Source organism: Pseudorasbora parva, chromosome 13, assembly GCF_024679245.1.
Source record: "Pseudorasbora parva isolate DD20220531a chromosome 13, ASM2467924v1, whole genome shotgun sequence".
NCBI lineage: Eukaryota > Metazoa > Chordata > Actinopteri > Cypriniformes > Gobionidae > Pseudorasbora > Pseudorasbora parva.
This window is the reverse complement of record NC_090184.1, coordinates 42,898,201-43,041,659: the sequence shown is the minus strand read 5'-3', so window position 1 is coordinate 43,041,659 and position 143,459 is coordinate 42,898,201. Positions and strand designations below refer to the sequence as shown.

At 40.3% G+C, this 143,459-nt stretch overlaps 2 protein-coding genes and 1 long non-coding RNA gene across 10 annotated transcripts in view; 1 reads left to right on the top strand and 2 right to left on the bottom strand.

Annotated features, from left to right (window-relative positions):
• Positions 1 to 44,423: 44,423 nt before the first annotated feature.
• Positions 44,424 to 54,119, top strand: lhx2b (LIM homeobox 2b). Of its 5 annotated transcripts, none has more exons than XM_067414499.1 (6): positions 44,424 to 44,732; positions 46,054 to 46,216; positions 47,431 to 47,633; positions 48,567 to 48,937; positions 51,499 to 51,704; positions 52,776 to 54,119. In XM_067414499.1, exons 1-6 carry the CDS (start codon positions 44,716 to 44,718, stop codon positions 53,064 to 53,066), a joined length of 1,251 nt encoding a protein of 416 aa, XP_067270600.1. In that variant the 5' UTR covers positions 44,424 to 44,715; the 3' UTR covers positions 53,067 to 54,119. The 5 variants fall into 5 exon arrangements, with proteins under 5 accessions (XP_067270600.1, XP_067270599.1, XP_067270601.1 ...); XM_067414500.1 differs by lacking the exon at positions 44,424 to 44,732 and adding an exon at positions 44,981 to 45,815; XM_067414498.1 differs by lacking the exon at positions 44,424 to 44,732 and having other exon boundaries at positions 44,973 to 46,216; positions 48,570 to 48,937.
• On the bottom strand, positions 53,913 to 85,478 carry LOC137039207 (uncharacterized). Of its 4 annotated transcripts, none has more exons than XM_067414503.1 (6): positions 85,361 to 85,478; positions 78,084 to 78,337; positions 77,460 to 77,588; positions 61,836 to 62,012; positions 55,187 to 55,549; positions 53,913 to 54,087 (listed from the first exon to the last, which is right to left on the bottom strand). In XM_067414503.1, the coding sequence occupies exons 2-6, from the start codon at positions 78,089 to 78,091 to the stop codon at positions 53,913 to 53,915; spliced, it is 852 nt and encodes a 283-aa protein (XP_067270604.1). In that variant the 5' UTR covers positions 78,092 to 78,337; positions 85,361 to 85,478. The 4 variants fall into 4 exon arrangements, with proteins under 4 accessions (XP_067270604.1, XP_067270605.1, XP_067270603.1 ...); XM_067414504.1 differs by lacking the exon at positions 85,361 to 85,478 and adding an exon at positions 79,946 to 80,062 and having other exon boundaries at positions 77,689 to 78,337; XM_067414502.1 differs by lacking the exon at positions 85,361 to 85,478 and adding an exon at positions 79,946 to 80,062.
• Positions 85,479 to 140,435: 54,957 nt separating this feature from the next.
• The window catches only part of LOC137038313 (uncharacterized), a 12,804-nt gene continuing 9,780 nt past the window's right edge, over positions 140,436 to 143,459 (bottom strand). The window contains exon 6 of the long non-coding RNA XR_010897452.1: positions 140,436 to 140,967. This is a non-coding gene — a long non-coding RNA (uncharacterized lncRNA). The remainder of the gene's footprint in view (positions 140,968 to 143,459) is intronic.

Below are 143,459 nucleotides of genomic sequence, written 5' to 3'. Positions count from 1 at the left end.
TATTTTTAGAAAATATTTAAAAAATGTAAACCAATAGCTGGGTTTGTTCACTATTGACCCAAAATTGGGTTAAAACAACCCAGCATTTTTTAAAGTGTATGATGGGTTTATTTAAAGCAACCAATACAGTAATTTTTAAATAGAAGTTGAGTTAAATAACCCATTTACTTGGTTTGTCCATTTTCAAACCAACTTGGGTTGTTTTAAAGTGTATGTTTTTATAAAAGATTTCCATTTGAAATAAATTCTGTTGTTTTTTAAACTTTTTAATCATCAAAGAATCCTGAAAAAAGTCTCACAGGTTCCAAAAAAATATGAAGCAGCACAACTGTTTCCAGCATTGATAATAAATCCTCATCTGAGAATGATTTCTGAAGGATCATGTGACTCTGAAGACTGGAGTAACTTAAAGAGAAAACAAGATTTTTTTACACCACTGGCAGATATATATTTTTTTTATCTAGTTTCAACTCACCTATTTTTGATTAAATAGGCTAAATATCTGCAGTCATTTTGCAATGTATCTTGATATAAGAATGTTTAGATATTTGTACTGGAGAACTAGAAAAAACTAAAACTAGAAAATCCTTTTTCCCGGTGTATTACACAGCTGACTCCTCTTCAGAATCACAGGGATGGAGGAACAGAGACAGCGCTGAGCATCAGACCAGCTCACCTCCCACTGGCAGAAAATTGCCAGCTGGATGATTTGAGATGAGAAAAAGATATCAGACTGACTTTCTACCTTTGCTTATGGTTTCGGCGTGGCCGAAACGGGTTCAGCGGCCCAAAACGTGTGTGAAAGAGGCTGGTTTTCCAGAGTGGAAGTCTTCCAGCACATGGACACCCAGCCGCTGAACTCCTGAAGGCTAATTAAAGCGCTGGAAGGAGTGCGTCTGTGACAACACAATGAGGAAATACTTTGGAGGGGGTGGGAGAGAAACACTCGAGCCCCAGTCACAACAATACCCAGCTCTCCTTGCATCTACCATATGCTGTCATTTGTTCAGTCAAATCCCTTGAAAGTGACGGCGATTCCAGGCGGTTGGTGCAGTTTCCTCTGAGGCTTCGCCCCACAAGTCTGATCTAACGGTCCCCTGGGCCTCTCACGCAAAGGTTTAAAGATGTCAGCTCTATGACGATCACATCACAGACCCAGAGAATATGCATAATCATAAGAGCTCGGGAGGTGTGCATGTGGGCCATGCAGACAAATAAATATTTCCTCAATCCTGCAATCAAATCACACTTTTGGTTTTGCATATGGAGAAGTACAGTAGGCCGACGGTTCAAAAGTTTGGAATAATTAGGAATGTTTTTAAAGTCTCTTCTGCTCACCAAAGCTGCATTTGTTTGACCAAAAAAATACTGTAAAAACGGTGAAATATTACAATTTAAAATAACTTTTCTATGTTAAATGTCATTTATTCCTTTAATCAAAGCTACATTTATCATCATTACTCCAGTCTTCAGTGTCACATGATCCTTCACACATTATTCTGATATGATATTTAATGCTCAAGAAACATTTATGATCATTATCAATGTTGAACACAGTTGTTTTGAGCTTTGCTGCCTTAGTAATAAAAAAATAAAAATCTTAATTGACTATGAATCCATCGATCTGTGTGTGTGTGTGTGGGGGGGAGTTTAGTTATTATCAAAAGTACATTTCCACAAAATGTAGTCATTTTTTCAAAATCTCATCAATGGGAGACAAAAGTGGTGCATTTAACTCAAAATAATACATTTAAATTTAGGCATTTGATGGAAACTTTTATCCAACTAGTTTCAAGTCCAAATATCAAACAATTCGTAAATCAAGAGTAGTAAAATGCCATAAGATATCAAGGGGGAACAAATATAAATTAAGTGAGTTTTTGATTAAAACAAGGAAAACAAAGCATATTAATTTTTTTTGTACGCATCTTGATTGAATAACTTTTAGATATTTGGACTGGAAACAAGACAAAAATATTGAGTAAGAAAAGCTTTTTTTGCAGTGTTGAATAAAAGCTTCGAATTATTCTAAAAATCATTATTTCCCAGTGAAAGCGACTTCATTGCATTCCAAGTATACACTTGATTATCTAAAGAAAACAAAGAATCCAAGGCACTTCTTTTGGTTCATATTTTTTAAAATTGAAACATGGTTCACTCTATAAACATTAAAGTCCCCTGTGGTGAAAATCAAGTTTTTTCAGTTGTTAATGTCTAGTTGTTACATGCGCGTCACGTCCCGTTGGCCAGAGTCACTGCGGTTATGCTCACTGAGTGGCAAACAGACTGGGTAGCAGCATTGGGTTTTTTTGGGGGTATAAACTGTAGTGTTATATATTGTATTGACAACTCATCAATTAAATATTTACCATTGTATATTCTGCATAATTGGATGTTTTTAAATAAACACTGACAAAAAGCTAAACACGTTTTAGGGCTAGATGATGTCACATTGATAAAAGTGATTACCTGGATTTAGACGTACCTATATTGTATGTATATAAAACGTTCACATGCAAATTTGCTTTATGTATTTCCGCGGCATCAAAATACACATATAAATGTCAGTAAACACGATTTGTTTCTCTGACTGCATGTCTATCCACGGATCACTGGATCTTTGAGAAGTTGTAAAGAACATAATGTTCAACCTGTAACCTTAAAATTGTTTGTTTTACTGGCGTCTTCGCAGTTCCCCATATTAACTCCAGTCATGCAGTACCTCTTCTGCCACTCAGTCCGGCTCTTCCGGTGGGAAAGTGATGTCAATGCATACCCTCAATAAACTTGGTTAGTTCATGCATTCTCTGCAAATCAAACCCATGGCCATTCCTATAGCGCCATGCTTTACTGTTTAAGCTACAGGAATGCTGGACTAAATAATATGGACTAAAGCAACTGAGTATCCGTCCTCTCTGAATAACTAATCCGAGTATAACAGTCTCAGGCTTCAGCAGATCTGAACTCTGCGTGACACACGCTGCCTCAGCTGCATTTCAATTCAAGACATTTAATGGTCTCCTGGATGTCATACGAACTGAGAGACTTGGACATTTATTTGGGACTAACACACAAAAGAAAACACTTGGACTTATGGGACATGAGTCTTTTTTTAAGAAAGTCGAAAAATGCCCTGAAACCATAATGAGGATATCTAGAGCTTTACATACAGTACATCGAAAACTCAAAGAGTAAATCATCAATATTCGTAAGGTTTACTTGACAACGAGCAAGCTAGAGAAGAGGAGAAAGTGCATCTTGATTTAAGAATTGTTAGATGTTTTCAATGGAAACCAAGACAAAAACACTAAGCATGTGATACACCGCTGGCGAAGTTTCCGCAGAAAGACGTGCCAAGGCTGAACGGTCTTCTGTGGTAACGCCAAAACCAGAGACGAGCTAAACAGATCTCAAGAGCAAGGCTTTTCCCCCTTCGATACCGAGTGGACACACTGCATGATGATTCCCTCTCACACATATCATCATTGTTTATGGCCCTGTCGCATTAATATTCATGCATGTCAACGTGCATCAAAGCCCTCGTCTACTCTACACAGATGTCTCATTTCGACGACACCTTGAGACACTGTCAATAATCAACAGCTGACGAGCGTGGCAGACCCTCCGTGCCAAACACTGATCTCCGAACAGCAGATCCAAATCCCAAACAAAGCCCCTGGTTTGTGTGTCAGATCTGGAGACAGATCTACGACAATTCCCCCGCCTCGCGTTCACGTTCCCACAAGCCTCCGCCTCCGTCAAGTGCAGTTGTCAACACAAGAACACATGTTGTATGTTAGACCACTGTTTAACAGCGAGAGTCTGGTTTGGGAAAGAGCCGAGGCCATCCAGGACAAAGGGATGGAGATGGGGATCTAAAGCAGACTGTGGAAGCGCTTTTGGGGAAAGTCAAGCCCTGTAATCTCATTGCCTGATTTCATAGAGTTTAACCAGTCATTCCACTGAATAAAAGACTGCTGTGTTAATCCTGGATTGGGGCGCCAGGTCTTCGGTTCTGTGATGGGAAACAAGAAACAAGGCACACATTTATAGGAACATGTTTGAGACAGAAGAGGAGCATGAACAACTAGAAATGATTGAATGGTCAGATCACCCAAAATGAAAATTATCCCATGATTTACTCGCCCTCAAGTCATTCCAGGTGTGTATGATATTCTTCTTTCATACGAGCACAATCAGAGTTATATTAAAAAAAATGTCCTGGCTCTTCCAAGTTTTATAATAGGAGTGAATGGGACTAAAGGCACATCTTAAGAAAAAAATAGCTTTTCACTATATACTCCCAAAGTGTTAGCCTAGAAATCTAGACGCACCCTAGCGGCAGCAAATTTAATCTGCCCGCAAGTGTCGTCTAGCAACTCTCAATACCCTTCTGAGCTGTATTCCCCTAAGTCTTGCCGGACCAATCACATCGTGTATAGAGTGGGTGGGCGGGGCCATAATGACGACGGCCGAGTTGCGTTTGAAGTCATTCTTAAAAAGGGAAGATGTGTTCGGATACGGCGAATGTTTAATCTTTCAACGAGCTCCGCTTCACCTTCGTTGCTCTGGTTGGTGTACCGCTATCCTATCGCGTGCAGAGGGAGTTTGAAAGACAACCGTTTATCCGCCCCTCGGATTGAGCCGTCAATGGTGAGTTTCCAGACCAAACATCTTGATGTGGGTCTGGCTTGTCAGGCTACCAAAGTGTATGATTGCAGATAAAATATATGTGTTTGAACATTGATGGAGAAATGTTGTGTGAAAATAAATAATAAAAGTGTTTTATTTTGTTTAAAAATCATTTATGTACAAGGTGGCGAAGGGGACTTTACCCCCCACAGACCACATAAAATATCGATACAATTAATGTTTTTAATAATGTCTATACTTGTTCAAGACAATCACTTAAGCAAAGTTTGTACTATTTATTTTTATTGTTATTATACTGTCATTAAAATATGCTAACTTAAAAGTCTATTTTAAAAATACAGAAACAGAATTGTTTTAAAAAGTAAAGATTCCCAAAGTATCGAAGGACATCACATAATAATGTAATCTAGATGTACAGTAACAATACATTATATTGCATTATATGATATGATTAATATCACATATATATTTAAATATAATGGTTTCATTATAAATATGGTGATTATCTCTAAGGTTAGAATAGGAGAGCAAATGATGTAAAAGGGGAAAAATGCTTTGGAAAACTTTTGAGTGATAATTCAATGAAATCACATAGAGGTTTTATACTGTTTGAGATATGCACATTGTATTGTTGATTGTTTTCCATTTTCAGACAAGCAACACTTTATAATAATACAACCCCAAATCAGAAAAAGTTGGGACCGTATGGAATGTGCAAATAAAAAAAAAAAGAAGTGATTTCTAAAATTACTTTGACTTGTATTTCATTGCAGACAATATGAACACAAAACATTTCATGTTTTGTCTGGTCAACTTCATGTCATATGTAAATATGCATCCTTTCCTGTCATTCAGACCTGCAACACATTTCAAAAAAAGTTGGGACAGTAAAGCATTTACCACTTTGTAATGTTGCCATTCCTTTTCACAACACTTAAAAGACGTTTAGGGACTGAAGACACCAAGTGATGAAGTGTTTCAGGTGTAATTTTGTCCCATTCTTCCTGCAAACAAGTCTTAAGGTGGTCAACAGCACGGGGTCTTCGTTGTCGCATTTTGTGCTTCAAAATGCACCACACATTCTCTATTGGAGACAGGTCGGGACTGCAGGCAGGCCAGTCAAGTACCCGTACCCTCTTCCTCCGCAGCCAGGACTTTGTAATGTGTGCAGAATGTGGTTTTGAGTTGTCTTGTTGAAATATGCATGGACATCCCTGGAAAAGATATCTTCTTGAAGGCAGCATATTATGCTCCAAAATCTCTATGTACTTTTCAGCATTAATGGTGTCTTCATAGAAGTGCAAGTTACCTTTGCCAAGGGCACTGACACAACCCCATACCATGACAGACCCTGGCTTTTGGACTTGTTGCTGGTAACAGTCTGGATGATCCTTTTCTTCTTTGGTCCGGAGCACACGGCGTCCATTCCTCCCAAAAAATACCTGAAATACTGATTCATCTGACCACAGTACACATTTCCACTGTGTGATGGTCCATCCCAGATGCCTCCGAGCCCAGAGAAGTCGACGGCGCTTCTGGACACTGTTAACATAAGGCTTCCTTTTGGCACAGGACAGTTTTAACTGGCATTTGTGGATGTAACTACCTATTGTGGTACTTGACAAAGGTTTGCCAAAGTAGTCCTGAGCCCATGTGGTGATATCGCTTCTAGATGAATGACGATTCTTGATGCAGTGCCGCCTGAGGGATCGGAGATCACGGTTGTTCAGCTTAGGCTTGCGGCCTTGTCCTTTACGCACTGAAATTCCTCCAGATTCCTTGAATCTTGTAATTATGTTATGCACTGTTGAATGTGAAATATCCAAATCTCTTCCTATCTTTCTTTGAGGAACATTGTTTTTAAACATTTCAATAATTTTCTCACGTATTTGTTGGCAAACTGGCGATCCTCGGCCCATCTTTGCTCCTAAAGGATTAGATCTTTCTTGGATGCTGCTTTTGTACCAAATCATAATTTCAATCACCTGTTGACATCACCTGTTTCAAATCACATCATTATTTAACCCTTTTACCGCATTACTAGCCCTAAATTGCTCCTGTCCCAACTTTTTTTGAAATGTGTTGCAGGTCTGAATGACAGGAAAGGATGCATATTTACAAATGACATGAAGTTGACCAGACAAAACATGAAATATTTTGTGTTCATATTGTCTGCAATGAAATACAAGTCAAAGTGAATTTAGAAATCACTACTTTCTTTTTTTATTTGCGTTTTCCAAACTGTCCCAACTTTTTCTGATTTGGGGTTGTATTAAGACTTGTTTTCACAGACTGTATCTTGTACGTGTATTTGATCTTTTTATTCCACTCGTTGTTGAACTTGTTTATACTTTAAACAAGTGAAAAGGCCTGCACAGCAGCAAGACAAAACACATTTACATTTATGCATTTAGCAGACTTACAAAAGAGGAACAAAATACATTAATCAAAAACACACTTATATTCACGATACAAACTATGAAAGCAAGTCTTAATATTGTATGTTGCTGCTGCTGCAGCAAAAAAAAGTATTGTTGCAAGGATTTTTACATATTTAAACAAACAAAACTAATTCTAGTGGAAGTACATGAAAGTGAATTGAATGCCAGGATTCAATGATTTGGAGGGGTGTCCCAATACTTTTGGCAAAATCACAGGAGATATGAAATTAAATATAGCATTTCTGATACGCAAGTTTCCATAACAAGCTTCCAAAACTTTCAGTTTATCCTCCCAAAACTTTCCAAGACCAAACAACCCCATAAGTCTGTGCACAAAAAAACCCTAACTATAAATTAAAGATACAAAACATATTAAACTCTCATAATGAGAGAAGGTAAATGATAGAAACATCTCTTTTAGAATAACACACTTTGAACACTTCATACGGCAGCGTCCATTAGTGTTCAGGAGTGGAGGACTGACAGCTCATTTCACTGGAAGCTATGCTTTAACAATGTCAGTGATTAATACAGAAAGTCCATTCTCTGAAATAGCTCTTTAAATCTCGATTTCCTCTATAATATTACTCTCTGCCAAGGATCATTATGAGTCATTTCGGAGCCACTCGAACCCGTTTGAAGTAAACATCATTAGGGAAAAATCTCCACGAGTCTGATTACAGTACATCCTTCGATTAAAAGAAGGAGCTAGAACCTGCCCTAAGTGGAGATTTAGTTATGGATGTTGTCTTTGTAATAACAAAATGCACATTAACATACAGACGCAATGAAATATCTAGGAAATATGAAAAATAGAGAAAAATTAGAGGGTTGCTAAAAGAAAAAGCTCTTGAGTAATTTATCTTTCTGCGTTTAGTTAATGAAAAGCATCGATATTATAACACACATACACGAGTCAACAAAGGCAAACCCGTCATATACTCTTAGTAGAAAAGGTTTAGTAAGACTTTATTTTACCATATCATGGTTAGATATGTTTACATACATGTACTTACCATAGTAATATCAGTAAATGATGCATAATTACATGCAACTAACCCTCAACAAAACCCGAACCCTATAGTAAGTACATGTTGTTAAGTAATATTACAGTACTTAAATATCTAATTACACTGTAACAATGACACCTTAAAATAAAGTGTAACCGGTTTTGACAGGCACTTCATACACTCTTAATAATAAAAATACGTTTATTGGCAGCGATGGTTTCATGAGGAACCTTTCCATTGCACAAAAAGTTCTTTATAGTAAAAATAAGTTTCTTAGATTATTAAAATGTTGCTTCGGTGCAGATATGATGTTAGAACCTGGAAGTCTAATTCGCCGCTGTTCCTTCAAGATTTTCCTGCGGTGTTTTTCAATTTATGAGTAAAATAAAGCCTGTAGTAAATATGACGATACTTTAATGTTTTGTTCAGCATATACTGCACACACTCACACCCCAATCTGTCATACTCATATCATCCCAGCAAGCAATAGCCGTCCTTTCTCAGTCTTGGTTAACTATAGACCCGATATAGTCCGACTATGAGTAACCCACTCCTAGCCAAAATAACCTTGAATTTGGTATGTTATTTTTGCAAAAATAACTTGTGAGATTTATGATATTCCATCATGTAAACAAAGTCACCAGTGATTACAAGGTGTTTGGTTTCATTTCTTTGACGTTCATGTTGTAGGTGACAGGTCTATTCTTGGGCTATGGTTAGATGCCTATTAAATTTTAATTACCAGCTAAAATTTTGCCTTGTTTTAGGCTAGACTTCAGGGCTGTGTTTGGACGGCTATTAGACATCTTTTAAATGCAAAATTGCCTGCTGGTTAGAAACATATAAAAAAAAACTTACATTTTCACAAAAAATTAACATAAACGGTTCAAAATTCGCCTTTCGCTATGGGTGTGTGTAATTTAGAACAAAAATGTCAAGTATAATCAAGTTGGGTTTACCACATGCTTTATTTTACTAAATAAAAATTGCAAAAAAAAACTCATAAAACCCCATAGGAAAATCTCGAAGGAACCAGCAGTGAAATAGGGTGTACACACTTGTAGTTCAGTTCATTTGGTCCGGATCAAAGAAGTAGTTCACCCAAAAATAAAAATAAAAATCACCCCATAACTTACCCTCAAGTCATCCTAGGAGTATATGACATTCTTCTTTCAGACGAATACAATTAGAGTTATACTAAAATATGTCCTGGCTCTTATAATGGCAGTGAATGGCAGCCCAAAATTTGAAGCCCAAAAAATCCATCCATTATAAAATTGCTCCACACGGCTCCTGGGGTTAATGAAGGCCTTCTGAAGGGAATCGATGTAAGAAAAATATTGATATTTAACACTTTATAAAGTAAAATATCTAGACTGTTTTCCATATTACACTTACAAAAAAAGAGTAACTGGTGCGAAGATGACACTCGTAAGTTGAATAGGGAAAGCAGTCTGGTGGAAGCTAGATATTACACTTCATTACGTGTTAAATATGGATATTCTTTCTTACAGAATCAAATGCATTGATTGGCTTCAGAAGGGCTTTATTAACCCCCAGAGCTTTTTTATAATGCTTAGATTAGCCAGGACATTTTTGAATGTAACTCCAATTGTATTTGTCTGAAAGAAGAAAGTCATGTACACCCAGGATGGCTTGAGGGTGATTTCCATTTTTGGGTAAACTATCCCTTTAAGACGTTTCTCCTTGTATAGAACCCTAGGGTTCTATAATCTACTAACGCCCCAAACAAAGCAAAGTTTAAAAATGACAGCACAACTTTCACCTTTATCAGTTCATCATCACTTTTTTTTGCGCTGGACATCGAGAGGGAAAGAAGTCCCTGTATCCTCTGCGAGCTCATGGATACTGGAAGGGATTGTGTTCTTGATCCGGCTTTATCCTTTGAGCTGGAGGGGGTGAGACCGACCAAAGTCCAAACTACACAAATTGAGACAACCAGATGACATCTCTGATCCATCCACGGGATGCCTCGACCGAGGGGGTTGTGTGAACCTGCAAGCACACAGAACTTTGTTTTAGTGCCCAGAGATTCTAACAGACACACAACACATTGGTCTAACGGAGTGAGGTCAAACTACATGTCAGATTTCAGATTGAATCCTCTTCTTGAGGACAACAAATCATTTGAATGGTTTTGTAAAGCATTCAAGAGACACTCAAATGTTAGTCAGTAAGGTAAACATGTTGTTGTATGCATGCACATTTACAACTACTAATACAATTAAAAACATTTATGCAATACAATCAAAAATATATAATGAAATATTGGTCCAACTTTATATTAGGTGGCCTTAACTATAATTTACTAATATTAAACAATAAGTACAATGTAATTAATTGTGTTCAAATTGTATTGCAAAATACTTTTGCTGATATTGAGGTAGGTTTAGGTAGAGGTGTGGTGGTGTGGGTCAGTTTAAGGGTAGAGTTAGGGACAGGTGTGGTGGTGTGGGTCAGTTTAAGGGTAGAGTTAGAGACAGGTGTGGTGGTGTTGGTCAGTTTAAGGGTAGAGTTAGGGTCAGGTGTGGTGGTGTGGGTCAGTTTAAGGGTAGAGTTAGAGACAGGTGTGGTGGTGTTGGTCAGTTTAAGGGTAGAGTTAGGGTCAGGTGTGGTGGTGTGGGTCAGTTTAAGGGTAGAGTTAGGCACAGGTGTGGTGGTGTGGGTCAGTTTAAGGGTAGAGTTAGGGACTGGTGTGGTGGTGTGGGTCAGTTTAAGGGTAGAGTTAGGGTCAAGTGTGGTGGTGTGGGTCAGTTTAAGGGTAGAGTTAGGGTCAAGTGTGGTGGTGTGGGTCAGTTTAAGGGTAGAGTTAGGGTCAAGTGTGGTGGTGTGGGTCAGTTTAAGGGTAGAGTTACGGACAGGTATGGTGGTGTGGGTCAGTTTAAGGGTAAGGTTAGGGACAGGTGTGGTGGTGTGGGTAAGTTTAAGGGTAGAGTTAGGGACAGGTGTGGTGGTGTGGGTCAGTTTAAGGGTAGCGTTAGGGACAGGTGTGGTGGTGTGTGTAAGTTTAAGGGTAGAGTTAGGGACAGGTGTGGTGGTGTGGGTCAGATTAAGGGTAGAGTTAGGGACAGGTGTGGTGGTGTGGGTCAGTTTAAGGGTAGAGTTAGGGACAGGTGTTGTGGTGTGGGTCAGTTTAAGGGTAGAGTTAAGGACAGGTGTGGTGATGCGGGTCAGTTTAAGGGTAAAGTTAGGGACAGGTGTGGTGGTGTGGGTCAGTTTAAGGGTAGAGTTAGGGACAGGTGTGGTGGTGAGGGTCAGTTTAAGGGTAGAGTTAGGGACAGGTGTGGTGGTGTGGGTCAGTTTAAGGGTAAGGCTAGGGACAGGTGTGGTGGTGTGGGTCAGTTTAAGGGTAGGGTTAAGGAGAGGTGTGGTGGTGTGGGTCAGTTTAAGGGTAAGGTTAGGGACAGGTGTGGTGGTGTGGGTCAGTTTAAGGGTAGAGTTACGGTTAGGTGTGGTGGTATGGGTCAGTTTAAGGGTAGAGTTAGGGACAGGTGTGGTGGTGTGGGTCAGTTTAAGGGTAGAGTTAGGGGCAGGTGTGGTGGTGTGGGTCAGTTTAAGGGTAGAGTTAGGGGCAGGCGTGGTGGTGTGGGTCAGTTTAAGGGTAGAGTTAGGGACAGGCGTGGTGGTGTGGGTCAGTTTAAGGGTAAGGTTAGGGACAGGTGTGGTGGTGTGGGTCAGTTTAAGGGTAGAGTTAGGGACAGGTGTGGTGGTGTGGGTCAGTTTAAGGGTAGAGTTAGGGACAGGTGTGGTGGTGTGTGTCAATTTAAGGGTAGAGTTACGGACAGGTGTGGTGGTGTGGGTCAATTTAAGGGTAGAGTTACGGACAGGTGTGGTGGTGTGGGTAAGTTTAAGGGTAGAGTTAGGGACAGGTGTGGTGGTGTGGGTCAGTTTAAGGGTAGAGTTAGGGACAGGTGTGGTGGTGTGGGTCAGTTTAAGGGTAGAGTTAGGGACAGGTGTTGTGGTGTGGGTCAGTTTAAGGGTAGAGTTAAGGACAGGTGTGGTGATGCGGGTCAGTTTAAGGGTAAAGTTAGGGACAGGTGTGGTGGTGTGGGTCAGTTTAAGGGTAGAGTTAGGGACAGGTGTGGTGGTGAGGGTCAGTTTAAGGGTAGAGTTAGGGACAGGTGTGGTGGTGTGGGTCAGTTTAAGGGTAAGGCTAGGGACAGGTGTGGTGGTGTGGGTCAGTTTAAGGGTAGGGTTAAGGAGAGGTGTGGTGGTGTGGGTCAGTTTAAGGGTAAGGTTAGGGACAGGTGTGGTGGTGTGGGTCAGTTTAAGGGTAGAGTTACGGTTAGGTGTGGTGGTATGGGTCAGTTTAAGGGTAGAGTTAGGGACAGGTGTGGTAGTGTGGGTCAGTTTAAGGGTAGAGTTAGGGGCAGGTGTGGTGGTGTGGGTCAGTTTAAGGGTAGAGTTAGGGGCAGGCGTGGTGGTGTGGGTCAGTTTAAGGGTAGAGTTAGGGACAGGCGTGGTGGTGTGGGTCAGTTTAAGGGTAAAGTTAGGGACAGGTGTGGTGGTGTGGGTCAGTTTAAGGGTAGAGTTAGGGACAGGCGTGGTGGTGTGGGTCAGTTTAAGGGTAAGGTTAGGGACAGGTGTGGTGGTGTGGGTCAGTTTAAGGGTAGAGTTAGGGACAGGTGTGGTGGTGTGGGTCAGTTTAAGGGTAGAGTTAGGGACAGGTGTGGTGGTGTGGGTCAATTTAAGGGTAGAGTTACGGACAGGTGTGGTGGTGTGGGTCAATTTAAGGGTAGAGTTACGGACAGGTGTGGTGGTGTGGGTAAGTTTAAGGGTAGAGTTAGGGACAGGTGTGGTGGTGTGGGTCAGTTTAAGGGTAGAGTTAGGGACAGGTGTGGTGGTGTGGGTCAGTTTAAGGGTAGAGTTAGGGACAGGTGTTGTGGTGTGGGTCAGTTTAAGGGTAGAGTTAAGGACAGGTGTGGTGATGCGGGTCAGTTTAAGGGTAAAGTTAGGGACAGGTGTGGTGGTGTGGGTCAGTTTAAGGGTAGAGTTAGGGACAGGTGTGGTGGTGAGGGTCAGTTTAAGGGTAGAGTTAGGGACAGGTGTGGTGGTGTGGGTCAGTTTAAGGGTAAGGCTAGGGACAGGTGTGGTGGTGTGGGTCAGTTTAAGGGTAGGGTTAAGGAGAGGTGTGGTGGTGTGGGTCAGTTTAAGGGTAAGGTTAGGGACAGGTGTGCTGGTATGGGTCAGTTTAAGGGTAGAGTTAGGGACAGGTGTGGTAGTGTGGGTCAGTTTAAGGGTAGAGTTAGGGGCAGGCGTGGTGGTGTGGGTCAGTTTAAGGGTAGAGTTAGGGACAGGCGTGGTGGTGTGGGTCAGTTTAAGGGTAAGGTTAGGGACAGGTGTGGTGGTGTGGGTCAGTTTAAGGGTAGAGTTAGGGACAGGTGTGATGGTGTGGGTCAGTTTAAGGGTAAAGTTAGGGACAGGTCTGGTGGTGTGGGTCAGTTTAAGGGTAGAGTTAGGGTCAGGTGTGGTGGTGTGGGTCAGTTTAAGGGTAGAGTTAGGGTCAGGTGTGGTGGTGTGGGTCAGTTTAAGGGTAGAGTTAGGGACAGGTGTGGTGGTGTGGGTCAGTTTAAGGGTAGAGTTAGGGACAGGTGTGGTGGTGTGGGTCAGTTTAAGGGTAAGGTTAGGGACAGGTGTGGTGGTGTGGGTCAGTTTAAGGGTAGAGTTAGGGTCAGGTGTGGTGGTGTGGGTCAGTTCAAGGGTAGAGTTAGGGACAGGTGTGGTGGTGTGGGACAGTTCAAGGGTAAGGTTAGGGACAGGTGTGGTGGTGTGGGTCAGTTCAAGGGTAGAGTTAGGGACAGGTGTGGTGGTGTGTGTAAGTTTAAGGGTAGAGTTAGGGACAGGTGTGGTGGTGTGGGTCAGTTTAAGGGTAGAGTTAGGGACAGGTGTGGTGGTGTGGGTCAGTTTAAGGGTAAGGTTAGGGACAGGTGTGGTGGTGTGGGTCAGTTTAAGGGTAGAGTTAGGGACAGGTGTGGTGGTGTGTGTAAGTTTAAGGGTAGAGTTAGGGACAGGTGTGGTGGTGTGGGTCAGTTTAAGGGTAGAGTTAGGGACAGGTGTGGTGGTGTGTGTAAGTTTAAGGGTAGAGTTAGGGACAGGTGTGTTGGTGTGGGTCAGTTTAAGGGTAGAGATAGGGACAGGTGTGGTGGTGTGGGTCAGTTTAAGGGTAGAGTTAGGGGCAGGTGTGGTGGTGTGGGTCAGTTTAAGGGTAGAGTTAGGGACAGGTGTGGTGGTGTGGGTCAGTTTAAGGGTAGAGTTAGGGACAGGTGTGGTGGTGTGGGTCAGTTTAAGGGTAGAGTTAGGGACAGGTGTGGTGGTGTGGGTCAGTTTAAGGGTAGAGTTAGGGGCAAGTGTGGTGGTGTGGGTCAGTTTAAGGGTAGAGTTAGGGGCAAGTGTGGTGGTGTGGGTCAGTTTAAGGGTAGAGTTAGGGGCAAGTGTGGTGGTGTGGGTCAGTTTAAGGGTAGAGTTAGAGACAGGTGTGGTGTGTGGGTCAGTTTAAGGGTAGAGTTAGGGACAGGTGTGGTGGTGTGGGTCAGTTTAAGGGTAGAGTTAAGGACAGGTGTGATAGTGTGGGTCAGTTTAAGGGTAAAGTTAGGGACAGGTCTGGTGGTGTGGGTCAGTTTAAGGGTAGAGTTAGGGTCAGAAGTGGTGGTGTGGGTCAGTTTAAGGGTAGAGTTAGGGTCAGGTGTGGTGGTGTGGGTCAGTTCAAGGGTAGAGTTAGGGACAGGTGTGGTGGTGTGGGTCAGTTTAAGGGTAAGGTTAAGGACAGGTGTGGTGGTGTGGGTCAGTTTAAGGGTAGAGTTAGGGACAGGTGTGGCGGTGTGTGTAAGTTTAAGGGTAGAGTTAGGGACAGGTGTGGTGGTGTGGGTCAGTTTAAGGGTAGAGTTAGGGACAGGTGTGGTGGTGTGTGTAAGTTTAAGGGTAGAGTTAGGGACAGGTGTGGTGGTGTGGGTCAGTTTAAGGGTAGAGATAGGGACAGGTGTGGTGGTGTGGGTCAGTTTAAGGGTAGAGTTAGGGACAGGTGTGGTGGTGTGGGTCAGTTTAAGGGTAGAGTTAGGGTCAGGTGTGGTGGTGTGGGTCAGTTTAAGGGTAGAGTTAGGGACAGGTGTGGTGGTGTGGGTCAGTTTAAGGGTAGAGTTAGGGACAGGTGTGGTGGTGTGTGTCAGTTTAAGGGTAGGGTTAGGGACAGGTGTGGTGGTGTGGGTCAGTTTAAGGGTAGAGTTAGGGTCAGGTGTGGTGGTGTGGGTCAGTTTAAGGGTAGAGTTAGGGTCAGGTGTGGTGGTGTGGGTCAGTTTAAGGGTAGAGTTAGGGACAGGTGTGGTGGTGTGGGTCAGTTTAAGGGTAGAGCTAGGGACAGGTGTGGTGGTGTGGGTCAGTTTAAGGGTAGAGTTAGGGACAGGTGTGGTGGTGTGGCTCAGTTTAAGGGTAGAGTTAGGGTCAAGTGTGGTTGTGTGGGTCTGAGTTCAACAGCTTGAATAAAGTCTAAACATATTTTGGGGAAATGTATAATAAACGTAGCCTTTTAAAATGTGTGCGTCCGGTGTGCGATACCTGAGACGCTGCGCGGTGCGCCGCCGAGCTCCGCGTCCGGTGTGCGACCCCCTTAAGGGTAGAGTTAGGGACAGGTGTGGTGGTGTGTGTAAGTTTAAGGGTAAGGTTAGGGACAGGTGTGGTGGTGTGGGTCAGTTTAAGGCTAAGGTTAGGGACAGGTGTGGTGGTGTGGGTCAGTTTAAGGGTAGAGTTAGGGACAGGTGTGGTGGTGTGGGTCAGTTTAAGGGTAGAGTTAGGGTCAGGTGTGGTGGTGTGGATCAGTTTAAGGGTAGAGTTAGGGACAGGTGTGGTGGTGTGGGTCAGTTTAAGGGTAGAGTTAGGGTCAGGTGTGGTGGTGTGGGTCAGTTTAAGGGTAGAGTTAGGGACAGGTGTGGTGGTGTGGGTAAGTTTAAGGGTAGAGTTAGGGTCAAGTGTGGTTGTGTGGGTCAGTTTAAGGGTAAGGTTAGGGACAGGTGTGGTGGTGTGGGTCAGTTTAAGGGTAGAGTTAGGGACAGGTGTGGTGGTGTGGGTCAGTTTAAGGGTAGAGTTAGGGTCAGGTGTGGTGGTGTGGGTCAGTTTAAGGGTAGAGTTAGAGACAGGTGTGGTGGTGTGGGTCAGTTTAAGGGTAGAGTTAGGGTCAGGTGTTGTGGTGTGGGTCAGTTTAAGGGTAGAGTTAGGGACAGGTGTGGTGGTGTGGGTAAGTTTAAGGGTAGAGTTAGGGTCAAGTGTGGTTGTGTGGGTCAGTTTAAGGGTAAGGTTAGGGACAGGTGTGGTGGTGTGGGTCAGTTTAAGGGTAGAGTTAGGGACAGGTGTGGTGGTGTGGGTCAGTTTAAGGGTAGAGTTAGGGACAGGTGTGGTGGTGTGGGTCAGTTTAAGGGTAAGGTTAGGGACAGGTGTGGTGGTGTGGGTCAGTTCAAGGGTAGAGTTAGGGACAGGTGTGGTGGTGTGGGTCAGTTTAAGGGTAGAGTTAGGGACAGGTGTGGTGGTGTGGGTCAGTTTAAGGGTAGAGTTAGGGACAGGTGTGGTGGTGTGGGTCAGTTTAAGGGTAAGGTTAGGGACAGGTGTGGTGGTGTGGGTCAGTTCAAGGGTAGAGTTAGGGACAGGTGTGGTGGTGTGGGTCAGTTTAAAGGGGGTCGCACACCGGACGCGGAGCTCGGCGGCGCGCCAAGTCTTTAAAATTCGAACACATTGTTTTCAATGAGTGTACGCACACCGGTGGCGGCATTCGGCGCCTGTCCGCGGCGACTCAGGAAGTTGTTCTAAATCCTGCCGCGCCACGGAGCGACATTTCAAGGCTTTATATTAAAAGTTTATTATCGTTAAGGTATACTGATTTCAACCTTTGCTACAAGACACATTTGTTTTACATTCTGAGTTCAACAGCTTGAATAAAGTCTAAACATATTTTGGGGAAATGTATAATAAACGTAGCCTTTTAAAATGTGTGCGTCCGGTGTGCGATACCTGAGACGCTGCGCGGTGCGCCGCCGAGCTCCGCGTCCGGTGTGCGACCCCCTTAAGGGTAGAGTTAGGGACAGGTGTGGTGGTGTGGGTCAGTTTAAGGGTAAGGTTAGGGACAGGTGTGGTGGTGTGGGTCAGTTTAAGGGTAGAGTTAGGGACAGGTGTGGTGGTGTGGGTCATATTAAGGGTAGAGTTAGGGACAGGTGTGGTGGTGTGGGTCAGTTTAAGGGTAGAGTTAGGGACAGGTGTGGTGGTGTGGGTCAGTTTAAGGGTAGAGTTAGGGTCAGGTGTGGTGGTGTGGGTCAGTTTAAGGGTAGAGTTAGGGACAGGTGTGGTGGTGTGGGTCAGTTTAAGGGTAGAGTTAGGGACAGGTGTGGTGGTGTGGGTCATATTAAGGGTAGAGTTAGGGACAGGTGTGGTGGTGTGGGTCAGTTTAAGGGTAGAGTTAGAGACAGGTGTTGTGGTGTGGGTCAGTTTAAGGGTAGAGTTAGGGACAGGTGTGGTGGTGTGGGTCATATTAAGGGTAGAGTTAGGGACAGGTGTGGTGGTGTGGGTCAGTTTAAGGGTAGAGTTAGGGTCAGGTGTGGTGGTGTGGGTCAGTTTAAGGGTAGAGTTAGGGACAGGTGTGGTGGTGTGGGTCAGTTTAAGGGTAGGGTAGGGCAAAAAAAATCATTTTAGTATTTTTGTCTTGTTTTCTAGTCCAAATGTATAAAGAGTATTAAATCAGGATACATTTATTGAGAAGCAAAATTATAAAATGGCAGATATTTTTTTTCTAGTTTTAAGCATAAACTCACTTAAGTGTGATACATTTTTAATGAAACCAGACTTAATATCTTCAGTCATTTTGTTTCTCCGGTTAAAGAATCTTGATTTAAGAAGGTTGAGATATTTATGCTGGAAAACAAGACAAAAATAGGAAATGTTTTTTTTTTTGTAGAGGGAACTTTTGAGATTTGCTATGGGTAATGAATGTATGAATTTTGCACATTTTATAGATTTTTTAACCAGTTTTTTTTTAAAAAGAATTGCCCAAATCTTAAAATAAACCAGGCCTCCTATAACTCCATTATCAATGTAATTGCAATCTGTGCCCTGTCTTCCCAAAATGCACTCATTTATAGTGTGAATTAAGGAGCATTTTTATCATTGCAATAATTAAACTGAATTTAATAAATGCTGAATCATCACTTCACATTCTTGCGTGTTATAATATTGCAGACTGAAACATCACATGACACACAGTGTTAAAATGGTTAAAATCCAGCACTCTACAGTAGACACTGACTAAACTTCTTAAAGGAGGGGTGAAACACTCAGTTTCAGTCAATCTCATGTCAATCTTGAGTACCTATAGAGTAGTATTGCATCCTTCATATCTCCGAAAAGTCTTGTTTTATTATATCTAAATAAATATAGGCTGTACCGAGTCTTTCTGAAAAAACGAGCGGCTGGAGGCGTATCGTGTGGGCGGAGCTAAAGAATGACGAGCGCACAAAGCGGTGACGTCCTCAAGCGTGGAGAAGAAAACGTTACTCTAATAAACCATGGCTATCAATCAGATTCAACTAATACAGATATGATCCAGAATCAGATCCGGAGGCTGAAATAAATTGAACAGGAGAAACAGCAACAGCAGGACGTCCGTCTCTGTGGTATGGACTGTATTTAGTGGCCTGTCAACATTTGTGTGTGTTTACTCGCAGTTTATGAGGACATGATTCGATTTATGGACTATTGTATGCGACTAACGTTAGACCTTAGCAGTAGCAAGCAAAACGTTTTTGCACGTCAGACTAGTGTAACGTTATACAGAGAACAACAATGGAGTAACCGCATTTGAATGACGAAGCACGCTTTGTGAGAACGCTAGGTTTATGTTTGGGTGGTTTTACAATAAACAAACTGACACCTGTAGTGGTCAGCTAAACAAATGTATTTAAACACACACCATAGATCGCATGCTCCATTGATAAATTAAATAACACTAGACACGATCGTGTTGTTTACTGATGTTTACAACACGCAGCCAACAACAGACATTTGAAGCAGTTTTACTCACCACCTGTTTCCAAAGCAGGACCGAACCTTTATTGCTGGGACCGCTCCGTCAAAAACACACTTCTTTGGTAACCGTGGATTTCGTGAAGTCCTGTGACAGCAGTGACTACGGAGATCCACTTTTGCGACACGATTAAAACTTCCCGCCATTTCTGCGTTCAAATCGGTTCAAATGCAGCGCTGCCTTCCCGGAATGCTGTGCTGAAGCGTTGAAGTCGCTTGACGTCACCCATAGGAATAAAGTGGAGCGCGGCGCGACAGACGTGTTCACGGACGAGTGGATCTGCAGCTAAGCGAGTGTTTATGGGCGTGCATTTGCTCTCGCTCTGGTCACGCGCGGGCGTACCCTACCGGGAGAAGAGCCCGTACGGCCCATACAAGGATCTTCCGCTCTGTCGATGTCAAGCCGACCCATACTCGAAAAAAACTCTCCGAAACTTGTGAGAAACCGGAAGGAGTATTTTTGACACAGAAATACTCCATCAAACGTCCAACATTAGTTTTTGAAACTTTGTCTGTTTAGGATGGGAATCCAAGTCTTTAACAGTGTAAAAAGCTCAGTATGCATGAAACAGAATTTCACCCCCCCCCCCCCTTTAAAGGGATACTTCACAGCTTTTTCATATTAAACTCTTATTCCCTTAACTAAACGAGTTGATACATACCTCTGTCGTCTCAGTGCGTGCACTTAATCTCTCTGACGCGCGGTGACGATCTGATAGCATTTAGCTTAGCCCACTAAGCCCATTTCATTCACTATGGCAGGGGTTTTCAAACTTTATGATGCCAACGACCCCCAAATATGATGAATCTTTTATGAAGGGACCCCCCTCCTAAAATTCATATATTTGTCTTTATGAAAAAACATTTAAACTGTTAAATAAAAAGTGTTATATTATAAATGCAACATATTGTTTCCAAACTTAAATTGGCTATACTTACTTGGAAATGATTAAACCTGAAGAAGAACATTTTCAGTTAAAAATTATTTGAAAAAGCAGCTTTCACAATAAATACATACTTTATTTTACAAATACTGCCTTACAACCCCAGTGAGTAAGATAAAGGGGACTATAGTAAGAAAAAAATCATACAATTCTGGAAAGTGTATATGGCAAGAAAGGAGAGAAACATTTAGAAATGTTCGATAGACTGTAAGCATTTTTACTTTGTCTGTTTATTCTCTGAAATTTTCTGGGAACCCCTTAGAACCTTCTGGAGGACCCCTGAGGGTCCCCGGACCCCAGTTTAAAAACCCCTGCACTATGGTACCAAACAGAGATCAAGTTAGAAGTGACCAAACCCCTCGACGTTTTCCCTGTTTAAATACAGTTACACGAACAGTTGATAGATCAAGTATGATGACATAAAATAAAACATGGCACTTTTCCAAGCGGATTAAAAAGGAGAACTATAATGAATGGTGGAATAGCACTTCTGAGAGTACTTCGACTCGGTGCAGTAAAAAGTCACGCCTGAAAAATCCTCCCTGGACTTTTTACTGCGCCGAGTCGAAGTACTCTCAGAAATGCTAGATGCTATCAGATTGTCACCATGTATCAGAGCGAGAAAGTGCACACACTGAGACGAGAGAGGTATTTATCAACTTGTTTTAGTTAAGGGAATAACATAGTTTAAAATGAAAAGGCGGTGAAGTTTCCCTTTAAGTCTGTGGGAAATCTACATGAATGTCTGGAGGTTGCTGTGCACACGTGGGCTTTGAGCGTGTTTTTCTGTACGTACTGCATCCTGTGCCTCTGTGTGTTGCGCTACACGGTCCCAGTGCGCTGGTTTCCAAGCAACCCGAGTACACAGGGAGCGTCGTCCGTTGGCGTCTCTGAACTGTGTGGAAACTGTAGGATGAAGTGAAGAAGGCTGGGTGACAGCAGCTTGAGTTTCAGAGTAAAACACAAAGTGATTAAGCTTAACGGGAAAAAGGAAACTTGCAGCTGGCTGACGCATTGCATCGCATTTCACTGCAATAAAATGATTTTATACTCAGTATTTTTGTCTTGTTTTCCACTGCAAATGTCTAAACATTCTTAAATCAAAATGTATTTACTGGACAAGCTAAACGATTTTAAGCCTTGTTTACTGAAAAAAGATTAAAAAGACAAAATTAAGTTGGTTATCTGCCATTGAGGTCAGAAAAATAATCTTGTTTTTCCATGAAGTTTATTTTTCTCACCCCACTTACAGATATTTTGTCTAGTTTTAATTTTTGCTTCTCAATTCTTCTCAGGGTTTCTGCAGGCTTTTTGAGACCAAAGACAGTTTAAGGAATAAACTGAAGGGAACACGACATGTTCTCTAAATGTAGATGTCTTGAGTTTTATTTAGCAATACTCTGAAAGTCCAATTTCTAACAGATATCCATAACTTTTTAATTCATTTTTAATTCAAGTACAAAACTGGGATGTCCTTCCTCTGTATTTTGTCTTGTTTTACAGTGCGATTGTCTAAAGACTCTTATACCAAGAAGCGTTACTTGAGATGCAAGATGTATTGTTTTTGCTGTGAAATTGTTCAAAAATTTGTGAGTTTATGCTTAAAACCATGGGGTCAGGAAAGGTTTCATTGACTAACTGACAGATATTTGGTCTCGTTTTAAGCATAAACTCACTTCATTTTGTTGTACTTTTTATTTTTATTTTACATTTACGTCTTAAGTAAATGTATCTTTATTTAAAAATGTTTTGATATTTCTTTTGGTAAAATTTCAAAATAGATTTTCAATATAAAAATTATTCATTTTTTACAGTGACTTCATGCATTTAAGAGTTTCTGCTCTGATTTAAGATCTTTTTAAGACCTGCAGAAACCCTGAAGTAAATGTATCTTGAAAGTATTTTATATAATAACAATTGGAAAACAGAGCAAAAACAGATTTTCATTATTATAGATTTTTCTTTTCAATGCATGAACACTTCATGCATTTAAGATTTTCTTCCCTGATTTAAGAACTTTTTAAGGCCTTACTTGGTGTAAGGCCGAATTAAGACCTGCAGAAACCCTAAAGTAAATGTATCTTGATTTAAATATGTTTAGATATTTTATATTGGAAAACAGGGCAAAAATAGATTTTCATTATTTAATGCTATGATTTCATGCATTGAAGACTTTCATTTCTGATTGAAGAACTTTTTAAGGCCGTCAAGGAATTAAGACCCTTTTAAGAACCGCAGAAACCCTGAAGTATCTTGATTTAAGAATGTTTCGATATTTCCAATGGAAAACAAGACAAAGTAAACACAAAGTTTGCAGCACAGAGCTGCACCGTAGAAGTCACTCAGAAAACACTGCACTTGGTGTGTTTTCATTCAACTGATTTTCCTAAGCCATCTCTTTAGACACAAGCAGACTGGAGCTGACAAGCCAGCGCCGTGTCAATCACACCAGAGGATGTTCTCTCGGCTTGTTTTCTTCCTGCTCTGATCCTCTGGGAGTTTGCACTAACCAGCATGGCCCTGGGCTTCCTTTCAGGGGCTGAGGGCCTGGAGTGCTGCTGCTGTTTTGCAACAGAGACCATACAAAACCATACAGAGCTGGACCGAATTACCAAGTCAACACTGAAGAGTGCTTCTGTTTGGAGTACAGCTCCAAATCTGGGATTCTGCGGCTCAATCCAATTAACTGCAGCATGACAAGCACTAATTTAAAAACAAATGCAAAACAAAAGCAAACAAATGCAAAACAGAGGGGGAAGTAAAGACAACTTCCTGTTGAAAGAAATTGTGCTACTAATCTGGAGTTATTGTGCATTAGAGCAATATTCTGTGTTAAGTGCAATAAAGCTCAATGAGCAGCAGCTGTTCTGTCAATCACGAAAAGTGATTTCAACAAAAACGAATTAAAATGCTTAAGTGCTACAGTGTTTCAAAGCCATTGCATGTGTTCAAATATAAACAACTAATCATAAAGTACTGTTTAAATTTAATAAATTACATTGAGTTCATCCACATAGAAAAATAAATACTTTAGTATGTAGAACACATATTCACTATTAACAACAACATTTGCATCAATAAACTCCTAATTTACTGCTTGTTGATATTATTGATAGTTAGTGAGGTAGTTGTTAAGTTAAGGTATTAAGGGATGTAGAATATGGTCATGCATTAATTTGTGCTTTATAAGTACTAATAAACAGCCAATATCCTAGTAATATGCATGATAATGAGCAACTAGTTAATAGCGAGACTTGAACCCCAAAATAAGTGTTACCAAAAGTAGCCAAAAAGTATGATTCTTGTAACTAGTATTAATTGTAATTGTATTAATGCAATAACAAAAAAAATACTTTTTTGTTTTTAAATGTCACAGTGCAATCACTGCAGATAAAATGAATAAATAATTATTTTTACTCAGTAGTCTATTTTAAGCATAATTAAGATTTTAAGTTTTGATTAAACTTAAGAGTTTATGCTTACGATGAGAAAAATATATCTGTCAGCAGGGCAAGAGTAAAGTTTATTTGTCTTACCCCACTCATGGATATTTTGTCTCGTTTTAAGCACACACTCAAGAACTCAAGTCATTAAGTAAATGTATCTTAATTTTACGATATTTTTAAATGGAAAACGTGAAAGATTGCTGTATTTTTTCTGTATAACTCTACTTGATTCAAGTTTAAAAAGTATGTGTTTGAGCTTGACTTAAAATATTAAGTCTAGTTAGGTTTAGTTAAGTTGGTTACTTAAGTTTACAACACATTTCAAGTTGTTATAATTCATTGTATATCCTAAAAGTATGATTCTTGTAACTCATATTGTTTTTAAATGTCCCAGTGCAATCACATTTACTCAGTAGTCTTATTTTCCAGTACAAATATCTTAAAATCTAAAATATCTTAAAAAGTAATATTGCTTCTCAAGTAAATGTATCTTAAGAATGTTAAGTCTTGATCAAACTTGAGTTTATGCTTAAAACAATAAAAAATATTTGTCCTTAGGATAAGACTTTTTATTTCCCTTTTAAATTAAGTTTATTTTTCTTACCAGACTGATGTATATTTTGTGTCGTTTTAAGCACAAACTAAAACATTTCAGAAAACATGACTTAAGTAATTTTGTTTCTTAAGTAAATGTAAGAATGTTAAGTTATTTTTAAATGGAAAACAAGACAAAAATACTGTAAAAAACGATCACTGTGATTATCACAACTTATAATTCAACATTAGAATAAGACATTTGTTTTTTATTTCAAGTTAAAAAAAAGTATGTGTTTGTGCTTGACTTAAAACATTAAGTCTAGTTAATTTTAGTCAGAGATATTTAAGTTGTCTCAACGCATTTTAAGTTGTTATAACTAATTGCAGCAATATTTTTTACAGTGTACTTAGCAGAGAAACAAACATTTTGGCAGTGATTGCCATTTAAGTTCTCCAAATGTGTTACTGAGGAAGAGGAAATTATTTTCCACGGTAATCAACAGCACGTCTCAGATGCTGTTGACAGAACTGAAGTATTTAACCCATAAATATTCCTTTAAAGCAGAGATCAGCCCCCTTAAACAGTCGTGTTAAGACATTGGCTGCAATGGCAGGCTTAATCTCAGCAGACAGAGCAACACTCGGAGCTAATTAACCCATTAGACTCAAACATGTTTCCCAACATGCACTTGAGATCAGTTCCTATCAGAGTTTGCCAGCGGAGAGGCCCTTTGAAACGGAGCCTCTCAACTCTTCTGAAGAGCGTCCCAGACGGTTCCTTTGGTATTTTCTAATAAAAAACCTCAACGTTTCCTCTGCATGAACATCAGTTTGTAAACCACCGGGTTCCCACTTCTTCCTGGTGGTCATTTAAATAAGAGGACGACCAAAAAAAGAACCGGAGTGACTCATGAAGACGTGGGAGAGGAAAGCATGACTAAGATGACTGAACAATATCAACCACAGATGAAAGTGTCTCGGCTTTTGAGTCTGGAACGGACCTCACCAAACACCTCCAGAGTAAAAAGCCACAAACCACGCAACAGATCTAAGCTTTAACAGCTTCTCTTAATTGCACTAAAATGACAGAATGTAAGAAATAAGACGACAGAAATGCTATAAAAATAAGACTTAGTAGACTTTTAGCCAAAAATCTTTCACTTACCCTCATTCTGGTCCAAAGCTTTTCTGAAGGTTGTTCATGCTGCTCTTTTCCACTTAATAAAAGCATAGACGGATCAATCAGCTGCTAAAATGACAAACAAAAGCACCATATAAGGTCTGAATGTGCTGCAGCACAAACGTACATTTGCCGTTTCTTTGTAATTATTTGTGAAATTTTCTAGCAACTTTTGAGTTGGTTTATATTCTTCAAGTGGTCTTAAGTAAAGGGTTAGTTCACCCAAAAATTAAAAATTATACCATGATTTACTCCAAGGTGTATATGACATTCTTCTTTCAGACGAATACAATCAGAGTTATATTAAAAATGTCCTGTCTCTTCAAAGCTTTATAATAGAAGTAAATGGTTAGTCATTTTTGAAGTCCATTAAAAAAGTGCATCTATCCATCATACAACTGCTCCACACATCTCAGGGTGGGGTGGGGGGTGTTTGGGGGGTTAATAAGGCCTTCTGAAGTGAAGTGGTGCATTTTGTGTAAGAAAAATATCCCTATTTAAACTATAACTTAAAATATCCACATACTATAGTTTCTGGCTGTACTCTATTAGCGCAAGTCGACTTGCGTACCACTGTCTGCCGGAAGCTAGTTATCTTAGCATATAAAGTTTTAAATTTAGATATTTTTCTTACACAAACCACTTCGCTTCAGAAGGCCTTCATTAACCCCCCCCCCCCCCCCGGAGCCGTGTGGAGCAGTTATATGATGGATAGATGGACTTTTAATGGACTTCAAAAACTACATAACATTCAATGCCATTATAAAGCTTTGAAGAGCTAGGACATTTTTAAATCCATGACTTCTGAAGACTTGGAATATAGAACATACATCTAGCTAGTTTCCAGTGATTTCTTTCAGATTAGTTTTCTGATAACTTCCATTTGTTGGTGAAATTATCGCTTTGTGTGATGCTGTTCCAGAGAGGTGTGTTTACGGGCAGGTTTGAGTGAAGCTCTGCTGAACTTCTGGCCCGACGGTGGAAACACAGTGTGGTTTTGGGCTCGGTGCTACAGGTCCGAGGCTATTAGCCGAGCCCAGTCCATTGAAAGACCTGGCTTGCTCTCGCCCGACAGTCGAAACACGGCTATTAACTAACTATTTGCTCACTAGTCACTGTGGCTTGTGGTTTTCCATAGTTACTAGCCACAATTTTGACATTGATACCATGGGAAAAGCTGATATTTTAAATATCATCTCATGATTTGGCAGCAGGGTTATTACTGTCACTAAGACCTGACGCACGGATCCATTATACTGTTACACATGCCTTTTCTTTCTTAACTTTTTACGTTAGTTTAAAACAGAACTGACTATGTTTACGTGAATACTCGCCAAGAGTGGCATTCTTACATTATTTTGTGTGTATTGGACTGTTCAAGCACAATAGTCAGCGAAAAGGAACTCAATATAGTGCTGAGAAGTGGCTTTATGTGCGCGCACTTTAGGTGTGAGCACAAAATCTGAGGGAATGAGTAAAATAATGCGCAATATGCTCAATATACATCCGGAGCAAATTAAGTGAGTGAGTAAGAGGAGGTGGGTTTGTGTCAGAGAGATAAAAGAGAAAGAGCAGCTGGTATTGTGTGTCTATTCTGCGGAAAATTAGTATTGGAAGCGGTTCAGATATTTCCGTATTGATCTGTATTGAAAAAAAGTATTTGACAACACTACATTGTGCTTTGTGTATTATTTACAGTGTTGTGCAAGTAACTTCCAAACTGTAATATATTATAGATTACTTATTACTGCTATTTAAAAGTAATTCTTTACATTACATTATTACTGTCTCAGAATTGTAATGCGGTACATTACTCCTGTATTACTTTTGAGTTACCAAAATAGCTACAGAAGTAGCTCTTAACATTCTAAGATGTAGTCTACCACAGAACATTTTAGTAGAAGGAAAGATGATGAAGAATAATGACTGTGGGCTATCCAGGCTAACAATAGAGAAAAAAAAAGTGAAAGCACAGTGAAAGCTGCAAGAAATCATAACAGACAGAATCACAAACGATCCATGTTATGACAATATGCGCATGTGGCAAGGGGGGCGTGGTTCAGTGGGGTCTGCATGGCGGCGGCTCGGTCCTACTTCCTTCCCGGGTTTCGGCACCAGTGTAATACAGTTCGATAAAGAAGGAAGGAAGAGGACAAAGGGGTCGGCTTTGGACTGCTGACGTCTTTTATTTAACTCAAATAATCACTCGCACACTTCAGTGTGACTGTCTTTCTTATTTACTCAATAACAGTTTCACTTCCGGGTCTCGGCACTTCCGGCTCAATCTCAGAGTCTCAGGGGGTGCGTCAGCAGTCCGTCTCTCTCTCTCAGGCTTCCGATTCCGCCAGCGTTTTAACCTCTCTCCACGCCCATTACTGGAACAAGAGACAGGTGTTATCTGCGTCCAACCCACTCACAATCTGCGTCCAACCCACTCACTTACCGCTCGTCCCGCGGCTCTCTCTCCCGCTGCAGACCCCGCTGAACCACGCCCCCCTTGCCACAGCGCATTTGTTCTTTTCTTATTGTTGCGAAATCGATAGTTCTTTCGGTTTTAGACAAAGGTTGCATTTGACTATTAGCCTACGTTCTTGTCCTTATCTCTGATAAACTCTAAGCAATGCGTATCCATCTCGTGAATGTACAGGATGTGACGGTGTGGAAATTTTCCCACCGGTTAATCAAAGTGTGATGTGACAACACCGGTAATAACGGTATCTGGGCTCTGTCCGGCCAAGCAGATTTTAGATTGGGTTTAGAATTGGCCTATTATTCTTAGTGAAAAACACAACACAATGACAAACTCCCTTTAATAGGCGCCAAATCTTCCTCGATCATCTTGTCTGTCAGCTCAAGATCTGACTGCTTCGACACGTTCGGATCATGCTTAGCAGACACCGTCAGATTTTATTTGAACGGCCTGTTCTCTAACTGAAAATTAGGCTACTTTATTATTATAAAAAATCAAAACGACGGTGTCACGGTGTGCAGTAGTCTTATTCTTAGCTAGCTAGCTACTTTAGTTTGGCTCAGCACAGCGCGCGCCCCTTCGACGCGCTTGCCGTTGTGCTATTCTTTGATACGACAGAGCCGTTAAACCTTCTTTAGCCACTTTTCCACTGGCCAGCACGAGCACAGAGGCTGAAATCATGCCTGCAGCGGCACTTCTGTAAAATCCTAAACACGCCTTCACTGGACTATGTCATGTACACCAGGAAGAGGGAGATGAATGAAGTAAATCACTATACAAATATATCAGAAGCTGTCATTTAGTCTTTATTTACTAAACTGGACGCCACACGCGGCCATTGAATGACCACGAACAGGTAATAACTTGCATTTTTCATTCGTCAATGCATCGCTGTTTTTTTTTCCTTTTTCGTTTTTTTTTTGTGTGTGGGGTGGGGGGTGTAACGCAAGCATTGCTGAAAATGTACCGAGTAAAATATTACTGAAAATTCATTGGTAATGCCTTACCCTACTGCGTTACAGCAACAAGTAATAAGTTACTGTAATGTATTACTTTTGTAATGCGTTACTCCCAACACTGATTATTTAAGATAACTTTTTTAAAAGATTACAATAGAATTTAAATGTAAATTTAAAATGTAATTTAAAAAAAAATAAGATTAAAAACCAAAGTGGCTAGTAGGAGTGACTGCGTTACATGCCACTGCTGAAATACACACGCACTTGGTGGTTTGGCGGGTTAATGCCAAGCCCTGATGATGGATATTCGTTTATAAAGTTGATAGGCCCCACTGACTGCATATATTTTTTTATCCACATATTGAAGTCAATGGGGCCCATCAACTGTTTTGGTTATGGACATTCTTCAAAAGATCTTATTTGTGTTGAAGCTCATACTGGTTTGGAAGAACTTGAGAGAGAGTAAATCATAGAATTTTAATTTTTGGGTGAACTATCCCTTTAAAAGCAAGGCATGACCCTTTTTCTGCGGATGCTCTAAAGATCCTGACGGTAGTTTTTTGTTTGTAAGACTATTCAGGTCAGTCTTGCCACGGGCGCCCCCCTTGGGCCTCACTAAACTGTGCTACATCAGGTGGCTTGGTGCAGTTTTTTTTGGAGGTACCTGGACTGAACATGCCAGTTTCTATAAATGTTCGTAAGAGAAAAAAAACCTGACAGGTAAAAGGGCTTTTGATGGGATAAGGAGGACAGTGAGAAAGGGAGGCAGGCGTGTGTATGTGAACTGTGGTGCCAGGCCCCTGGTCACAATCACACAGATTTGCATTCCACTCTAACAGGATATTGCCCAAAGTCCCCCTGAGGAGCTTAGCCGTCGTGTTGGACCTTAACTCCCAGTATGCACCACATCTCTCTCTCTCTCTCTCTCTCTCTCTCTCTCTCTCACACACACACACACACACACACACACACACACCCTCTCTCCCTCCCTTTTCTTTCTCTCACAGCTTAATCCCCTCTGTCTCCTTTCTTTCTTTTAGCTCTTTCAGTTTAACTCTCACACTCTTCATCATCTCAGCTGCTCAGCCCTCCACTCGTCTTCTCATGGTCCCCTCAAACATTTAATTAGTTTATGAGCATACATCACTTTCTTACGAGTGTTTACCATCATTTTAAATCAGATACACAGAGTAAAGTACCACACATACATGTAAGGAGGCGATTGCAAAAATACTGTTTGTTTATATTTTTCAAGTGGTTATACTTGTGTTATGAAAAATGCCATGCATGCTACAATGCTCCACTTATCAACTAAATTTGCATTTCCTAAAGGAAATAGTGCTTGCAAAGCAGCAAAACAAATGTAAAGGTGTGGCAACGCTATTCTTTGAGCATTTTAAATTACATTAGCAACACAAATATGAAATATGATAGCATGCACTCTATCAATCAAAGATGCATCCCAAATTTTTTAAATATACCATCCATCGATTAGTCAACACTCACGTGTGTGTGTGTGTGTGTGTGTGTGTGTGTGTGTGTGTGTGTGTGTGTGTGTGTGTGTGTGTGAGAGAGAGAGAGAGTATTTACTTAAAAGTTTAATCTTATTGGCCAGTTTCACAGACAGGGTTTAGATTAAACCAGGATCAGGCTTTTGTTCACTATTCAAAATCTTGGGTTATTTTTTTCTACCCAAAACTTGGGTTGAGCCTTTTGGGTCATTTTAGGAGTTATTTTTTCAGTGTTTGGGTAGTCCTGGGTCACATCTGATCTGAGTAACACAAAAACTACCCAAACACTGGGTTATGACATGTCTGACCCAGGATCTGGGTAACACAAAATCTGCCCAAACTCTGGGTTATTATGGCTGACCCAGGATCTGGGTAACACAAAATCTACCCAAACTCTGGGTTATTATGGCTGACCCAGGATCTGGGTAACACAAAATCTACCCAAACTCTGGGTTATTATGGCTGACCCAGGATCTGGGTAACACAAAATCTACCCAAACTCTGGGTTATTATGGCTGATCCAGGATCTGGGTAACACAAAAACTACCCAAACTCTGGGTAGTTACTTCTGACCCAGGACCTGGGTTACACAAAAACTACCCAAGCACTGGGTGGTTACGGCTGACCCAGGATCTGTGTAACACAAAAGCTACCCAGATGCTGGGTGACAACCCCGTGTTTGGATAGTTTTTGTATTACAACCCAGTGGTTAAGTTATTTATCATAGACTTTTTGGGAGCTCTTCAGGAAAAAGCAGCGCAGCTCCGTCAAATTGGTGCAGGTAAAATAAAGGTTTGTGTGCATTTTATTTTGTCTATAAACTCATTATTGTTCTATAAGCCTATATTGTTTAATTTTAAGCAAAGCAACACACAGGGGCGCGATGTGAGTCACCTGTTGCATCGTTCTTTTCGCGTGATGGAAACGCCTGATGCCTTGCATGCAATTTTAGGATTTTATTAAAAAAAGATACAGAAGATAAATACTTAGCATGTTAAAATATATCCTCAGAGCTGTTCACTGTTTGATTATTGACGCGTTATGAGATCCGGCACAAGATCCAGCGCTGTTACGGTGAAAACAGGACAACAGAGACTGGTCAATAACACTTGAATCACTTCTAAATGTTTTGTACTTCTTACATTTATTAAACAAGCTTAAATGCAGGCAACATGTATTAAAAACGATATAAAATATGCTGTAAAATATACTGTAAATATATGATAGAAAATAAAGGAATTGTCATGCAAACCAGTGTGGAGTAGGCCTATTTTAAGGTTTCGAGGATTTAAGTTAATCCGTAAACATTAATTAATGTATGAAGTTAAAAAAATAAGTAGTATTATAGCAAAAATGAATTAACCCTTTCTGCTGGGTTAAATCAACCCATCATTTGTTCTGTGCTATATTTACAGAGCTCCAAACCAGTGTCTTTTAGAGTGTTCAGTTCAAGACATTTCAGTGGCTTTTATAAACATGCCTTAGAAAAAAAATTACTTGTGTGCATCTTGAGACAGAACAATGGCACTGACTTCATTTAAGATATGTGAGTGCAAGTTGCTTTCAGTTAAAACATGCGTTTTAATCTGGGACTAGCTTAACCCTTTTCTGTGAAACTGGTGGATAGTGTACATAAATTATGAAAAAAAAAAGAATGTTACACTAAGTCAACATTAGTTTTTTCTCAAACCCAATATGGGCATTAAGAGAAGGAAAAACAATGCACATGCCATAAAGGCCACATTCAGTCTTCCGTCATGAAGGAAATGTGATTCAGAGGCAGCAGTCAATGTTTTTACGAGTTTAATTCTATATACCGCCTCCCCTGCCACAAAACCAGCCCCCACGCAGCCAGTTGAGAAACAAAAACTCTCTGTCCTATTCTCGCACACACACACACACACACACACACACACACACACACACACACACACACACACACACACACACACACACACACACACACACACACACACACTAATGCACAAACTCACTCTGTCTTTGTCTCAAACACAGAGCATCTGGTCTTGGGTAGGGCAGCATATGTTTTAATTTTGATTGACTCACCTGTCACCTATACTGCCCTCCTCATTGTTACCCCCTCAAACACACACACATCCCCCCTATTTTGCTCCCCGTAAAATACCTCTCCATTCCCCCCCTCCATCCTGCCAAACGCAGGCCATTAACCATTTCCTACGAGCTGCTGGTAAAAGGAAGGAAACAGCATGCCAGGCTTTCACACAACACGCGGCGCTAGGAAAGTTGCGCGCCCTTGAAGTCCAGCGAGCTGGGGTAAAAGTCATGCTAATTGACGGGCGAGCTTAATTCAAATGAGCCCGTAACTAAAATCGGACTAGAAAGAGTGGGGCGACCTGCGATAGGGCGAAACTTTCTAAACCTTTCAATCGGCCCCGCCGTCAAACCACTTTGATGTGCTCGACGCTTTTCATCAGTTTCCTCTCCGCGTATGAAAAAGGCATTTCAAGTACAAAGGCTCGTGAGCACATTTGTAATTTGTCTCCTCTTTCGAGAACAAATGGACGTGGCAAAAACCATTTTGCCTTGTTCTGGAAAAAAGAGAGAGATCTGAATGAAAGTGCATATGAAAGGTGCGAGGCAGGAGACAGCGGCAGAGAGGACAGACAGAAAGAGAAGAGAGGGGGGGCATGATCTCAGCCTGATTTTTCACTCAAGTCAAACCCTATTTCACATCAGGCTGTTGTAACACCTCGTCCGTGAGCTCTTCGAGAGAGACGGATATAAATGAGGAGGGTAGAGAGGTGAAAAAACAGGGGGTGATCGAGAATAAAGGTCCAAATCCACGACTGTGAAAACTGTGGCACCGGGGAAGTGTATGCACGCCTTGTTTGGCTAATAACCCGGAGTCTTGTAAAATGTGAATGAGGGCGTCCTCGGAGCTTATAATTTCACACCCGTGAGGCAGGGGAGATGAGTGTGAATTGAAGGAGGACGGATCCACGTTGGCGGTTCCCCAGGTCGTCACACAAGAGCGGAGAAGGCAAGACCGCTGACTGCTATGATAAAAAAGAGGTCTGGATCAGTCATCAAAAGCAACACGAGAGATGCAACAGATTCACAGTTACTTACCGTAAACCGTGTACTAATTTCATTCAGAGGCCTTCTGAGAAACACTGCAACAAGCGTATCAAACTGAACCTGCCGATATCAATCACACATGTAATCAGTGTCATTATTGATCAACTTTTCAGTGTAATTTTGTATAATATATTAAGATTGATAAAACTATACCTGTATGCATATTTTAAGTTCAAAATGGATATCTCTAGAGATTTAGTTTTAAAATTTGTTTTTGTATTAAAAAAAAAGATTAATACATTAAATGTATATATATATATATATATATATATATATATATATATATATATATATATATATATATATATATATATATATATATATATATACCTGACTGGTCTGCCGCTATGCCGCCCCATACACAACAAACTGATGCACTGTGTATTCTGACACCTTTCTATCAGAACCAGCATCAATCTCCATGTGCATCAATGAGCCTTGGCCGCCCATGACCCTGTGGCCGGTTCTCCACTGTTCCTTCCTTGGAGCACTTTTGATAGATACTGACCACTGCAGACCGGGAACAGCCCACAAGAGCTGCAGTTTTGGAGATGTTCTGTCATCTAGACATCACAATTTGGCCCTTGTTAACCTCGCTCAAATCCTTACGCTTGCCCAGTTTTCCTGCTTATAACACATCAACTTTGAGGACAAAATGTTCACTTGCTGCCTAATATATCCCACCCACTAACAGGAGCCGTGATGAAGAGATCATCAGAGTTATTCACTTCACCTGTGGCCTCTTGCACAAAGCTGGTTTCAGTTGTTACCCAAGTAAGTTCGAGATTAGTTTGAGCAAACTCTGGTTTTTCGGGCTCAAGAAGGTGGACTGGTTTTTATCAGTGTTCATCACCATGGTAACTTACACTACATGGCTAACCTGCTCTGGAGCCGGTTTTATTCTGGGTTAGAGATCGCAAACCCAAACTGGACCAATCAGCTGCAAGTAAAGATGCAATAAAGCCACACCCCCTGTATCTCTCGTTCCAAATTAAAACAGTTTATAATGAAAAAACTTTAGAAATAAAATTGTGCATCTTTTGGTGATAATTATTTATTATATTTATATTATATGAATTAAAATCACTTTGAATTCATAAATATGTTCACATAAATTTTTTAATAATTGACAAGTAGCCAAATAGTAATATAAATATAATGCATGCATTCATAATTCTTTTAAACAACGTGTATTTATTTGAGCTCTTTGTGAACCTATAATTATAAGGCATATTTCTCAGATTCACGTCATGCATTGATATAGTCAGATATTCTTTCAGCTGCCTTCTCAAACTGTCGCTGCAGCAGCAGTGTTTATTCCTGCCTTGTAAACACATTTCATTTCATAATTCAAAACGATTTCTCAATCTTCAGAAGAGAAGAGAATCAATCGGACCCTGTGATTGGCTGTTTGCCGTACGCGTCACACTTTCAGGTGCACATGCTTAAGAGTTGATCGCAAATTCTGGATTAAACCCGAGCTGACAGAGAACTTTTAATACCGAGCTTTGAGAAACGGTTGCACTTGATCTAAACCAGGTTGGATTGATCTGGATTTGTCAACTCTGAACCTACTCTGACACTCATTGTTCAGCTAGCTTCATGCAACAGGTCATAATGTTATGCCTGATCGGTGTATGCCTGAAAGTTTTTTTTAATTAATTTTATATTTTTAACTACAGCACTCCCGGCTACTAATTATGGTTCAACAAGATCCATTTCAAAGATTATCAGCACACAAAAAAACACATCAAATCAGCACAAAATGTCTGCAGATCATCTCAGTGGCCAATTGTATTTCTAAAAACTATCTGCCAAGTCTATCGTTCATCTTTAAAGCTGAAGTGAGCAACTCCCTCATAATTTATATGCTGACACAACAATAAAGTTCTTAGATTTCTCAGAAAAGTAGCTCAGCACAATTGGCTCAACCAATGGTGTGAGTTTGGGGCAGGTCTGTTTGTCTGACCAATGATCTTGCTGGGGGAAACCTGTTTGAAAACAGGCATTATCTTTGCAAATACAAAATATAAAATAAAAAAGAGCAGTATAAGCATGAGTGTGTGTATGCACTGAATTGCTGAGGTAGCTTTAACGATTATAGTCTCCCTAATGATTAAAAAAAGGCTTGCCATCAATATCTAAATCTGCATTTTTGAACCATATCCCCCCCAAAAGAAAACTTCAATATCTTTTTGATCTTGCTCTGTTTTAATTGTGCCCCTGTATAAAAGGTATAAACAGACAGCTTTCGCTCTACACATTAATGGGTATTTGCAGGAGAGAGAGGGGCGTGTGTGTGTGCACGTATGCGTGTGCGCTCCTCACCGCGGCAACCAGTGCTCTCAGAGGAGAACACTGCTGTAATTATAAAAGGAACAAAGCACTGGAGACTAAAAACACATGAAAGGAAAAGAAAACATACAAGCCAATCAAGGCTCTCACAAACACGCTCTCTCATGCACAAACACGTACACTGATACACACGTATTCACTCTTCGCTCTGCGCTTTGTCCAGCAAAGTTCTAACGATGCTTTATCAATCGCAAAAATGGCATTCAGTGACCAACACCACCAAACACATGTCTATATTTAAAGTACATTAGAACAGATCCTTAACTGATTAATCTAGAACACGCATCGAACAAGAACCGATCAGACAGCCCTCTTAAACTGTCTTCTCCCAGAGGAAACGATAAAACCCTAAAAGCAGGAAGGAAGTCATGAAAGGAACAGGTCTGGATAAGGTGGGGTCACTGACACACACACACACACACACACTGGTTTTAGTCAGAGATTCAGTGAACAACTACCTGGGTGTTTTCAACCACATTATTTGCCCATCACATAGTTCATGCAAAAAGTTACATTTTGCAATGCTTTACTTGCGTGCTAAACCTTTCGTTAAAACAATGAAAGCCAGAGGAGCCCATGGTTGTTTAGACACCAGCGGTTTCCCAAAATATCTTCTTTTGTGTTTTGCAGAATAAAGAAAGTGGCAGAATTACATTTTCTGGCATTTTAGCACAATTGGTAACTTTTCAGTGTATTTTTGACCCTAACATATTGAGATCGGTAAAACTACATTTGTATGACTATTTTAAGTTCACTAGAGTAAATGTATACACATTTTTCTTGTTGCAATTTTAATACAGAAAAGGAGAGGGGGCGTTTTCTCCATGCACCATTGTAAACGTAGTGATATCACACGTCGGGGCTAACGGCAATGTTTTGTGTCTTTACCAGCTATGTTATGACTCCCTTGATGTTTTACAAGTGACATTTGGGTGTTGTGTGTTTGTGGGGGTTTCTGGAACGTTATATTCAAAGAACACTAAAACTGTTTTAAGATACAGGCGTATGGGGAAAACAGGCTTTTGACTTGAGTTCATAGTTTGGCATTGGCCAGATCGTCCCCGCGCCATCAACTTTAAAACCACGATCAAACGCTTTAAGATAAAATCCTTGCCCAAAGAGAAAAAAAACAAACCACGCCAGCTGTTTCCTCACCTCTCTGTGCTGCATGTACAGTGATGCACACAGCAGTCGCATGTCTTCGTCTTCACAACATGTCATCTGTCAGTCAGCCTTGTACGGCAGAGCGGCACAAAGAAAACTCAATCAGCCGCGGGAGCCTCTTTTTGTCTGCCAATTCTGGAACTTTCATGCTCCTTATTTGTCAGGTCAAAGGTTAAATTGCTGACCCTCCCTCTCATCCCCCCCACACTCTCCTCCCCTCCGCAGCGAAGGCTCTATCTACAGAATCCCCATATTTACACGGATTAGACTTCTTTCACGCTGAAGAAAGAAATCTGGTTCATAGTCAAAGCGGCCCACATCGCCGGAGTGGCCACGTTATTCACCGCCGGACAATGACCATATTGTGGGGATCTGAAAGAGGAGGGGGTTTGGAGGGGAGTGCCCCGCTTTTGGCCCGAGCTGGAGCGGAGAAGCCGCCCCCTCCAACCCCCTTCCCTTTTCGTCCACGGCAAAGTCCTGCGCTTGTGCCACCAGGCTCACAGGGGCAAAACCCCATCCGCTCTCCTGACAAGAGCAAACAAAGCCTGCCCACTGTGAACTAGATGAAGATGTCAAAAGCTTTTAGGCTGGTGGGTGGAAGGGGGGGTGGGTGGTAAGACAAGGTTTAAACCAACAAAACCAGAGAAAAGGCCCTTTTCACTCCCACGGATAAATCCCACTAAGTCTACGTTTCCACATCAGCTTTACTTTCCCTCGACAACAATCCAGCGACTCAATAAAATGATCAAGAACAAATAAGCGAGGCCTTCGAGAGGACGGGGCCACCGGTTTAGCAAATAGACCATGCCGAGCTAATCAGAGGAGAACAGAGGAGCTGATACCATATAGACATTTGGGAAATTTACACAACATTAGCGTTCTCATCTAATCCTCCATGACGTCCTGAGCTGCAACTTCTGCAAGAGGCCAAACTGGGTGCAGAACGGGGTCAAAATTCTGGAAGAAACTCTCTGCAAAAGTCGGAAAGACATCAGGCATTAGGCTTAAGCATGTCACTTGGTTGGCAGTGTTATTTATAACAGAAAGATGCTCTCTGCAAACATTGAAAGGCATTAGAAGCATGCATAGCAGGTCACTATCATGTTCCTACATAACTTGTTTACTCGCTTTATATGTAACCACACACACATATACACACACAACTACGCAGTACGCACAGGCACTTTCACACTCTGTTTCTCCAGTGGTGTTGAGCACAAATGAGAGCTGTAAGATGTTAATTAGCGTTTCCTCCTGTTCGGCGGGCCAGGGGTCTGAATGAAGAGGTCAACACTATCTGTGTACCTAAAGCTCAGACAAAGACAGAACACATTGTCTTTGACCAGCCAAGGCTTAGCACTGCTGTCAGAGAGGGAGGGTGCGGGCACATTTACGCTCTGGAATATTTTTGCAATTAAACATGGCTCTGTCCACTTTTAGAAAGAAATCAAAACTGCTCCACCGAATTTCCTCCCAGCAGAGCTGCTGTTGTAAATTGAGTCACCGGCTGTGATTTTAAAGACGGAATCCTTAAAGACAGTCTTTTTACAGCATGTTAGGACTGGATGTGAGCATTTTATGGATGTCAAAGATCAAAGCCTATTCATCTACTTTGGATCCAGAATCCTGGATCTGGATAACAGTGACATTAGCACGCACAGGAAATGTTTTTTTGTAAGTGTTTACTTTTAAACACAGCTTTCTCTTCCAGGCCAACCAATACTGGGTAGTAGGAAGTATTTAAAGCGCAAAGCCTTGTCCCTTTTGAGGACCCACTATATAAAGCAGACCAGAGTGGAGACTATGGCCCATTCAGATGTTAATACATACACCATTCCACTGACTCTGATTAACTCCATGTGAGTTAATAGTTGCCCTGTTAACAAAGAGTTATCCTCCCATTCAAGTCAGCGGTATGTTTAGGAGGAGAAAAGCAAGGAGAGGGAACTTGTAGTGAACCTTTACAGTACAAGCCCCTTCAGGATATAATACAAGCTCCGTCTCCGCTGGCTAATCCAGCCTGCAGATGCTGGAAAGAAGCTCACTGCTCTTACAGGGACAAATAGTCAGAGAAAGGATGGAGGCAAACAAAAGAAATGTTCTCTTTTTTCCCCCCGGGTCTAAACTGAGCCAGAGGTTCTACAAAAGTGTGGGACAAAACCGAGTAGACAGGCTAAAAGCTTATGTTGCTTTGGAAAGCTCATTCTGTGTGCGTTTATCCTCATGAATAATAATTGGAAGAACAAACTTAAAGTTCTCAGAGCATCTCTCTTGGCTTTGTCCAGCATATTGCTGTCTTGAGTTTTAGGATTTTTAAGTTGCAAAACAATCAATAAGACTCCAGGTAATTATTGATGTTTTAAAGGTCACAGTATACTTAATGAATAAGCATAACCTCACTTTACACACCAGTTAAATTGGGATGTTTATCTACAGGTGTTACATATTTCAGAAATGACATATGCTCAGTACCCCCCCCCCCATTTGATATGCACCCTATTAAGTGTGCTGCTCTTTACAAAAAATTGTGTTTCGTGTAACAACATTCCTCATCATTCACTTAAACCTCAGTTTCCTCTGTTTTTAGCACCAGACTGACAGGTTAATATTAGAAGTTGAAGGCAGTCACGCTCTCAAGCTAATCTATAATCAATTCCAAATGGTGTGACTGTATAATGAGACAGACAGCCGACGATAATTGGCACGAGCAAAATGGTCACTATATCCTACATCTAATTGGTTTGCTTGCCCTGCCCTCAGCGTTTAAAACATTACCTTTTTGAAGTTTGGCTTATAATGGCTTTCGACTTTCGAGACTAACGTATCGTTGTTCTCTAATACATTTCTGAGGAGACATCTCAACGACGTTGAACGCGCGCGCGCGCCTAGGCTGTATTCAAGAGCTGACGTAATCGCATAACTGAACTATCGCGATACCTAGGAAATTAACTACAACCTCACTTTTAATTAGTCTATGCATTTGGAATAGACATGCTTTATTTCGACAGAAACACACTACATAGACACAATGAAAGTGCAATAGCCAATTATCTAGCCTCACTTCCATTGTGAACCCTTGCTATGCGCGCAAACCCCTTTATTAGCAGTAAATACCAATAAAGCTCATGTGTAGGCTATATCTCTGAATCGGCTTAATCTTATTTAGACAAATTATTCTTTAATCATGCACTGTGTCATTGCAATCTTTTAAAGCCTGGAAGTCAGAACATGAGGAAACCAGTCGCAACACAGAGAGAGAGAGAGAGAGAGAGAGAGAGAGAGAGAGAGAGAGAGAGAGAGAGAGAGAGAGAGAGAGAGAGAGAGAGAGAGAGAGAGAGAGAGAGAGAGAGAGAGAGAGAGAGAGAGAGAGAGAGAGAGAGAGAGAGAGAGAGAGAGAGAGAGAGAGGCTGATCTCTTCCGCTCCCCTATAATGCACTGTCTAATTAACAGGACTACAGACAGAAAGACTGGAGCGACGACCTCCTTCCACACGTCTATTATTTCATGCATTTATACATTACGGCAATAATTTACACCTGCATTATTATTATTTTTTAACTAAAAGGATGCATATAGGTTAATAATAACAGCCTATATGCATCCTAACAGTAATAATCAGAATAAATAGGAAATAATTCTAATGTTAGCCTACTGTTGTTTCTCTAGGTAATTAAAAGTCAATCTGAATTTAATTTTCTTAAAAAAAAAGAAGAAAAAAAAGATATAGGCTATAGACTTAATATGTAAATATATGTCAGGCTATCATATTTGAGCAATAGTCTAGTATAAACAATCGTTCCTCTCGTCCATCTTGACCTCAGCATCAGTCTTGTGTCCCATGTCAGAAGAGCAGTTTCCGCTCTCACACCTCATCGGAAGAATCTGATTCAGAGAGAAGGTAAAGGGCAAACCTTGAACTCATTAACAGGTTAAAACAAGGGCCACGAAACAGCACTAGCCATCCACTTTTAATTCAGAGCAGAGAGAATGCGCAAGACAGCCAACAGATAACAACATTAGCCATGTACGGTCCATTTCTCCCGCGTTAGATCTAAAAAAGAATTTATTTTACTTTTAACTTATTTGTCTACTTTATCTATTTTATACGGTGTCGTTTACTAATATAAAAAGCCAGGCCTATTAACATTATTCTGTTTTCATCCCATGATTCCTCGGATAAAAGACTAATGATCCGTTCACCGGGAGTCGGTAGGCAGTGTTGCTCTATTCGTTCGTGGCGAAAGCCCCAAATCTCAGCACAGAAATATCAGCGGTTTGATCAGAGCTGGATAGAATTATCACGGGGAGAGATACAAAGGCGGCAGACAAAACGCGCTCGGTTTCCCTGGTGTTTGAGTACAAACCATATTAAACACCGAGCTCCAGTTATTAGATCTGACTGAAACAGCACTGAGGAATATGAAGCAGACGTTTATGAAATCAGAGACAGTGTCTGACAAACCAAATAAAGAGTGCACGAATACAGAGACTTTTTAAAAGAGAATTTGCTATGCTATGTTACGTTTTCATAGCTTTTTGTAAATGAAATAGGCCTACATTTAAATGTGATTTTCACAGCATAATCTGTTGAGGTTTGCCTCCCGCATTGCAAATTGTATTTTGGAGTAATAACTATAAATGTAGCCTAAATGCTTTTAAACAAAACAAAGGTTTTTTTCAAATATTTTAGACATTATTTATTATATAAATCTATTATAAAGTAATACAAATTGATGAGTTATGCTTATGCACCACGCGATATAGTAGCCTAATGGAAAGCGCGTGCGCATTTATACTACTGTTGTTATGGTTACCTCGCGTTTTATTTCGCGACAGCTAAAAATAGTAGTAATACAATCTTGTAGTCATGCATTCGTACTGGGAGGTTGTAAAAATCTGCTGAAGCATACATATAGCATATTTGTTTCTTTGACTTCCTTATTTAAGTCTTCGTAAAAAATGGGTGTGGGTGTGGGGGGGGGGGGGGTACCATAATTCGTAAACTGTCTATAATCACAGATATACTATAGCTTTTATTAAAGTGTTTTATGTAGTCTATTCTGTATGGATTTTGTCCTTAATTTATAATTATTTATTTTTTTATTTGACAGATTCACGAAATATATTTCGCGCACGCAAGATATCCCGCACTGAAATGTTTAATGTATAAGCCAACATTATACTAGACAGAGAGCGCACATTATTAATATGCATGTATTCAATTAAGGGTATTACACAGGATTTCATTTGCATAAGGATTTGGGAGCTTAACATGCCTTTTCATATTTGTGCAATAAAACTTTAATATTACCGCCTGCCCTCTAATGCCGTGGGTACTTTTATTAATAGTCTGTCTACTACACCCCTATATAGGTTACTACTAGCCTACATTCTAAAAAATGCTGGGTTGTTTCTACCCATGTTTGGGTCAAATATGTAGCCTACGAAACCGGCGTTGTCTGCAGTGTAGGCTACCGTCATCGCTCCGATCAGCTTAATAGGCCCCAATCATGATTGCCAGGGCTGTGGCAAATTGTCACTGGTATATCTGTCACTCTACATAAACAGTAGCTGCACCTGTTCCTCTTGTGACAGCTCAGACCAGAGTGTAATTTTTGGAACGGATAGCATTCTACTATTTTTCATTCAGCGAGAATAGCCTAAATATTTGGATCAGCGGACAAGTGTGTGTTTATCGTAGGGGTTGCAAGGTTCCCACAATTGGACATTATAGCACACTTAGTCTACTGCAAAAACAAGTTAGTTAGGCTATGCATCGTCGCTGTTTTCTCTTGCTGACCCTCTTATTATTAGGCTATTAGCCTACTGAGACTGCTGAAACAAAAAAAAGTGACGGAATTTACGTGAAAACGGGAATATTAGGACACAGACATCAGGTCAATTGTTAGAAAATTAGGGGTTGTGTTATATCATAATTTCCCTCTTAAAGCGTTTGAAGGGCTTGTTTCAGACAAGCAGCAGCGACTTTTCTTTATTCAATGAGCTGAACCCGTGTGTCATACCCTTTAAGTAAGACTATCGATTACATCCTTAAAATAGCCACTATGCCATGAGCCACATACAATCAAAGGTCAGTTTTTAAAGAATGTTTATTAGTTTCTTCGTTTTCAGCACCGAATTAATATACATAATTCCCTGCGGTTACATTTCCCAGCACTCAAGATCTTGTCAAAAAGCCAGGTGTTTGTTTATAAGACACAAGCTGATAATGTGTCAGAGTTAATGCCATCCTTAATCTGTTGTGCTGCTTGGAAACACACTTAGATTCAGGTTGTCTTATTGGAGGGTGCAGAAGATTTGTGAAGAATAAACTAGAAACCATGACAATTTTTAGTCTTATCTCAAGCAACTAACAAGCTCTTCTTTTGTAGCTTCTTGAAATGAGGATTTTGATTTGAACATGGCATTCAGTGGCATTGTAGGCTATAGGCTACTTAGTGTAATTGAACCTAAACATATTTTCTAATAGGTTTATAAATGTTATAACATGTTCAATATTAAACGTAAAGTGTTCATTTTTATTATATCCATAGGCTACATGATTTCAAAACTTTTGCTCAACATTTGAAATCGTTTTTATTCGTGGAAACACACAACCTTCGTGTAATGTAACTTAATGTAAAGGAATAGCAGAACGCAAATAAGCCATGCGGTTCGAGCAAACAAATCTTTGTTATTAAAACGGCTATTCTTTAAAACTATGTTTTGATTTTTTTAAAGCAAATTTGTGTAGGCTATTGTGAAGCTCAAATATGGATTTCACAGTACAATATATGAAATCATTTCAATTTTTTTACGGAACATCAAAGCTAGGCTATATGTTAACTCAAAAATCAATTGATATTTACGCCGAACTCTCATGCCTATTTTGTTAAAACACGAGTCACGTGGGGGCTGTATGAATGTGTCTCCCACTGGCTTGTTTCTGAGGTCCGCTGCTCTCTAGGGCTCGAAATTAATACTGTCTCGCCAATTAAGTTCAGAGCGCCAATTAAGAGTGCTTTATGAATTCTTAGAGTAAAAACAAATCCAAAAACTTAAATGAGCAACTGAACACACCATCGCAAAAATTAGTACCAAAAATACCAATTGTGACTTAACTTTGATATAGCTATCCTAAACTAAATTTTGTCTAATTTCGTGCTTCCGTCTGTCCGTTTTTTTTTTTTTTTTAGTTACTGCATGCCTGGACATAAGAGAAACTTCTCTTTGCGTTTAATCACCTATTCACTGGATGGACTGAATAAGTAAAACAATTTTTTGGCCTTTTGGGATTTGGAAGCAGGGCTCACAGACAGCAGTCCATATGAGGTACAAAAGAGGACGGCCATCAATAATGGATGATCCGATATATTCATTGTTTGTGAGTGTTTTCCTTTGCTTTCTAAACACTCACCTCAGAGATTTTTTTACGAACGAGTAATAGTCTATATCAACGAAAGCTTATTTTTTGAGTTTTGGGGGGAAATATAGGCCTATATGCTTTTGTCATTAAAAAATAATATTTCAGAGAAATATAAATGTGAGGAAAACCATGCACATGAAAGAGATTATTATTATGCATCTTCGGCAACGTTTTGTACAACAATACAATTTAGAGGGGCAAAAAACAGGTTATAGAGTGATGAAACAACCGATTTCACTGCGACACTGACATTAATTGGACTTCTCACAGATACTCTGAGCTGTACATCCAATGCCTGTCAGTAGGGCAGAGACTATTCCGCTCTTCTGGATCCTTTTGTTTTAAGCAGTCACGGGGATCTGTCCGGGGCCGGTGCTGTAGGATATTACACCGAGCGATCGGTAAAGAAGATCAATCCGAAAACCAATGGGTTCGAGCCAAAGGTAAACAGAAAATAAATGATTATGATCATATTAGGCACTGCATCGCATACAGACATCCACGTACAAAAAGTAAGCTTATGGAATTCATGAAATCAAGTCAAAGATCGGAGCCATTCACTATTGAGACAAAGACGTGGATTGTCCATTTCGCGAAAGTTATCTAGTCTATAGCTATCTCACTGTACGTCAAACTAAAAACAAGCCGCTCATATTAAGGGTAGGCTAATGTGTATACAAAAATTAGCTAAGCTCTCCAAAGCATTAAGTTAGCCATGTAGGCTACTGAAATCATCGGTCGAAAAAAAATTCATTTGAGAGAGTCTTGAGTTACCATCAAATTATGGTCCAGCTGACATTAAAATCCCTGCAACAATTCGACACAGTGCGTATATCAAGAGTTCGAACAGCCAATAATCAGGAACGGAACGGCGTGACGTCAAAGTCCCGGTAGAAAAGGCGCGTTGGGTTTGCTCACGTTTGGAGAGGGAAGAGCGCAGGGAACCTCACTGTCTTCACTGGATTATACAAACCAAAAGTGTCCTCAACTCCTCCTCCTTCTCAATCGCTTACATGCTGATCCAACTGCAAGCGGGACGAACAACAACAGGCTCTTACCACAGCAAATGCTCTATATGTCAGGACAACCATCTCATTTGTAAGAACAAACCTTCGAGATGATTTTTCCCCGCATTCAAGCCGAAGCCTACTGAAGTTGGACATTTTTTTTGGTGTGTGTGTGTGAGAGAGAGAGAGAGAGAGAGAGAGATGACAAACTGTCGTGGAGGTGGTGAAGAGACGAGGATGAAGATATAACCACTTGCAGAATCTGAATCGTCACTAGTCTTTCCTCCCAGGCTTTTCGGGATTATATATTTTTATTCTTCGGTGATGCAATAACGGATTGTTTTTGTGTAGCCTAATGACCGGCAGCAGTCATGTTCCAAGACTGATTTCTGAAAAGACAAGAAAGAAAAACTGAGCTCTTACACTGACAAATGCATGTCCAAAATGTGGTAACTGAAAGTTACTCACGAAGAAATAGGAGGGTCCAGTGTCACACATGTAGAGGGGCTTCAGTAGCTGGTATGTCCTCAAAGCTCCGGAATGCTCTCATAGGCTAAACCAATCCGCCTGTACCGGGTGCATGCTTTGCGATCTCATACTCTGATGCATTTCAAAGAATCTATCAGATTACGGAGTTGACATCTCTGATAAACGAATACCGTTTAGACCGAACGGGAATTATTTAGCGTGTGAGAGAAAGAGGTCATATGAACTGCACAGGGCTAGAAGTGCGTCTCACGGAAATCTTGGGTTGCAGATCTGACGGAAACACGTGCTATTCGGTCTCATCTGCGGCAACGATGCTTTTCCACGGTCTGCCTGGAGGCGAGATGCATGGTGTTATGGAAGAAATGGAGCGGAGAGGAAAGAGCGATTCGGCGACTATCAGCTCGGCCATAGATATGGGGGAAACAGAGACGGTAGGAGAAAGCCATGCCTCTCGCTCCAGGCGCTTTCTTGCTTAGAAATTATAACAGCCTAATGTTAACTGAACCGTTATTCAAACAGTGATAGAGGCCCAAAGATGTGATTCCGATCTTTTTCAACTTCAAACTTCTCAGATCCCAAATTACAGGCCTGCTCTTCAACGCATTGCTTGTAAATATTTTGCCTTGGGTGGATTGCAAGTTGTTACAGCAATAGGCCTATCAGTTTTTAATGCCTCACAATTCTGTTTAATTTCATCTGATTATTCGATCTTAAAAAATGGTGAAGTGTCAATACATTAGCGACCAATTAAAATCCATGTTCGGTTTCGTACGGTTCCTATTTAAAAATAAAAATAAAATTATGGTCGTTGCTCAACTTTAAGTGACGCGAAATTCATAATTTAATACCAGTGAGATAACTGATAAAATAATTATCAGGCGTTATGACTGAACTAAAATAAAGTGAATTTTTTGGGGGCTGTAATATATCTGGGATTAAAGAAGAAAAAAAAATAGAAAAGAAAACATGAAGACACAATGTCTAGCCTTACCGCTAATTCCTTATTATGTAGCCTATCAGCTTCTTTGGCAACAATGGATGTATGAAACTATTTTAACATTTTTAACACTGCATCTTAATTTTTTACGGTAGCAAACCCACAATTATAAATAAAGTAGCCTAATTGTAAAGAATTAAACAAAAACAAAAAAATACACAAATGCATAGATGTGTTTCATAATTAATAGCAATATATTGTTTAATGTATAAGGCCACACAACATGAACGTAAACACGATAAAACGAGCGCTGTTTTTGATTAATGTGTCTCACATTTTTCCAAAAATCGTGCTTTTTCTTAAAGAAAAGAGGCATGCATAATCATTCCTCTTTTTGTCCATGGTCTTCCGTTATTACAGGGAATAATAAATACAGATCAATGGTACATATACACTTCTGTTTATCTTCTGAATTTGATCTCTCGCCCCTCCCATTCTGTAACGAAGTGAACACTGGTAATTCAACATTTTTAATCACCATACGCGTAAAATAGGCTAGTTGGGTGTTTACAGAACTCTTTTAATAGGCTACATCATATAGGATATTTTATCTTTTAACAATCTGCCATTAAATAATTAGTCATTAGAGATAATGGTGGCGAAAGAGTGTTTGTAATGAGCCCGTTGGTCGTGTGTGTGTTTCTGCAGAACATGCCTTCCATCAGCGGGGAGCGGCTGGCTCTGTGTGCGGGCTGCGGAGGCAAGATCTCGGATCGCTATTACCTGCTCGCCGTGGACAAGCAGTGGCACATGCGCTGTCTGAAGTGCTGTGAGTGTAAACTCAACCTGGAGTCTGAGCTCACCTGCTTCAGCAAAGACGGAAGCATCTACTGCAAAGAAGACTATTACAGGCGAGCAAACTCTTTCATGATCTCACGCTTACGGTTTCGTTATGGTTAAATAATATAGGCTAAACTTAAAAACCTGCTTTTTTGTTTGTGGGTGACGTGGTTTCGTCATTATTAAATGTATCCCATTATAAAAAATTGTAGATTAATGCATGTGATTTAGCTATACAAATTAAAACGATTAGGCTATTAAAAATAAAGAAACTACTGAAAATTGCAAGGTGATTTATTTATATTTTTTTGCCTTAAAAAAAAATCGAACGTTTTTGTTTAAGACAAAACGAAACATTGTGAGGATTTTTTTGTCTAGATATTAGGCTACTTGTAAATACGTCGTGATGCAGTTTAATAATTGCGTTAACAATTTCAATAATCCAGAAACTGATTTGACTCGTAAATGCTCGAGTTGTGTTGCATATATTTTGCAGTGTAAAGTCATTATAAAACTAAATTATCCAGATACGATTTATACCTCAAGAGTCTAGATCATTTTCCTTGTTTAAAATAAATAAATAAAATAGTCAGTAGGCTAAAACAAAAGCGCCTTATCTGTAATGTTTGGATGATATTTAGCTGACCGTGTCTGATTCTGTGTGTCATTGTAGCTACAATTTAATAATCAGAGGGAGGCGCGAGGCCTATTAGGATAATCATATAAGTGAAGGCTTTACCCATTTCCACGTTCAAATTAGGCTCCAGCACACGTCAATCTCAATTGTAAATTATTTAGCAATTATTCCCGACGTGATTATTGGTGAACTGCATTGGTCCATGCATCCTGCTGTCTCGGGCATTTCAGCATGTGCTCTCCTCTTCAATATTTATTTAAGATAAAATAATTTACAAATTATGAGAAGCAGCTCATTTAACGTCAGGCTCGTGAGTGGTGCTGGTTGAAGTGTGCTGAAAGGTCACAGCTGCTCTATTCTCCCGCAGAAGGTTTTCGGTGCAGAGATGTGCCCGGTGCCACCTCGGGATCTCGGCCTCGGAAATGGTCATGAGGGCCAGGGATTTGGTGTACCACTTGAACTGTTTCACCTGCACGACTTGCAACAAAATGCTGACGACTGGGGACCACTTCGGCATGAAAGACAGTCTGGTGTACTGCAGGCTACACTTTGAAACGCTCATCCAGGGAGACTTCCCCACGCATTTCAATCACACGGATGTAGCGTCTAATAAAGGACTGGGCAGCACGGGCCCTCTAGGACTGTCTTATTATAACGGCGTGAACACGGTGCAAAAGGGCCGGCCCCGAAAGAGGAAGAGCCCTGGGCCCGGAGCGGACTTGGCTGCTTATAATGCAGGTGAGACATTATTGGCATTTTGTTGTTGCTGGTTAAATGCTCTGTTTTTTTCTTTGCATTCTTCATTTCATCTGGCACGAGGTGCAAGCCGATTTCCCATCTGAAGTTGCACAACCTTTCTAAGAGCGCGTAGTAGGCTAATGCCTATTAGTTCACTGAGATTTCGGTGAATTTCCAGGTTTGCAAAACTTTTTTGGGCTGCTCTAGCTAACGAAAACGTTTCAGATCAAGACAAAAGAAGACACCTGGCCAACTGCATGACGGTGGATTAATAAAAACAGTGACATTTCGCTAAACAATAGGCCTACTATCGACACTATTTTCAACAACAATTACGACTGTTAAAATAATTAAGTGAAACTACAATAAATTGCTTTCTGATACGAAAAAAATCAGGCGGGAAACGTTTAAAATAGCATTGTCTTCATTGGGGAAAAAAGAAAAAAATTGTTTAAACAATGTATATTTTAAAGTAGCCTATATTATTTCGTTGCGATAATTTTTTTTAAAGACTGTCATTCAAATTCGTTTGAGAAGATAGGCTAGCTTTCGATTGAAAAAGCACATGATGGTATTATAAAAGACCGCTAACCTTAAGTAGCAATATAACCTAGTAATGCTTTAAATGTTTCATCTCGTATCATGTATTTAAAAAAAAAATGTTTAACACAAGAAACAATATTATAAGTACCTATATATTTTTACTTCTTTACCACGTAAAAGGCAAACTATGCGCCCCTTTGTAAGACAATCGACACACATCACAGATTTCTACTAAGTACTTGAGCTTGTGCTGAACAATTTGGAACAACGTGACTTGTTCGCTCGGGCATTTCGGGCCCCTCAGCGGGGCATTTGGGCCCCTGCTTGAGGACCAAACAGAGGAATGATGACGACTACAGAGACTGACAAGTGGAAAATGGCTTAGATTCTAGTCGAGACCTCCAGAAGATTAAATACAAGTGAAAGGAGAAAAGAAAGAAAGAAAGAAAGATTCCCAGGCGAATTCAGACGAATTAATTTACCCCGGTTTTTGCTCTATAAACTAAATAAAATGCCTTGCACGTGTCCAAACAAATCATATGGAAGAGCAGACACTTTTACGTATATTCATTACTTTCTTTGGGTCAAGTAGGCTTTTAATGCCAATACAAAATGAATGAACGAAAAAATAATGATAAAAAAAAATCGTTTGTAAGTCAGATTATGCCCTGCTCTATATCGCAAACTAGCCTATAAAATACAAGTTTAGTCCTACCAGTTTTCATTATATTTCCAAGCTTCAAAAATGTGTAAATGCGATGCTTTCTTTATCCCGTTAAACTCAAATAGTTTGGCTGCTTTGTAAATCTTGTTGTCTAGGCGTCGATAATTGAAGTTGGCAAAATTATCACAACTGCGGGTTTTGTCACAACTAACCCGCTTCTGAAGAATTGTTACATTTACAAGGACTTAAAATGAAAAAAAAAAGAAGTCAAATGAAAGTTTTTGAACCCGTTTGACAATACATGAGTTAAGCTGAGTGAGTGAACTTTGCTGTTTCTCTCTGACACAGTCAGATCATTGCTGCCCCCATCAGCTCACACTTTAAACAACAGCACAGGAAGATCAAACCCGGGAAAATAAGAACAATAAAGACAGTTTTCCTGTTATTGCAATACAACAGTACATTAATAATTCTGTGCTCAGTAAAGATAACTGCTCTTGACATGCATCACTGTTGTAAAGGTAACAGTATTTCTCAATGGCCATATTTATATCAGGAGGAAACATTTGTTCGCCATGTGCAGCGTTGTAAAGCATTCAAGGTTAATTATCTGAAGTGTTGATCAGACCATTTTCAATGACTAATATTTGTAGTTGTCAGAGAAAACATAATTTTGAACTGTCATGCGTCTAGCAACACATAAACTTCTGCCAAGAATTTGGAACTGGCGCAAACACATTTCTGACACATTCAGACGGGCTTATCTACTAAACACTTGTGTCCAAAGATGGATAGTGTGGGCTTTTTCCACCATCAAATCCTAGACATCATAAAACACAAACGAAGATATGGCCATATGTGGAGGGTGGGGTTGCTAAAAAATGGGTAAACCCACCAGAGCTTTAACTCTGCTGTCACATGATAAAAATCATGCAGACTTGCTTGCTTTTAAAACACGTCAATTGCATTTAGAATCAATAAAAAAAAAAAGACAAAAGGAGCATGATGTAAGACTACAGCATAATGCAGATTATTATGCATGCAGTAAGTTGCAAACACAGCAACATGATGGTGCTGGGGCTGCTTTATGTGGTCAGACTAAACACATTGCTGGAGTGCAATCAAAGAAACCTCCTCATTCTCATCACGGCGTTCTGTCTGTCATCGAATCCCATGTAGTTATTCTGTTAGGCTTTCCACATTTATTACACTAGCATTATAGAAAACTGAATTTGCATGTCTTGTTTTAATACTGTGGTTCAGCTATTGAAATGTTTGGACTATAGAACACTTGGGGATCAATATCAGGAGCACAGCTAATCGATTGTCTGATTTTTTATTTTATTTTATTCAGCTTTGAGCTGCAATGAGAATGATGGTGATCCGATGGACAGAGACTCACAGTACAGTACCAGTCAGAAGACCAAGCGCATGAGAACGTCGTTTAAACACCATCAGCTGAGGACCATGAAGTCGTACTTTGCCATCAACCACAATCCGGACGCCAAGGATCTGAAACAGCTGGCCCAGAAAACAGGGCTGACCAAACGCGTCCTACAGGTCAGAAATGAATTGTTTTGGGTTATTGCAGTGCATTTCTGCCTTGAGATGTTAGTTTTTATATTGATTGAAACTCTAAAAGAGCATTATACATCACTTCAGCAACAAATTAGACTTATTTAAAATCAATAAAGGAATGAAGATTGTAATCAAATGTAAAACACATGCCTGTTCTCCTCAATGAAACAATATGCTTCTAAAAGAAAGAGAAATCTGAATAAATAACATGCACAAATAAAGCACGAGGAACCTGGAAATAAAATGCTGTTGGGAACAGTTTACAGTAAGGTTATTTTGTTAAACATTAGCTAACAATGTAAAATACTTCTGAAGCATTGATTAATCTTAGTTAATTTAAACATTTACTCACTGTAAAAAAATGTTGTTTCAACTTAAAGTAAGCGATTGTGCTGCATTAAACATTTAAGTTTAGTCAGATCAAATATCCAAGTTTTTACTTCACACTTCAAGTTGACCAGTCTTAATTTTAAGGCAGCACAAACACTTTTTATCGTTTATTATTATTTAATGGACCTGAGCTGACATGAACTATGAGCAGTTGCATTTTTAGCAATATTAACAAATTCTGTATTTTAAAGGTCTTATTAAACAATACATTGGTAATACTTAATGTTTCATTAGAAACCATGAATAATGAACACTTCTACAGTAGTTGTGAATCTTAGTTAATTTTAAAATTTGCTCATATATTATATCAGACATTGTATTTGTTAACATTAATGTACTGTGATCTAACATGAATAAACTGCATATTTATTACCTAACATGACAAAGATGAACAAATACTGTAACTAATGTTTTGTTCATTGTTACTCAATACAAATAGTATTAACAAATGAAAACCTTATTGTAAAGTGTTACAAATTAAATATGTTTAAGTGTTACTGTGTCAGATATCATTGAAACAAGAAAAATAAATAAATGCATTTGTCTTACAGATATTATGGCAAAAAAAAAAAAAAAAACCTGAGACAAACGAAAGAAATTCAAAATAAAATCTCAGTAATGTTCATCCCCTGAGCATCACATCCTCTACCGTGTCATTTCCAGGTCTGGTTCCAGAACGCTCGGGCCAAGTTCAGACGAAACCTCCTGCGTCAGGAGAACACGGGTGTGGACAAAACCTCGGATGGGTCGACCATGCCTGGAGGAACACCGTCCGGACCCGCCTCAGAGATTTCCAACGCCTCCATGAGCCCCTCCAGCACCCCTACTACCCTCACAGACCTGACCAACCCCACAATGCCCACTGTCACCTCTGTACTGACCTCCGTGTCAGGCAGCCTGGACGTTCACGAATGCCGGAGTCCATCGCAGAGCACCTTAACCAGCCTCTTCTGATGCTCGGGTCAGACAGACATTTGCACAACGCTTCCTCCGAAGACCTTTCATGGGTGCAGGTCTCAACAGCCATCGAAACCAGAAATCCTGCTTGCAAGGCATAGTCATTTTCACACTACATCTGTCTGATACATACACCGATCTACCTGGGCATCTTTTGTACCTTTACAGATGTGGCAAATCCAGACTTTATGAGGACTACGAATGGAGAAAAACAGACTCAGACTTAAGCGGAAAAGAGAAACTCTTGGTTTGTCCACGAGTCTCTTAAGAGTGTTCTGGCATCTGTTGATAATAGTCTTTGAAACGACTGATTTGCATTTTTATTTTTCCATGCGTTTTCCCCAACCATGTTTACAGAGAGAGACTGAGCTGCAGCTTGTGGGAAATTCATTTGTTTGTCAACCTCTTATTTATGTTCATGCACAGGGGTCAGTGTGAGGAAACTGGATTATAATGTGAATAATTACAAGATGAGAACAACGAAACTTAGCCTGACTGTCACGTGCCTTATCCTGCAGTGTAGTCACTGAAGCCCCTTTAGCAATGCTAAACCAACTACATCGGAAAATGTGTTTTAATTTGTCGGATGGTGAAAATGGTTGAGTAAATCACATGTACACACACATGCATACTCTCATTCCAACATATTACCTCACTCAGAAATCACTGGATCTGATAGCAGTACGTATGAAACCTGAAAATCTCACGAGATGACAAAATGCACTGGGAGGGAAAATGGCCGTTGAGAGTTTGCAAAAAGACAAACCTTGATCGGAGGAGCGTCATGCAGCGGAGCTCATCACAAACAAACACTGATTTATGGAATGAAACACTTTTTTTCCCTCATTCGGTTAGGTGATTTTTTTTCTCAACCATTAAGATGTGACAGTGTTGGAGACAGGGTAAATGTTTCCATGGTAACCAGAGGCTGCTTGTTGAAATGCTGTACAGTTTTGACAGATTATTGAGAAATTTCGAGTCCACTCCCTGCAGTATCCCCTTTGATGTAAATCTTGTTCTGTAAAAAATATAAAAAAACATGAATCACTATTTTTTTGTGGTCCTCATTATTTCACCAGTTTCAATGCACATGGTGTTAACACAAATCTAGAGCTCCAATGTCAAAAATACCGTGAAACTGGACATTAACAGATTAAGATGAAGCCAGTTCGATCAGTGGTGTTACGGTCATTTATAATTGGGAATCTTAAAGCCAAACGCACTTTAGTGTGATCTGATAATAAACACCATGTCACACACACTACATGCTTGCATTTCAACAAACATAAGTAAATAAATGAATACTAATTTTTTCATTTTCAACATACTATATCAGTGAGTGAATAACCCAGCCAGAAATCAATCATACACTGTAATAAAAAAATTAGATGCACGATAAATTAGCTGTCATATCAGTATCGGCCAATTAATGTTCATTTTAATGAATGTTATCATTTTTCATGTTAGCCGATAAATAATGTACTGTTCAACATGATGGTTTTGAATTGCTTGAAATCACGTTATAAATATAGGCGATAAGAATTATTAACAACCAAAAATTTGGTTTTCGATTTATCGGCCAATATACTGGTCATCAGCGAAAATCGATGCATCTCTAAAAAAGTTGTGGCCTAAATTCAAGTACGATCCCAAGTCATTTAAACTTAAATTACATTAAACTGACTTAAAAAAAATGAGTCGAGAGCTTATTTTTTGCCAGCTTTATGATCTAGGTCCTGAACAGTGCTTGGCTTTATCATATGAATAAACAGAGATAATATATATATAAAAAACTGATTAAACATTTTAGAAGTGAAATGTAAACAGTATTCTATACAACTTAGATCCACATATGCTTTGTAAAAATATTAGCCGTATTAAACAAGAAATGCACTGAAAATGCAACACATTTCCTGTTGTTTAGTGTCTTGGTTTTTGTCAGTTCTTGTAGACTGTGTATGTGTGTGTGATTTCTAAGCGGAAAACCTCTTGTGACTAGTAGAGTACAAACCTGGAATTTATTATAATAATTATTTTAAATGGTTGAACAGTGGAGCATTTGGAATGCAACTTTATTACGGCCCATGTGAAATATATGGTCACCCAGTCACACATACCTGGATGTTTGGCACTCGCCGACATCCGCCGAATGGAAGCAGAAACGCTGGGAAGCTCCTGTTTTCAGGCACTTCAACACGTCGGCCTCGATACAATGTTTCCCAGTGCAAACAAGGCCTTCAGTGAACATTAGGTCAGTGACTCTCCACGTCTCTGGTTTCTCTCGCCGCTGTTTGTTGAAGTGAGTGTGACTGGGGTAGTGGAGTGGTCTGGCGTGCTGCCCGCCGCTCGGGCTCCTGGAGGGCTGGCAGAACGGGGTTGTAATGGGCTTACGATGGGTGCCAAAGCCAGCCAGCCACCGTGGAAGCCAATGTGGTGCCCAGATGTACAGCGCACTCCCACAAAAAGCCACACGATGAAGGCTTTAATAGAGAGAGAGCCTGCTATTTAAAACACACTACAGCTTTTTTGGAAATAGCTGGTCCAATAAACTTTAATATGGAATATTATGACTTTGCAGAATCCGAGGCTCATCACACCCGTTTGGATGTTTGTGACGTTCTCCAGTGAAGTCTTTATTGTTATGTTATGGCTACACCCAGATCTTTTCCAAAAGCTTGTTTTCTTTGTGCTTGAGCTGCATAGATCTGACCTGGCCAATTGAAACTTTCAACTCACATTCAATAAGAAACGCTTCTAAACTGCTGAGATTAGAGGTTAAATAGCAGACAAGTTCACTATACCAATCCCTGCTTGCGTTTACTTGGAAAATCTTACAATAAAAGAAACAAAAATACATTTATAACTTGGGTAACACATTTTAATAAGGTCCATTTGTTAATAGGAACCAACAATGAAAAATTATTCTAAAGCATGTATTAATCTTAATTTGAACATTTACTAACACCTTATTAAAATCTTAAGTATTTTGTAATATTATTTAATGGACCCAAGCTGACATGAACTGACTAACAATAAGCAATATGTATGTTAGTGTTGATTAATCTTTGTTAACATTAGCTAATGCAAATATAACTCATCATTATTCATGTTAGACAATGCTTTAACTAATGGGACCTTATTGTAAAGGGATACCATATTCTTATTGTGATGTTGGCTGATAAACATTTCTCAAATAAAATAAATAAATAAAATAAAAATAATCACAAAACATGCGCAATTATAGTAGCAGATGGTAATTTCATGGTACTTTAATATATACTGTGATACTGAATGATCACCGTTCTTAAAATATGGTATTTACATGTTACTTTAAAGAAAGTTGGGATGGGAAAAGGACCAAATAACATGCTACTTTTTTTGGGTAGATTTCAGATTCATTGTCATGTAACTTAATCACGAAAAATAAAAATAATTGCACGCGCATGTCAAAAAGCATACAGCTAAATGTCATTTTCTCCCCATATATACACTACATTTACATTATACTTCAAGAATACCTTGTATTGCAATGGGAAATGTCTGAAAAAGCTATAAAGCTGTAAGCTTGCATATTTTAGCAGACATGTAGTGTATATATAGTACATTTGATATGGTACTTCAAGAAAACCTTTGGTATTGGAATGGGGAATTCCCCGAAAACATGGTAATAACATGTTACTATTTTGGGTTGGTTATTGGAGAAAAATAATTATTGCATGTGTAAGTCAAAAAGTATAGCTAGATGTAATTTTCTCCTTCATATAAGCAATGCCTCCTAAGCAGTGATGACAGGAGATCCGCTCTGTGGAAGCAGCAATGTTTTTAGCCCTTGCTCGCTGCATCGCTCATATCTTTGCCCAGGGCAAAGGATGGTCATTGCCTTTGGCTACGAAACCCTCAGCCCTTGGCAAATCAACAGTCCACCCCTGTTCAGAGCAGACTGACTTCAGTCAACAACAAACTTAGCCTTAGTCTGGGTCAGGCTTCGCACAGATCGGCTACAAGATGCATTTAACCGTCCTCATGTAGCTGCTGGCAGACATACTCACTGTCGATTACAAGCTTAAGTTCATCTTAGATTCGCTAAAAATAAATTCCCAATCAATCTCATATAAACACTTACAGGATGCCCAAAAGCACTGTTATGGGTCCTGCACACTGTGCGATTTTTCAAAATCCTTTGCGAATGTTGATTGTCAGACAGTTCGAACATGATTCCCGATGTGAGCCATGTCACAGTGTAAGATCTCAGTTGTCATTAATATCAGACTGTACGATAGTCAAGGTGCGCTAAAAACGGACGCATGCAAGAAAACTCATCTGGTGTGATCAACAATGAATGATGCGTTTGGTGACAGCTAACTGCATTACACGCGGGACTGAAATGGAGGCTACAAAGAAATCTCGAGCTCTCGTTTTGGTCAAAATTTGTCTTGAAAAACGGAGATATTTGACGATCGCCGTAGGAGAAGTCCACTGCAGGATTGTGCACAAAATCTTGTGACACTGCCAGAATTTCGTCTGAAGTAAAATTTGATCGCAGTGGTCATTAATCGGCTGCCCGTGAACATGTCAAACTAACGACCAAAGACGTCAGATTTTAGCCTAGGATCAGAGGAATCTTTTAGGATGCAAAATTCATCTCAGATGGCCAAATCGTGGACAAAATCGCACAGTGTGCACCCGGCTTTAGTCAACTACGGTTGCAAGTTCAGTCGTTATATGCATAGTTTAAAGAGGGCTTTGTACAATCCCAGCTGAGAAATAGGGCCTTATCTAGCAAAACGATTGTTCATTTTCAAGAAAAAATGAAAATGTACTTTTTAACCCTGAATGCTCGACTTCGGTGTTGTGCTTCTTCGTGATGTGTGACGATCATCACGTCGGAAAAGTCTAGACTGTGACGTAGGTTGAAGTACCGACCCAGTATTAAAATTAACATGCAAAGACTGAATCAAACACCCCTTTACAAAAATAAAGGTAAAATAACGATGTCGGACAATTTTGAAGTTGAAGGAGAACATGAGATGGAGTTTTTCGCCACTATGTCGGTACTTCCACCTGTCACGGCCGTGACCTTTCCGACATGATGACGGAAAGCACAACACAGAAATTGAGTATTCGTGGTTAAAAAGTATAGAAATGTTTATTTTTTCTTGAAAATGAATGGTCGTTTCACTAAATAAAACCCTATTCCTCATCTGGGCCTCTGAAGACCTTCACATTTGTTTGCCATTGAAATCCATTATCAGGGTATATACAGCAATCCTTAAGTTAAATTTACTACTTTTTAATACCTTTTTTACTACCTTCAGAATATTTTTTAAAACCATCACGACACTGAACTGCAAGTGTTAATCAGCGACCTTTCTATTATTTACACAGATTTTGACATATATAACACAAAAAAAAAAATAGATTTAGAATCGACACCAGGAGGAAATCTGTTGTAAGTTATCATTCAGACACAGTAAAATACATCTCAACATTCACAAAGGTTGGTTGAGGAGAAGCATTACTGCATACACATTTGATTTAAATTAATAATTGGTAATTCAGCAATTAAATCATTTTTTTTCCAACAACAAAACCTGAGCCAAATATTACATTTCTATAACTGTGATAAGTTGTTGAATTGAACAAAATACTAAAAACTATTGCTGTCAATCGATTAAAAACTTTAACTAGATTAATCACACATTTTTTTCTGTGACAAATCGCAATTAAAAAGAAATGTTTGTGTACGTTTTTAATATATTTTTTAATATAATAATTTCACAGTTAATTAAATTAATGTAGAAACAACATAAAGACAGTATATTTTAAATACTTGTTTAGATGGCATCTTTTTATGAATGAAGGCCAGTTGCCTATTACTGATATTAATACAGTGACTGATTAAAAAAAAAAAAAAAAAGTACATTTATTATTAGGCTTCAAAAATATAACAGTTTTTAATTTAAGTAAACTTAAAACAATGCTAACATAAACCCATAATAAAGGGTCATGTTTACTCCTGCCCTTCCTGTCTTAACAGTTAGGAAATATACAGAAATTTAATACAGTTATCAAAGTTATCTGCAGTCTGCACTGGATAAACTATAAATTAAATAGTTAATCCTTATTAAAGCTACAAAAGTTTAGTCAAGAGCAGCGAGTCATTTTCTCTGTTCCCTTTGTTCTTTAACTTTACTGACAGGAAGCTTTATTGGCTGCTGTCCCTTTAAGAGCAGACAGACACGCGGATCTCACTGTTTATATGGATCGTGCCTCATTCTCTCACAACTCTTTTTGTTCATTTTAGACTTTATATAAATCATTTAAGATTGCTCTTATGAGGATAGTCGTTGAAGATATGCCTTGAAGCAAGTCTAAAATAAAACGTAAGCCAGCCCCTTCTGTTGAGCGCGCTGTGCTCTGAGATGATGCCGAACGACCGCTGAATATGACGTCAGCATCAAACATACGCTGAGCCGGAGACGAAAGATCTTTGATTATGTGCCCAGATATGCTCAAGCCCATATTTAAACGAACTAACCAGAATAGGACACCTGATAGTCTGAAAAAATAATACCTAATTTGGAAAAAAATAATACCTCTGAGACCATATTTAACACTTTTAATGGCCTTAAATTTGACAATTTGGATTTATCACTTTTTCATACTTTTTAAAACCCCGCGGACACCCCAATTATATAGAGAAAAGTCATGGAATGTTTTCCTCACTTGTGAAGAAAGAAAGAAGACTGAAGAAAGAAAGACATGAACATCTTGGATGAGAAGGGGGTGAGTAAAATATCAGCAAAATTTTCATTTTGAAGTGAACTAACCCTTTAACGAGTCTGTGTCCCATAGTTCCAACGAACATTGGCAAAGTTGTGCGTTTTAACCCTTAAATGCTAGCCTGGATGCCAGCCGAACTTAGCCCCGCCCACAAAATTTGTAGGTCGGGCAGTTCGGTCTGACGTCGCTCCATAGAGGTGTGATTATCTCAGAAACTGTTCGGACCAATGAAATCATCAGGGCGGGCTTTAGCCGATGACGGACAGATGATCAACAGTAACGTAATCATCACGTCATCAAAGGGGCTTGGATTATATTTGTTCGAATCCTAAACGGAGAGCTTGTTCGTATCTGCATCACCTTCACAATTTCTCTCAGAAATGATGATCATGTTGGGTAAGTGCTCTGTGTATCATTAAATTATTATTATTTTTTTACAACACCGGCTAAGATCGTTTATTCCAGCGCACGTGCAGACATGGTTGCCAAGTTTATATATCTATATTCATCGTTCTTGGTCTGAATGGAACTTTACTGATTTTTTTTATTCTCATAAGATTATTGCACTTCACCTTGCTTATCAAAATGACTGAAATCAGTTGATTATAGACTTTCATGTGCTTCACTACTGGTGAGTTGCTGCCCACGTAGAGGCTCTGAATCATTCAGATCAGGTGCCAGGTTTGTTAAGGCCGTGTTACGTGTGTGGAGTAGGGTTGGGAACCGAGAACCGGTTCTTATGCAGAACCGATACTGATTTTTGAAAAATACCGGAACCGCGCGAAATTCCTGAGTGTCGGTTCCGAAAACGGTTCTGGAGCAATGTGTGTGCGAAGCGCTGGGAGCATAGCCGCGAGCCGCACTCCCGCTCTCTCTCTCTCTCTCTCTCTCTCTCTCTCACACGCGCACACACGCACACACGCACACACACACACTGTCTTAGCGCTGCCGCCTCCCTTCCCCTCACGTCACTTTTTTAAAATCCCCCACAGCGCGAGTCCCGCAAACGCGGCGCCGAGGAGCTTGCTTGTAATCCGAGGACCATGGCTCATTAGTTTCGAAATGGTTTGGGTACAAGTTGATCGCGTTGAAAATAAAGGCATTTGTCTAGCGTTATGAGGTCATTTGAAACATTGCCGCGGCTCATTTAAGAAAATGACAGCTCTGAAGAGACGCCGCTTTAGTTCGAGGTAAGTTAGTGCTAACAATAATAAAGAAAGACGATCAACACCTTATGTGTTACCACTGAAATGTAGATATTATATTTCCAAATGTAAGCCCATCTTATGCGGAATGACGCTTCATACTGTCGTCTGCTCTGGCTCTAACCTTGAGTGTTTTAGTCTATTTACTTTTTGCAAACCTTGTGAGCGCGCAAACGCTGCGACCTCGCCCCAAATGTTTTTATTGGTTTATTAAGTACAAACAGGAGAGTTATGAAAAATTGAGTGCGAGGGATATGTTCAATCACACAAAAAGATTTTATAATGAGACGGCTAACTGTAGTAGCGTTTAGTCCACTGTCTAATAGCCTAAGTTAATTTAGAGATCACTTTTTTTTTTTAACCGACAACTTTGATCGGTTAACGTTGATACGGTCAACCATGGGTCAAACGGTCATCGGTTAACATCCCTAAAACAGAGAGAGAAAATGTAATAAGACAATTTCAGAGGTGTAAATTTGAACATGTTTATTTTAATTTCCATAAATTCCATATGGCTCGATTAATCCTGTAATATATGTATAGTACAGGACTTTTTTTTTGACATTGCCAACCTGTAAATTCATTTGAGAGCAAGTAATAAACACAAAAAAGGATTGTTTAAAGTTGCGTATTGTGCCTTTTTCCTTTACCACTATTTGTTTAATAATTTTAATGGAACCGGAATCGGAACCGGAATCGTTAGGCGGAATCGGAACCGGAACCGGAACCGGAACATTTCTCACGATTCCCAACCCTAGTGTGGAGGGTATTTTTTTACCTGTTTGCACTGCTCGGGCTCCTTAAACTTTTAGCATACGTGAGCGTGCCTGCGCTCCGGCCGGACTGGTGGGCATCATTAAACAGACAGCATTCGTATTTCCTCTGCCAGTCATTCTCCAGCTCTGAGGGGAGTCCGCAGCCCCAAAACGCTTTCATCCGCAGAACACGCCACCACCTTGACTCGGGCATTCACAACATACAACATGTCAGAACCTCCACGCCAAAAACATGCTGAACCACAGCCCAGCTGTGCCTGCGGCTGGGAAACACACACACACACACACACCAACCACTAGCGGCGGCATTCTGAACACTTGCATTATGTCAATTATTAAGGAATGTTCTCATTATATATTTATCATGTGGTGATAAGCAGTAAACACTCTGGCCTGTATGTGTAAAGAGAAGAGAGTGATATTCCATTACAGCACATTAAATAAACATGTCATGATCAATTATTGATCTTCGTCTAAGTTCATTAATGTGGTAGTGTAAAGTGTTTAAATCTTAGTCATACTGAGCATATGGCTGTGAGATGCGGCCAGTCTGCTGCTTTTAGTCAGTGATGTAATTATTTGATCAGGTGTTTAAAAACACCAGTAGTGTGTAACGGATACTTTGCATAAGGATGAGGTGAATATGACATCACTACACCTTCTACAAAATGGAAGGCATTTGCGTTGCTCATGCAAACAGATATACGATATAAATGTTTTTCTTTCCACAAGAATGCTTCTTTTGGACTTTCCCTGCGCTTCCAACATCTCCAGCTATATTTGCAAAATAATTAAATCCACAAAACATAAGAAAATGAAATAAAAGCCATAGCACTGGTGTTTTAAAACGAGGCAAAATCCTCATATTTTTTATATATATTAAAACGAAAATTTACGCCCGTTACACTTAATTTTCCTGGTTAAATAAACATTACATAAAAAAGAGACCAAATACAATTCTATTTTGTAATTTTACACCAACTATATAATGTTCTATGTATTAAAACCAAGTATAAATTTCATCGTTATAGGTTTTCAAGCATTTTTACTCTTATTCCAAAATAATAACTTAAGGCAGTAACAATTTAAACAATACATAAGACTTATGAACTAATGTTCAGCTTTTTTTTTATATTATCAACACATTTTCAGCAGTCATCAAGCCTGTACATGATGTAGGCCTACATTTAATTCCGATTACAATTACCAATTACCCCCATCAAACCATGGATAGTAAAACAAATTGGTATGACCCACCTTCAAAAGTGAAGACGCCAATGTCCCAATATGGCACTGACTTCTTGCGCTGATTAGTAGTGAGCATGAAGTAGAGCCACGGTATCAAGGCACAGCCCACACTCCCACAGAATCGCTTAGTACAGTTTAGTGAAGAAAAACGTATTACGTTTGTAAGAAATAAACAGTTATGGAAATGTAGAAATTAAAGTTAAGCTCCAATCTTCTCCAGAAAATCCCCCAAAAAGTTGGTGCCACAGTGACTACCGTACTATACTCATAAAAGCTGTCAATCAGGCCACACTTTGTTTTTTCGTGGGCGGAGCCTACCTGGTGCCAGAAAATGACAGTTCTGTAGTAGCACTTAATGTAAGCCACATAAACCTAAACAATTCGATTGCCATTGTTTATTTTTTGCACAATCATTTGAATATACTCCCGGGTTTCTACTGATACAAAGCCTTATGCTAAATCGCTGAAGTAACCCTTTAAATATTAAGACCCTCTTTTTTGTATTCCGATTCTGACATTCAAAGGCACAACGATGCATGTTTTCTCTTATTCTGTGGATTTAGCCCATTTTCCTTGACTTATTACCACTGTTTTTCTGCCACCACTATGTGCATACAGCTGCAAGTGACGTAACCGGTCTATAGCATCAAAACTAAAACCAAACTTATTTCGAAAAAAAATAAAATAAAATAAAATAAACGCTCAAGCTTACATCAACGGCATACAAACTATCTGAAATGACAGAAACCATCTTTGGAAAAAAAAAAATTTGGAGTGCAAGTTGATTGTTTATTTTGTCTCATGTCCCATTCGATTACAATGAGAGGGCTGGGTTTAAAACTCGATGGGCTCAGGGGAGGCAAGACAGACACAGCGTCTTACCTTTGAATAGTAGATACATGATACCTAAATAGTGGCCATTTGTAGCTATATCAGCATTAAATAGTCGTTGTGTAAAGAGCAAGCTCTGTAAACTAAAATTAAACAGGCAATTTTCTGAATTCATATTATATTTCAACATATAATGGAATTTATAAATATTACAATTTCTCTTAAAGAAATGTTTAAATATGTACTTTAAATATCAAACTAAGCATCCATTTCATATAACGACCAGTTTATGAGAACAAAATTCATTAACACGAGCACCGTGTGACTCAACTAAGTATCAGTTAGTACGGCCCCAAGGCTGAGGCCAGGGCTTGCTAATCGCCTCTTGCCCCATTGTGTCCGAGTGGACTTGAGTGTAATACATTATGAAAATGAGAACGAGCATGGCTACGTGTTCCTGAGGTCATTATGTGACCGTTTAGCTCTATTTAGGACTCTTCTGGCCAACCCTCAGGCCCTTGTCTTCTCTAGGCTAGCCACTAATTAGCATGAGTAACCTCCTGTGCTTGAGCAACAAAATGGCTCTCGCCAACGTAATCGCATTCATTTGATGGCTGAAGAGCCGTGGCGAGATGAAATTAGAGCGATTAATTAGGGGTTGACGCGCCGCCAAAGGTTTTCAATTTTGCGTTGTCACATCAATAACGGATATCTCCTTCTTGACCACACAGGAACGGCCTAAAGGAAATGGACGCATGGGGAATTACCAACAATTATGACCAATTAGTCATTCCCATCTCCAGACAGGACAATGGGAGCCAATGGAAGCATTTAAGTGGCGAGTCCTCTCCACATCTTTCTGACAAATTTAACTTGAGATGAAAATCCCCACTATCTGGTTTTATTCATTATTATAAAGTTTTTGAATCGTAAGACGATTCCCTTCACTTGTGAAAAGTGCTTAATTATAGTGAACGTGCTCAGATCTTATAAATATATTTTAAACACTGTACCTGCAGATAATATAATATTAATGAAATAAAAGGTTGTTTAAGTAAGTTCACTTTCATGATTAACACACTTAAGTGCACTTTTAAAAAGCACACTTTAAAATAAGGCCAAATTAAACGTTTTACTTTAAAGTGCATTTTAAATCATGTTTTAACAGTAAAACTAAAGCACATGTAAAGTACAGGATTAAAACTGTAGTGCGTTGATATTGATATTACATCACGTTAAGTGCATTAAATTGCAACTTCACCACTAAATATGTGAAATCACAAATATATTTCAATACATGACATTCAAGTTCCACACTATATTGCATTGATTTATATTTGAGTTTGCTATAAATGCTTGTCAGTACATTCAACGTTATCAATATTTCAAAGACACTATAAGTAATTATGAAATTACATCTAAAGATGTATTTAAGTGGGTCAAAAGTGCTCTAGAGAATACTGACAACAGCCGTAAAAAAGTCAAATTTTGCCATGTTTCTGGAGTAAAAGGACCCATAACTCAGGATAGGAAAGATATACAAATCCCTTATTAAAAGCCTTCAGAATATAGTTAAGTATAAAACTGGAAAAGTTGGTGCTTCCAGGTGCTACTGAAGTTGATATATCCGACTCTGGGTGTGAGAAAAAACTACCTTAAGCACAAAAAAACAACAGTCACAAAAACTGCAAATGTGTGAGACCCAAGCGGCAACCTCCCTCAGTTTCTGCTGAAGCCAATACGAAAGTGACTTGTTCACAATGCCCGATTTTAGCCCCAATTTTGACTCGCCAACAGGATTCCAAAACCTGAGACAAATGCCCGAAATCATATGCAAATCGGTTGCTCTTGCACGCGATTGACAATCATGCAGTGTGAATGCTCAAAGACGCGATCAGAGAGAATCGCAGATGAGTCGCCCGTGAGATAATTGGCATTCTAAATATCTGGACTTGTTGGTGATTCAAAATCCTACTGTGTGAAATGTGTTCTTACTGAAAAATTTTTTTTACCGACAGCCAAGGGAGAGCAAGATACAGGACAGCGGGAGGTTCGGGGAGGAGTTATAGACCAGAATATCAGTAGGCTATTTTACCGTATTTTCCGGACTATAAGTCACACTTTTTTTCATAGTTTGGCTGGTGCTGCGACTTATAGTCAGGTGCGACTTATAGGGCTGGGCAAAAAAATCAATTTTTTCAACAGCTTCCGGTGCGTTGTCGCCTTTATAATGCTGTTGTGAAATGCTAGTAATACTAAAAATCTGGGGAACCATTTGATGTGACAACACACACACACACACACACGAGCACACAACCGCTAAAAATAGATCACATACCCGCGAATGCTTGCCTTGCATTAGGATCACAATTGAGCAGTCACTTAAGTTAAGCACGTTAGCCATTATAGACATATTCAAATTATAGTCCATATACAGCGCAGGATCAATAATTCAAACCCTAATAGCTTATATTTAGGGCCGGGACTTTAACGCGTTAATTAAGATTAATTAATTACGTGACTTTAACGCGTTAATTAATTACGCAAAAAAATAAAAAATTTAACCGCATTTATTTTTGCACCGCGGAACGTTTTTCAATGAATCAGTTTCGACGGACCGATTATACTGGAACACCAACTAGCGCTCCGGAGTCAAGACAACAACAAACCATGGGTGCGTCTCAATCCGCTCCCTAGTTCAGTAGTCAGGGCACTGATCAGGGAGTCAGCCCATTGACTTATGTCTTGATCAGTGCCCTGACTAGGGAACTATGGAGCTGATTGAGACGCAGGGCATGAGTGAACATGAACGAAGAAGCTGATGAGACCGCTTTGCTCGGCCCCGTGGATGGGAAATTTTGTTTTAAAAAACGAAAGAATGGAAGCGTCGTCAAGAGCACGGTTGTGTGCAAGCTATACAACAAGGAATTTGCGTATCACCACAGCACATCGAGCCTCAAATATCACAAATATGCTTTTGCTACACTTAATGGCAAACATTGCGCTGGTCTGCTGGACTGAAATAAATAAACAATATTTTGTTGATTAAGCTTATGTATTCAGTCATTATTCAATGGTATACTAAAAATACATGTGAAAAATTACTTCTCATTGTTCTCAGGTAAAATATTTATATGCGATTAAAATGCGATTAATTTCGATTAATTAATTACAAAGCCTCTAATTAATTAGATTAATTTTTTTAATCGAGTCCCGGCCCTACTTATATTATAAACAGATTTTTTTTTAGAATAAAGTTGCATCAAAGTTGTATTTAACAATTGTATGGATTTGAAATATAGAGATGCGTTCTGTTTTAATGTAGGCTACTCATGTGTACCTAAAATAAAAAGTTTAATACACAGGTTTGTGGCTCTTCATTTCTTTTTAATTACCCATTTATGTTCACTGTTCTTTTTTTTTATAAATACCTAGTATTTGCATTAAGTCTACATTCATTTGAGTTGAATGGAGAATCCAAAATCGAATCGAAATCGAAAATCGAATCGAAATCGAATGGAGAATCGAAATCGAATCGATATCGAATCGAATTGGAACATCTGAATCAATACCCAGCCCTAGCGACTTATACATCAAATTTAATTCATACTGACTGACAAGAATAAACATATAGCCGCGAGAGGGTGAGCTATGCTGCTCCTGTAGCATACCCCTGAAAAAAATTACTGAAAACAGAAAAAAACTTAAAGGCAACAACTTAGAAAGACTGAACACAAACAAAATGCCCCAATAAAGAAAATCTTATTCTGCAAATTACAAACTGCATGTAGTAAAATATGCACCCGAGAACGATTCACACAGCGTTCGTCTCGCGCGGCTGAGCCTCTCCCGGCAGAGAGTTCAGGCATCTGTGGACTCGTTCCTCCAGCTCTGGCCATCTCGCTTACAGTCCGCGATTAGCTACAGTTAAAGTAACGTCTGCTTTTCACCAGTCCCTCATAAGTTTCTCACTCACTTCAAACTTTCTTTCTTCTGCTTGGTTATGCACAGTGAGCAGGCACGAGCAGGTGCATGCATGCGCGTGCGGCTCCCGCTCTGCTTCTGCCCTAATGCGACTTACAGTCCAGTGCGACTTATATATGTTTTTTTCCTCCTTATGACGCATTTTTTGAGCGACTTATACTCCGGAGCGACTTATAGTCCGGAAAATACGGTAATAGATAGATTTAAAATTCTATCAAACAGAAACAAAACACAAACATTGGCTTGACCGGCCACAACAGCAACACATTGCAAAATTATTTATGTACCCAACAATCTACTCTGCCATAATCTTTTTTTATTTTTCTCCTTTTCGCTGCAAGTCAACGCACAGAGAATTTGGAGAGGCAAACGTTCTGCAGTTTACCATAGTTAATAACAATTCCAGTCTTGCACGACAACTCCAGTTGTTTACTTGTCACATCACACGTGTTTGGTTGGAAATGTTTGGAAACGTAGTTTGTGCACCGGAGAGTTTTATTTTTAGCGATTGTTGTCCTTCACCTCTACAGTCATGCAGTGTGAAACCTCCTGTCGCCGATCCATGGTGCAGTGTGAACACAGAAGACTGAATAATGCCCCAGATACAGTGGCGTAACTTACTAATGATGGGCCCCAGTGCAGGCTATGGGCCCCCTGGGCTGCACCCTAACTTAGCCTATGTAACACTTTAGGTTTAGGTTTCATTTCTATATCAGGATATCGGTTGTTTATTATTATATACAAATCAAATATTAATGGCTTATTCTGTGTCACCATAATGTAGGGCCTACATCCCTTAATCATAAAAAAGACACTCTTTTATAATCCCTAAGATTCCAAATGTGAGTTATTTAGGGGGGTTCGGGGGAAAATTTAGATTTTCATATGTGCATATGTGCATTTTAAGATGTTCTGAAGGCCAAAAAAGTAGATAATATTACTAGAGACTCATCAAGATGGACATGTTGACATAGGCTACTTTTTGTGTGAGTTTGTCCGTTCAAACGCAAGACTTGAAGAGAACTCAATATTTGCTTGCTGTGAGACTGTGCGCTTTCGGATGAGTGCACAGAGACAGATGTTCTCATTCGCGTCTTCTGGCACTACACGCGGGTGATGATGGTGAAAATGACTGTCCATATTCGAACCTAAGGCAGCACTCGCGTGCATAGAACAAAGTTTATAAAGAGAGACCGTTTTGCCCACGTTTTTCTTTTATAATCGCTGGTGTTAGTGTATCACTGAGGAGCCAGTGCCTGTATCCATCAAGAGAAACATAAACAAAGTATTATTTTCAAGTTACAACCCTATGGTTACAACCCATAGATGTGTCATCAGATGTGAGATGAACCACATCTTTAGACAAGCACACAGGTCGCGGTTTCTGTTTGCGTCATCACATTTCGGACATATTGTTTCGGTGACGAAAGTCTTTCGGCCAAGAATGCACATGGTCCATTTTCGGCCGAATATTTGATGCATCCCTAATTAAAATAATAAATAATAATAATAAATTATATTATGGGCTATTATTTAAACATAAATATTAAACTAAATAGGCTACGTTCCCTTTCGAGAGAGGCTCCTCGTATTACGTATGGGGAAAAACTCCTTTTCTCGAGAATATGAAGCAAAACTTTAATAAAGGTATCCATGTAAAGCGCAGTGCCGCTGAACGGCCATAGCTCAGCGCGAGGAGCGCTCTGATTGGCCGGGCCACGGCAACTGCATGAACCTATGGTGAGGCGGCTGAGAGGAACGAGCCAATGGGGGGCGTTCCAGAAGCCCGCCGAAAAAGGTGCTTATATTTGCATACAGGAGGCTATATAAAGCCCTGATTTCGCCATAGGTGTCAGATTTTATCTCCTTCAGCGATACCTTCGCTGACCTCCGGACGAAGCAACCGCCGTCGAAAAGGCACCAGCGGAACCTGCAGCTGAGGACGACGGACTCCCTCTCCGCCTTCTCTGCTGTTCCAGCTACGCCATCCGGCGATCGTATCCTTTTAAACTCTCTTCTCCTAAAAGAGCGCGGGGCGTTGTTTCAAATGCCTCGCATTTCCTGCGGCTCTTGCAGAGCTCCTCTCCTTGGCGGCGACCGTCACGTCATCTGCGTGGCATGCCTTGGACGGGACCACGCGCAGCTCGCACTCTCTCAGGGCGGCTGCCCCGAGTGCGATGAGATGGCGCTGCAGACCCTTCGGGCTCGCCTCGCCACCTTCGACCAGGTCCCTCCTCCTGCCGCTGGGCCGCGCCGCAAGAAACGCCGCGACCAGAGGCTGCCGGAACGGTCTGGCGACTGCACGCCGGATGACTCCCCGCGTGCCTCGCCATCGCCGGTCACCTTCACCCAGGAGGAACAGCGTCCCTCTCATGCAGCGGCCTGTTCGGTTTCCTTCGGTGGCCCGTCGCCAGAGGATGATGAGGACAGCCTCTCCACAGCCGCTTCTGGTAGCGAGTGGTCAGCTTCTGTCTCGGAGCCCCCCGCTTCGACGCAGACCGCCACGAGCGCCAAATCTAACGTCGACGCGGAACTCATCCGCGTGCTCTCCAGGGCCGTGGAAGACCTCGGGCTCGAGTGGTCCCAGCCCGATGAGCCAACGCGCAGCAGGTTGGACGAGTGGTTCCTGGAAAGCCGCCGCCTCTCTTCTCCTTAGAAGCCCGCGCCTTTCTTCCCTGAGGTACACGACGAGCTTACGAAGTCGTGGAAGTCGCCCTACTCTGCTCGCGCCAGATCCGCCTTTTCCCCAGCGCTCTCCGTTGTCGACGGCGCTAAGGAAAAAGGCTATGAGTCTCTTCCACCCCTCGAGGAGGCTGTCGCCGCGCACCTCTGCCCGCCCTCCTCCTCCAGAGGATGGCAGTCCAGGGCTCAGCACCCGTCCAAGCCCTGCCGCACCACTTCTGCTCTCGCTGGCCGGGCATATGCCTCCGCTGGCCAGGCTTCCGCGGCCCTTCACACCATGGCTGTCCTTCAGGTGTTCCAGGCCAGACTTCTCCGCTCCTTGGATGAGTCTGTCCCCGACTCCGATGTTTTGAAGGACCTCCGCAGCGCGACGGACTTGGCCCTTCGCGCCACTAAAGCCACTGCACAAGCCATCGGGAAAAATATGGCTAACCTGACGGTCTTAGAGAGGCACCTTTGGCTGAATTTGACCGAGATGAAGGACGCGGATAAAGCCTCCTTTTTGGACGCCCCCATCTCCACTACCGGTCTCTTCGGCCCATCAGTCGTGGGTTTCGCGGAGCGTTTCACTGAAGCGCAGAAGGCTTCGCAGGCTATGAGGCATTTCCTGCCTAAGCGCTCCAGCTCGTCTTCAGGCCAGGGACGCTCTCGAGGTAGACCCCCGCCTTCTCAACCCGCTAAGCCGGCAGCGCCACCTTCCCGGCCTCGCTCCTCTTCTGGACCGCGCCAACGTTCCCGCTCCGCGAACCGCAGCAGTCGGCCTGAACGCCGGGGACCTCGACCCAGGATTGTGTTGAACCCCGAGCCTCCGAAGCCGTCCTAGCCGCAGGGATAAAAAGGAGATGGTCAGGTCTCGCCTCGGCCGGACCCCCATCTCTCCCTCCCGGTCTCCCAGTTCCCTGCACCCAGGTGACTGCCGACCTCAGTTTAGCAGCCAACGAGCCCGTTGTCAAACGCACTCGCCTGCACACAAACGCCGTTATCACGGCGACCCAAATAAATCTCAAAAAGAGCTTTTTCTCTGTAGTAAATGTGCCCACACATCAGTCTGCACTCCTAAACTCATTCACCCCTCCCACCCATGCTATAAATGTCCCGGCGCCCACTCCACAGTGCACGCCGCCACACATAAGCACTACCCCCTCTATGTCTCAAGCACAAAATGGCAGCGCTACCGAGTTCCCTCTAGTAGGCGACCCTTATCCGCGCCGGCTCCAGCCGCTATCGTGTCGGGCTCAGGCCTGGCAAGCCATGCCCGGGGTATCAAATTGGGTTATGAACATAGTAAAAAGGGGCTACTCGCTACAGTTCGTTCGCAGGCCCCCGCGCTTTCGCGCCGTGGTCGAGACCTCGGTGAGAAGCAGCGTCAGTCACGTGCTTCGCACCGAGATTTTGAAACTGGTAAAGAAGGGAGCGGTGGAGCCCGTCCCCCCTTCCAAAAGCGAGTCGGGCTTCTACAGCCGATACTTTCTCGTTCCGAAGAAGGACGGAGAGCTCAGGCCCATCCTAGATCTAAGGCATTTGAACAAAGCTCTAATGACTCGCTCGTTCAAAATGCTAACGGTGAAACAGATCCTCGCGCACATTCGCCCTGGGGACTGGTTTTTCACGATAGATCTGAAAGATGCGTACTTTCATGTGCAGGTAGCCCCCCACCACAGGCCATTCTTGAGATTCGCCTTCGAGGGGCAGGCTTATCAGTACACGGTCCTGCCATTCGGCTTATCCCTGGCGCCCCGCACGTTTAAGAAATGTATGGACGCGGCATTAGCCCCGCTCAGGCTGAAAGGGATGCGGGTGCTCAACTACCTCGACGACTGGCTAGTGATAGCCCAGTCTCGAGCAGAACTACTAACACACAGATCCTGGCTCCTCAACCATTTAGACTGTTTGGGTCTCAGGATCAATATCGCCAAGAGCTCGATGTCACCCACTCAAAAGATATCTTTTCTGGGCATTGTTCTAGACTCGAGACTCATGAACGCGCGGCTGACGTCACAGCGCGCGCTATCCGTCCAGAACATGGCGACTTCATTCAAAGCCGGAACTCGCGTTCCCCTGAAACACTTTCAGAGAATGCTCGGCCTTATGGCCTCGGCATCGTCAGTGCTCAGGCTGGGACTGCTACACATGCTTCCCCTCCAGCGTTGGCTACGCGCCCGTGTCCCTCCTTATGCATGGAAATGGGGCCGTTTTCCCGTCAAAGTGAGCCACAGCGTTGTCAAAACTTTGGCTCCTTGGACGAGGACAGAGTGGTATCGGAGGGGCGTGCTTATGGGCACAGTTACGAAGTTGAAAGTGGTCTCGACAGATGCCTCCACTCGGGGGTGGGGAGCCCTGCACGAGGGCAAGCCGACCTCTGGCCTGTGGGCAGAAACAGAAAAGCGGCTGCACATAAACTGTCTAGAGATGAAAGCGGTCGCCTTATCGCTGAGAGCTTTCCTTCCACATATAAAGAACCACCACGTCTTGGTTCGTTCAGACAACATGTCGGTGGTAGCGTACATAAACCGCCAGGGTGGCCTGAGATCATATTCCCTTCACCGCATGGCGAAGCATCTCCTTTTATGGGCAGAGCACAACCTGAGCTCCCTGAGGGCGGCTCACGTGCCAGGTATTCTGAATGTGGGTCCGGATATGTTATCCAGGAGAACCATTCCCCCAGGGGAATGGTCTCTTCACCCGCAAACGGTTCTCTTAATTTGGAACACCTTCGGCAGAGCGAAAGTGGATCTCTTCGCCTCAGAAGACAACACTCACTGCCCAATATTTTTCTCCAAACGCAGGGATGCCCTGGCCCATGTCTGGCCCAGTCTCCCGCTGTATGCTTTCCCCCCGATCGCGATGCTACCACAAACCATCAAGAAAATCAGGGAGACAGCATCCGCGGTGCTTTTAATAGCCCCGCTCTGGAGGAACCGAACGTGGTTCTCCGATCTGATCCAGCTGTCAGACACAGCCCCATGGCCCATTCCGCTGAGGAAAGACCTCCTCACGCAGGCGAAGGGGGGGATCTGGCATCCCAGTCCCGAACTATGGGCCCTCCACGTATGGCCCATCAACTGGTATCGGGAAACCTCTCTGACAGAGTTATGAACACTATAGCGGAAGCTAGAGCCCCCTCGACGAGGCGGCTCTATACTCTGAAGTGGTCAGTGTTTTCTAACTGGTGTGCCGTCCGAAATATCGACGCACGCTCATGCGAAACAACAGAAGTGCTCGCTTTTCTCCAAGAGCTACTGGACGCGGGTCGTTCCCCCTCCACGCTCAAAGTTTATGTCGCCGCCATAGCGGCTAACCACGCTCAGGTCGCGGGACATTCACTAGGGAAAAGTGAGCTCATTGTACGTTTTCTTAAAGGGGCCAGGAGATTGAACCCCCCTCGCCCCCCTTCGGTCCCTATTTGGGACCTCGCGGTGGTTCTAGACGCTATGAAGGGTCCCCCCTTCGAGCCTCTCCAGACCGCGACCATAAAGCTTTTATCATTCAAAACTGCGTTTCTGCTGGCTCTGGCCTCGGTTAAACGTGTGAGTGACTTACACGCACTCTCAGTGAGTCCGTCCTGTCTCGAGTTCGGGCCCAACAACTCCAAAGTTGTTCTTAAACCGAGACATGGTTTTATACCCAAAGTGCTTTCTACCCCTTTTAGAGCACAGGTTATTACTCTGCTTCCTTTACCCGCATCTCAGGGTGAACAGGACGCGAATCTACTCTGCCCGGTCAGAGCTTTGAGACTGTATCTGGAGCGCTCCTCCCCCTTCAGGCAGTCGGACCAGCTGTTTGTCTGCTTCGGCGGCCGCACTAAAGGTTGTGCTGTCACGAAGCAAAGACTCTCACACTGGATAGTGGACGCTATCTCGCTGGCATATGAGTCTAAAAACCTGACTTGCCCTATAGGCGTTAAAGCCCACTCCACTAGAGGCATGGCCTCATCTTGGGCTTGGTCGTGTGGCATTTCTTTGGAAGATATCTGTGCGGCGGCAGGCTGGGCCTCTCCGTCCACTTTTATCAGATTCTATAAATTGGAGGTTCCAGCTCTACAAGCAGGGCTTCTCTCCATCTAGGCTCTATCTTGACCCTGGTAAACAGATTGCCTTTAGTTTTGGCCTGTACACATCAGTCCTTAAGCACTTTTCATTTATCATAAGATCCGACTATGTCCGATCAGCCGTTCAAACGAACCGACTCTTCCGGTTCTTCATCCCCCCTTATAGCCGCCTCTTCGGTGTCTCGGGGGTTATTTACATGTGCTTTGGGCATACTGGGTCAGTCAGCACACACGGCGCTTTACATTGTGTTCCCATACGTAATACGAGGAACCTCTCTCGAAAGGGAACGTACTCGGTTACTTTCGTAACCTCGGTTCCCTGAGAGAGAGGAACGAGTATTACGTTCCGTGCCGTGTTTATGCTTCTCAGGTATCGCTTCAGTCGATCTAAAAACCTGACACCTATGGCGAAATCAGGGCTTTATATAGCCTCCTGTATGCAAATATAAGCACCTTTTTCGGCGGGCTTCTGGAACGCCCCCCATTGGCTCGTTCCTCTCAGCCGCCTCACCATAGGTTCATGCAGTTGCCGTGGCCCGGCCAATCAGAGCGCTCCTCGCGCTGAGCTATGGCCGTTCAGCGGCACTGCGCTTTACATGGATACCTTTATTAAAGTTTTGCTTCATATTCTCGAGAAAAGGAGTTTTTCCCCATACGTAATACTCGTTCCTCTCTCTCAGGGAACCGAGGTTACGAAAGTAACCGAGTACGGTTTCTTTAACCCTGGCTGAAGAACGCACCGGCTGTTTTTTCCCCTCACGAGTCATGACGGGGGATATAACTCGCAATACGCCGTAATTTTTGGCCATACAGATAAATGTGAGACATAATTATAAACTATTACTTGTCTACTTTTATTTGTGTACACCCACATAACAACAAAACTTTGTGCTTTAGTAAAATAAATAAAAAAGGTGCGCTTTCTATCTGCGAGAATCTGAAACTCTGTGAATACATGACATAAACATGAAACATACGTCTAAAGAAAGCTTGAAATCGCTGGATTTAAATCAAATAATTTACGTTTTATAGTGAATTGTGGAGCTCACTGGCATAGAGCGGAACATCTAGCGGAGCGTCACGCAACTGTGCTCCAGTCTGCTCACATGCTCTGATGAAAAGGTGGTCAGTATCCTAAGCGTGACGGTAGAGCGCGACAGCCGTGCGAAATCTGAAACCAGTGCTTTTCATTTGAAATGTGAGTGTCACAATATTCTGCAGAGTCACTTTGTCGCCAGGGGGCACGTTTGCAATGTGGGCATGGGCCCGTGCGCTGAGGGCCCCCATGCCACACGGGCCCCAGTGCGGCTGCACTGCCTGTAGTTACGCCCCTGCCCAGATAGTCATGCAGTGTGAAAAAAGCAGTGACCCAACGAGTTTGAAAATCATACAGTCTCAAATCATCCTTAAACTGCAATTCCTCGACTAGAGCGGCTCCAGAAGGGAGCAGAATCTCATTGAGTCCCATGTTAAAATGCCCAACTTTACAGCAGAATAAAACATGTTTACAGACAGGTACAAATTGTGGTTTTGGTCTATACGGCTCATTTTGCACTTCATGACAACTGTGAGGGGGTGAATTTTTTTTATAACTCATTCTTTTACAATATACTAAGCCTTAAAGTTCTGCATAATTAAGGGCGTGAAGTGGCAGGTTTATCCGCTGTCTGTTATTCATCACGTCACCTCAGCTCTGCCCACATCCTGCCTCTTTGGACATTTTCTGTTATCCCTATGTGACGGATGATGCACTGACAAGATGGCAACAGCCAGCTCGACCCTACTTTACACATTAAAACTGCTCTTCAGAAACATATGGGTGATGTCACGGACACTAAATCCATTTTTTTTGCAGTCTATGGTGAGAACCAATCACATTGGAAATTGATTTGGAAATTCACATCAACCAATCAGATGTGGATTTCCAGCTGTAGATTCTCCGGCAAACTTACGCGGTTGGTTATTTCTACAAAGGAAATGCGGATATTAGGATAAGACAGTGCTGTGTATGAGACTCGCGCTTTATAACGATACCAGGCATGACGTTTCTGTAAATGGAGATGGCACGGGAGTTTGCGTCAGAATGCTAACTTTTGGTGATTTCAGGTAGATATCTAAAGCCGCAAGTCGACAAAATATAATTAAATAACCACCTTAATGTGTAATGTTTACATATTGACTTTGACATGAAAGCTTACATGTTAAGGGAGCAAACTGGGCCAAAATCTCAAAATTGACCACTGCATGAAAAACAGTTTTCACCTGCCGTGTCTCACCTTAAGTTTAGCAGCTTAGTTTTATTCCGGAATGCGTGAATGAGGCACATCAATGTCTGGTTACAGACATTCTTCAAAATATTTTCTTTTGTGTTCAGCAGAAGAAACTCATACAGGTTTGGAACAACTTGAAGGCAAGTACATTTTTTGGGGAACTATGATAGTTCCCCCAAAAATGAAAATTCAGTCATTTATACCTTCATGTTGTTCCAAACCTGTATCTGTTTCTTTTTTCTACTGAAAAAACACAAAAGAAGATATTTGGAAGAATGTTTGTGACAAAGCAGATAGAGCAACCATTCACCATAGTATTTCCCTACTATGGTAGTGAATGCTTGCTCTGTCTATTTGCTTGGTTGCAAACATTTTTCCAAATATCTTATTGTGTTCAGCAGAAGAAAGAAACTCATACAGGTTTGGAACAACATGAAGGTAAGTAAATGATGACTGAATTTCATTTTTGGGTGAACTATCCCTTTAACATCACAGCCTTCAATAAACAGGTTAGCCCTTTTCCAGAAAACAATTCAGACTGCATCAAAAAAAACACTCTCAACCTGTTAACGGTCATCAGTGCCCAGGCGGAGGCTGCGAGGTGAAGTCGGTGTAATGTTGCTCTGGTTAGCGCTCCAGCTCCAGCTGTCAGAGGCGAGGTGGCGTCTCTTCCAGCGGCTGACAAGGCCTGTCTGCAACCAGCAGAGGAAAAAAGCCAGTCAGACTGACAAGCTGTTTATTCACAAATGACACTGCCGGCAACCGATCGGTGTCACTGCTGTTTTTTCATACTTTCCCCCCTCCAATGAGCCTGTGATGTATCCTTTGTAGGTGCTACAGGAAGGGGAAGAATAATTGAACGTTGACGGCAGCAGACACCGATGTGGAGGGAACGCAGGAGGTGACACGTGGAGGAGTTGTCTAAGCAGGAATGGCTGGGTGATAGTTAGAGGAGAACGGGGTTTAAAAAAAGAAGGTTGATTATTGTTGCCGTGACAGGTCCATGGAGCAAAAAACACACATGCATGAAAACACGTTGCTCATTTGTATGTGTTTCCTGCCCAAAGTCCCTGCACATTAGGCAGGGAGCAAAGCCATAAATAAAACAAATCAGAGAACGCTGCACTTCCGCTGGCACATGATTGGATGAAGCCTGAAAGGGAAACACAAAGGTTACCACAACTCACTCGGCCATTCGTCTTGTTTGTTGGATCTGCACGGCTTGATTCGGCAAATGAGCGCTGAGGAATCCGGTGGCATCAGCACTTAATCAAGATGCGCCTCGCCATTATAAATCAGTTGAACTACTGACACCTGAACTTTATTCCACGCACGCTTTTAAAGGCCATGCGCCACTGCCTCTGCTATTAGGGTGGTGCTGATCCATGGAGCTGCATTGAGGTCAGGACGCGGGCCGATGGAGAACCACCGCATACATCACCTGGGTAACGACAAAAGCAGAACAATAATAAGATGAACCGTATAAAAAGGCTGAAGAAATGTACCTGCTTCTGAATGGTTTATCGTTTTAGGACAACAGCTTTAATTGAGCAGCACGCTTGAGTTTCATACTGACATGGAAAGAGAAATCACTGTAGAAATTTCTACATTTGTCCAATTACAACCATGTCAGTTTTCTCCTCCACTGTTCAAATTAGTTCGTACAACCATGACATGCAGACAAATATGGAAATTAATCTAGTAATCTAATAAACCTGCAGAAAAAAAAAAATATAAACACTCTAAAAACAACCCAATTTTGGTTGTTTTTAACCCAAGGGCTGGGTAAATATAGGGCAGTAAACATGTTGGGTTGATTCCTTTTTACCAGATTATTTTTATTTATTTTATTTAATGTTTACGGATTAACTTTTTAATATTCATTAAAAAAAAACAACAACAACAACCTTATATTGATCATTCTTTAATTTTCGACCATATTTTACAGTAGGACTATAGCATATTTTACATATTGCCTACATTTACGATCGTTTAATAAAAATTAGAAGTACAAACTAAACATTTAGAAGTAATTTAATAGTAAGCGACCAGTCCTTTCCACCGAAAAGGTGCTGGATCTCGTGCCGGAGTTTGTATCGTGTTGATCAGGGGAACTTCTAACTTTAGACCGCCGCCCTGTGTTTCTCTCGTAACCGAAATATGCTGTGACTTGCTTCATAAAATGTCCATAAACAATCAGTGTACAGTTCTGAGAATATATTTTCAACATCCTTAAGGGGGTCGCACACCGGACGCGGAGCTCGGCGGCGCGCCACGCAGCGTCTCAGGTATCGCACACCGGACGCGCACATTTTAAAAGGCTAAGTTTATTATACATTTCCCCAAAATATGTTTAGACTTTATTCAAGCTGTTGAACTCAGAATGTAAAACAAATGTGTCTTGTAGCAAAGGTTGAAATCAGTATACCTTAACGATAATATACTTTTAATATAAAGCCTTGAAATGGCGCTCTGTGGCGCGGCAGGATTTAGAACAACTTCCTGAGTCGCCGCGGACAGGCGCCGAATGCCGCCACCGGTGTGCGTACACTCATTGAAAACAATGTGTTCGAATTTTAAAGACGTGGCGCGCCGCCGAGCGCCGCGTCCGGTGTGCGACCCCCTTAAGTATTAATACTCTGTATATTTTTTTTTAATAAAATCACTTTTTAAAAACTTGTATCAGCCGTTTCTATCTCGCGACACTCGTAGGCCTCGATGACGCACAACACGCTTTGCAAATAAAAATAACATATACAACACATTGATGAATTTATAAATAAAATAAAATTAACATAAACCTGTATTCTACAGAAGATACGCACCATTTATATATTCACAGGATCTAAGTAACACACAACCCAAACACTGAATAAATAAACTAAAAATCACCCAAAATGCTCAACCCAGGATTTGGGTCGGAAAAAATAAGATTTTAGTGTAGCCTATATATTTATATTTTGTATACCCACCACATAATTATAGGTAACATTAAGCCTCTTTTATAGGTAACATTAAACCCTCTTTTGCCTTCAAGGGTCGTTCTTACCTCGCTTAATACATCTGAGATGATTTGACAGATGATCTTTTAATCGTGATAACTGATCTTTGGCTAATTTGGTTCTTCAAACGAATTTGCGGTCTGGATTAAAATATCTGGATTAAGGCCCTGTCCACACGAACACGGGTATTTTCAAAACCGCAGCTTTTTCTACGCGGTTTGGCTGTTCGTCCACACGCAAACGCTGTATCCGGTTACTAAAACCGGACTTTTTTGAAAACTCCGGCCAGGGTGAAGATTTTTAGAAACGCCGGTTACAGCGTTGTCGTGTAGATGGTGAAACCGGAGATTTCGGCTTTTTAAAGTGCGCGCCGTTCTTTCCTTTGTTTGATATCAGATTTTCCACATCTCCTTTTGATTTACGTGAGTCGATTCTATGCGGTGGACTCCACTAACAGCGCTTATCACACGTATATCCTACAGATACATGTTCAGTTATTTCATTGTATTGCAGAACAAAGGCGCCAGAATGCAATAATACAAAATAGTAAAGCAAGTGTGTGAAGCTATTACAGTCCACTTCGGCCCTGCACCTGTGTATACAGTTACCTGTCACTGAGTCCAAAGCAAAGGAACTTGTAGGAAGTGTTTCACTTGAGCCCATGGCATCCCTCAGTCAGTGCAATGTGCATCGGTGCAGTGAATGGGACCCATATGGAAATCAGGCAGCCAATCATAGCGTAGTTTTGCGTTCTCGTGTGGACGGAATTTTTTTTAAAACCGTGCTTGTGAGGACGCGATTGTTTTTTAAAACGGAGGAGGAAAAACTCCGGTAATAAAAATACCCATGTACGTGTGGACTAGGCCTAAGTTATCTAAGATTACTGCGCGTTCTTGTGTTTAGACTGTTTACTGGAGAGGTCCGATGCTCGAAACCACGATCAGCAATGCAGCGATTTGATGGCGTCAAGACAGCAACGTAATGACATCATAGCAACCTGACAAAAAAAACTTTTTCTGGAATTTCTGAAAAACACGAAGTTATGGACCTTTATTAAAAAACCAATATAAAAGTTATAATAGTTAATGATATATTTTTTTCATGATTTCCAATTATATTGACGATTTTATAGTATTTGTACACCCTTTACATTTTTATTTCAATGTTGTAATTAGCAATTTGTTATGTTTAAGTAAATTTGAAGCAGATTTTTTATGTGACGTAACAGCATTAATTCAAGTTTCAAGATTAACGGTCAAGATTAAGTTCTCTGCACTGTAAAAATTTTTTATGTTCAATAAGTTATGACAACATATGTTTTTATATTGTTTTAACTCATCAAAATAAGTTAAGAAATGTTAAACTTGTTTTTATTAGTTATACAAGATGTAACTCATTTTTAAAGTCAGTTTAACATAATTTAAGTTGAAAAAACAAACATCCAAGTCGATTGTACTGCAAAAGTAAAAAAATGCCTTTTTTTACAGTGTGCATCTCTTGTGCTGCATCACGCCACTCGCATAATATCAGTCATCACATAAACTAATGCATGGCTCGGAGTAACGTTACTGCATGTGTGTAAGACTCCAATACAACTAAAAGTAATTATTCTATCACAAATATATCTCTCAATCAAGTGACTGTGTCTATAGTATTATACACCTTTTACACAACATTATAATATTATTTTCAAATAATCCTGTTTACATGAAGTAAACTCCCGAGCAGGTTTAAGCTTATGGACCTGTTGCTATGACATCAAGTCCAGCGTCGAAGAACCAAATAATCAAAGATTTTGCGAAATCATCAACAATCAAATCCAGCTAACTCTGAGTTAGCAACGTACAAAGAACGGGACCCCAGAACTGCTTTCACTGTTGAAAAAAACTAAACAGCACTGGTTAGGTATGTTTTGAAGAATGGCAAGCTGGTTTGAGCTGGTTTATGCTGTTCCTTCCTTAGTTGGTCATGCTCTGGTTTAAGCTGGTCCTGAGGTGGAGCTAGTTTCTTAGGACCACTTGACCAGCTCATGACCAGCTTAAACCAGCTGTCAGGCTTCAAAACAGCATGCTGGTTTCTTCAACAGGGTAATTCTTCATGGCAGAGATTCAACAAGCTGCTTGAAACATTCCTCAGAGACTTTGGTCCATATTGTCATGATATGATATCATATCATCACACAGTTTCTGCAGATTTGTCAGCTGCAAATGAATGATGAGAATATCCCATTCCAGCACAATGCGGCTATAATGGATTGAGATCTGGTGACTGGTGAGTCCGTTTGAGTTTAGTGAACTCACGGTCAAGTTTGAAATGATTTGACCTTTGATGCATTTGACCTGCTGGAAGTAGCCATCAGAAGATAGTCCACTGTAGTCATAAAGATGTGGACATGGTCAGTAACAATACTCAGGTAAACTATAGCGTTTAAACGATTCTCAATTGGTACTAAGAGGCTTAAAGTGTGCCAAGAAAATATATAACACTATTACACCACCAGCAGCCTTAACAACTGATACAAGGAAGGGTGGATCCATATTTTTATGTTGTTTACACCAAATTCTGATCCTTCCATCTGAATGTCACCGCAGAAATCCAGACTCATCAGACGAGGCAATGTTTTTCCAATCTTTTATTTTCCAGCTTTGTTGAGCCTGTGTATATTGTAGCCTCAGTTTTCTGTTCTCAGCTGACAGGATTCAAAGTTGGACGTGTTGTGCGTTCAGATATGCTCTTCTGCAGACCTTGGTTATGACCAGTGCTTATCTGTTTTGATCAGCTGAACCAGTCTGGTCATTCTCCTCTGGCATCAACAAATCCTTTTCACCCACAGAACTGCCGCTCACTGGATATTTTATCTTTTTTGGGCCATTTTCTATATGGTCGTATATGAAAATCTCCTTAGATCATCAGTTTCTGAGATACTCAGACCAGCCCGTCTGGCACAAACAAACATGACACGTACAAAGTTATTAAATCCCCTGATGCTCAGCTAGAAATTCAACAGATCGTCTTGATAATGTCTACATGTCTAAATGCATTGAGTTGCTGATATTTGCATTAAGCAGTTAAACATGTCTACCTAATAAAGGTTCATCCCTCTGCTAAAGCTCTATAATCTCATTAATACTCAACACCTGAGCATGTGAAAACCAGGTTTGATGTTGAACGGCATCTTTCATGCGTCTCATGACGTCCCAAGTTAGAACACGCAGAAGGGCTAAAGACATGTGAACGCTGCAACAAAGAGCAAGATTTTGAGTCGGTTTTTTCACACAAAACTATCGTATGAACTATACTTCAGACGAATTGAAATATAGCACAAGAGCCGTATAACTTTAGGATACTCTTGGAGCTTGACAGCTAGTGGTGCTTTTATTGTATGGAGAGAGAAAAAAGACATGCGTGAAACGGTCGGCTAAACTTTGTTTCCACAGAAGAAGTCGGGAACAAAATACGGGTGAGCAAATGATGACAGTGTTCTCTTTGGATGAGACGTTTTTTTGAGGTCCAAATTATTAGTTTAGTCTTTTGTCACTTACTGAAGTATATTATTTCTGGAGCACATAATTGCATAAATAATGATGGTTTTCAAACACTCAACCAACCCCAGTTAGTTGAATAACAGGTAGTCCTTCCCCAAAGACTTATTAAATTGCAATATGCGATTGTATTTTAACATAAAATATTGTTATTTAAATGATTTCTGAAGGATCGTGTGACACTGAAGACCCGAGTAATGATGAAAAAGGCAACATTGTTCAAAAAGAAAAAAATTCTGCTTCGATCACAGGAATAAAATACATTCACAAATATTCATTCAAATTCTAATATTTACTGGATTTTTGATTTTAAAAAATGCAGCATTCACTCATAAAATTCCATCAAATTAAATCGAATATCCTTAGACAATTTAATTGAATAATTGATTAAGGATTGTTCAATTATTCAATTAAAATGTGTAAAGATTATTAAATTTGATGGAATTTTACTATAAATTGAAATATATAAATCTTCAAAGGCTTACAGGTGCTGGGCATATAATTAGAATGTCATCAAAAAGTTGATTTATTTCACTAATTCTATTCAAAAAGTGAAACTTGTATATTATATTCATTCATTACACACACCGATATATTTCAAATGTTGATTTCTTCTAATTATGATGATTCTAACTGACAACTAAGGAAAATCCCAAATTTAGTATCAGAAAATTAAAATATTGTGAAAAGGTTTAATATTAAAGACACCTGGTGCCACACTCTAATCAGCTCATTAACTCAAAGGCCTTTAAATGGTTTCTCAGTTTAGTTCCGTAGGCTATACAATCATGGGGAAGACTGCTGACTTGACAGTTGTCCAAAAGACGACCATTGACACCCTACACAAGGAGGGCAAGACACAAAAGGTCATTGCAAAAGAGGCTGGCTGTTCACAGAGCTCTGTGTCCAAGCACATTAATACACTCTAAAAAATGCTGGGTTAAAAACAACCCAAGTTGGGTTGAAAATGCACCAACCCAACAATTGGGTTGTTTTAACCCAATGGTTGAGTTGTTCTTACCCAGCAATTGGGTTGTCTTAAGCAACATTTAACCCAACCACTGGGTTAAAACAACTCAACCATTGGGTTAAAACAACTCAATTGTTGGGTTAGTGCATTTTCAACCCAACTTGGGTTGATTTTAACCCAGCATTTTTTAGAGTGTAGAGAGGTGAAGGAAAGGAAAACACACGGTAGAAAAAAAGTGTACAAGCAATAGGGATAACCGCACCCTGGAGAGGATTGTGAAACGAAACTCTTCAAAAACGTGGGGGAGATTCACAAAGAGTGGACTGCAGCTGGAGTCAGAGCTTCAAGAACCACTACGCACAGACGTATTCAAGACATGGGTTTCAGCTGTCGCATTTCTTGTGTCAAGCCACTTTTTAAACAACAGACAGCTAAATTGTCAGTTATAATCATCAAAATTAAAAAAAAAAAAAAATCAACATAGCAGTCTGTAATATAGTCTGAAATATAGCAGTCTGTGTGTGATGAATGAATAGGCCTATAATATAAGTTTCACTTTATGAATGGAATTAGTAAAAAATATATCAACTTTTTGATGATATTCTAATTATATGACCAGCACCTGTATATAGGGGTTTATCTGAGGCAATATCTAACACGCACACACACACGCACACGCACACACACACACACACACGACTTGTTGTTGACTTATTAAATTATCATTCTGTCTTAATCAGGCTGCACTTCCCTTTTTTGGGATATGAGAAAGTATTTGAACATTTAAAAAAAAAAAAAACATTGTGACATAATTACATTTTTGCTTTCAAAATAACTTATTTTACTTATAAACTAATGCTTAGTTCCAAAAACCATCTTCAATGGTTAACTTAATAAAGAAAGAAAAAGGCCCAGGAATGTTCTCTATGGATTTGTGTTAGCAGACGTACCTCTATGCGAGTGTGTGTTTGAGTCAGTGAGCGTCTCAGATTCACATGAGTCATCACACGCAGCCTCTTTGTACATCAATGACATCTTTATTCTTTTCTCCTGGCGCTCGGCGCTCTGTGGCAGCGAGTGCAGTCGCTTTGTAAAGAAACATCTCTTGCTCCTCTTACCATTGTGTGTGGCTGACAATGGCACAGGACCTCCCAGATCCGCAGCTGCAGCCTGAACACACACACTTTTTCATCCTAGTTCCACTCGCTGGCTCAAACACACACACTCTGCCTGTGCAGTGAAGCTCTATGAGCCCGTGCTTGGGAAAAAACTTGCCCAACGATTCAGCTGTCACTCATCCGTGAGCAGAGAGCGGCCGGGCCGGGCGATACTTCCAGAAAGGGTGTTCAGTCCTCGCCCCGTTCAATGAGGAGCACCATTGTTCTCTGAACCCTCTTCACTGGGCCACTCTTGGGGTCTCTGGAAACCAGGCCATAGCAAACAAACAATACGTTCCTCGCCGCCTGAATGGACGACGACTCGCATGTTTATTGAGGCCAGACTTTCTTTCTTTCTAACTCCTTTCCCTCGTGAATTTAGCAACAGAAATGTAGCAAAAAAATACAATGAGGAGGATTTCTGCGTCCATTCACCGGGGGATGATGTCCATCGAAGACGTCCAGGTGTATCCTTTCGCTTTTCAGAGACGTTTCTGTTTGTAAACAGAAGCGTGACTTCGAGGCTTCCTTTCTGCAAAGAAAAGCAGGCTTTGAGGATTTGTGTTTGGGTATGTGACCACTTCAGCGCCACTAAACACTTCCAACCCAATGCAATAATTAGTGTTTGCTAAGCCAAGCTCATACTTCACTGTTAACTGCGTCGCCCTGCAGCGTTTGAATGATTCCTCAAATCACGCGTGTTGTTCAGAAGAGTGCTGGTATTTTACTAACTGATCAGATGCACCATTTTCACCGGTTGGACCTGAAAGCAGGTTAAAAAAAAAACACAGGTGCACATTAAACGAGGAAGCTACAAACCAGAAGATCAGAGGTGCGAGAGTGCAGGGCTCTTTTCATGCAAAATGGCAAGGGCGTAGGTTTGATTGTGAAATTGGTTGAGGATTCAGGAAATTAAAGGTTTGGTCTATATTAACCTTATGCTAACAATAGGCTTATGTTATGCTAAATAACTATGTTAAATAATGAATTGTGTATTTTTAAATAACCCCAACCCCTAAACATGACCCTCACAGAAAAACACTAAATAGAAACATTTTTAAATAGTGAGCATAGCCGATTGTCATGATCTTTCTCTGTAACTGCCCCTCACAAAGAACAGTTGTGTTTTCATGTTTTATGGGGACTTTCCATAGATATAGTGATTATTATACTGTACAAACCGTATATTATATCCCCTTACACAAATCCTATCCTTAAACCCATGCACCCATCACAGAAAACTTTCCGGATTTTGACATTTACAAAAACATCACTAGGTGTGATTTATATGTTGTTTTCCCCATCTGGACCAAAAATGTAAATTTTTGTCTTCATAATGTAAGGTTTAACACACACACACGCACGCACGCACGCACACGCGCACACATTTTTTTTTTTGTGAAATGTGGGGACATTCCATAGGATCAATGGTTTTTATACTGTACAAACCGTATTTTCTTACACTGCCCCTGCCCCTAAACCTACCCATCACAGGAAACATTCTGCATTTTTACTTTCTCAAAAAAACTCCTTCTGTGTGATTTATAAGATGTTTTCCTCATGGGGACCTGAAAATGTCCCCACAAGGACAAGAATTTCGGATATTGCCATCTTTGTGGACACACACACACACACACACACACACACACACACACACACACACACACGATTAGGTTTGCCATTTATCCTGCGATTGTGATGTTTAAAAAAAACGCACTGAACTCATTGAGAATTAACCAGAAAAACATCATCCTTGGTCAGTCTAATCTTAAGGCCTTGGTGATGTTAAATTGTTAATATCTTGAGTTTTCTCTGAAGGGCATGTTCGTGGCGGCCTGACAAAGTCTGATCTATTACCATAACACAGGAAACTGTTTTAAGTCAGGCATACAATGTCCGATCTGCCCCAAACTTCACATCTTTAATAAGAGTCCTGGCATGAAGACATCGACATGCCAATATTCAGTTATAGTCAAAGCATCACCTTCTGGCAGCAGGAAGTGTGGTACATCAAAGTGACTTTTTTCTTCTACAGTCCCTGACAAAAGTCTTGTCGCTTGTGTACAAATTGACCTAAAGTGCCGCTGAAATATATTTCTAATCAAGATTTTTTTTTACAAGAAATGGCTCATTTTAATCCCACCAGCTTTTTTGATAATGTTTCAGTGAAAAACTAAACTTTCAAAAAGTATTCTAATATTCACAGCTTGGTAAAGCCCATTGAGTCAATTTTTGCAAAGACATAAGTGTTGTCACCTTGTCATATGAGCTTCACCTGTGACTAATAATGGATCAATTAGGTCTCAAGTGTGTATAAAAAGAACCCCAGTACGCTAGACCTTCACATCAACTGCAACTAGACCTCTGCAAACATGCCTAAGATTCACCCTGAGACTAAAGTTTTGATTATCAAGAGGCTGAAGACCAGATCTACTGCTGATGTGGCAGACACCTTCAATGTGTCTCAGCGTCAAGTACAGAGGATAAAAAAAAGATTTGAAGAGACTGGAGACGTTTTTGACAAGCCCAGGTCAGGCAGACCCCGCAAGACAACTGCTCGAGAGGACCGTTTGTTGGCTTGAAAATCCAAGGCCAGCCCATTTTCCACTGCAGCAGAGCTCCACGAGACCTGGTCACCTTAAGTCCCTGTGTCAACCAGAACAGTTTGTCGGATTCTGTCTCGAAATGGCCTCCATGGTCGAATCAGTGCCCAGAAGCCAGCACTAAACAAAAGACAATTGAAAAACCGTGTAGCATTTGCCAAGGCCCACAGCCTGCTAAAAGGATGGACGCTGGAAAAGTGGCAGAAGGTGGATTTTTCAGATGAATCACCAGTTGAATTACACCACAGTCGCCGCAAATATTGCAGGAGACCTACTGGAGCCAGAATGGATCCGAGATTCACCCAGAAAACAGTGAAGTTTGGTGGCGGAAAAATCATGGTCTGGGGTTACATCCAGAATGGGGGTGTGCGAGAGATCTGCAGGGTGGAAGGCAACATCAATAGTCTAAAATACCAAGAAATCTTAGCTACCTCTTATTCCCAACCATAAAAGAGGCCAAATTCTGCAGCAGGACGGTGCTCCATCGCATACTTCCATCTCCACATCAAAGTTCCTCAAGGCGAAGAAGATCAAGATGCTCCAGGATTGGCCAGTCCAGTCACCAGACATGAACATCATTGAGCATATGTGGGGTAGGATGAAAGAGGACGCATGGAAGACGAAACCAAAGAATATTGATGAACTCTGGGAGGCATGCAAGACTGCTTTCTTAGCTATTCCTGATGACTTCATCAATAAATTGTATGAATCCTTGCCAAACCGCATGGATGCAGTCCTTCAAGCTCATGTAAGTCATACAAGATATTAAATTTGGATCTCACAGCACCACAACTTAATTTGCTGACATATTTTTGTATTTGCAGTAAATTTGTTACATTTCTGTATAGGCGACAAAACTTTTGTCTTGCCAAAATTTGACCTTTCTGTCTTGATTAAATGATAAATATTTTTTCTGTGAAAATTATTTCAGTGCATTAAACATCATTTGGGATGGTTTTAGCTTTTCATATGAGCTATTTCTAACAGCAATGAATTAATTAAAAGTCAGGTATTAATATCAGGTATTTCTAGAAAATAGATAAGCGACAAGACTTTTGTCAGGGACTGTATATTTACCCGCTATTCGCCCACTATCCGCTGTTTTCCTGAGGCCACCGGGTGCCGGCGGTCCTGGGTACGAGGGCCCTTTCATCGCTGCTTGCAGGTTTAATTATTATTGTAATGTTATGTCCTTTGAGACATGACATAATTTAATGCTTTTGTTTGCTCCTGCTGTATGCGTTTATGTGTTTTGAAGGAGGCGTGGCTTTGGAGATGCTCTGAAGGGAGGGTGGGATCTCATGCTATCAAAGCTATTGCTAGCCTCTCCGAAAATTGTCCACCCTGCTTTTAATCTGAATGCAGCACGCCTAAATCAATGCGTGAGAACACAACAGAGTGGGTTTTTGCATTACCACACAGAAGACAGCACTGAAAAAGGGAAGATGAATGCAGAGAAGGAGAACCTTCCCCAAAAAACAAAAGCAAATTAACGTCTGTTGTTTGGGAATATTTTGAATATGAGAGAGCCAGGTCATTTTCAAGACCTGTTAATCTATTGATGCAGTGACCATTCACACAGAATGGGTTTTTGTGCTTTGAAAAACACAAGACATGGGCAGTGGAATGAGGAAAAAACGTAAGGTCTCGGGACGCAAGGTCAAAAAAGATTGGAATCTTTTTAACTTAAGCGCAATGATCAAACAATAATACAGCCATCTGTGAACTGCACAACATATGAAGTGTTTAATTTATGCAAAGATACGGTACTCAGTACCCACAAATATCGCCAATAAGGCTGGTCAGCGGCCAATAAAGCAGCGCAGTCATTTACGGTCACCGCTTCCAAAACATTATACAGACAAGTATGTTTGTAAGGATATATTGTTTCAAAATCATGATTAAATTGAAACTGCAATATTGATTAAAACATTTGGTCCATATCGAAGGCTGTGCCTTATTTTGCACAGGAAAAAACACTTTGTAAAATAATAACTGCTGATCACAAACTTTTACTTAGTCTTAGTTCTCACACTTGCAGTGCTGTAACTTTGAGACAGTTCATCCAAAAATATAAAAAATCTGTCATCATTTATCTTTCTCTAACCCCCATGCCATTATTTGTGGAACACAAGGAAAGATATTTAGAAAATGATTTTGTTCATACATTCAGAGTGAGTACGATGGACATTCTTCAAAATATCATATTTTATGTTCCACGGAGAAACGAATGTCTTTAAACAACGTGAGGATGAGTAAATTGTGGGTCTCGGATGGTAAAGATTGTGTGAGGTGTTTACTATCCTGTCATTCCCATGAACCCCGCTCTCTATGACAGATCCCAGCATACAATGGGGCAGTTCATCTAGTGCACTACAGAGGGGGCTTTCCACCAACATTAACACTCAACACTGCAAAATGTCACAAAAATTGTATGGAATGCAAAAAAAAAAGTATATTTATCATTTTATGGTGAATGCAAAAGTGTGCATGACAAGTTACATGCCAACGTTGAATAGAGCAGTTAGGGTTATGAGGATGTGCAAATCATTTAACAAACACTAAAGGCCTGTTCACACCAATGGACAATAACTATAAAGTTATAATAATTAGTTCTATGCGAATAGGCATACAGCCAATCAGTTATCTTTCTTAAAGAGAACTGGCATGAATATGCTAATTGTTGGTGTAAAAGATTTGTTTAAATATTTGCAGGAAGTATTAATACAATCATTTGCACAGTTTTGCAAACATACTCTTCAGCTTTATTTTCTATAACGCCAGATTGACCAAAAACAACATCACCATTAGATACCATTTAAGGTTACCCTGCAAAAAAAAAAAAAGACAAAAAAAAAACCTATTTTCTTATTTAGTATTTTTGTATTGTTTTCCAGTACAAATATATAAACATTCTTAAATCAAGATACAAAAAAAAAAACAAAATGGCATAAGATATTAAGTAATTTTCTGAAAGAATCTATCAGAAATTGGTGCGTTTAAGCATAAAACAAGAAAAAAAAAACATCAAAGGGGTCGGAAATATAAGCTTCAAAAGGGAAAACAAGTTTCAATTACTTACCCCATTGGCAAATATTTATTCATGTTTTAAGCATTTCATTTTTGTGCATTTTTCAAAATACAAGACTTAACCTGCATTATTTTATTATTTTATAATGTTTCCTTTGGGTTTTTACATCAAAAATGGTTTTAGTCTCTGATTTTAATTCTCTGAAGGGGCGTGTCTGCTCCGAGGCTTCAGTGTAAACGCCCACTGCTGTGATTGGCTCTTGTGAAATTTCAGTTTAAATGCCCACTGCTGTGATTGGCTCTTGTGAAATTTCAGTTTAAATGCCCACTGCTGTGATTGGCTCTTGTGAAATTTCAGTTTAAATGCCCACTGTTGTGATTGGCTGACATCTTTGCATATGAAATAATTAGTATTAAATGTGAAACTCGCTTGACAACTTTCAGCCCATTTTTACTATTACAGCTCTCAAGGTTAACTAATAAAAAAAAGTGTATCTTGATTCAAGAAAGTTTAGATATTTTTTAATTGGAAAACAAGCAGAGGTGGACAAAGTACACAACTCTATTACTTGAGTAAAAGTAAAAGTCCTACTGGTCAAATATTACTACGTTACAAGTGAAAGTTGTAAAAACAGATTTTTACTATAGTAAAAGTACAAAAGTATTTGTTTTCAAAAGTACTTAAGTATCAAAGTAAATTTCCTTTTTTATGCCAATGCATTATTTTATTATTTTTGTATAAATGCACACTGTCATCTTGGTTTAAGCCAGTCAGTGATGCTCCATCTGACACACTAGCATACGACTAACTTCAACTCATTTAAATACTTGTATATAAGTTACAAAGCTCTTTATAAAGCTGCTGTCACTTTAAGGCCGAATGCACGGATCCAATACACTGATACACATCTGATATTCTCCCAAATTTACCATTCTCTTTCTCCCAGACGTTTATATTTTTAATATTTTATAAGACATGCACCAGGTGTATGCCAACTAAACTAATCTTGATTTTAACTGAAACATACCTTCAAAGTATGGCTATGGGTGCACACACTGTGCCTAAGAACCGTCTTCTTCCATTTTGCTATGAACGCAGTGTTCAAAAAAAGTTGGGGAAATGTATGTGACCCTATAAGAGTGATTCCTGATAGACTGTCTGCAAAAACAACAACAAAAAACCTTTTATAGAAGGAAAAAATCATCCTCTGACTTTCAGAGCTGCAACAGAAACGACTTTCGACCTTGATAGAAATGTAGTGGAGTAAAAAGTACGATATTTGTCTTTCAAATGTAGTGAAGTTAAAGTCATAAGTTTCCAGAAAAAAATAATACTCCAGTAAAGCACAGATCCTCAAAAAGTGTACTTAAGTACAGTACTCAAGTAAATGTACTTAGTTACAGTCCAGCTCTGAAAACAAGACACAGATACCAAATACCAAAGCCCACCAAATTTTTTTAACTCTGCATGTCTTTCCAAACCTGTATTACTTTCTTTGTTCTGTGGAACACAGAAGAAAATACTGTTTACCAAACAGCTAAAAATACAACGGACGTCAATGGGAATCAAACTGTTGAGTTACCAGCTTCCTTTTTGGTGTTTTTTGCAGAAGAAAGAAAAGCATACAGGTTTGGAAAAGACTTGAGGGTGAGTAAATAATGACAGAAATTTTATTTATGGATGAACTATCCCTTTAAAACAAAAAAACAAATAAAAAACGGTTTCATGAAGGAAATATAAAACTATGATATGGTGTAAGAGCACTCCAAAAAATATATTAAAGGTTTATGATCCAGTAATGCCAACATCAAGCTATTAACTAAACAAATCTAGGCTACCTGCAAGCCAACGATATATTAGCCACACAAAGCTGAAGATCTCTAAAGCAACTTACTCGACTTCCAGTTGCACTGATATGAATTATGAAAGCATTTACGCTCGACGCACACACGGCCGTGTTTATACCGCGTTTCTCGCTGACAGGAAAGAAAACGAGAGCCGTTCTGAGCGGCTTAGAAGCACAAATGTTTTATTACGCCGTCCTGGCAGCGCGGGTTCTTTCGAGGGCCGTAAATGGTTCCCCACGGGCCGGAGCGCTCTGGCAAACCACTGCATTCTTAATTTCTGATACATAATTCTTTTGGAAAAGCATTTGAGCCTGTTTTCTGGAGAGGCACTGTTCTAATAGTGATAAATTATTCTCATAAAGGAGAGCTTTCCTTTTTTCCACCTTGAAATACAGCTGAAGGCGAACGCTGCTGCGGCCCTGAGAGACGTAATGGGACATAATGATCTCAGAAGACACACACATCGCCCCGCATTCTGCTTTCACTGTTTTCTTCACTGGCTATTATTATATATCGCAAAGTTTAGCCGTGACATCCATTCTGTCTGCATAGACTTCATGTCTGATTTCATCAGAGAGAGAAACACTGGAAGCTGAAGGGCCCAGTTATGATTTTTGTTGTTGTTGCTCAAATCAGCCATTTCTGTTCTTTTTTTAGTCAATATTTCTGGGATGACTTGCATGTGTAAATTACTCTAAAATTGGCATGTTCATTTAACATCTATTTAATGTCTAGGTTTAATATCTATCTTCTCATATCCATGTAGTTTTAGGGATGCACGTTTGCATTTCTGATGCTTATTATGCACATCATATACTGTAATTAGTCTGTAGAAATATAGAAATCAACACTGACCCTATTTACTTAGGGTTAGTACATATTAAAGCCTGGACTTGATCGAGTAATTCAGAACAGTTTCAATTCAATTATCAGTCAGTCAATTCTCTGGAAAAAAAATGGCATTTAGGGGGTAAAATGTTATAATAATAAGAAGAATTCATTACATTTACATAGTGCTTTTCTAGACAAAGCGCTTTACATAGAAGGGGGGAATCTCCTCAACCATCACCAATAAGCAGCAACACCTGGATGATGCCACGGCAGCCATACTGCGCCAGAACACACACACACACACACACACACACACACACACACACACACACACACACACACACACACACACACACACACACACCAGCTGATTGGTGGAGAGGAGACCGAGTGATGAAGCCAATCATTATATGTGGATTATTAGGAGGCCATGATGGCCAATGGGCAAATTTGGCCAGGATGCCGGGGTTACACCCCTACTCTTTATCGAAGGACATCCTGGGATTTTTAACGACCACAGAGAGTCAGGACCTCGGTTTAACGTCTCATCTGAAAGACGGTGCTCTTTGACAGTACAATGTCCCCATCACTATACTGGGGTGTTAGGACCCACACAGACCACAGGGTGAGCACCCCCTGCTGGCCTCACTAACACCTCTACCAGCAGCTACCTGATTTTCCCAGTTGGTCTCCCATCCAGGTACTGACCAGGCTCAGCCCTGCTTAGCTTCAGTGGGAAAGCAGTCTTGGGCTACAGGGTGATATGGCTGCTGGCTAAAAATGTGTGTTATTTTAGCAAGGTTGCCTGCTAAAATTCGCATTCCTGGGTCTATATATCACATAATTGAGGTCGCTTCAACCTGCAACATGGAAAACAACCGGCGGGAAAACTGCAGACTTGGCAACACAGTGCAGATGAGTTCTGTTGACATTTGACAACTAACGTTATGCATCGCTCTGTTGCTCTGATTGGTTGTAGGTCTGTCCAATTGAGGTTTTTCCTGGTTCGGTTGAAACACGCCCCATTATTACAGCCCAATGAAGCAGTATCAGACTCATATTCTGACAAAAATGTAGTATGACCACGTCAGGTTAGTATTAAAGGTCTTAAGAGTGAACAATTATTCCAGTAATACAACGTTAATACAACAGTAAAAGTTAACACATAGAAAAAACATGTTTGTCACTGCAATCTTTAAAGGTGCACTATGTAGTATTTTAGCAGTAAAATATCTAAAAACCACTAGGCCGGTGTTATATATTTTGTTCAGTTGAGTACTTACAATATCCCAGATGTTTCCAACTATTTGTAAATTGTGAGAAAATTGCTATCTTAACTAAGGACCGGGACGTGTCAGCATAGCGTCTGAGGGAGTCGCCTGTCAATGGCGTCATATCTGCGCTACCCTCGGTTTCGGGTTTTATTTGGCAGAAGCGCTTTACTCTCAGCAGTGTGAACAAGTGAACGCACGGAGTAATGTCAATAACATCATTTACAACACACTTAAATGTATCTAATATGATAAACAGAGCTGCATTACCTCATAATCATAACCGGAAGAGCGTATCAGTGCAGCCGCCCAGCGAATGTGTCCCGTACCGTGATAATAAAAGTCCCAGTTCTCGCGAGGCAGGTATTTCTTTAACAATCGCTCCAGCGGCCGTGCTCAGCTCCTCAACACTCGGTCCTGCTCTGCTTCACACTACAGTAACGTTAATAACCGCATCCATGAACGGGATTTCTGCCCGAGTGCTATTTTCTACCGGCTGTGAGGTGAAGACCACATGTCCCAAGATGCTGCGCTCAAACTTTGCGTCATCAAATTACACATTTGTTTTCAATAAGCGACCTCTAGCGGACGGAAAGTTGTGCACCTTTAATTAAAATCTGAAAAGTAACTTCTGGCCTGGAAACGGCGTTCCTTCTCAAATGGCAGCAGTTTGTCAGCTTAGGTTTTAAAATGCGTAACCGCTCCCCTCCATCCGTTAGTCTGCTATGAGGGATCGATGGAGAGAAGAGCGCTGAAGTCAAAACCTGCCCTCTGTTCAATATCCGTTTCACTTGGAAATACGTCACAGCACTGAAGGAAACTCACTTGCTACTTCTGGTTCACTGGGACTTTTAAAACAATTTCAACAATTTCCTGTCTAATGCAACTTATAATGCATGGAACTCGTAAACTACTATAATTCACGGCAGAATGTAAATGACATATCACATGCATTATTCACACTGGTGACATCAGTAGTGCACAATTAATTACATTTTAATTATTTAACATGTCAGAATTACAAAATGTCAGACTGTGATGTTTTTTTGTTGTTGTTGCTGTTTATTTACAAAACTGATCTGTGTGAACAGAGGAAGAGGTAGAAATCGCAGTGGCCAAGCAAGTCCAATCACTAAAATTAAGAAACAATCTGTCATAAAGCCCATCACAATATCTGTCAGCATATCAGACTAAATGATACTTAGATTCATAGGAGTGTAAAGACTCAATAACAAGTTTAACACAGTCCCCTGATCACAACTGAAACTGCGAGACTGATATTCTATTGTCAGTCAATTACTGATTAGAGGAAACACTAAACGCATGGCAATTAGGAGGCTCTACATGGACTGATTATATTGGACAAATTGGATTTGTAGTTTGGTAACAATTCCATGCTCATTCAGTGTGAAATTAATGTTGATTACCGTCGGAAGGCCTTGAGAGCATTAACAGCTGACGTCTCTGCATGGACTAATGAAATAAAGGGGAATTTAGGAAATTTCCATTCTTTGTGTACATAAAATTAAGGAATCCAAGAATCCATAAATCAAACATGTATTAAATGTTTCTAGAGCGGCAATTCATCATATTACAATTATTTGTGAAGAATCATGTGACATTGAAGACTGGAGTAAGGATGCTGAAAATTCAGCTTTGATCACAGGAATAACAATTTTTTTTAAAATTGTGACAAAATATTTCACAATATTTACTGGTTTTACTTTCATAATTTAGCCTTGGTGAGCAGAAGAGAATTCTTTCAAAAATATTAGAGGTCATGAATTGAAAACAATTTTTTTTTCTTGAGCTCGTCATATAAGAGGTCATCATACTTTACAAAATATACTGTGCGTTTCAGAACTGAAGCACAGAAAATGCCTCATTGTGGAATATGCAACACATTCTCACACCCAACTCGTCACATATGGACGCTTGACCAGGACCCCTTGTCGTCACTTTTCAACGAACTGGGCGTACCTTTAATGTCAAATTTCGACTCGCTGGGTGCTCCATTCATTTCAATGAGAAACCTTTGGCGTCATACACAGACGCACTGGGAATGGGAATAATATCGTCAAGGTTAAATTTATTAATCAGCAAGCATAATTTAATTTACATTTATTTTATTTACGCTATTTAGACACATTTTAACATGATTTCATTTACATTTATTTTATTTACGCTATTTAGACACACTTTAACATGTAACCCAACCCCACCCCATCCCTAAACCTACCCATTTGTGTGAACATGATATCAAACACAGGATATAACATACGTCTGCATCCACGAGTTATTCAAAAAAGTTAAATAATACAAGTTTTCCGAGGCCAAACGATTGATTTGCATGAAGAAAATCCCCAAAAGCGACCAGCATCTCCATCCGTCGAAGATCATCAACAAACATATCAAATTTCAAATATTGCTGCCCGTACTTCAGATTTCATAGTGAGATTGCATTGGCTCTTGTGTGTCTTGTGACCGATTGCGTCATTACGTCAGCATTGATTGTAAAATGTCATTGGCTCTCGTGCGGGATCATCATTTCAGCGATTAAAACATCAAGATCAACTCTGTTCTTCACATGAAGATATCGTATGACTTCAGAAGACTTGGAATGCATCATGAGTTAATACTTTTATACTGTTTTGGTCAGATTTTGCAATAATTACTTGTGACTGTACATTTATTTGCCTGGTATGTGTTTTATATTGTTAAGATGTGGGTAGGTTTAGGGTAGGAGTTGGGTTAGTTGCTCCAAAATATAAAAGTAGCCTTTAAATATTAATAAAATCATGTCTGCTTTTACAAAGGCAAATAATTAAATGCATCTGTGTATGACGCCAAAGGTTTCTCATTGAAATGAATGGAGCACCCAGCGCGTCGAAAATTGACGATAAAGGTACACCCAGTTCGTTGAAAAGTGACGACAAGGGGTCCTGGTCAAGCGTCCATATGTGACAAGTTGGGTGTGAGAATGTGTTGCAATATGCCTATAGGTGTTCATCATTGTAACTTTGGCCCCGCCCACTGGTGTGTTAGTGAGATGACGAGGAGAGAAGAGCGATACAGGATCACTGGACTAAAATAACATCAGCTTCCAAAGGATCCTAATGCTAGAAATCTGTTTATTTATTCTCAACAATGTGAATGTCTCAGTTGAGCATTATTTATTTGTATTCGGTAGATTTCACTGTGGATTATTTGGTAAATCGGTCACAATTTCGCCGCAGGCTTTTCAAACAGACTTTTATGATATGGACTCGACAGTAATGCCACAACGTGATTAAAGGGTTAGTTCACCCAAAACTGAGAAAGGCTTCAGAAAGGCCTCCATTGGCATTCAGTACATTTCCATTGACCCGCTCACAAGACCCATAAAGGCACTAAAGACGACATTACAAAGTCCATCTCATTACAGTGGCTGGACAATCATTTTACAATGCGACGAAAATAGTTATTGTGCGCACAAAAATCAAAATAACGATATAATCCACCAAATTATTGACGTGAATTCGAGAATATGACGCCGCTCCGCCGTTCAAATCATAGCGAATACATGACCCAGAAGAGGAGGAGCGCCGCTATCGCATGAGTTCACGTCCGAGACCTACACGGAAGACAATATCTTGGCAGATAAAGTCATTATTTAGATTTTTTTTGCGCACAAAAACTGTTCTCGCCGCTTGGTACAATTATTGTGACATGAGGGTGAGTAGTTACTGAAATAACTTTCATTTTTGGGTGAACTAACCCTTTAACCATGTTAATTCTAACACCTGATCTGTGATCAGTGATTTCTGATATTTAATGTTTTATGTACAGCAGGTTTCCTCAAACTCGGTCCTGAAGGGCCACTGTCCTGCAGAGTTTAGCTCAACCCTCATCAAACCCACCTTCCTGTGATTTTCTAGTGATCCCGAATACCTTGATGAGCTTGTTGAGGTGTGTTTGATCAGGGTTGGAGCTAAACTCTGCAGGACAGTGGCCCTTCAGGACCGAGTTTGAGGAACCCTGATGTACAGTCAGATGTTCTTTGTCTGTGTCAGTAAATCAAATCATTAACGGAACACTTAAATTCCCATGGTTTCTCTTGGTAGGATGAAAATAATCTTTTATTTAAACGGATTAAATGATATATAGAAAGCAATCAAAGAACGCTCCCTTTACAATCGCTGGAGCTGTCATTCAAACAAATCAGTGACTGGACTCGTGCAAAAACTCCCATAATAATCAACAAATTATTTTCATTGTGTTTGCACTGTTAGTTATGATGAAAGCATTCATTAATGTGCAGAAATCAATTTTCAATGACGAGATCACGCATTCAACGTGTCTGTGACCGGCTAGTGTTTATCACTGCAACCTTTCATGCCACGATCTAAATATAATTCTATAAATTTAAATATAATGAGATAATCAACACTTTTCACGATTAGTTAACCTAGCGAAATTTAACCTAGCAAATCGAAGGACATCCTGGGATTTTGAATGACCACACACAGATTCAGGACCTCGGTTTAACGTCTCATTGTCTTAGATTCAGTTAGAAACCAGTCTTGGGGTAATAGGGTATATGACTGAGAAATATAGTAATAAAAACGTGCTAAAAGTTTTCAAGAGAGTTCCTCATGTAATATTTAGCTATTTAATATGGAAAGATCAGCCAATCAAAGTAGTGGGCGTTACACTGAAACCTCACAGCTGACACATCCCTTCACAACAGTGTTCAAACCAAAGGCTAAATTCAGGGAAGAAAACTGCCTTTTATTTCATAATTTTGACAATTTTGTGCCCGCCAGTAAATATTATAAAATAATAAATGCAGTTCAGTCCCCTTTAATAAATATCTTACCAAAATAATTTTTACAAAATCTTTGTGTACTATAAAACGAGGTCACGGGGACACAACGCCTCCATTTGCATGTCAATGGCATCAAAAGTTCAGAAAGTGGATAGAAAATGATTATATAAATATGATTGTTTTGGGTGCAAAACACCATGATTAACTTTATAAGTGGGAACATTATAAGTGTATGATGTTGAACAAAGACATACTGTGACACACATTTTCCTAAACCTTTACCAAAACTGTGATGAAGAGAGAAGTAGAACTGTGTAGTTTGTTACTTGGGAGAAAGCGCTTTTGCCTCACTGTTCACCACCACGGCCCTTTTTCGTCCTTCGAGACGAGCGTTGCTCAGGGGAAAAATAGAGATTTGAAGAAAGAGAGAAAGAGAGACCTGTCCCCCTGAGAGACTCTGGGGTCTTTGTGATGATCAAAGCGAGGCTCTGTGGTCCTGTGACGGAGCTCCTCTGGGAAAACTCAAGTGATGTTTGGAGGTAAATGGCTACTGGCTCCGTGATGAAAGAGGACAAGTGTGGAAATGGAAATGAAGACGGAGGCATCTGAACATTCATACCCGCCAGCCCCAGCTATGACCTGTGGAGGAGATACAAAAACACAAAAGCAGGAAAACATGGGGACTGAATGATGTTTCAACCATAGATATGTATAGGTAGATCGACCGCTCCCGCCATCTTGGAGTGGTCAGCGTGCCGTCACTCACAATGATGCAAAAAAATATTTGCATTTCCAGACTATTGCCTCCATTTAGTTTTGTATAGCAGAAAAGCTGATTCTTTACTGATTGTAGATTATACTGCCCCAAAGAAAAACAAATTTTGAACACTTTTTCACAGTAACAGTCTTTTGCATAGACCCTTGAACTTAGCAAATAGGGCAATGTACAAAGCCATATTGTGCCATCAGCCCATTTCATGTCATCTCCTTCACCACAGAGGATGCCTTAAATTGGACATTAGACCTTAATATTAAAGTTACCCAAAGAAACGGCAAATTTTAGACACTTTTTTACAGTATCATGCTTTTTTTATAGTAGACCTTTGAACTTCGCAAATAGGACAATGCACAAAGCCGTATTGGCTCATTTCGTGTCATGGTTTCTCCGTTACCACAGTGAATGGCTTAAATTGGACATTAGTATTAGAGGTACTACCCTAAGTAAAGCCAAATTTTGGACACTTTTTTACAGTACTAGTCTTTTTTATAGGCCCTTGAATTTTGTAAATAGGGCAAAGCACACAGTGTATTGCGCCATCAGCTCATTTCATGTCATGGTTTCTCCTTCACCACAGAGGGTGCCTTAAATTGGACATTAGACCTTGATATTACAGGTACAACCCTAAGGAAAGACACATTTTCTCTAATATTTCATGGGCTTCCATGCTCTCATTTTCTTCATCGTAAGATGGCAGTGGAATAGGTTATAGTTAACAATTTATCATAAATATGGTCTGAAAAAGTATGCAATTGGAATGGAAAATAAGTAGGAACCCTCTCCAGAAGAAATGACATGTGTTGGTTTGTGTTTTTACATGTAACTCAATATTCGTTTTTTTATTTTTTTAACTATGGTAACTTTTTAATAATGTGTTAGCTGACGCCTTCGTCTTGTTGTATTGTGTTAGTTTAGCAAAATCATCTGTTGAAATCTACTGCAGATAAAGTTATTCATACCTACGTCTAACTATGGTTGCAGGCGCTCAGTCAACTTGCTCTTGAGGGTTGATGGACCAGCTTTGACCATTTCAAAATGGAGGATGGCTTATGTGTAGCGGCCCATAGAAACAGCCTCTAATGAGGCATCATTGTATTTATATGGTTTCAATGTTAATGGGGTTCATGCAAATCCACTATATTTGACTACTAAAACTCAAATTGCGTTTGATCAGATGTTTTTTTCAGTAGTGTACTATGAATAACAAGTCTTGTCCAACAAAAACAAATAGTTTCAAACTGGATTTCTCCTTGAGAAAGGATTTTCTCTAAGAAACTCTCCAAGATTTGATGGTGACCATTTTGTAGCACAGAAGAGTGTTGTTATCGTTAAATAAAAAAAAAAGTCATTTTTAAAATAAAGCGAATAAAAAATATAAATGGTAGGTAGCTAAAATAAAATAAGTTGAACGACAATTACTAAAATAAAATAAAGCTAAAAATATACTTTAAAAAACAACAAAAACTAATAAAAATGAAAAAAACTATTAAATTGCAATTTTTTTTACTAAAATTAAAAAATAAAATTAAAAGCTCACTCAAAAATATTGATTAATACTATAAAATTATACATAATACTAAAATAACTTAAATGCTCTGGAATTTTACCCGTCTTAGATGTTTCTCCTCAAAGTCCTGTGGAGAAATAAAAACACAAACGAATCTATGAAATGAATGTGGATTTGGATTAAATGAGAAATGTTTGAGTTTACAGAGAGATCTCTGACTTTTAATTGGCATCTTGGTAAATCTGAGCAGAGTTTGCATTGTCGAGACCTTTTGTTCAACACAGGTAAGATCACAGCAATCTTTTTCTCAGGAGAAAAGTAGAAGACTTAAAGAAAAGTCTCAGTTTGTTTTGAATGTAATCTCATTGCTGCTGTGAAGGAGAAACTATTGAGATATTAAAGAGATTCATGAAGGCTGATGTCAGATAATCGCTCGCAGCTCCGCTCACATCTCTTCTGCTGTGAGATATTTGTATAAAAACACATCCCAATCTGCCGGGTGTGTGTGATGTACTTCCGTCTCGAGAGGAACGCCGCAGTTATGTTGATTTGAATGAAACATGTAGAGTCTTTGTAGCAATTCCCATCATGCTCTTGAGGTAGCGTTTCATGTCTGGATGTTACAGTGGTGTTATACGCAGATCGGTTTTTAATGTCTTCAGACCCATGAGAGACGGAGGATTCTGGGACCTGCAGGAAATTCAACTGAAAGACATTCACCTGCAATATACAGCCAACAGTGAGGCGTCATGGGTGAACACTAGCACAGTACCATGGTAATATTGTCCTTTTTTTAGACATATATCATGAAAATAACAATATTCCATGAAGCACTGCAAATACCATGTTATGTACACTAACTGGCCACTTAATTAGGTAGGTCAACTACGCATTAACACAAATATATAATCAGCCAATCACTTGACAAAAAATAAATAAATAATTAATATATTATCTATCTATCTATCTATCTATCTATCTATCTATCTATCTATCTATCTATCTATCTATCTATCTATCTATCTATCTATCTATCTATCTACCTACCTACCTACCTACCTACCTACCTACCTACCTACCCACCTACCCACCTACCCACCTACCCACCAACAGATTTTCTTTTTTATATTGTGATATATCATTACAATATTTGGTTTTCAATTTATTATACTTTAAATTCAGGATTTCATTCTAATATTCTGATTTATTATGAGTGTTGGAAACAGTTCTGCTGCCTAATATATTTGATGAATAAATGGTTAAAAAAATGTATTTATTAAAAATAAAAACATATTCTCAAATAATATGAATCTCCTTTAGTATTATAATACTATAGTATTATAGTATTAAAAGTAATATAATATTTTTTCATAACCTTTGATACTTTTTTTAAGCAGCAGAACTGTTTTCAACACTCATATTAAATCCTCATATGAGAATGATTTCTGAAGGATCATGACACTGAAGACTGGAGGAATGATCCTGAAAATTCACCTTTGCATCACAGAAATAAATTATCATTTAAAGTATAATAAATTGAAAACCAATTATTTTAAATTGTAATATATCACAATATAATTTTTTTCCTGTATTTTTGATCAAATAAAGGCAGGCTTGATGAGCAGAAGAAACTTCTTTCAAAAACATTACAAATAGTAACGTGTCCAAACTTTTGGCCTATGCTGTGTGTATATTTTATATATATACACACACACACACACACACACACACACACACACACACACACACACACACACACACACACACACACACACACACACACACACACACACACACACACACACACACACACACACACACACACACACACACACACAAAATGTAATCTGAAATAAGTTTTTCTGTTAGGCTCTTAGACGAAACGCAAAGGTCTAGATCACATTAGCACAAGCAGACTTATTCATAATGAGCTTAATATCTGATGTTCAGATGATACGGGCTTATTAATACATGAAAGAAAAGCACTGAGGTCTATAAATCTGACATCAAATTTTAAAGGGATGTACATGGCTTTCCTTTCATCCTCTGCTGACATGACCACCTCTTTTTTTTTAATGCAATACCTACAGTCAGAAGCCGGCGCTCATGGGGTCATATAAATGCAGCAATACATACAGTGTCTGTTAACATAAACGTCCAGCAGGGTTAACGCATGTTGGCTGCGTTTAGTGCAATACTCGATTCTGCGTGTGTGGAAAGTGCTGAATTTGAGATTCCTCACAGATATCAGGGCTCTGGATACTCCATAACTTAGTGAAATTCTCCAATATTCAAGACCTTCAGAAACAGTTTTATAAGCCAGACAATAGGAAATACACAGCGAAAAACAAATATGCCATATTTAGAGGTCAATTAGCGGTAGGAGAAAGAGCAAAAAAGAAATATTCCAATTTTTTTCAAACTAATATTGTAGTAATGCATCTGTGGCGTTTTGTTAATCAGCACTGACACTTAATATGTCACACCTTTAGCCTAGAAATCTAGACGCACCCTAGCGGCAGCAAATCTAATCTGCCCGCAAGTGTCGTCTAGGAACTCTCAATACCCTTCTGAGCTGTATTCGCTTAACTCTTGCCGGACCAATCACATCGTGTATAGAGTCGGTGGGCGGGGCCATAATGACGACGAGTGAGTTGCGTTTGCGTGCTTCTAGTAAACACAGAAACTGGCGAACGGCGGCGGTCTTTCGAATCAGCTTTGACTGCGATTCTGGAAGACTTGGAGTTAAGCTTTTCTCTGAGAAAAGAACAAAGAACGGCACTGAAGTCATTCTTCAAAAGGGAAGATGTGTTTGGGGTTTTGCTGACCGGATACGGCGAATGTTTAATCTATCAACAAGCTCCGCTTCACCTTCGTTGCTCTGGTTGGATGTAGCGCTATCCTATCGCGTGCAGAGGGAGTTTGAAAGACAACCGTTTTTCCGCCCCTCGGATTGAGCTGTCAATGGTGAGTTTCCAGACCAAACATCTTGATGTGGGTCAGGCTTGTCAGGCTAGCACACCTTAAGAGTTCACTAAAAAAATGAACTTTTTCAATTCATCTTGATTTAATAATAATAATAATAATAATAGATTTTATTTATAATGCACTTTTCATTCCGAAAAATCTCAAAGTGCAACAAAGGGGGGAAAAAATAACAAAAAACAAGAAGAAAAAAAAGAATAACAAGTAAAAATATAGAATACTACAAACAATCAACCTACACAGAAAACAGAACAGAAACAGAGCTGATGGTGAACAGAAACAGAGCTGATGGTGAACAGAAACAGAGCTGATGGTGAACAGAAGCAGAGCTGATGGTGAACAGAAGCAGAGCTGATGGTGAACAGAAAACAGCTGATGGTGGAAGTCTCTGTTAGCTCCGCAGCACACTGTGGTCCACTCCATGTTTCAGATTTCTCCCAGCGGCAGTGTGTCCTGATGACATCGCCTAGGCACGACAGCTGAAGACCAGATGATGGGTCTTCATGACGATTCAAACGATGGGGATCGCCACAGCACCATGCAGGAGGCAGAACATTTTTCCGGGCACTTCTGTGGACACACCGGGGTCGGCGCAGAAGTCCAAGCCGCTCCACGGCCGCAATGCAGGACGGAACAGCGGCGCAGCCGAGAAGCGGAACATCCCAACATCATGCCGGACGCCGATTACGATGGCCCAGATGACGCTAGCCCGGTGCAAACTTCAGCCACCATGCAGCTTAAGCCCAAGGGAGACCACCAGTGAGCAGCCGCGGCGAGAAACATCAAATGTCCTCCAAACCAGAAACCAACCGCAGCAATTCAAACATAAACATTAGAGAAGCGGTGGAAAACGGCGAAACGACGAACAAGGTCCTCTCAGTGGCTGCCAGCAATCAGCAACAGTCCCAATTGTAGCTCTGACTGTTAGACTAGTCACAAACATAAGGAAATAAAATAAAATCTAAATCTTATATTACATTAAAATGATTTGTGGGTGGAGAAGCGGCGAACAGACAACGCCAGCGTCCTCTCCCCCACGTTGCCTAGCAACATAATTTAACACCATTATATCGTGTTTCTGGTTCAAATGTAATTGATTCATGTTAAACTGACTTAAAACCGTTACTCTTTGACATAACTTGATGGTTTTATTTTGAAATAACATGATTCAATCAAGTAACCCAAACAAACAGGACTTTCACTTCCCATCATGCTTTGCAAATGGGCTGAATTTGGAGAGTAGATGCTTAAATAATGTGCTATTTTATGCATTTCTAACAAGATGAGAAAATGGAGAGACTTTTTAATGTTTAATGTTTTGTTTTGTTGTTATTTATAAGTTTGTGTTATGTTAGTGTTTTTGGATGTTACCATTGTGGTGTAGTATAGAGCAGGGGTTTTCAAACTTTTTGTGTGTGTGGACCACTATTTGTAATCAAAAAAAAATTTGCGGACCACCTCATAACACATAATAAAATATGTCTACACACAGTCCTGCTTGAATTAATCCGCACCTCTAAATAGGCTTACTAGCACTAAAACTATAACTAGTCATCACATCAGTACAACAGGCTTGTTAAAGGAAAGTTTACTGCACACGACGGCTGCCACATATTTCATTTATTTATTTACTCAAGCGCCCTAATGCTAAATAGCTTTCGCAGTATTTTCTCTTCACCCTCCTTTTCTTTGTTTTTTTATGATGAATCTGGTTCAGAGATTGCATCCGACTCGCTGTAAATCTCTTCATTTTTTTGTAACTTCTGCCTCTGTCTCTTTTCTCTTCAGAGAACCTGTTGCTATCCACCGATCCATAACGCCACTAGGCTATTTTAGTAATTGCACAATAACTTGACAATTTAATACAAATGTTATATCAGTATAGGCCTAGATATTCTTTTTACTTTGTATTTTTTTGGGAATTTCCTGGTAAAATGAAGGTAAAAAATATTATTTTATTTTATTTTGCCTTTCCACGGACCACCTGCAGTACCCTCATGGACCACTAGTGGACCGCGGACCACAGTTTGGGAATGACTGGTGTAGAGCGTGTGCTTGGGGTGAGGATCTGCTAATGACAATTAAAGTTGTTTTAGTAACACATTTTTTTGTTACATCCATAGCATGCTTTGGGCATGCCATGGATGTAACAAAACCATCTAGCCAATACAATCTTGTAATGTAAAAGGTTTTCTAAATGTTGTAAAAAAAAAAGCATTTCACTAAATAAAAATAATCAATTAAACTGGATTACTTGTTTTGTTTTTTTATATTCATTTCAGAGTAACCAAATGTAATAGTTTTGGACAAAATTAAGAATGTTAACCTGATTTAACTTAACTTATCTGTTCATGTTAAATGAACACAATTATTTCAAGCTGGCTGAACATCATCCATTGTTGTTAAGATAATGTGGCGTAATCACGTGGAACCACTGTCCACGATTAAATCATGTTCAACCAATGTGCTATTTTTTTGAGTGTTGCTAACACAGAATGTGAATAAAACTGGAGTGCAAAATTTGTTTAATTGATTCAGTGACTGCGAGATGCTGCGAGATGTGACGTACGTCCAGTGCACGCTAACAAAGATCAGATGAAGGTAAGTAACATGCGCAAATGAATGGAACATGCATTTAAAGTAAAAGCACATTTATTGCAAACATTGCATGAAAGAGTTTAAGATACTTAGTAAGTAATACATGTAGTCAGAATGGAGGGGATTTCAGGGGAAAATCTGCAGAATGGATCGTAACATGACACAATGAGAGAGGTTCACTAAACTATTGGCATCTGAAAGCTTAATCCAATTAACCAAATATATATTTAAAGGGTCATGAACTGAGAAATCACATTCTCCTTGAGCTTTTGACGTATAGATGTCAATTAAACTTTTAAAATATCCTTTACATTTCAGCACTGGAACCTTCCTTGTTAGTCCAAAAGCAGCTTTTATTGTAACCAAGCTCTTAGAACGGCTCACTGTGGAATATGTCTGTCATAAGCCCTATTCGGACTGGATTAGTTTAACATGGGGACGTGGGGGTAAAGTAATTATTACCAGAGGTTCTCGGTGATTTTAGTCCCGTCCGAATGTGCCATCTCGGTAATCATTACGGAGAATGTCAGTAAAGATTACCGAGACTTATACCTTCTGTAAAAAGGTCCGGAAAAATTACCTCAGGTAATACTAATCCCGTTCGAATAGACCTGCTGTAAAAATGTATGGTAAAATTCCGTCATTTCCTGTTTAAAAGTTAAAAAAAGAGTACTTTTTGCGACCATGGAGGCGCTTGAAGCATTCGGTTGCGTTGTAGGTGGTGGGACAAATCTGTGGAAAATGTCCGGTATTTTCCGCATATCATTTAAAGCAAAAAGAAGATCAAAAGCACTTATTAGAGGCTCAACACATTTTAGCTCTAGGAAAGTGTCTATTACCAACATAATCCAATCAGAATCGTTAGACTGGACCTAACTGTTTATTAAAACACATATATATTGGAGACGGAGTTCAGACTGGCGCTCAGGTTGTGTTTGCTCACGTGATAACGGCAACGTCATACGCACATGACGTCAAGGAGGTGCGTAAAGCGAGTTACTCCTCCCACTTCTGCTAGTTTTACTGAGATGTGTTATCCCGTACGAATTGGCCATTAATATTACAGACGTCCTGAGGTAAAATGACTTTACCCCCATGTCCCCATGTTAAACTAATCCAGTCCGAATAGGGCTATAGAAAGGTAAAAGATTGCCTCCGCAGAAGATGATCAATGCCTATTTCATCATTGTAACTTCGGCTCCGCCCACTGGTGTGTTAGTGAGATGATGACGAGAGAAGAGCGACATAGACGGGACTAAAAAAAAACATTACCTTCAAAGGATTCTAACACTGCAACCTTTCATGCCAGGGTATAAATGTAATGGCATAATAAACACTATTCATGATTAGTTAACCTGGGAGAGTTCCACATGTAATACTTATTTCATATGCAAAGATGTCATCCAATCACAGCAGTGGCCGTTTACACTGAAGTCTCACAGCCAATCACAGCAGTGGCCGTTTACACTGAAGTCTCACAGCCAATCACAGCAGTGGGCGTTTACAGTGAAGTCTTAGCAGCCAATCACAGCAGTGGGCGTTTACACTGAAGTCTCACAGCCAATCACAGCAGTGGGCGTTTACACTGAAGTCTCACAGTCAATCACAGCAGTGGGCGTTTACACTGAAGTCTCACAGCCAATCACAGCAGTGGGCGTTTACAGTGAAGTCTTAGCAGCCAATCACAGCAGTGGGCGTTTACACTGAAGTCTCACAGCCAATCACAGCAGTGGGCATTTACACTGAAGTCTCACAGCCAATCACAGCAGTGGGCGTTTACACTGAAGTCTCACAGCCAATCACAGCAGTGGGCGTTTACAGTGAAGTCTTAGCAGCCAATCACAGCAGTGGGCGTTTACACTGAAGTCTCACAGCCAATCACAGCAGTGGGCGTTTACAGTGAAGTCTCACAGCCAATCACAGCAGTGGGCATTTACACTGAAGTCTCACAGCCAATCACAGCAGTGGGCGTTTACACTGAAGTCTCACAGCCAATCACAGCAGTGGGCATTTACACTGAAGTCTCACAGCCAATCACAGCAGTGGGCATTTACACTGAAGTCTCACAGCCAATCACAGCAGTGGGCATTTACACTGAAGTCTCACAGCCAATCACAGCAGTGGGCGTTTACACTGAAGTCTCACAGCCAATTACAGCAGTGGGCATTTACACTGAAGTCTCACAGCCAATCACAGCAGTGGGCGTTTACACTGAAGTCTCACAGCCAATCACAGCAGTGGGCGTTTACAGTGAAGTCTTAGCAGCCAATCACAGCAGTGGGCGTTTACACTGAAGTCTCACAGCCAATCACAGCAGTGGGCGTTTACAGTGAAGTCTCACAGCCAATCACAGCAGTGGGCGTTTACACTGAAGTCTCACAGCCAATCACAGCAGTGGGCGTTTACACTGAAGTCTCACAGCCAATCACAGCAGTGGGCGTTTACACTGAAGTCTCACAGCCAATCACTGCAGTGGGCGTTTACAGTGAAGTCTCAGCAGCCAATCACAGCAGTGGGCGTTTACACTGAAGTCTCACAGCCAATCACAGCAGTGGGCGTTTACACTGAAGTCTCACAGCCAATCACAGCAGTGGGCGTTTACACTGAAGTCTCACAGCCAATCACAGCAGTGGGCGTTTACACTGAAGTCTCACAGCAGCCACGCCCCTTAAAACAGAGCGTTCAAATCACGGGAGGAAACAATGCCTTTTATTTCTAAATTATGACAATTTGTGATGCACATTAAAAGTGCACTACAGGAAACATAATAAAACAATAAAACCATGCAGTTTATGACCACTTTAAAAGTGTTTAAATGTGTGTAAATTAAGGATTCGAATCTGTAATGTGGATCCGAGTCACAAGAATCTTTCTTATCTTAAATTTTAAATGTTTAATTGTTGGATATCGATTGTGCATCCATAGTTTATCCACGACGTTGCTTGCTTGCCAAGGCTTAAAATGTAATGGCATTAAAACTTTTTATAATATATAAAAGTGGAAAACTTTTTGAGTCTAGGTTCCTGCATCATTATACGTTTTTATTGGGATTATACACACTGCCAAATAGTTTAAACTTGATACTCAAATACAGTGAAAGTGGAAGTGGCACTAACGCTGTATTATTCACATTAGTAATTCAGCCTAAAGAGGCAGAACTCCTCTACACTTCCCCTCAGACTCGCCTGAAACTGGGCCAAGTCAAGGTTACCCGTTAAGCCGGGGAAACTCAAGCCTATAGTATAAGTAGAGCCATAGGCAGCGGGGTTTTGATCTGGTGAGATATGCTCTAGATGCATTAACACAGAGCCGTTGAGAGAGGGGCTTACGACGAGATCTTTAACTCCGAGCTGACAGATGTGCTATATCCTTCTCCATACGCAACACACGGCTGCTCTTGCCAAGTGTAGCTGTAGGTCAGGCCTCTCTCTGTCTCTTTTTGCACTCCTCTCCGTCCTTTTTTCGACGGTTTGGGTTACAATACGTGTGAAGCTCAAGTTGAGCATGAAAGTCATGTTGTGTGAGATGGAAGGTGGCCTCAGGCTTTGGCACCGCGGCTCTAGAACTGCCAAAACCTCCACACCCTCAGTGGGACGATCACAGCACCGACCGCTGCTGACACACACACACACACACACACGACGGCCCTCTCTTTGCTCTCCATCTCCACAACCCTCCACTGAAAAAATGCTAATGCGGTGAAAAAGTCATCAGGGTAACTTATCTGAGAAGAAGTGCGTTTGATTTCTTCTTTTCCGCACCAGTTGAGCTGCCTTAAATTCGATATTTGATCTTTTAGACCTTTGCATTCATTTAGCATTGCACTTTAACAAGCCTGAGTTATTGTACAATGTGTTTCACAGAGCTGAGAGTGCTTCACTGAACTATTATCTGAAATGTTTAATAAAAAGAGAAATCTTTCTACAGGCTGAGACGTCGTGTATTGATGTGGATGATAATACCGTTTTTTGTGTGTGATGTGAATGGGCCTTAATATCATGCAGTACCTTCAAGGTTGCTCACACAGAATGTGTGTAAAAACAGTAGTAGAGTATGACACGCCATTTTTACTTTTATTCATTCCCAGGAGTCATAAATTCTTGATATCAAAAATCAGAAACTGAATTTCTACAAGTAACAATGGCTATTTTTGATATCAGGGATTTCCACTGGTAAAAATGTTAATTCTTGATATCATTAACGTCATCACTCACAGAAATATGTATTCTTCATTTCAACATTTTTAATTTCAACTATATAGTAAAAACTATCATTTTGATATCTGTAATTGTGTTTTCACTGGTGAAATGTCACCACAGACTGCCATTCAAATTCAATTGTTGATATCAAGAACTTATTTGTTACTAGTTGAAATTCCAATTTCACATATCAGAAATACAGTTCTTACTAGTAAAAATCATGATTTTTATATCAATAATGACTTGGTTACTAAAATATAAATTCCCGAAATCAGTAACTCAATTTTCACTACCTGAAATGTTAATTCTTGATATGTCATGTGATAAGTAACAAAGACGTTTTAGATATCAGAAATGCCAAATGTAACACACTGAAACACATTAACGGATATCAAGAATCAAAAAACAACATAATAATAATAATAAAACTTACAGTCTCTCACTTCTACCAATAGGGATCGGTGATTTTGATCACTCAGCACTTCAGCGTCTCATCAGATTTTCTGTCCACTCAAATGCTCTTCACAATCTGAAGCCACGCCCCTACATTAAAAACAGCTGACATCGGTCACTTGTTCACACATTTACTATTTTCAACATGGTGAATGGCACAGTGCACTACATAAGGGATAGGGAACGATCAGACAGTATAAATATGCTTTCCATTGGAGCGAATTAAGTCTGTTTTGACGTTAGTGTCACACAAACCACCGCATCTCCAGTCCATACACACGATAGCACAGAGCAGATCATCTGATCGAGTCGGCACAGACCACAAAATGTATTAGACCTGTTTGAATTCTGCACAGAATGATGTATAATAACGCAATATAGAGGAGATTAGGAGGAAATTGCAGTTTTACCGAGCTCAACGGCTCTGGACGAGCTGTGATAAATGAGACGCTATTGGCTATTTTTTTTTAAAGGGGAGGGGCTGCTGAATATGTCCCACCCTGTCTTCCTGTTTCAGTGGAAATTACATCAGCACATTGAATAATGCGGAGCATTTTTAAGGCACTTCAGTCGCCTCACAAGGACGACGCTATATACAGGTCTAAAACGCTTTGAGCTTGTCCACTTTTGACCACTTCCAGAGGTAGTGGAAAACACATTCGGCTGGATTGCTTTCACAGCGTAAACACTCATGTGGTTGAATGTGTTCAAACAGCCATAAAAAGATGCCCTACTCTCCGCTGACTGGCCTACAGGTCAATATTATGGGAAGCGCACTAGCCAGATGGGATTTCAACTTTGTCGGCTGGAGACCCAAGTTTGGTTTGAAGATGAAAAATGTATCGAGCACAATGTTGTCTCACCACTCCTGATTTTTTAACACACACTCACAGCGTTCGGCTGGTCTTGTGTCTGTCAGAGAAACGAAAGCCGATGCTCTCTTTGTGTTTTTCCATCATCTCCTGTGATGTTCTTATGTAAATTGCTTTTTGAGTTTATTTTGTCCATTAAATCAAAAGATCTGAAAAGCCCATACAAAGAAATCAGGACAGAAGTGTTTGAAAGTGGACTTAAAGGGTTAGTTCACCCAAAAATCAAAATTATTTCATTAATTACTCACCCTTATGTCGTTGGACACCCGTAACACCTTCGTTCATCTTCAGAACACAAATGAAGATATTTTTGTCGAAAGCTGAGAAAGGCTTCAGAAAACATTCAGTACATTCCCACTGACCCACTCACAAGACCCATAAAGGCACTAAAGACGACATGTTCAAAGTCCATCTCACTACAGTGGCTGTACAATAATTTTATAATGTGACGAAAATAGTTATTGTGCGCACAAAAATCAAAATAATGACTTTATCCACCAAGTTATTGACGTGAACTCGACACATGCACACGAATATGACGCAGCTCCGCCACTCGAATACATGACCCGGAAGAGGAGGAGCGCCGCTATCACGTGAGTTCACGTCCGAGACCTACACAGAAGACAATAACTTGGCAGATAAAATCATTATTTTGATTTTTGGAGCACACAATAACTATTCTCGTCGCTTCGTAAAATGATACAGCCACTGTAGTGAGATGGACTTTGTAATGTCGTCTTTAGTGCCTTTATGGGTCTTGTGAGTGGGTCAGTGGAAATGTACTGAATGCCAATGGAGGCCTTTCTGAAGCCTTTCTCAGCTTTCAACAAAAATATCTTCATTTGTGTTCTGAAGATGAACGAAGGTGTTACAGGTGTCCAGCAACATGAGGGCGAGTAATTAATGAAATAATTTTCATTTTTGGGTGAACTAACCCTTTAAGGGCGTTTTCACACCTGAAAGTCCGCACCAAGGTCCGAACCAAAGTTTGTGTTTGGACATTTGGTTCTTTTTGGTTTGCTTTCACATTGCAGTTATGTTAGCGCACCAAAGAACTTTACATGACGCACTGGCGTCCTGTCGTCATCATCTATGTGGGCTGCATCTTAACATTGATTGGTTTGTTAGCGGACGTGCGTCTGACGTCAGTGTGTTGTCAATTCAGCGGCTAACTTTGACAAGAATGAATAAACAGACGCATCGTTGCCAATACTGTTAATATTATGGGATTATCTGCAGCACCAACTATACTCGAGGCAAATTCACCAAATGAACGTCCTCGTTATGCAAACATTTTATCGGCGCCGACATGAAAGGAGGAGCTCCTAGAAGATGCTTTTTAGCCAAACAATGTATTTTATTTTATAGTTATGTTTAAATATTATAATGTTATTTTTAAATTTCATCTAGGCTATATTGATTATGAAACGTGCACAGATGTGCAATATATGTCGAAGACATCGAGTCAGAAATAATTTTGACCACTTCATTAAGATTTGTTTTGTAGAGAGCTTTATTTTGTATCTTAATTTTAATAAATGTTTCATCGTTTGCCTGAATTTAATAAATAAGCTTAAATAAATAATATAACATCCCGTGACGGAGTGATCATTTACGTTGCACATGAACTGGAGCGGTCTCATAAATAAACCGAAACTCATATAGTCAAGCAGAGCACGCTGTTCACGCGAGCTGACATGACTACACAAGCGGTTCTGGATAAAATGCTGCGCGCTCCATCACTGCATGTGCTGTGAGTTTAATCTGTGTTTTTTCACTAATCCTACACCAGAACTTCCTGTAAATGGTCTGAAAGTCCGAACTATACAGAAAATGCTTTCACACAAGAAACGAACCGAACCTTTGTTCTGTTTGGTCCGGACCGAGACTACCTCTTTTCGTCGGACCAAATTTCGTCTGTTTGGTCCGGACCATGGTCCGAGGGAGGTTTCACAACTGTAATTTTGGTTCGTACCAAACTGAAAAGTCCGAAAATCCGGACCAAACAAGGTAGGTGTGAAAGCACCCTAAGAGATGGATTAGAACACCAGGTGTAAACGGGAATGTCTCTCCCTTGACTACTTGTGATCCAATCGAGCATAACTGTAAATACAGGGATTTATCATTTAATTTAATTTAACATTGGACTTCAACAAGCCCGAGTTATTGCATGCTCCGACGTGCACATGATACTAAAACTGAGCAACGTGGCCATTTTTCTGAGAATTAAACAGCAAGCGAAAGCCTCTCTTCCACCCACAACCTGTGGGAAGGCCAATCCGGGGCTATTGTTGGCCGTCGTCCTATCATTAGCACTAACCTTGAGTCCTGGCTGCGAGCTGTAATCTGAACAGAGTCATGCGGGAGTCAGAGGCTGCCTGCAGTGAATTATTAATGAACAGCATCAGGTCGCTCTCCCTTCCTGCTCTTCAGGAAACTGGGTGCTGCTTTAGGCATTCAGGGCTACACACACCCACACACACACACACCTATCAAGGTAAAACGGATCATCCGACTCTGGCTTAGTTAACCAAATTACAATCGATACGCGGATTTGATTTATCCGACCCTCCTACTTGTGAAGCATTAAATAATATAAAAGAATAATAAATGCAGCAGAAGTAGAACAGTTTAATACGTGTTCGTTAAGATGAGCTCCATCAGCTCAGACGCTTGGGACGATCTGTCGGCTGTCGAAACGCAACTAATGAGAAAGACATTGTGAGGTGGTGCAGTTATAATGAGAAATAACAAGAAAGAGGCTAAATTGTAGCCAGAGAGCTTGAATTATGTGAAATTAAGATGAATGTGGAGAACTATTAAAGCAGATGATCTCCGTTATATGACCGACTCTGAAGAGCTTGAGGAACTTATGGTACAGTAAAGTGACCATAAAGATCTTTACATATCTTCAGATAAAGATTCTTTCTAAATGACCTGTTAAATATACATATATTAAAAATAAAATCAACAAAAATGATTACAGCTTTAGAATGGCAGAGTAAAACATTGTTTATTCCTGAATAATTCAAAGTTTAAAATCGAGTCAGTGGCCTTGGTTATTATTCCCATTCCTTTAAAATATTATTCAGTAAGATGTCTACACTGCTTTGCTGCTCACGAAACATATCTTATTATCAGAGTTGAAAACACTTGATTACATTGCATGCATTTGGAATAGAAATCTTTTGTAACATTATAAATGTCTTTACTGTAGCTTTTGATCAACTTAAGGCCTCCTTGCTGAATAAAAATCATGAAAATTCTTCATTATTATAAACGACATATAAATATTTGTATGTTTTTGAAAGCAGTCTCTTAATCTCACCAAGGCTGCATAAAAATACAGCAATAACAGTAATATTGTAAAATATTATTACAATTTAACTGTTTTCTGTTGTGATATATTTTTGTATTCCTGTGATTTAAGTTAAATGTATTTTCAGCATCATTACTTCAGTCTTTAGTGTCACATGATCCTTCACAAATCACTAAGATCATTTCTTATTGTTGTCAATGTACTTGTTTTTTCCTTTGGATATCATGGTTATTTTACCAATTTAGGACATTAAATTGTATAAAAAGACAGTAAATAATGTACATTTATGAAACTGAATTGAAAAAAAAGTTATATTTATAATTGAATGCTGTTCTTTTGAACTTACTATTCGTCAAAAAATCCTGCACTGTAAAATAAATTAATGTCTCAGTTGGAAATTTTCTAATGACTGATCACATCTACATTTTTCAGCTGGCCAAATTGAATATCTGTGAATTGATGCAATTTAGTTCACAAAAATTCAATTTGGCCAACTGAAAATTTGAGATGTGATCAGTCACTAGAAAATTTCCAACTGGAGACATTAATTTTGTTACAGTGTGGGGGAAAAAAACAGTTTCCACAAAAATATGAAGCAGATCAACTGTTTTCAACACTGATAATAATCATCAATGTTTCTTGAGTAGCTAATCATCATATGAGAAGGATTTCTGAAGGATCATGTGACACTGAAGACTGAAGTAATGATGATAAACTCACATGAATACATTATATTTTACTATATATTCACATATAAAACAGCTGTTTACATTTTAATATTATTTCACAACATTACTGGTTTTACTGTATTTTTAAGCAAATAAATGCAGCCTTGGTGAACAGAAGAGACTTTCAAAAACATAAAAAACCTTAATGAGAGAGAGAGAGAGAGAGAGAGAGAGAGAGAGAGAGAGAGAGAGAGAGAGAGAGAGAGAGAGAGAGAGAGAGAGAGAGAGAGAGAGAGAGAGAGAGAGAGAGAGAGAGAGAGAATGACTGCAATCAATTAACAGACAGACTGATTTTTATATATATATAGAGATGGTCTTGGACTCTTGCGGCAGCAGATGTCAGTATCAGCAGCAGTTGCTGTACGGGTCTGTAAGGGCTGTGCCACATTTTCATCTCTACATACTAGCCACACTTTTTTAAATGTCTTCAGTATCACAGATCGCCTGCCACAAACACTCGCTATGAATGTTTGACAGATGACAAATGTTTCTGTTTGCTATCAGAGCGCGGCTCTGGAGCTGTACGGGTAATACTGACAGACATTAGGAGCAGCAGGAGCACCTGCTGATTAAATACAGGAAATGTTCAGGGCTCAATTACCGTCTCCTCCAGACAGCAGGTGGCATAATGAACGAGACACCAGAAAGGTGTGTGTGTGTGTGTGTGTATGCTGAGGAATGAGATTGCTACAACTTGTTTTAACACACACACATTGTAAGACATTTCATTGATTGCCATTACTGCTGCAAGCTGTATTAGTACTGTGCATTTGACAGATAAAGTTTGGATTGATTGACATTAAAGTCCCAAGTGCCTTGAAACGCGCAGCATTATTCAATGTGTTCCCGTAATTGCCACTGAAACAGGAAGACAGGGTGGGGCATATCAAACAGCTCCTCCCCCTTTTTTAAATAGCCAATATCATTATATATCATTATCGACCGCCGTTTCCTCCTCTCTAACCATTTCTCATCCTAATCTCCTCCATATTGCTTTAAAAGCATTTTGTCAGGACCACAATCGTCAAATATGATTCATTGAACATTATCATATATTTTGGACTGGCGTTATGGCTCCGTTCTGGGCTATAACTCCCTGCACACCCATGCTAGGCTGCAGGGACGCACAGGGAGTTATTGCCCAGAACGGAGGCATAACGCCAATCCAAAATATATGCTAAATAACCCCCCAAGGTAGCCTAGAAATCTAGACACACCCTAGCAGCAGCAAATCTAATCTGCCCGCGAGTGTCGTCTAGCAACTCTCAATACACTTCTGAGCTGTAAACGCCAAACTCTGGTTCGGCCAATCACATCGTGTATAGAGTCGGTGGGCTAATAAACACAGAAACTGGCGAACGGCGGTCTTTCGAATCAGCTTTGACCGCGATTCTGGAAGACTTGGAGTTGAGCTTTTCTCTGAGAAAAGAACGCCACTGAAGTCATTCTTAAAAAGGGAAGATGTGTTCGGAGTTTAGCCGACCGGATACGGCGAATGTTTAATCTATCAACCGTCTATGCTATCAACGAGCTCTGCTTCAGCTTCGTTGCTCTGGTTGGTGTAGCGCTATCCTATTGTGTGCAAAGGGAGTTTGAAAGACAACCGTTTATCCGCCCCTCAGATTCCAGACCAAACATCTTGATGTGGGTCTGGCTTGTCAGGCTACCCCCATAGGGTAAACAGAACAGAACCAACATCCGTATTGCAGATATCATTAATGTTCATATTAAATGTATTTTAGTCTGATTCAAGAGGAATTAGAATACCAAATCCTGACTGGACGAGAGGAGGAGCTGGGGATGGAGGAGGGTAAATGAACAACACTCTAAAAAAATGCTGGTTTAAAAACAACCCAAGTTGGGTTGAAAATGGACAAACCCAGAAATTGGGTTGTTTGAATGGGTCCATTCACTGGGTTCAAACAACCCAATTTCTGGGTTTGTCCGTTTTCAACCCAACTTGGGTTGCGTAGTAGTACTTGCGTACTATTGCACTATTTACATTCGCGTTAGACACAACCGACTGTGTTTTTGTGAATACTCACTAAAGACAGACATTTTTACATAATTCTGTGGATTTGACTGTTTAAGGAAACTTAATGTGTAATGTGCGAGCTCTAAGTTAAAGGGCTTGTGTGTGTGTCGTTGTTATGAGCTCATATCTCCTGTAACTGTTATTACGAAATGCTATAAAATCGCTTGCATGTTCAAATGATTTCCGTTATGCATCCCGAGACGAGCGTGAAATGTTGAATCGGATTATGCAGATTGCTTTAGTGTAGGTGCGATGTCTTTTGAAACCAGAAGCAATTTGCTAATTTTGAGAGATTTTTGCTGAAACTATTTCTCACAAGAAAGTTTTCAAATGACTGTATTGATGTGATAAGCTTTGCTGATTAATTTACTAATAAACATTTGTGATAATTTCCCACTTTATAAACTATACTTGCATAATTGTACTCATTCCCGTGCAATATACCCGCGCTAATATCAGACCGTGTAGTATCGATTTAATACCGAAGCCAACATTGTGATATCGAGCCATCCCTAGTTGTCACTACTAGATCAACTTGCAAGCTCTTGATTGGTTAACGTGGCGCTTAAATTTTTCTACTTGTGCGATTCGTGCGAATCACTCATTTCATGGGGACTTTAAAGAGTAAGATTATCCACATCAGCCACACAAAAACCCAACAAATCAAACACAAAACTAAATGGAAATATTACTGAAAACACAAAGTTTGGAATAATTAAGATTTTTATGCTCACCAAGTAATTGATTTGATCATAAACACAGTAAAACAGTAATTCTATTAAATATTATTAAAGCTGTTCTTAGGAATAGTGCCAAAAATGTATATTGTCATTTACTCGCCCTCATGTCAATATTCCGTCTGCAGAAAAAGAAAAGTGAACATCTTCTGGATAGGGTTTTATGTTTAACTGAACACATTGGGGTGAGTAAATGATGACAGGATCCACATTTTCAATTGAACCACTGCGCAGATCAGGTACAGAAGTAGCTTTCTGAGTTACAACTGCACACTTTCATTTCAACAGCCGACAGAGTCCTTCAATAGATGTACTGCAGTAAGTCACATCTGTAGAAAAGTCATTTTTAGTTCAAGTACTTGAGTCTCCCTGCATTCCTCAGTGTGTGTGTGTGTGACAGGCTGTGTGATTAGATAAGTCTTGCATGAGCTGCTTTAAGCTCAGTCACTGGACCCGTCCGTATCCTCTGAGCCGGCCTGTGCCCTCTGAGGCTGCTTACATCCTACCAGCCTTCTCCAGCTCCTGACCAGCATACCAAATCACACACACGCATGCACACACGCACACACACACTGGATATTTGTCCCTAATAACTTACAAGCCTAAGTAGCATGTTCGAACAAACTCTACAGACCTTCACACCGCACCGTCATGTACCGTGGAGGAGGCGTCCACCATCCGAGGCTCTGAAATCAAACATTATGTCAGCATGAAATGGCATTTGTAACCCATTTTACTTCCATAATGTGATGCATTTCTATATTACGCACCAGTCCCAAACATAAACAAACGAACGGAAAGACAATATTATTTTACTGTCATGATGCATTACACATATTCACTATTTACTACAACTTTTGCCTTAATAATCTCCTATTTGACTGCTTATGGTAGTATTTAAATGTAGGTATTGGGTATAGATTAAAGCTACACTGTGTAACTTTTTTAGTTTATTCTTAGCTAAAATCACTTAGTTCTTTCAAAAATATATGTGCTCATTAATGTATATTTACTTCTTTCAAGTAATAATGCATTCTCGTAAGTTTATAATATACCATTGAAAATACATAAGTGTTGAGGGTTCGGATGCCGGTCACCATGTTGCCCCTCCATCTTGAAAGTACATTTGCCAAAGAGGGACATACCCGTAAATTCAAGCTTCGCTTTTCGCGTTTTTACACTCGATGGCACCGTGTCGAATGTGAAGAGGAGGATTGCTTGAGGCTGCTATATGATGATGGAGGATCACTCTTAAGCCCCTTTCACACTGCACGTCGGACCCGCAATATTCCCGGGACATTGCCGGGTCGCCTTCTGTGTGAAAGCAACCACGTCCCGGAATTGATTACCGAATTCGACCCGGGTCGGGGACCTAGTAACAATGCGGGATATGTATCAGAGTCGCCAAGGAAGCGGAAAAGAGAATTAAGACGGCAACGCAACGGGCAAATCAACAAGACAAAAGTAAATATTGGAGTGGCCTTTCCAAGATGGAAAGAGCTCATGAGGAGCAACGATTTTAAAAAGGACGCCGACGTTGCCTGCTTTCTTCTCGACAGGTAATATTAATTCAGCCTATTTGTGTATATTGGAAGTTTTATTGTTGCTTGGCTAATTATATCATGGTGTGCTGAGCATAACACTAGAACGACGTCTAGGATAGTTTTCCTCGCGTCAATGATGAAAAAGTATTGTTTACCTTATAACATAAATCCGTGTTCTATGACGGATAACATGAGATTAATATTTTAATTGCATTATAATTTGTTTGCCCTACGCTAGTGATGTCGTACAATATACAGAATAACGATAGCACTGATAAAAGTTACTTTACTAAGATTAGCTTGCATTCGTCTGGGAACCTGATAGCTGATGTTAGCAATGAAATGGTAAAAAATAACGAAAACGTAAAACTATTATTCATTTTACATAGATTAATTTGATCATAGATCATTTGGCAAATTAAATAACTGCAAATTATAATAGTTTTCAAAAGTAACCTCATCACTTGAAGCAACACTCACCGAAGAGGTCGAACTGAAAGCCATGACTAAATCGGCCACCGTAGGAGTTGAAACGAAATCGAAATTGAGAGGAACAGAAACTATTATTCACTGGATGGTCATATACCTTTACACCGCTAGATGGGGGAAAATATCACACAGTGGAGCTTTAAGGGATGTAGAATATGGTCATGCAGAATAAGGCATTAATATGTGCATTATAAGTACAAATAAACAGCCAATATCCTAGTAATATGCATGCTAATAAGCAATTAATAGTGAGAATTGAACCCTAAACTAAAGTTTTACCAAATGTTTTTACTACCATTAAAGTGTAAGAGTACATCAATAATGATCTTAATGACCTTGCACTGTGTCACAACAATGTATCTAAATACAGTAATACAGTATTATACAGATGTTGTATATGAATTTTTCTTTTGACCAGACAATGAATAAACTAATACCAATTAAATTTAAAACACCAGCAGGTATTAAGACTGCTAAAAATTCAGCTTTGATCAAAGGAATAAATAACATTTTCTAATATATTCACATAGAAAACTGTTATTTTAAATTATAATAATATTTCACAATGTTAGTTTTAAAAGACTTTTTAATAAAAAAAAATAATAATAAAGTACAAAACTTGTACAGTAGGGTATTAATGAAATGAGTTGTCCTGTGACAGGATGCATAAAATTAACCAAAGTGTCACAAAAGGGATCTGAAACTAGACTTCTGTAGGATATTGATTATTAGCAAGATTTCAGAAAAACTGTCAAAATTCTTTCTTTCTGGCTATTGCTGAAACCTAATCAATAGCCCATTCAGCTGAAAGTCATTGAAATGGTGGAATAAACTATTATAATTTAAAGATTATGAAGACAAACATTTGACTTCTTTAGAGTGACGTGCAGTGACGACTCCTTCACAAGAAGACCAGGAACATGATTTATGAATCAAGTAAATAGAGTTTATCCTGATTTTATATTGACTTCTTTCTAAAGGAAAATATAGAATTAGTTATTTAAGGGATACCAGGCTTTTGTCCGCACTGTATTCATGTTGCAAACATGCAGTACAACTCTCCCCCACTGTTGAATCGCTTCCATTGTGTACTCAGACTGTGTAAACTGCTGCAAAGTCTCTGCTCTTAGTGTGTACGATAAAAAAATTGCTGCATGCACAACAATACGAACAATAGTGCAGGACAGCATATGTGTTTGCTCAGCATATTAAGATGATGCTGCTTTAGAAGCAGAGCACAATGCTTTAATCACATGTACACTTAAACAAAAGGAACGGAGGAACGAGCGAGACTTTAATTGGGTGTTTACATGGTTCAGACTCTGAATTAGTAATGTATGGAGACAGAAGTAATAATCATGGTAAGAATTACACTCCTCTGAGGTTAAGAGACGGCAAAGAAATTAATGAATAAACCAACCAAACGCTTAAACAAAAACAGCTATTAAAGCGGTATTTCATCCACACACAAAAAAAAAATTACTCACCTTGCAAAACTGCATGACTTTCTTTATTCTGTGAAATGCAAAAGAAAATCTTTTGAGAAATATATTTGTGTCCATGTAAAATATAAATGTCAAGTGTTTGGGTACCAATGTGCTTCAAAAAATCATGTGTTTCACAGAAGAAAGTAAGTCATACAGGCTGAATAAATGATTATAGGAAGGTTTTTTTTTTTAATGAGCACATTAAAATCAAGGTTATTAGCGCTTGCAATTCAGTTTCATGAATATACTGCAAATATGAATGGCTCAAGTGGATGGCGTGTATTAACAGCATGCATGTGGGGATTCGCCGCTGGGACGGATGCTGTCACCGCAGCCCATTTTTCACTGGATCATCAAAAAAAGTATCAGAACCTTTGTCGGCAAAAGACAAGCTTGCACTGTCATCAGATTTGTTGCTATGCGAATGAGTCTTTGTTCACACGGGCTCCATTTTGCTTATTCTTTCAAAACATCCCGGATACACAAGAGAGAGACGGAGAGAGCGGGAAAGAAGGCGGTTTACGCTACACACCAGAAAGTGTTTGCTGATTTGACAAGCTCCTACATACGCAGAGAGCTTGTTCAAATTAAGCTCCGGCTGTTTATCATCCCTCAAGCGGCGGATCATCAGAAAGCATTTACCTTCAATGAGTATTCTTAGCAGCGTCTTTCTGTTTGCATGTGATTCCCGTTGGGAGAGCGTCTGTATGTATCAGAATAGCATGTAACAGTGTCTTGTTTATTGTAGTTGGACAGTCGACGGAGGTGCAAAAGGAAAACAGGCGGCCCTAAGCTACTCCGAAAATCATTTCAACCTTTTGAATCAACCCCTCAATTTAGCAAATTAAGGCTCTCAGCCAAAGCGCTGTAAATGTATTCGCTGGTAATGTGCCAATGCAGCTCAGGGAATTAACTTAATCATCTCCTTCATTTACAAAGCCGAGAGGGCAATTACTGCAGTATAGACGGGTGGTTGAAGCAATAAAGCCACGGATCATTCTGCTATCACTCATTTTAAACTGTGTGGCAATTTGCAAAGCATTAATTACACTTTGGTAAATGAGTAATTAGTCCAATCGGTCTGTTGTAGGGATGAGCTCTCCTGCATTTGTCCCTGTGTTTTCAGCAGGACAAATAATTTGTTGGTAAGATATGTGGTTAAAGAGTGTGTAAATACACTTTCTCTCATCACAGTTCAATATGCAAGGAAAACTATTAGGTTGCCGGATGTGGTGTAATATACACTATATATTGCCAAAAGTTTTGGGGCGCCTGCCTTTACATGCACCTGAAGTTTAATGACATCCCATTCTTAATCCGTAGGGTTTAATATGGAGTCGGCCCACCCTTTGCAGCTATAACAGCTTCAGCTCTTCTGGGAAGGCTTTCCACAGAGTTCAGGAGTGTGTTTATGGGAATTGTTTGACCATTCTTCTAGAAGCTCATTTGTGAGGTCAGGCGCTGATGTTGGATGAGAAGGCCTGGCTCTCAGTCTCCGCTCTAATTCATCCCAAAGCTGTTCTATCGGCTTGAGCTCAGGACTCTGTGCAGGCCAGTCAAGTTCCTCCACACCAAACTCGGTCATCCATGTATTTATGGACCAATGCTTTGTGCACTGGTGTGCAGTCATGTTGGCAAAGAAAGAGGCCGTCCCCAAACTGTTCCCACAAATTTGCGAGCATGAAATGGTCGAAAATGTCTTGGTATGCTGAAGTATTAAGAGTTCCTTTCACTGGAACTAAAGGGCCAAGCCCAATGCCTGATAAACAACCCACAACATAATCCCCCCTCCACCAAACTTTACACTTGACACAATGCAGTCAAGCAAGTACCATTCTTCTGGCAACCGGCAAACCCAGGCGCGTCCATGGGATAGTCATACTGAAGCGTGATTGGTCACTCAGAGAACATGTCTCACTCCTCTAGAGTCCAGTGGCGGCTGTTTTACTCCACTGCATCCCACACTTTGCATTGCTCTTGGTGATGTAAGGCTTGGATGAGCTGCTCGGCCATGGAAACCCATTCCATGAAGCTCTCTACGCTGTTCTTGAGCTAATCAGAAGGCCACAGAAGTTTGTAAGTCTGTAGCTTTTGAGTGAGAGAGTGGGGATGACTATAGGTGCATACTTTAGATAACACAAAAAATACTGCACTATTGACTTAAGAGCAGATTTTTGTAGGTCAATAGCGCAGTCGTTTTCTAAAATAGATGAACAATGAGCCTGAACACACTTGGTTTTCAGACCAGCACACCCATGGGCGAACAGATACGCCATAGCATTTGATATTTAAACAACGTGGCATTGGGCCTGAAAATGATAACTGCGTCAAGCTGAAACTAACAAAAGACACTGGCGCCGCATTGTGATAGGTGTATGTGATGTGTATGATAGAGCCTTTAAAGATTTTGGTCCAGGATCAGAGAAATCTTCTAGGATTCTTAACATTTGTCACAATTTTGTCACAAATCATACAGTGTGAACCAAGCTTCCAGTCATAAACTACAATATTAAATTTAAGATTAAGATATGATTAATTACATATTAATTATTGGTGTCTTTGCTTTAACAAAACCTAACAACACCCCTTAGCTGTAGTAAATTTGCTAGAAACACACAGTCTCTCGTGGCTCATCACTGTATTGTGAGCACAGCGTCTCTAACAGCCCTGCTCTAATGAGCACTGATAGGCAATAAAAAATGTGGGCGGGGCAATGTTAATCTAGGTCATTGCATATTTAAATGCACAGCTGGCCTCTTTCTCACTGTTGTGGATGTGGAGTGTTTGCATGTCAGTGGATATTAGCTCCAGAGAGGCGGGCATGCGGGCGGGTTAAGGCAGTGGCAAACTAACGCCATCACTAACGGTGTCAAAGCCGTCACTGAACCCCACAGTGCCAGCGATCGGCCTGCGGCACAGTTTGACTGACAGGAGGATTGCAGCTACATCCGCTTGTGTGATTATGAGCCTCACTAGACAGCATTTGAAGACATTACTGGTCAAATACGAAGGTTAAAGCAAAGATTTGTGTGTCAAAATAACACTCTTAACGTTCGGCCAATTGATTGCAAACATCTGTATGTGCGTTCTTGAGTTAATGTAGCCGTGACAAACCTCAGTACTCAAACTGACGATAGTTTGCTTTTTATTTCGGTTGTTAAACTTTCTTTTTGGGCCACAGGGACTGATGATGTCAAAAACAACATGAATGCTCACACTAAAAAAACTATAACCAAACTCATATACCACACATATTGACAGAAGATCCACAAATGAGATCTCGTTTGCTTCTACATGCACACAAACACAGGGCAAATGGAGATTTGGGCCCTGCTTCTTAGAGGTTTATTGTGAGAAAAAGACTCCGCAATCTCACATGCATTTCCTCTTGGTTTTCAGCAGACATCTGAACTTAACTCTAACTCTAACTCTAACTCTAACTCTATCTCTCTCTCTCTCTCTCTCTCTCTCTCTCTCTCTCTCTCTCTCTCTCCACCGTGTATTTATGCACAGTGCTGAGTAGTTGCTGATTACAAGTAATCTGGAAAATGCAATTAGATTCAGATTACAGTTACTTAAATTACGGTGTTATTCTCACAATGGAAGTAAATTATTAATAATTCATTGATACTACTTTTCTATTTACACTACTTACATTTAAAAAATGTTCCTTTTTAAAAAAAAGCCTTCTGCTTATATACATTCAAATTAATGTAATAAATGAGATAAATCAAAAGTAATCTGAAAGTCAGATTATATTACCTAAAAATTGTTCATGTAATTTGGAATCAATAACTGTTATAGTTTTAAAATAATCTGCCCAGCATCATGTATACACTGATCAGGCATAACATTATGACCGATGAAGTTAACAACTGATTATCTTTTCATCACAGCTATTAGCGGGTGAGATATATTAGGCAGCAAATGAACATTTTGTCCTCAAAGTTGATGTGTTAGAAGCAGGAAAAATGGGCAAGAGTAAGGATTTGAGAAAGTTTGACATTGGTCAGATTGTGATGGCTAAACGACTGGGTCAGAGCATCTCCAAAACTGCAGCTCTTGTGGGCTGTTCCCGGTCTGCAGTGGTCAGTATCTATCAAAAGTGCTCCAAGGAAGGAACAGTGGAGAACCGGCCACAGGGTCATGGGCGGCCAAGGCTCAGTGATGCACGTGGGGAGCGAAGGCTGGCCCATGTGGTCCGATCAAACAGACGAGCTACTGGAGCTCAAACTGCTCAAGAGGTTAATGCTGGTTCTGATAGAAAGGTCTCTATTTGTTGCATATGGGGCGGCATAGCAGTAGACCAGTCAGAGTGCCAATGCTGAACCCTGTCCACTGCCGAAAGAGCCAACAGTGTCACGTGAGCATCAGAACTGGACCACAGAGTAATGAAAGAAGGTGGCCTGGTCTGGCCGGGTGCATGGCTTACCTGGGGAACACATGGCACCAGGATGCACGGAGGCAGTGTGATGCTTTGGGCAATGTTCTGCTGGGAAACCTTGAGTCCTGCCATCGATGTGGATGTTTCTTTAACACATACCGCCTAAGCATTGTTGCAGACCATGTTCAGCCTTTCATGCCAGGTATTCCCCGGTTGGCTTTGGCCTCTTTCAGCAGGATAATGCTCCTGCCACAAAGAAAAAAATGACTGAGTGACACTATTGACATTGAGAGCTTTATACTGTCTTTATATAGGGCTTAATTTTTATCTGGAATGCTAGGAGAAACATCTGAGACAAGGTTGAAACTTCAAATATAACTGAGAACTCCTGAGCAAAGACAGCGAGAGACGAGGAGAGAGCAGCGGTGCCAGTATGTGCACAGATTGCAAACTTTGATACAGTCCCACGGTGAGAGACAGAGGAGAAAAAGAAAGAGCGACAGATGGGCGATCTCTCAGTAACTCAGCGCTGACCTTTTCCTCTGATAACACATTACAACAGTACAACCCTGCGCACACACTCACACACAGGAGATGTGAGCAAAGGTCAGCATCAATCATCGACGGTGTGAACGCGTGCGCGTTACGCGGCTCATGTAACTGACACGCTGTCATGTAGCCACACGTGAGGCCGTGTCAGGTTCTTCTTGGTTAGTTTGTCTTTTCTTATACTTTGAAAGCCATTTCCATACGGACTATCAGCGACTGTCACCCTGTGTGTCACACGACGAGGATGCTGAGATTTTGGAGAAAGAGCATTCAGGCTGCGGGTGGAAAGGTGACATTCAAAAATACAAGCGAAACTGTCCGTGTTTCCGTGTAGAGAGACAGACGCGCGTTTGAGAGACGCGTACGGATGAACGTTGTACGATGAGAGCGCTTCGCAGAAGAATGTCAAAGAGTGAAAGGAGACGGGATGCAGGAAGGAAAAGAGAGCGAGAGCGGGAGGAGGAGAGTATGTCAGTGTCAGGCCCTTGATGCGTCTGCCTGCTCTGTTCCTCTTTAATAACTTGTCAAATCAATAGCTCCCCGTCTGCTGCCCATCATGTCTGTGTGTGTGTGAGAGAGACAGGAAGAACGACAGGTCTACAGGAAGCTGAGCTTTACACACTGTGACATTTCCAGCGCGCAGACTTCAGCCTTCACCTCCGGATGTGCGTTTGCTGCCCGTACTGGAACGATCCCGGCGGACAGACCGGTTGAAATATCAGCGTTCATGCTGGGAAAGAATCTGCAAACATTGAGAAGATTATTAACATATATGATACTTTCATGTTGAATTATTTGCTATTGCTATTTTTTTGTATTAATAACAATTGTGCACAAATGAATGGGACATCATATCAGAAGCTCTTTTAGTTTTCATAGCATGATCAGCAGATGAGATCAGATCACCATTTGCCCCTAGTAACATGTCTTGAGTCTCCTGTTTGTTTCTCTGTTTGATTGACAGGTAAGAAGGCGGTCCTTCCCTGGTGTCTGAATGCATTGAATGCACAAGAGTAAACGAGAGACAGGAATCATAAAGAACGTAATGATTAACAAATCATACAATATATTTAAATAAATAAATGTAACATATTTATTATTTTTGTTAGAGGGGCAACAACAATACTAAACAAAAACAAAAGTCACATTTTATATTTTTATAACAAACAAAAAAAAGATTTTGTTGTCAAAACAAATAATTTGTTTACTTTCCAGCATTTGAATAAAAACACTGTTTCACAGTGGCCAGTTATAGGAAACACAATATTTTATGTGCTATTCTACCAGAATGAATGAATGAATCCCCAAATGGATGCATTAATTAATTAATAAATCCCCAAATTAATGAATGAATACAAAAATGAATAAATGCATGAATAGATGAACGAATTAATGAATGAATACAAAAATGAATGAATTAATGTATGAATGAATAAATGCAAAAATTAATTAACAAATGTATGAATGGATAAGTGCACAAATGAATGAATGAATGAATGAATGAATGAATAAGAATTGTCCTCGTTTCACCCGATCATCCTCATTCAATACAGACTGATGGCAAAATGTTGGTGAGAATGATCTCTGAAACTGAGAAAATCAATTTCAGCAAACCTGAAAATCAATTCTTTCCACCTTGGCAAACTTTGGTACTGTTAGAGATTATGAGTTCACACTTCACACGTGTGTGTGTGTGTGTGTGTGTGTGTGAGCCTGTTTATGTGGTTTATGAGGACACAAATTTGTATAACTACATGGGTATTACACTGGTATTACACTATAAATGTGGTTTATGAGGACATATCAAATGTCCTCATAATTCAAATGGCCTTAAAAACATACTAAATGATGTTTTTTTTGAGAAAGTAAAAATGCAGAATGTTTCCTGTGATGGGTAGGTTTAGGGGCAGGGGCAGTGTAAGGGGATAGAAAATACGGTTTGTACAGTATAAAAACCATTACGCCTATAGAGAGTCCCTGTAAACCACATAGACCAACATGTGTGTGTGTGTGTGTGTGTGTGTGTGTGTGTGTGTGTGTGTGAGCTTTGTCCTAACAACTGTTAACCTGAACCACGATCTAAAGCACAGATTCACTTCTATCCCTACAACTACAAAAAATAAATAAATTGTCATATAGGTTGGAAATACTGCCGACTGTACACAGGCAGATGTCCCTCAAACAACTCATGAACCATACAGCTTTCTGAAAACAGTAAGCTTCGATCTGATTGGGTGGCTTCATGCGGTTGGAATCAGGATTCACAGCCATTATTAACTTAACAGCCAACACTTAGACACATACCTCAGTTCTTTAATCCTTAGTGACCCAGGAGGTCATTCACTAGCCTCCTCTTCATTCATTTTTTAAAGTCCTATACACAATGATGAAGTGATGTTTACTGCAGGCAGAAAACAAAAGAATAGGAAGAATCATCAGCAGACCTTAAAATGATGTACTGCAGAGCAAGTACTAAACACAATCAAATATTACTGTTATGAAGTGTGATGAAGAAGCTGTCAGCTATTCAAATATTGATGTTGAAGATGCTGAAAATAATAGCTTTAAGAGTATGTTTGAGATGCTGAATGTACTGGGAAATGAGCTCTAACAAGGACAGTCATGATGGTATTAAAAATCTGCTCAAACTGAACCCTCCCAAGCTACAAAAGCTAACAAAATTAATAATAATAATCTGTTAATTTGTTACATTTATATAATGCTTTTCTAGACACTCAAAGCGCTTTACATAGAAGGGGGAATCTCCTTAAACCACCACCAGTGTGCAGCAAGACCTGGATGATGCCACGGCAGCCATATTGCGACAGAACGCTCACCACACACACACACACACACACCAGCTGATTGGTGGAGAGGAGACCGAGTGATTAAGCCAATCAGGATATGGGGATTATTATGAGGCCATGATGGACGGGCCAATGGCCAGAATGAGTATGTTTTATTTTATTCTTCTGTAATTGTTACTTTAATATCAGGAGAGTTTTATATTATCGTGACAGGTAGAGATCCACCCATGTTAGTGGATTTAAGGGTTAAAGAATACAGTATATTTAAAAATTCATATATGTAAACATCCATTTATGACTGCTCAATTTTTAATATAGACTGTTTTTAAAGGGGTGATTGATTATGATTTCACTAACTTTAGTTAGTGTGTAATGTTGCTGTTTGAGCATAAACAACATCTGCAAAGTTACAACGAAGTGCAGAGCAAAGGAACATATTTTCTTGGACTACAACAAACGGCTGGTACACTGTAAAAAATATTTAAAAAGTAAGTTACCTGGTTGCCTTAATTTTGAGTTCTTTGAAATAATTATACATGACAATACAATGAAAATTGAGATTCGACAACCTTTACTCAAATATTATTAAAAGATGTTGTAAGCATATTGGGTAATTGTGTGTGTTTTATTTGTGATGATTCAGTGAAACATGCCAAATTGTGCTGTTTTCATGATTTATCACATTTTATGTGGTTCAGATACAATAATATTTAGTGTTTCTATTTATTAAGCCAATTTCCTTTATTGTATATCAACTCAAATTTTTTATTTCAATCAACTCTAATTAAGGCAACCAGGTTACTTACTGTTTTAGCAAGTTAAACAAACAAAACATTTTTACAGTGTAGGGACTACAATGAGTAGAGACATCCCTAACCCTAAAATTGAAGTAAACCCGCCAACGGGAACCCGCATTAAAGGGGGTGAGGCCATGTTAAAGGGGGGGTGAAACACTCAGTTTCAGTCAGTGTCATGTCAATCTTGAGTACCTATAGAGTAGCATTGCATCCTGCATATCTCCGAAAAGTCTTTATTTTTTTTATAATTATATAAGAAAGATGCGCTGTTCCGAGTCTTTCCGAAAAAAGCCGAGCGGGTGGGGGCGTGTCGTGTGAGCGGAGCTAAATAATGACGTGTGCTCGCTGCTGTTATTGTGTTGAGTCGAGTGCGTCGTAAAGCTGTCATCCCTAACAGCGGGAAAAAACTTTATTCAAAATAAAAATATGGCTTTTAATCAGATACAGCCATACATCTATGATCCGGAATCAGACCCAGAGGCTGCAGTTGAACAGGAGCAGCAGCAAAAACGACTAGAGCAGGACGTCTCTATGTGCTACAAGTTATACACTAACTATATAATATGCTGAGCGGCTTGTGTTATTTACATATTTATACTTGAATTATATCGTCGTATTTTTTGTCTTTGAAGGTGTACATGTGGGAAGTGCAGTTGTGCACGTGTGTGTGTGTGTTTACACGTGGTTTGTGTAGACAATTGTAGTAAGCGGACTGGTTTTGCACGGCAGGCTAGTGTTTACATAGAAAGACACGGAATAGTAGCGCATTTGAATGAAGAAGCGTGCTTATTTAGTTCAACATATTTCCCCACTCTTTGTGTATTGTTGTTTGGAGTGCTTTTACAATACACAAACATAAAGTTACACATATAGTGGCCAGCTAAACAAATGTACACGCACTACACATCGCATGCTCCATTGATCAATTAGCTATACGTGATCATGTTTGGGCTACTTGATGAGCATAGGCAAAAACACAGACATTTGAATCAGTCTTACTCACCGTCTGCGGTTCTAACGTTGGGACCTTTATCGTTGGGACTGCTCCATCCTTCAGCATTAGGCGATTGGAAAATCCGGCGTCGAGCTGGGCCTTGTTTATGAAACAGTCGGCACCGAAATGCAGCGAACAGACATAATCCTTTGCGCAACTCAGTTGCTGATCCGGAAAAGCAAATTCCACCCACTGTTGCCTTAACGCGGGGTTTTTTGGCAATCTGTACAGGAATGTCTTGGTCTGGCAACCAAAAACGCACTTTTTTGGTGACATTGTTAATTTCTTGAAGTCACATCACCTGTGCAGCAGCCTACGAGCCAGCGCTTTGATGGGCGTAGCCTGTTGCTTTCGCACTCTCCCTCTCTCTCTCTCACGCTCTTCCGGTAGAATTGTCCGTACGGCCCGTACAAGGAAATTCCGACCTATTAACGTCAAGTGGACCCATGATCGAAAAAAACTTGCCGAAACTTATGACTAACCGGAAGTAGTATTTTTGACAAAGAAATACTCCCATCAAACGTCCACCTTAACTTTTGAAACTTTGTCCATGTTTAGTATGGGATTCCAAGTCTTTAACAGTGTAAAAAGATCAGTATGCATGAAACAGCATTTCACCCCCCCTTTAAGAAGTCGAGCACATTTGGGAGTCGCTTAAGTTGTCGCAAAATGTCTTTTCACATTCATTGCAATATAGTACGAACACAAATGGAATAGAATGTCATAAAAACAAGATGACAGCACAAGTTGTAATTCAGAGACGAACAGTAACAAAGTACATTTACTTGAGTACTGTACTTAAGTACTCTTTTTGAGTATCTTTTACTTTACCTTTTCACTCCACTACTTTCCATCAAGTTCCTCAAAGAAGAAAGTCATTTCTATGAAGTCAGTGGGCTTTTTTTGTTGCAGACAGCCCATCAGTAATTACTCTTTATAGGGTCACATGAAGTTTAATGATTTTCCAGCATTTTTCAACACCTATCAGTTGATGGCAAAACAGAAGGCGGTTCCTCGGCGCAGTGCGCACACCCATGCCCATACTTAGAAAGTATGTTTCAGTTTTCTGAAAAGATGAAATAGGCTTATTCGTTTAGTTTTAAGTGTTTGCTTTGTTTGCCTAAATTAAACAATGGCCTTCAAAAACTCGCCGTCCAAACCTGCAGAAGCATATTGAGGTGTCTAAACTTTTAATTTCTGGTCAAAGCTTGAAATTGAAATTGTCTGCTTTTAGAGCTAAAGTTTCTGTATAACGCAGTGTTAATATTGTTGAAGAATAATGTTTGTCCATGACATTTTTCATAAATAAAAAACGTTTTTCAGTGACAAACACTATGAATAAAAACTATTGAGTTTTCATTAACAAATATATGAGACAAATGATAGGGAGGAATGATTTGGGAAGAGGTCCAGTCAGTACTGACGTCCTGCGTGAGATGCACACATTTTAATTGCTAAAAAATGTCTGGGAGAAAGAGAAGAGCAGACATTTGGATAAGTCTGAAAAAGGTGACGACACGAAAGATCTCAGTTAAATCCGGATGCACACACAGAAAGCTGCCTCTCAGGCCCAGAGCTAAAGTACTGAAGATTAAAATTGATAAAATCTGATATTTAGTCAACTAAAATTTTTGTTTGATGTTAGTCAAAATGTGCTGTTAAAATTAAAGGGGTTAGTTCACCCAAAAATGAAAGTTCTGTCATTAATTAGTTACCCTCATGCCATTCAACAGCCATAAGAAGTTGTTCATCTTCGGAACACAAATGAAGATATTTTTGTTGAAATTCGATGGCTCAGAAAGGCTCCCATTGGCCACAATGTCATTTCCTCTCTCAAAACCCATAAAGGCACTAAACACGTCGTTACAAAGCCCATCTCAATACAGTCATTCTACAATCATTTATGAAGTGACGAGAATAGTTTTTGTGTGCAAAAAAACAACGACTAAATAACGACTTGTAATGGCCTATTTCAGGAAACACTTCTTTCTGAAGCTTTCTGAGCTTAATGAATCAGCGTATCGATTCATGATTCGGATCGCGTGTCAAACCACCAAACTGCTGAAATCACATGACTTTGGCGATCCAAATCGGTGATTCGATACATTGATTCATAACGGTTCGAAGCTTTACGAAGCCGTGTTTTGAAATCGGCCATCAAAACTGTCATGAAATGACATTGTGGCCAATGGACGCCTTTCTGAGCCATCGGATTTCAATAAAAATATCTTAATTTGTGTTCCGAAGATGAACGGAAGTCTTACAGGTGTCGAACGGCATGAGGGGAAGTAATTAATGAGAGAATTTTCATTTTTGGGTAAACTAACCTTTTAACACTGGTACTAAGTAGGTTGGTCAAATAAAATGTTTTATGGATTTGCCCACCAAGTTGCCATGGCCTTGTGGATACACCGCTAACACATAGGTAAGGTTTGACAATGCCGTTAGCAAGCAAAAATTTGGGGCTAATAATGTTATGACCAGTAGTACTTTCACTTTAACTGCTTTACGTGCTATCGGAAATGTCCTAACGTTACTTCCCACTTCAGAAGTCGTGATTACGAGCTTGTTGCATTTAATGCTGCCTTCATGTGCTATCCAAATTACCCTAGTTTCCGAGGTAAAAATTGCACCTGAACGCCCTCTAATGTCTTGTTTACCACCTGGAAGTTCGGAAATAATACCCAAGTTCCCGAGATGGGCGTGGCATAAGCGTTAAAAATGGCGGATGGAAGCCGAATTTCTGCTGTGGCAGGTGTTTTATTTGTTTTTTTCCCCCACAACAATTTCATTGTTTTGTCTTGTCATTTAAGTAGTACATATTTACATAAATTAATAATAATTTGAAGCATATTGTGTATTTTAAACACATCGAAAATTGCATGTAGTTGACCCTCATTCCAGAATGACTATCTTCTAGATAGTGTGGTAAAAATAGCTATACAATAAGATCATCTTGGAAACTCACATTTATAACAAAAATTCTGATAGCACATGAAGGCAACATAAACTAAACTATCCCTGTTCTATCTTCAAGCAGCAGATATTCTCTGGCTCTGTAGGCAACAGTTTCCAAATGAGCACATTATAGATTATCGTGACAGAATATGCTAATCAATGACTTTAATATAGTTAACTCCACATCAACTTATAAAATCATCAACTAACCATTCAGAAACGTCCCGTCTCATTCTACATGTTGTCACTTCTTCTTGAGTCTCTCCATCATTGTCCGACTCGTTTTAATGTAAAAAGCTGAAGAGTTTCTGATATTTTTAGTGTGTGTCTGCGAAGTAATCAGAGCTGCTAACACTTGAAGCTCCGCCCTCTTCTAAAAGGAGGCCAAGCAGCAGCTCATTTGCATTTAAAGGGAAACTCAAAAATGGCTCTTACACACACGCACACGTCTGGTTCACTATCTTTTTGGGGACTCTACTCTCAATAGACATAATGGTTTTTATACCGTACAAACTGTACATTCTATCCCCTACACTGCACATAAACCTATACCCATTACAGGAAACCGTCTGCATTTTTACTTTCTCAAAAAAATCATCCTGTAGGCTATGATTTATACGCCTTCTAAAAAGTGGGGACAGCTGGATGGTTCCCACAATATAGGTGATCTCAGGTTTTACTATCCTTATGGGGTCCCCACAATGTAATATAAACAAGGACACACACACACACACACACACACACACACACACACACACACACACACACACACACACACACACACACACTCTCTCTCTCTCTCTCTAGGTTTGTACATCACATAAAAAAATGTCCTGTGTGTTCGCTTTACATGTGGATCAGCAGCCTCTTCCTCTTTGGATTTATGCATTTAGCAGACTATTTTTTTCCCCCAAAGTGACTTACATTAGAGAAAAAAATGTCAAAAAGAGCCAACAATTACCATAATATCCAAAAAAAGGAGGAATACAAGAATTTTATAGCATGTAAAAAAAGGCTTATAGTGTGAATAAGGTGCAATGTGGGCCAGACCTTATATTGGTAGTCAAAAGATACTAAACCTGGTCAGCCGGTGTTCAAAGATCCAGCGAGTTGAGCTCCAGAGGAAAAAGAGGGATGGCCTGGGGCGCCGCCCCCAGCAGAGAGCCTGTGCTGGGCATCCCGCTCTGAGCCCCTTGAGCTCTGAAGAAGAAAAGCCAGGGAACCATAACAATACCATTTTTTACCCTTTCCCTTCTTTTTTCCATGGCTAGGGTACAAAGGCATGCTTTGGTGTCAAACCTCTCTTTACTTATTTAGAAAATGTGGGAGCAGCGTGGCCTCTCAGGAGTTTCTCTGGAGTTTTGTCCAAGTAAGGCTAAATTACCCTCGCAGTTTTTTTCCACCAGAGGTGGTTTTCATTAGCACTAATCGAAGGGCTTCATTACCAGTGTGTCCTCACTCAAACTGCCCCAACAAAAGGGCACGCGAGTAAATTTATAAACCTAAATTAACTTCATGATGAAGGTCAAGAGCAGCAGATTTGTACAGAGGTTCTTCTAATGATCACATTGTATTGAAGACATATGTTTTCCTTCAGTGTGTTGGACTTTGGTGGGATGGCCTGGTTTTACACAAGCACTTCGGCCTCTAAAGTCCAGCAGATAATGATGTTACCAAAGGAACAAATAGATCACATCCCATAATGATGCCAGATAAATGACAAGGTAAAGAAACTAACAAGCGCACTCGTCTGTAGCCGCTGTTCTTTTTTTTGGAACACCTTATATTCCTTATTGGTTCCTCCTATGAATTTGTTAGTTTTCCTAATAAAGTACCTTTATTGTGGAGGGTCAGCAGGCGACAGACAGGGGAAACAAAAGGACAAGAGCGGAAAATTTGTTGTTGACTAAATAATATTTTCAGGAACCATCTTACTTGACTGATGTTGCTAGTCATTAATAGAATATACTTAAAGGAAAGAGACAAAAAATGTATGCATTATGGTGAAGCTTAAAATTAGCATATATATATATATATATATATATCGGCATAACAGGTAATGTGAATAACGCTGATTATCTCTTCATCACGGCACCTGTTATTGGGTGAGATATATTATGCAGAAAAGGGCAAGCGCAAGGATGAGGGAGTTTGTCAAAACTGCAGCTCTTGTGGGCTGTTCCCGGTCTGCAGTGGTCAGTATCTATCAAAAGTGCTCCAAGGAAGGAACAGTGGAGAACCGGCCACAGGGTCATGGGCGGCCAAGGCTCATTGATGCACGTGGGGAGCGAAGGCTGGCCTGTGTGGTCCGATCAAACAGACGAGCTACTAGAGCTCAAACTGCTCAAGAGGTTAATTGCTGGTTCTGATAGAAAGGTGTCAGAATACACAGAGCATCTCAGTTTGTTGTGTATGGGGCGGCATAGCTGACCAGTCAGGGTGCCCATGCTGACCCCTGACCCTGCCGAAAGCACCAACAGTGGCACGTGAGCATCAGAACTGGACCACAGAGCAATGGAAGAAGGGGGCCTGGTCTGATGAATCAAATTTTCTTTTACATCACGTGGATGGCCGGGTGTGTGTGTGTGCGTCACTTACCTGGGGAACACATTGCCCCAGGATGCACTATGGGAAGAAGGCGAGCCAGCGGAGACAGTGTGATGCTTTGGGCAATGTTCTGCTGGGAAACCTTGGGTCCTCCATCCATGTGGATGTTACTTTGACACGCACCACCTACCTAAGCATTGCTGAGACCATGTTCAGCCTTTCATGGAAACAGTATTCTGGTGGCTGTGGCTCTTCCAGCAGGATAATGCTCCTGACACAAAGCACAAATGCTTCAGGAATGGTTTGAGGAGAACAACAATGAGTTTGAGGTGTTGACTTGGCCTCCAGATTCCCCAGATCTCAATCCAATCGAGCATCTGTGGGATGTGCTGAACAAACAAGTCCGATCCATGGAGGCCCCACCTCGCAACGTGCAGTACTTAAAGGATCTGCTAGATACCAAAGCACATTTTCAGGGGTATAGAGTTCATACCTCGACAGGTCAGGGCTGTTTTGCTATATATAAAATCATGAATGAAAAAAAATCATGCAACACTGATGACTGAAAATTCACCTTTGCCACTACAGAAGTAAATTAAATTTTAAAATGTATTACAACAGTTAATTTTTTAAATTGTAATTATATTTCACAGTATTATTGTTTTTTACTGTTTTTCAGATAAAATAGAGACTACTGTGAGATTAAGAGACTACTTTCAAAAACACATACATATACAGTGATATATAAGTAATGAGTTTGATACCCAGTGAATATATGAATTCATAACACACACACACACACACACACACACAAAATACAGGCATATTACTTGAGTTATAGAACATTACATTCAAATACCATTTTAATACTTTGTGTTTTTGTTTTAAGAACATTCTAGAACATCTCACTGAAAGAGGAAGCGTTGCTATTTTTACACAGAATGCCAGGTAAAGTGTCAAGATTCCTCACACTAACAAACACACTCACAGTGAAGTACGGCAGGTGTTGTTTGTGGCCCTGCTCCATAATGTATATGACATCTGGGAGGCTGGGCAGTCGTGTGTGTGAGCGGAGCGCAGGAACGGCTCACTGTCGGACACACATGTCAGGGCCGTCTCAACCTCGCCTCTCCACGGAGTAGTCGAACACACGCCTGACAAATCTGTACAAGCAGTCATCTGCTCACTCAGCTGCACACACACACACACACACACACACACACACACACACACACACACACACACACACACACACACACACACACACACACACACACACACACACACACACACACACACACACACACACACACACACACACACACACACACACACACACACACACACAAAGAAATGCTGCTGCTAATGTGAGAAAAAAAAACACATTACTAACGAAGAGAATATTTAAAAGTGCTTACCATCATTTGTTGAAATTAATTTACTTAAAGAAGATTGTAATTCAAATGAATCACTGCATCACAGTAATATTTACCACAAGATTGTAAAATACTGTAAAACCGCAAAGACAATCTAAAGAACAGCATTACTGAGAATAATGAAAATCATCCAAATTAGACAGACAGACAGACAGACAGATAGATAGATAGATAGATAGATAGATAGATAGATAGATAGATAGATAGATATACAGACAGAGACAGACAGACAGACAGATAGATAGATAGATAGATAGATATACAGACAGAGACAGACAGATAGATAGATAGATGGATGGACGGACAGATTGATCAACTGAACGAGAGCTAGATAGACAAACAGAACAAAAGAAGGATAGACAAACCGATGAACGGATATGATGGATGGACAAAACTAAAAAATAGACAGAATGATAGCTAGATAGACAAACAGAAAAATAGAATGATAGCTAAGCAACGACACACCGATGGATGGATGGATAAATGGACAGAACGATAGATAGAACGATACATAAACATACAGAGACAGAACAATAGATAGACAGACAGATCTGCAGAGAGAAAGCGAGAGTGTGTGTGTGTGTGTGTGTGAGGCGGCAGTGCTGATGGTCTCCAGGGGCAGGATTATGTGTCTGTATGCCCCAGGCTGGGCTGTTCTGAGGGGGGATTAGGCCTCCAGACCTGCTCCCCGGCTGGATTACGTCTCACTGCTGCCTCTCCTCCTCTGCTCGTCTTCCTCTCAAACACTCCACTGAATCTCCAGCAGACCTCAGACACATCTGCATCTCGTCCTCTGCACCAATTACTCTGTGATACATGTGGAAAAACATGATGAACTGAGCCCATGAGCTCCTCGTTATTGATGAATATATGGGTAACAGTATTAAATATTGCAGTTATAGACATGCTGTGTATTCATATATTCAAATGCTCCCCTTGCTCTCACCTCAGCATTTCAACCGGACAAATTCCAGCATCTCGGAGGAAGGTTTCTTCTTCCCCAAATATTAAACTCAGTCCCTGGTGCCGCATTACTTGACAGGCAGCATGAAGTGTGGCATATATTTGTCCCCGTGTCAGTGATCGGCCGCGGCTGGATGTTACTCAGCTGTGCAGGTGAGTTAGCGCAGATATTGTTCAAATTGTAAAGGTCAGCCCCAGAGCTGCTCGCGGTTCCACTCGAGGGAAGCCGGAGTACGAAGCATCAGCTCGTGTCATCTGCAAAGCTGCCAAGATACCGTTTTTACATCTGTGCATTTGCACTGCAAAAAAATGCTTTTCTTACTTAGTATTTTTGTCTTGTTTCTAGTAAAAATTTCTAAAAATTCTTACATTAAGAAACATTTACTAGACAAGTCAAAATTATTGTCTTGTTTTGTGAAAAAATAACTCAAAATTAATAGAGATTTTGCGTAAAATAAGCAAAATAATCTGCCAGTTCTGTTTGAATTAAGATCATTTAGTTTACCCCATTGGCAGATTATTTATCTTATTTTAAGCAAAAACTCTTAATTTTGAGTTATTTTCCCCAAAACAAGACAATTACTTTTGCTTGTCTAGTAAATACGCCTTGTTTTAAGAATTTTTTTTACATTTTTTGCAGTGTGAATCTCACTTGTATATTTAAAGAATTCGAAATTAGGCTATATAGAATAATATTCGACTTTTAAAAACCATTGAATTGACCGCAGCATCACTGTCCAGCAGGAAAACATCTCTTCACATCAGTTCAGTTTTAAAACCCATTGAGCTGCACTGATGTCTACACAGGCAGCACCCTTCTAAGGGAGCATCCAAACTAATGCTTTACATAAGCAGCAACTCCAGAGAACTTCGGTCTTTATACTTAAAACTAAAATCATATATTTTTTGTTACTTGAAATAAAAGAAAAGTACATTTTAGAACCTACAGCAAGTAATAGCCCCCATGTTCTGTTGTATATACAGTCCCTGACAAAAGTCTTGTCGCTTGTGTACAAATTGACCTAAAGTGCCGCTGAAATATATTTCTAATCAAGATTTTTTTTACAAGAAATGGCTCATTTTAATCCCACCAGCTTTTGTGATAATGTTTCAGTGAAAAACTAAACTTTCAAAAAGTATCCTAATATTCACAGCTTGGTAAAGCCCATTGAGTCAATTTTTGCAAAGACATAAGTGTTGTCACCTTGTCATATGAGCTTCACCTGTGACTAATAATGGATCAATTAGGTCTCAAGTGTGTATAAAAAGAACCCCAGTACACTAGACCTTCACATCAACTGCAACTAGACCTCTGCAAACATGCCTAAGATTCACCCTGAGACTAAAGTTTTGATTATCAAGAGGCTGAAGACCAGATCCACTGCTGATGTGGCAGACACCTTCAATGTGTCTTAGCTTCAAGTACAGAGGATAAAAAAAAGATTTGAAGAGACTGGAGACGTTTTTGACAAGCCCAGGTCAGGCAGACCCCACAAGACAACTGCTCGAGAGGACCGTTTGAGGCTTGAAAATCCAAGACCAGCCCATTTTCCACTGCAGCAGAGCTCCACGAGACCTGGTCACCTGAAGTCCCTGTGTCAACCAGAACAGTTTGTCGGATTCTGTCTCGAAATGGCCTCCATGGTCGAATCAGTGCCCAGAAGCCAGCACTAAACAAAAGACAATTGAAAAACCGTGTGGCATTTGCCAAGGCCCACAGCCTGCTAAAAGGATTGACGCTGGAAAAGTGGCAGAAGGTGGATTTTTCAGATGAATCTTCTGTTGAATTACACCACAGTCGCTGCAAATATTGCAGGAGACCTACTGGATCCAGAATGGATCCGAGATTCACCCAGAAAACAGTGAAGTTTGGTGGCGGAAAAATCATGGTCTGGGGTTACATCCAGTATGGGGGTGTGCGAGAGATCTGCAGGGTGGAAGGCAACATCAATAGTCTAAAATACCAAGAAATCTTAGCTACCTCTTATATTCCCAACCATAAAAGAGGCCAAATTCTGCAGCAGGACGGTGCTCCATCGCATACTTCCATCTCCACATCAAAGTTCCTCAAGGCGAAGAAGATCAAGATGCTCCAGGATTGGCCAGCCCAGTCACCAGACATGAACATCATTGAGCATATGTGGGGTAGGATGAAAGAGGACGCATGGAAGACGAAACCAAAGAATATTGATGAACTCTGGGAGGCATGCAAGACTGCTTTCTTAGCTATTCCTGATGACTTCATCAATAAATTGTATGAATCCTTGCCAAACCGCATGGATGCAGTCCTTCAAGCTCATGGAAGTCATACAAGATATTAAATTTGGATCTCACAG

Excerpts from the sequence above, each read along its gene's own strand:
- lhx2b (XM_067414497.1), top strand. The coding sequence starts at position 46,004 with ATGAACTGCACAGGGCTAGAAGTGCGTCTCACGGAAATCTTGGGTTGC. Across the intron at positions 47,634-48,566 it reads TGCAAAGAAGACTATTACAG|AAGGTTTTCGGTGCAGAGAT; the intron begins GCGAGCAAACTC and ends ATTCTCCCGCAG. Across the intron at positions 48,938-51,498 it reads CTTGGCTGCTTATAATGCAG|CTTTGAGCTGCAATGAGAAT; the intron begins GTGAGACATTAT and ends TATTTTATTCAG.
- LOC137039207 (XM_067414503.1), bottom strand. Across the intron at positions 62,013-77,459 it reads GCACTGATGACCGTTAACAG|GTGGTGGCGTGTTCTGCGGA; the intron begins GTTGAGAGTGTT and ends GCCCGAGTCAAG. Across the intron at positions 54,088-55,186 it reads GGCGAGTGCCAAACATCCAG|AACAAGATTTACATCAAAGG; the intron begins GTATGTGTGACT and ends TATTTTTTACAG.